Genomic DNA, 144,179 nt, shown 5'->3' on the forward strand with positions numbered 1-144,179 from the left:
AAAGTAAAAAAATACTTTTAGCTTTAGCCAATTTTCAAAAAAGTTAGAATAATTTATGAGACTTTATTCTTACACAATTAATGACATAATAAAATGTACATAAATACATGATGGCAAATATAATTAACTTATTAAAAAATAGGAAGTCATATTGAATTTTACATACAAAACATAAAATATATGATTTAAACATGTACAATTATTATAAATCTATTTTTATTAACACAGCGTAAATGAGTATACCACAAAAATCTCACATTTACCTTGCTTTGTTTTTTTATTAAAATGCAAAAAAAAAATAAGCAAAAGGTATATTTTGCGCATCTAATAATACAAATTACAATATTCTACACTGACATCCTTGTTTTCCGAAAAGTCTTATATATGGCGAATTTTTTTTCCACAGCAACACTATAATGTTGCCAGTTGCTATTTTAATGTTACCATTAGTAAAATATATTCTCTGCAGCGTTAAATAAGCACATTTGTAAAACATGATTGTGTTATAATAATTCTTGTACACAATTTCAGATTAATAAATTAGTGGATTTAAAGCAAAAAAATTGTCTAGCATAAATGTGTAAAAGTTAAAATTTTAACAAACTAATTCTGCGTGCCAACAAAATTTTATCTTCTGTGCCAGGTAATGTCTTTGATCACGCAACATATTTCTATCCCGTTCACACGGCTTTACGTAAGCTAAATAAGCCTTGGCGCTATTGTAAAGTTACGGTTTGAACTTGTGTCAATGTTCGATTAGTTTTTTTTACTTGATGCCGAGGTAATTTTCAGCGATGCCAATGTAATACACGCTCTGTGCGATACCAAATAACGGCGCAATGACGATCATACGGCACGCACCTCCCTTGAAGAACGCCGTTGGTCCTTCGTGCTTCATCGTTTTACTGAAAAAATAAAATGCTTATTTTATACCAAATAGATTTCAATAGGTACAATGCTTGTAATATTTTTTTAAATCGGGTTCCAAAATTACATATCTCAAAAACAAAACTACGGAACCCTAAAAAGACAGGTATATAATATATACCTGTCTTTTTTAGGAATCCGTACCCGAAGGGTAAAAACGGGACCCTATTACTAAGACTTCAATGTCTGTCCATCTGTCTGTCTCCAGGCCGTAACTCAAGAAGCGCTATAGCTAGATTTCTGAAATTTTCATAGATTGTGTATATCTGTTACCGCTATAACAACAAATACTAAAAACAAAATAAAATTAATATTTAAGGGGGACTCCCATACAATAAACGTGATTTTTTGCTATTTTTTGGTCGATATCAATAACTGCAACACATAGGCGCTTGAAATATTCACGAAATACTCAGTTATATTTGTACTTTAATAATCAATAATAAAATTAAAATAAATAATTAAGGGGGGCTCCCATACAAAAAAAAAAACACAATTTTCAGCCTATTTTTGCTCGATTGAGGTACGGAACCCTTCGTGCGCGAGTTTAACTCGCACTTGGCCGATTTTTTTGTTTTTGAGATAATAATCTAATATCAGAATTATGACGTCCACGTCGCAAGTTCGCAAGTCACAACTCATTACAAACAAATAAAATAACGACGTCATTAATTACAGTTTGTGTAAAAAAAGAAATGGTTTTTATTTTTCAAGTTTTTTAAATGAGTCAAGTCAACGCATTAAATGAGTCAACGCCTTAACGATCAACATAAATTACTATTTTTAGATTTTCATTCCTTTCAAAGTAATTAAGTAATGTTTTTTTATATTGTTTAATATTAATCCAATTCAAATCACATGTATAAAAAAATTAAATCACGGAAAACGAAATTATAAAAACAGAAAATAAACCTTGATTTTGGAAAATATATTTTACGTAACCAGCGTGATTCTTAAATTCTCATGAATATATTATAATCACTATAATATCGTCGTATTACTGCAAAAAATTAAATTAAGAAATTTAAAAAAACCCCCGCCAAAACAACTTTAAAAAGTAATGAAATAATATTTACTGCCCCTAAGTTCAAATAATTCCTAACTTGTGTAAAGTAATATTTTTCATGTTCATTAGAAGCTCGGTTCCTATAGAATCCAGGTGATGCTGCAGCAGCAGCATGTAAATATTTACTGTTTATACTTTATCTACTTCTTACTGGTTGTCGCAATTAAAATGAGCCCAAACACGAAACCTCTGCTCTAAGTTGGCGAGGAATTGGATATCCTATTGATTACCAGGTGATGCTGCAGCACCAGGTCAACTTTCCATTATTATGTGTATACGTATATGGTATATTCACAAATGTCACGAACTAGAATGAAATATAAAACCCATCAAACGACTACAAGTTGCTAACGGCCTTTCATGAACTAGATAAACCCTGATTGTCCAGCACTGAGCAGGCTGTGGTATATTGTGTCAAAAATTGAGCACTAAGTAACTTTATCCAAAAGCTATCTTTGTAATGAATGCTACTAGAGAAAAATTGGTTTCACTAGTTTGTGCAGCAGAGCATAAAAAACTAATTCTAAAACTGTAATAAAAACAATTTGAGCAAAATGTCACTTAACCGGTTTTGGAAGTAATACGACGATATATACTTTATACATATTGAAATTTTAATTTATTAAACTATGAATTTTGAGTGATATTTTTGAATAGTAAAAGCAAGTTTTCAACCACAGGTTACCGCTGACAAGCACGTACTTACAAGAAACGACGTAAGAAACTTTGGCAAGGCCACCTTTTATCAATAAAATCGGCCAAGTGCGAGTCAGACTCGCGCACGAAGGGTTCCGTACCGTTTATTTATAGAGAAAAATAGGTCAAAAATTGTATATTTTGTATGGGAGCCCCCCTTAAATTTTAATTTTATTTTATTAATAATTAATTACACATAATAATAAAATTAATATTTAATCTCATACACAAATATGATTTTTTTGGCCTTTTTTTCTCGTAATCAATAATAATCATTCAAATCAATAATGTAGGCACTTGAAATACTCAGAAAATTGTTAATTATATTTGTATTTTAATAATTAATAATAAAATTAAATAAATGTTTAAGGGCTCCCATACAAAAAAACACTTTTTTTTCCAAATTCTATAACGGTACGGAACCCTTCGTGCGCGAATCCAACCCGCAGTTGGTCGATTAATTAAGAAAACCTTAACATCAAGAAGTCTAAGAAAATACTTGAAGTGATTCGAAAAAAACCTATAGCACGTTACGGGACCCTTGCCATGATCTTGTTTGGATTATTATTTTTATTTTTGAACTTCTGCGAACCAGAAACCGAAAACCAAAAACCGTCCGTTCAACTATTTTATTTATCGTTTGCATATTAATTGACTTCTATTGATATACTACTCTTAGTCTGGTTTTCCGACGAGAAGGTCGTTTTTTGAATTCTTTAAAGTCAGAATAATGTTAATAGTAGCCTTAGTGCTGGTCAGCCAAGTGGTGATCAGCCATGTGAAATGTAGACTTTTGGTTCATACCCCAGTGGGGAGTATAAGAGGTGTGCCCGCTGATGACGGTGACTACGTCATGTTTTTGGGTATACCGTACGCGAGGGTGAACGAGAGCAACCCATTTGGGGTAAGATTTATATTAAGATTATTTAATTGAAAGCCGAACTATCCTCCTTTAGCCTAAAACCGATTGATATTTTGTATAGAAAAACTTTACAGTTTCGTTACAGTTTTTATCTCTGAATAATTTACGGTTTCTGCGCTATAACGAATTTGGCATCATCCAGTTGTTCATAAATGTTAAAATGTTTATTGAAGGACGTTTGACGTTTTAGGGACTCAAAAAACTATACTGAGCAGATGTTTGGGCTCTGAAAAAAAAACGGTACTTTATAATTGTTTATTAAGTGGCAATTTAAATATTTCGTAGCACGAAAATATGATAAAAATAAATTTTTATTACAACAATTTCACAGGCATCCATCGTGTACGAAAAGTTCGAGGAGGTATTCGAAGCGTCCACGGAACCAGACATATGCCCACACTTGAGGGAAACTTTCGTGGCGTCAGAGGACCCCTATGGAGGCAGCCTTGACTGCATGAGGATCAGCGTGTACGTGCCCAACACGAGGACAGAGAACAGAGCCGTGTATATGTACTTCCACGGAGGCAAGTTCGTCCATGGGCACGGCGGTCGAAGCTTCTACGGACCCAAGTATCTCGTCCGACACGACATCATTGTCGTCTCCTTCAACTACAGACTCGGCCCCTACGGCTTCATGTGCCAGGACATTCCCGAAATACCCGGCAACCAGGGCCTATGGGACATGTACAAAGCCATGTTGTGGGTGAAAAACAACATTCGGTCGTTCGGAGGCGATCCGGAGAAAATTACTGTCGGTGGCCACAGCTCCGGCGCCATGGTTGTCAATATGCACATGCTCACCAAGCAACCCAGGCTGTTCCAGCAGGCCATCATGCAGAGTGGATCCGCTACGAGTCCGGGTTTTATAAGACCTTCCACTCCAACCGCACTAGTAGATATCGCCGCCAAATTCGGCTACAAAACTAACGACACGTATGCTGCAATGTCATTCCTAGCGAAAATCAGTCCCGAAGCCTTAATAAAAGCGACAGCCAACGATTACGAGTGGAGTCCCTGCATTGAGAAAGAGTTCGAAGGAGTCGAAGCGTACATCGTCGAAAGTCCCGAATTCTCGGAAGGAACGAACGTGGACGGGTTGAAGATACTGAGCGGGTTCACACCCAAAGAATGCATTTACACGCTGTACACCACGTCCTATATGCATATCCTGAGTCAGCCGGACGTATTCCTGGCTGACATGTCTCTGAGATTCGATTTCAAGAACGACACCAGCCCCGTAGACATAGTCAATCACTTTTACCTAGGAGACGATACAGACAGCGAAAGTAGGAAATACAAAATCGTCGACTTCTTCACCGCTTTCGACTTCGTGTACCCCTTGCAAAGGGAATTGATCAAGTACACAAAGCACAGGAATACGACAGTGTATCTCTACGTGTTCTCCTACGACGGGCACATGAACAAATACAAGAGGCTCTACAACATCACCGAAGCCGGAGCGATCCACTCCGACGAGCTGGGGTATATCTTCACCACGGACTTGATCCCAGATGACCCAAACAGCGATGACATAATCAAAATTGACCAAATGACCACGTTATGGACCAACTTTATTAAATACGGGTAAGTCATAACACTCATAACTTCAATCATACAATGTATGATTGAAGTTTACTACTACTTACTGCGAAAAATGTCATTTTTCCAATTTTTTTGGTCCAATTTCAATGGTATCTCCGTACCATCATAATCACTAATCAGTTTTCATTTCTACACTTTCCCTCTATCCAGCGTTGGTGTATTGTAGCCAGTCATACATCTGGTACTCGGTGCCATTCGTTTTTTTTGCCATGTGCCATGTGTTTCATTTTACTCTCATAACCCAGTGGGACGGAAGACCGACACGACTGGCGAGAGATCAGGCGCGGGACCGACTTTTTACGTGCCCATCCGACGCATGGATCATCTTACGTGTCAGACAATCAGGTGATCAGCCTGCATTGTCCTAACTAAACTTGGAAATAACATGTTTCCAACGCAGGAATCGAACCCACGACCTCCGAGTCACGAGCCGTGCTCTATACCACTAGACCACGAAGTACTATAATATCAATTAATCAGCGCCTATATAAAATATTTTTATTAATAAACAATTTGTTTACTAAAATAATATATTCAAGGAATTTAATTGGCATTCTCATTAGCAATGTACACATACATACACCTAATACCTAAACACATGAGTGGAAAAATTTGACCTTATAGGTATATTTCCACAAGATTATCCATGAAATGAGCGAGGCGACGTAAATTTTCCCCTGTACAAATTTTATTACTTAGCAATGCACAATGCATTGCTAAGAACTTGGTGTACAGCAAGAAGGTGTTGTAAGTCACAAATTGTTTTAAATATATCAAATTGGTATTACAGGAACCCCACGCCTGAGACTACAGAGCTTTTGCCGGTGTCATGGCCCCCTATGACGCCAGACACGATGCCATGTCTACAGATCGACAAAAACTTGACAGTCATATCGCGGCCTTTTCACAAAACTGTCGCATTCTGGGACCTGTATTTCGACGTGCATTTAGACAAACTTAGGAATGCGCCTGCGAATAAATTGTAGGCAAATAGTTAATTGGCTAACTGTGGTTTCTTGATTATAGGATATAAAAATGCTCTGTGAGTATTTAGGAGATATGTACAGGGTGTAACAAAAATAAGTGATAATACTTTAGGGTATGTACGTGTTTCTTGTAAAGAGTTCATTGTGAAAGTAGCAGTGCTGAAAGACCAAATTTTTTTTTCACTTTTGTATGGGGAAACTCGTGACGCTCGGGCCCTTGCCCATACAAAAGTGAAAAAAAAATTCGTCTTTCAGCGCTGCCACTTTCACAATGAACTCTACAAGGAACACGTACACACTCTAAAGTATTATCACTTATTTTTGTTACACACTGTATATACACTATACATAATAATAATTTATAGGCTAACGTGATTGTGACTATTATTATTACATATTATTTTTAAAACTATTAAAGTAGGTGTTATTTTTAACCCTATTATCATATCTTAAGTTCTTACTCTTAAATTACTTATTTTTTAATATTGTCTTCAAAGCATATAATTAGATTTTTGTATTTTTGGACCCACCCGAATATGATTTGATATTTTATGAATATATTCATAAAATATCAAATCATATTCGGGTGGTATATAAATGTGGTATACCACATTTTGTAGTTTTATTTTATCGAGATTCGAGGCTGCTTCGAAACCAAACCAAACTGTGGCAAGCAACAGAATATCTGCGTACTCATCTTGACCACTTCTCATGGTCTACTGACCACGATGCGCTCACCTGATACAGTCTAAGGTGTACTGGCGCTCGCCGGTGCCCTTCGTGAGCGTCTGCATACGCATCTTGACCACGTCTCAGTCTAGTGACCACGATGCACTCACCTGATACAGTCCAAGATGGAGGTGTACTGGCGCTCGCTGGTGCCCTTCGTGAGCGTCTGCATACGCGTCTTGACCACGTCTCAGTCTAGTGACCACGATGTACTCACCTGATACAGTCCAAGATGGAGGTGTACTGGCGCTCGCCGGTGCCCTTCGTGAGCGTCTGCATGCGCGTCTTGACCACGTCTCAGTCTAGTGACCACGATGATCTCACCTGATACAGTCCAAGATGGAGGTGTACTGGCGCTCGCCGGTGCCCTTCGTGAGCGTCTGCATGCGCGTCTTGACCACGTCGAACGGGTTGACCACGAGTGCCGCGCTCGAGCCCGCCGCGCAACCAGATAAGAATGACCACCTGTGATGATGATAAGATCATTTATTCAACACAAATTACCTTTAAAGCATAGAACACTTTACTTGAATATTGGAGTTTATTGTGAAAATATCAGAATATTGTAATTGTTAAAATGTGTCGCAAGGTTGTTTAAATCTTTAGCTTAGGCCCAAATTTCAGCCGCAGCCACTGGAGAACTAACAGCTCCAGTTTATAGTGTCACATGACAGATAGGAGCTTCACAGTCACTGGGCTACAAGTATTACCCATTCCCCTCCTGTCAAAAGACCCTTGTAGCACTGAACCCATCCTTGAAGCACTCACCAGAACGGCGGCGGACCTCCAGGCACCTCCTTTGGTCCCAGATCATTCAGTATCGCGAACATGGGGAAGTAGACGATGCTGAAGGACACGTCGCGCGCCGCGGTCGCCGTGATGCCCTTGTACAGGCCGAGTATGCCGCGCTCGCGGAGCAGCCGCCGCGTCAGCTGCATAGCGGTGGTACGCTCGAACTTGCGGCCCTCTGCGGGATATAGGGACAAGTGATCATGATATAATATGTGTATACTATATAGGTAATCCGTTCAGCGATTATTATCGCATACCACAAGCATGCTGTTCTATGTATAAAAGCTTTTAAATTTAATAAACCTATAACAGAAACTTTGAGCACATTATATTTTATTGCTTATGTTCAAGCCTGTCATAACCTTAAACATAACCTAAATAGCCGGATCAACCAGCCGAGTTATGCTCGATTTACACGGGTGACTAACGGGTCGATTTTAGTCGTGCGGCAAGTCACCAGTCGAATCGCCTGTCCAAACTGAATCGCCACCCCATTTACACATTCTACAAAAATCGCCTGTGCCGCCCGAGATCTCCGCTATGTATTTGCAGCAAGCGATCGCTTGCGACTGAGGTGACTAAAATCGACCGTGCAAACGCACGGTCGATTTTAGTCACCAGCCGCATGCGGCCATTGGCCGCACGACTTTGTGGCTTGCGGCTTTAGCCGCATGCGGCGTAGTCGAATTGCCATTTAGACGGTCGATTTTCGCCGTGCGGCGTAAATCGTGCGGCTTTAGTCACCCGTGTAAATCCACTATTAGGACACTTTACATGTCATCGACGTTCAAAAGTTTATTAGCCGCACATTTCAAATATCAAGTTCTCAGTACTTTTCCAGCTGACATAATTATAAGCTAGCAGTGCTTACCGGCCTTAGCCTGCGCGGCGATCCTGCCGGCGTCCTGCATCTGTATCTTCAGCAGCTCCATGGGCGTGGTGATCACGATCTGGCACGCACCCGCCATGCCACCCGCGATCATCTGACGGAACAGCGGCAGAGAGCTGGCGAATGTTTAAATAAGAATAGACTATTCAAATGAGAGCAGACTTTAAACCTTTTTAGCAAGGTATATCATTGGAACGACTTGGAAGGTCTCTGGGGAGGCAATGTTTGCATGCTGTACTTAGGAAGGTATGAATATCCGTTGCATTAATACTTAAGAGCCCATATGACCCTAACTTGACTACACACTTTAACCTAGATCTCAAAATCTGTAAGGTCTAGAAAACTGATTTTTTGACACAAGTAACTTCAGTTCATAAAGATTAAATGAAAAAAAATGCTCGATAGTTTCTTTTTTACAAAAAACCTTGTTTTAGACACATTTTTGCTTGGATCTTCGAAGTTTGCTGTCTTTTCTTTAATATTTTTTAATATCTAAAAAGGTATTGATAAAACCTAAATTTGCTCAAAACACTTTTTTTATAATCATTATAGTTCGTCTTTTATTCAAGTAAAACTAACTCGGCGATGATTCCGCGCCGTCCTTTTTCACCTGGCATATGAAAGACGGGCGTGAGTGTGAAGAGAGAAGGACGATGTTTGATTTTTAGAGTCAGGTGAGCTCTTAAGTATTAGATGATTATAGACGACGCCCGTAACTTCGTTGCGCCGAAATTAGTTTATCGCGCGGGAACCGTACATTTTTCCGGGATAAAAAGTATCCTATGGCCTTTCCCGGGACTCAAAGTATCCCCAAACCAAATTTCAGCAAAATCGGCTCAGCGGTATGGCCTTGTAGAGGTAGCAGACAGACAGACACACTTTCGATTTTATAATAACTATAAGTATGGATGAGCTGCCCCACACGCAATGCGTAATCATCATCAGCTCGCTCCACTTCAAGACGCTACCAAGTATGCCAGCTGGCATGTCGCCAGGAATGTAGTACTTACATTGTGTTGGGAATCTGTAAGTGAATTGCCGAACAAATGCGAATCTGCTCAATGACATCTCATGTGTAATGGCCGTCAAACTGTCTGTAATATTGTAGTGAATTTTTACTATGTAGCCAGGCTCAAATATAATAAGTTTAAAATCTACCTTTTTGGAAATATGGATCGCCCGTGTGTGATTGTACGTGTAAATTTTACTGAACTCCTAAACTGTTTGTTTTGGAAATATGAATCGTCCGTGTGTATGATTGTACGTGTGTAAAAGAACTCCCAACTGCTGGACCGATTTGAATGAATTTTTGTATGCTATTGGGTGGCACCCCAGATGGTTTCCATTCACAAATCAGCCACATACAGAAATATACAGGACAAAGTCTGTCAGGTTTGCTACTTTGGATATAAAAATGGAAGGGGTTGATATTGTAAGAATGAATTTAGAATCAATACATGTTTGTGATTAGGAACGGGGTCAATTATTGTGTAACTTTTACATTTCTAGTTAAGTACGATTGTTATCACAACATTAAAATAAAATGAGATTTTCGTGGTACTACTTAATTGTTTAAAAATATATTTATTTAGTCTTGACAATCGTTTCAAATAAATTACTACAAAAATGTCAACTCAATTAATAATGTAGACTAGATATATGAGAACAGAACTAGAACATTAATAAGCTTATCAGCTTATAAAATATTATGTTTAAGATCTGTTGTCCCTACATAATATTTCATATCTGTTAAGCTGAACAGATTTTCATAAAACTTGGCATGGAGATACTATCAGTCCTTGGAAAGGATACTTTTTATACCAGAATGTACGGTTACATGGGGGTAGCGAAGTTACGACTTGCGACTTGCGAGCAACATCTTGTACCTTCTTGACTGTACCTTCAGATTATAAACAAGCTGCCCCTTATTTACTAGTTGTACTCATTTGAATAGCATTTATTAGCATATAATTGCACAATGCACAATATTATATAATAATAAATGGAGCAATAAATAATACGATAACCTGTGTGTTGATTTTAATCTTTATGGATATTGTGATCTCTGAGATTCCACATTCCACGTGAAGAAGCAGACATAATATGATTATTGATTTTACTAAGAAGCTAAATTAAATAAATAATATATAGAAATAAATTATAATACATATTAAGTTATATGATCCTTGCCCCAGCTATAGTCAACATATAAAACCTAGGTGACAGGCTCTTTATATCAACCACATAAGGATAATTCTTTTAGACACTGACAAAGTAAAATAATTATTCTGCACGTAGGTATGCACCGGCGGAAAATTGTAGGTATGCACAGGCAGATGTGGGACCTACATTATTTGATCGGGTTGGACTTGATCTAGGCCGACCAAATTGCGTAGGTCCACCATCTGTCTGTAAATCAGTTCCTCAGATAGGAGGTATAAACATAGTGATAAAGATAACTGATAAGTGCGTGTTAGATAACGAAGATAGATTACATACGTCAGTATTATCTTTTTCTGATTTATGGTAAAGTACTGAAGAAAATATTAACTATTTAATTTTATTTAACAGCTAGTTAACAAAAATGTTAATTTCTCTGTCTGTATGTCGGTACTTGGTACTAATGAAGAATATTTTTGGAGCTAAAAACTAGGGTTCACTGACGAAACACTAGCAGGTATGCTAGAAATATCTAAAGCTAGGGTTGCCAGGTCGCTAAGCTGAAAAGTCGGACAATCAGTCAGTTTAGCCGAACATTTGTATATAAAAGTCACTCATAGAGCTATAGCAATATCAGCGCGTGTACAAACTTTCTGTTTTAAACAATGTAGCATCTAACTTCTATACTAAAACTTAATAAAATTTTACATCTTATTAGGTGTAAAACTGTCTAAAAATATTGGGATTTTCGCATAAAATTTTCATTAAAAAATTTAAAGCTTTGCAAAAGCCGGACCTTCCATAATTTTGGCCGGACACTCATTCAAAAAGCCCGACTGTGTCCGGCTTTATCCGGACACGCCTGTCAACCCTATCTACGGCCAATAAGTAGGTGTGTTTTGTTTAGTAAATAGTAAATACTATGTTCAGTCGCGTGCGGTTGGCGTTGCCAAAGCCCAAAATACTGAGTGGGACAAACGCAGGTGTGAATAGGCAGCTAGGGGCTATTTCTGTACTCATTAATGATCGTCTAACAACAACAAAGCAACAATGCTGTAAATGAAGAGAGAGAAGATTCTTATTTTTCTTCTGTGTGAAGTCGATCTTCACACAGAAGAAAAATAAGAATCTTCTTAGAAATCTAATGTTAATAGAGAGGTTAAAAGTGGTAGGTATTTAAGAACATACGACTCTGACTGATTCGAAAGGTTTTCTTACTTTTTTTTTTGTTTCATACTAATATCTATATATTAATACGTGAGCCAAAAACTTTGTATCCCTTTTGACGAAAAATGGGGTAACGTAGGTGAATGAAATTTTGCACAGTTATCTACACTACTATTATAAAGAGGAAAGATTTGATTTTTTGTTTGTTTGTTTGTTTGTTTGTTTGAGTCGAATAGGCTCCGAAACTACTGGACCGATTTGAAAAATTCTATTACCATTGGAATCCTGCATTATTTCTGCTGAACATAGGCTAATTTTTATTTTGGAAAAATATAAGGTTCCGTAAGATATTTGGGATTTTCGGACGCAAGGTTTAAAAAATCAACCAGAAAAGTTACTTATTTTGCGTACGCTGCCTAAACTATAAAAGATAGAGGCATAAAATGTTCTAAGTAATTATAGACCTTTTAAATATCTACAAAAAAGTCCGCGACACACTACACCTATCTATGTTGAGTGAGGCACAATAACCATTTTTTTATTAAAAAATCTAGAATTTTTTTTGGACTATATTTAAATGCGTTTATTTAAATCATGCTATTGACCCTTATCAAAATAAATTATTTCATCACTAAGTACAGTTAATGTAGATAATATTTGGTCTTTGAATGATTAAAATTGGACGTTTGGTTTTAATGTTATGGCGAAATTAAAATATTACGATTTCTGCTGCACGTTGCGAATTGGGCGTCAAGGCGCGATGCGCGGGTGTGCGTGCGGTAGGGGAGAGATTTAATTATCAGTGCCAGACTCGCCCGGAGAGTCCACGTAAATATTACCTCGATCGTGGGAATCGCAGACACAATAGATTTTCAATAGTTATGCGACAGCCGGGTGCTGCTTTATTGATTTGATTTAGACTATCGTGCTTCATTATTATAATCCTAATTTCAAAAAAGCTTTAAAAGTTATGACTACGAAAGTAATATTTTTAGAACTTTTTAAAATAAGTTTTGAATGACTATTATTTTTGATTGCTATTATAATTAATTAATTTCTTTAACTATAAATCTCCAATAGCGGCAGCCGGCTGCCAGCATAACAATTGAAGATCTATTGTGTCTGCGATACCCACGATGCCGATGCACGATGGAAGTATTAATGCATATTTTTTAATCCACACTATTTCTGCTGAATATAGGCTATATTTAATGAGAGAAAAAAGGGAACCGTATTAAGTGTTAATAATTGTGTGAAAAATCTACCAAAATATTCCTTCTTGCTTATCCATACTAATATTATAAATGCGAAAGTATCTCTGTCTGTCTGTCTGTCTTGCTTTCACGCCAAAACTACTGAACCGATTGCAATGAAATTTTGTACACAGTTATTCTAGAGTCTGAGAAAGGACATAGGCTACATTTTGATGTCGGAAAATATCTTATTTCCATGAAAATATCGATGAAAATGAATTCGCATTGCGCGTGGCCAGCGCTCATCCCGGGGGTCCTGGGTTCGAGTCCCGCAGGCGGAACAAAAAGTTTTCAATGTTCCTGGGTCTTGGATGTGTATTAAAATAAAATTTCAAAAATCTTAAACATATTTTATGTATAATATTATAAAAAATCCAGAAATATATCGATGGAATGAACATTTTAGTTCTAATACGATTCAGCAGATGGCGTTTTATTTTTTACTTTATTGTAACATAGAACTAATCATACTTATTAGTTAGTATGTTTTTGTTTATCTATACTATAATATTATAAATGCGAAAGTATCTCTGTCTGTCTGTCTGTCTCGCTTTCACGCCAAAACTACTGAACCGATTGTAATGAAATTTTGTACACAGATAGTCTAAAGCCTGAGAAAGGACATAGGCTACTTTTTAACTGGAAAAAGGGGTTGTAAGGGGGTGAAAATTCGTAAATTTGGTCAAATTAAGTTGGTTCCAAAAACTCAAAATAGATGGCGCCAAGAGTCCCCTAGATCGCGCTATCGCTTGCTCATGCGTATTTCTATAAGAGGTGGTACCATGTTGAAATGCGTTTTTCGATTCTTTCGATTGTTATAAGTACACGTTATTAACTAATAACTCACCTTCCAACTTAGATATCAAATTCAAAAACAACAGCGCCAAAACTACTTAACCGATTGTAATGAAATTTTGTACACAGATAGTCTAAAGCCTGAGAAAGGACATAGGCTACTTCTTACTGGAAAAAGGGGGTGTTTATGCGTAAATTTGTTCAAATTAAGTTAGTTCCAAAAACTGGAACAGATGGCGCCAAGAGTCGCCTAGATCGCGCTATCGCTTGCTCATATGTATTTCTATAAGTGGTGGTACCATGTTGAGTTAATATTTGCGATTCTTTCGATTGTTGTACATGTTATTAAATAACTCACCTACCAACATAGATATCAGAAACAGTCTACCAATAATAAATAGTTTATGGGCATTGGGCAAAGCTAAGGTTGTGTAATGCATTATGCAGCTAAGTTGTGTAACGCTAAATAAGCTTTAAAATTTGGTATAAAAAAGTTTAATTAAGTTAAAAAAAATCATATTATGTGCACACTACACGGCTGTTTTGGGTATTTTGATTTAAGGGGTACCAGGGTTTTAAAAAGCTTTTGACACCAATTTTGTTGACACCGCGCGCTATAAACTGAAGTCCACGCGGACGAAGTCGCGGGCAACAGCTAGTAGTTTATATGGTGAAGGAGTGCGTCGAGCTAATATTATTTTGAAATTGTGCTTTTATTATACATTTTTTAACAAATAAAACATTACACACACTACAACACACACACTAGGAAAAATGTCAGATTTTTGAGAGACAAGCCTATACATACGAATTACCTATACTCTTTTATTTATGGTTGAAGTTTGTTGACAACAAGGTGACAAATTGAAAATGGATTATAGTTTTTTTTTGGTGAATCTTAGATACTATTAGACAATGCTTACACGGCCAGTCTGTGATCAACAGAGTCCCAGTGACAAGAGTTGAAAAAAATATTATAAAGTATTTTTTTTACAAAATATAGGTAGTAGTCCTAATGTCGTTGAAACTAAGGTCGAATTTCGACCATTGGGCGATCTCTAGTGTATGTATGTCCCTTTGTTTTTAAAACTGTTAAATCCATTTCTCTTGATGACGTCTTCACTAATTAATCTAGCTTATGGTCATGATTAAAATATAGGATTATAATGAAAATATCAGATCCTGGGTCACGCAACTCGCAAGCCCTAGTTCAGGTTGACCCTGTACGGAGCACCTTACACGCAGGATATAGGCAAGGCTATAATTATTAAGGTGAGACCACACTAGGCGACACTACACTGCCGCGAACGACGCGAAAAGTTACGTCCAAATTTTCTTCGTCCGAAAACGTATGAGCTAAGCCCGCAGTACGCGGCATAACAGCTCGACACAAAATGTAATTTCTCATATACTCTGGTTAACAAGTGCCATTTTCGTCAAAACCTGATCTCATGCACCGAAAATTATGATTTTGGTCTCATTCGATTCGGAATACCATCTAGAAGATTCTATCAAAATTACAAGGGCTGGAAAAAAAATGCAAAAGTTATAAACAATTAAGTAAGGTGCATTGGGGCAATCTCGTAAAGTTTTTGGAAGAGTGAGTATATTGTGTCATTGTTTCAAGTTTAGAAGACGACTTTATATATATTGTTACCTATAACTGTAACATTTTAGGTATAATAAACATATTTCCATGTGAATTGTATATTTTTTAGTTCAAAAGTATTTACGGATTCTGATATAAGTACCCCTTTAAAATATAACCCTATTTCTACTTTTTATGGGTAATTTCGAATACTCAAGGGGTAATTTCGAATATCAGCCGAAACACGACCTAATGTAATAATACATTTAAGGCACATATTTATTTTTATTCTATTTTACCCCATACAAAAACATTGTGCATACACGCCATAGAAGACACCAAACTAAGTTTTGTACCGAAAATTTTTCGAAATTACCCCATCGGGGATGCAGATGTCCTCAACATTTGGAGCAAAGAAATAAATAGAATAAGAACAATAAAAAAGCCAACGAAAGTGGTAGCTAACAGAGATAGAACTATTAACCTATCAATATACAGAAAATCAGCTGGTTAGGGGTGCGTTTTAGGGTTCCGTAGTCAACTAAGTTTTGTTGATTAGTGAACTAAAACGACTAAAACGGTACCCTAATAAGCTGTTTTTTTGTATAATGTTAGGTTATTATAGTTATATAATTCAAGAGTAACCTTGTCCTACAAATAGAACAATCCATATTTTAGGACCATCAAATCGGAATATTATATTATGTTGCGCACCCCTGCAAAAGACTATGAAAAAATTTTTGGGGAAATTTCGTTAACAAATTTACCCCACTGGGGTTATTTCGAATGTTTATTAAAAATCATAGCTAGAGCAACATAACCTATTCTTAGGAAAGCAAAAAACGTCAAAGCTTCTTTAAAACAAACAAAATATTACGTAACTTACCTAATTTCTGTGTAAAAAAATACGGGGTAATTTCGATAATTTCGATAATCCCAAAAAAATCATAAAATTGCACTTGGCGCGAAAAAATGAACTTAGCGCACATACACTGCCGGCTGACGGCTCGAGGGAAAGGAAGTGGGGGAGGTGATTAAATTGGCGTCTCGGTTAATGTAGCCAGAGCTCAAAATTAGTTTCTGTTTGGTAATTATTTGCCATTTTCGGAATATCCCCATTTTTTTTTTCTTCCGAAGTTACCCCAATGCACCTTAAACATAAAAAGAAGGGTTTGGTTTTTTTTTAATATTTCAAAAACTATTTGAGATAATCAAAATTTGAAAACAGATCCTTAAAGAACAGGAAATTTCCTAAGAAAAACCTAGATTTTGGAACCTTATCTATAATCCTTATAGCTTTAATTGAGCGACGAAAGTAACGGTAAAAACGCGTGGTTCGGGTTTCGCGTGATTTGCTGCAATCTGCCACGTGAACAGTGAACTAAAAAAATATATTCTAACTGATTAAAGTTTGACGTATCTATCTGTGTGTGTCTGACTGATTTTGATCTAGTTTTTTGTTTGAAAGCTAACATGATCGAGAGTGTTCTTAGCTATAGTTCATCATCATTAGCCCGGTCGGTACTGGAAAATTTACGTTTATCTACTTCACGAACCATGAACATTGAACCACATGGTTGTATGCAATTCTAGCGATGCATTATTACTCTGATCAACAAGTGCCATTTTCGTCAAAACCTGATCTCATGCACCGAAAATTATGATTTTGATCTCATTCGATTCGGAATACCATCTACAACATTCTATCAAAATTACAAGTGGGCTGAAAAAAAATGCAAAAGTTATAAACATTTAAGTAAACATAAAAAGAAGGGTTTGTTTTTTTTTTTAATATTTCGAAAACTATTTGAGATAATCAAAATTTGAAAATAGATCCTTATAGAGCAGGAAATTTCCTAAAAAAATCCTAGATCTTGGGACCTTATCGATAATCCTTATAGCTATGTCTACTTAGTGCCCAAATTTTTTTATTTCTTTATATTAATATTTAAGCCCCCCTCTTTATTTGAGATTAAGGGCCTTTCCACACGACGTATTTTTTGCGCACTGGCGTCACGCGTGTCTGATGCGCTCGTCTTCTGCGCGTTTTGGCAGATATAAAATTTATAAAAACGTGTCGACTTCCTTCCGTTTGCTGAGCGTTCAACTTGCGTTTGTATCGATACAAACGAGCGTAAAAAATCGTCGTGTGGACGGGCCCTAAAAAATAAAGACCCTTACCCATCCTTCTTGGTGAGGTAGTGACGGAACATGTCGTTGGCAGCGAGCTTGATGGCTTTCTCGGGAGTGATGAGCAGGATGTTGACCGCCGAGCCGCGGTACATGCCGAAGTACCCCTCGGCCCGGTACGTCTGCTTAAAGCAGTCCAACCTAGGACGGGAATTATGTTACTTTTATCAATGATTTATTGATAGACTAGCTGAGCCGGCAACGTTGTTTTGCCATATAAATTATTACTAGTATCAACATAAAAAGTTGATAAAAACCTATTTTCCGTATTTTTTTCAATATTTATGTATGAATGTACATATATTATATTCATTAAAATCGGTTGAGCCGTTTTGGAGGAGTTCGTGCACAAATACTGTGACACGAGAATTTTTATATATAAGATAGAATGATAAGTAAAATTTTATGGTAAAATCTGTTATTGAAACTTTGTGTTGCGATTTACCGCCAATGTAAAAAGCTTATAAGGACAAAACTACCTTTGCAGTGTATAAAACTTGGAGAAGCCACTATTATTTTACTTTAAAATTTCTTTATAAGATTATAGCTAGCCGTATATGTATAAATATAGATTGAACGGTGGCTTAAAAAGATTAGGTCAAATTTTGCTGCTGCATTTATACGCAAGCGACTAGAGTGCGAGTGTAAAATATCCATTATGAGTCATTACTCACTCTTCCACTTGAAAATCGATGCCAGTTAGATATTATATTAACTACTTAAGTACTTAGCATATGATAAGTACGATGGCTTAATAAAGTGCTTCTGGTCTTCCTTATTTATTAAATAATCCTTACTTAATATTACATATGCGAAAGTGTGTCTGCAACTATTATCTTTCCACGCTTAAACCACTGAACCGATTTTTATGAAATTTGGTAACGGGATACTTTGGGTCCCGGGAAAAGACGAGATACTTTTTGTCATGAAAAATTATACGGTTCCCACGCGATATACGAGTTTCTGAGCAACGTAGTTACGGGCATCAACTTACGGGCAAATAAGATATTAAGTAATACATATTCCTTAAATATCTACCTAAATCACAGAAACAATATGAATGTTTTTCTGTAGTTATCTTGAAGGTCGAGACAAAATAAAAGCGATCCTCATTCTATTGTTTAACTAAGCTGAAAATTTAACTGAAAATTATGTACGGTTTCATTGTATTTGAATGGCTGTTACATTGTTAAACCCAAGTTTAAAGCAACTCTGTTTTAAAATTTTTTTTCATTAGGTAAATTGCAAAAACGCGATAGCTGAGCATGAAAAGTGAAAATCCACAATAAGTGACAATGATAACTGAGAGTTAAGAATTTTGCTCGGTCTATCGATCTCCTATTGCATACTCGTGTAAGTGACAATGCATTTGAGAACGATCGAAAGGGACAAAGTGTGATGAGAATCTCTGTCCTCCTTACCTACTATTTTTTTACGCAGCGTCTTATAAGTAAAAATAAAAATTTGCTGTCTTTGTCTTTGTTACTTTTACAATACGCTAGACAAATAGCGTTTTCGGCATCTAGAACTGCCCCGGGGCAGGGCGGGCCGAATGGGTACGAAAATAGGCGAAGTTTAAATTGCTACATATATATACTACGTAAATACTTGTACTAAGTCTAGGTGCTTCGTGGATCATCAGTTTTGTTCGACAATTTCCGTATCCATTCGGCCTGCCCTGCCCCGGGGCAGTTCTAGATGCCGAAAACGCTAAAATACAAATATAGTCTGTCGAAAAAGTGAATAAATTAAAAAGTGGCAACATCGTAGTGTCATCCCTTTTTTCTTAAGATTGATTTGAAAGGGATGACACTACGATGTTGCCACTTTTTAATTTCTTCACTTTTTTGACAGACTTTAAATCGAGTATCAACTAGGCTATTATTTATGTATTGAGTGTCAATATTTTTATTGCTGACTGGGTACCAGAAATGTTACGCGACTGTTCTTTGTTGTTATACAGCCCAATTTCACCAACATCTGTTAGTGTTAACAGCTTGTTAAAATGTTATGATAAAAAACGAAAGAGGTGACGAGATTCGAGCGTTAATTTTAACAGTCGTTGGTGAAATTGGGCCTTAGAATAAGAAACGGGAAAGAATGGACATACTGACATATATTTTAGTAACAAAATGGCGAATTTTCATTCTTTCTTCCGTAGAAAGAAACCGTTTTCTATGGTGACTATGCTAAGCCTGCTGGAGTCTATAACTCTATCTTTCTCACATGTTCTTATACTGCCTCTCGCCCTTGGGCCCCACGGTCTGGTTCTGCAAGCGAGTCTTCACCAGATCCAAGGGGAAAACCACCGACACACCGATGATGCCCGCGATACCGCCATTTATGATCTTGGGGACGAGACTGAAATATAAAAAAAATTAAGAAATCTTGCAGGGATATGCGGCATAATAGGTTTTTATGCGGTAGCGTGTCAAGCCAAGTTCCAGCATAACAGAACTGGCGACTGGCGAGCAGCACCGTGTATAATATATTATTATTAATTAAAAGTAACAAACAATCTTTCGTAATATGGACGTGCGACCTTCACCCTCTGATAACTGTCTAGACTCTGTTAAATCAGTGATAACAGCTAGATGATGATGTAAAATAAATAATAATTAAGACGCTTATTCATGATTATCCCTTTACTAATAAAAAGATCTTCACTATGTACACGGATGTATATCTATTGCCTTGCATAATTTTTTATCACTATCTCTTATGCAACATACCAAATGTCAAAAAAGGATAAAACATTGATTTAGTATAATGTAAGTAAGACTGTGCAAATATCCTTAACAGTTAGGGTTATTTGGATTTCAGCAAAAAATTTGGGGTCTTACTGAGGTTTATTTGCTACATACTCAATACTTTGTATACATTTATATCTTATTAGAATAAAAAGGTCAACCTCCAACTAGGTGGGACGACAATCTCCGCTTAGTTGCAGGCCCATGTTGGATGCGAGTAGCAGGAGATTGGTCATCTTGGCATTCATTGAGAGAGGCCTATGTCCAGCAGTGGACGACTATAGGCTGATATGATGATGATGATGAGAATAAAAACATCTCTAATTTCATTAACAAAATGATAACTTACAGCAATAAAAACTATTACATAGTTTAATCTGTTTCATTTTACATTTACATAATACAAAAATATTCCAAATATTTCTCACAGTTATTATGTACCATAAAAATATTTCAGTGACCCACACTACTGTGTTTATGTTGATTTAATATACACTTACATCAACACAAACACACTCATGAATAACTATAGTGTGTATGTATTTGTCACCTCTAACTATTCAATTGATGCTAACCACCATAATTAGTTGTAATAACTCTGTACAATTACATGTTATATTATTGAAACTAGAAATATTTGGCCTAACTTTTCGAGTTTAAACTATTTTCTTGTGGACTTTTCCTCTTTCCGGAAAATGTATTTTTTTTACATTATGCTGGCTATGCAATAAAATTTTGCCTTAATACTTGGTCAATGGCAAATACTGGAATGGGCATGAATAGTGATATATTATCATGATATTACAATAACATTTTATTTAAAAAATATATAATTGTTTATAACATCATAAACTCTATTTCTCCTTTGTAGTGAAGACTACAATATTATACTTAGTTCTATTCTACTTCTCTTCTACTAACCAAAAAGTTCTCATCCTAGACTTTCTTCTTATTTTAGTTGCCGTAAAGTGAGTGTACTTACCTAAATTGTTGTGGAGGAGGAGTGGCATTCTGTTGAGAAGCCATTGTTACACCTTTATCTGAAAAAAACATCTAAATATAAAATCTTGAGTAAAACATACTTTCCTGTAAGTATATTATGTAAATTAGGAGTAAAGTGAACTTGTAGTCTTCACATTGTATTCATTATATTCTCTATAAAATGTTAAGTTATTTGAAATTCAGAACACAACATTTGGACACAAATAATATTCTTCCGAAACGATAAGATTCGATAGATACATAATCGCTATGTAAAAAATCAATACATTCGTATCACAGGTCAGGGGATATTTACGGTAAAGATCATTGTTGGACTTAAATTTATAAATGTATGATTTAAAAAGTAGAAGCTTTTTACTCAAATAATGAAAATTAGCTAAGTTAAAGCTGTTACATAGGTACTATCAAAGCTGTACCTAATGAGTATTTAAAAATTTTCGAATAACTAAACATTAACATACCTTATTTTAAACGTTAGAAAAGACAGAATTATGTAATAAGTTAGTTAGATTAGAAACATAACTTCGGTAATTCTATAAAAATAGACGAAAACGAAAGAAATTATAACACAGAAGGCCGACCGGAAAATCGCTATTTTAAACTTGTCAAATTCTACTTGACAGTTGACATTGACATTCGTAAATCTGTCATCTGTGATCTGACATTGACAAGTAAAGTAAAGTAAAAAGTCTTTGCATTTGACGCATTTTCCTCTTTACATGCTAACGAACATATGCAAAGAAATGAAAACACAATATTATTTTTTTTTTTTTTATTATAAAATTGGGGCCGTCTATAGACTGTTCGTCCATATCCTTTTTTTGTTATTTTATTATTTAGATTTTTCGCACCAAGGATAATTGAAATAATATTATGAATTTTAATTAATTGTGGTCCATCACGCCATGGACACTTTTCTTTTTTTTTTTTTTTTTTTTTATATATATATATATATATATATATATATATATGTGTATATGTATATTTAATAGAATAGAGTATAATATGTTATACATATAATAAATAAATATATACATTTATTGTTTTATAAATTGCATAATAATAATATTAATGTTTTGAACGGTGAGGTCCCAGTCGGTGTGGCGGCCAGTAGATCCGACATTTTCCGATTTCCTTAGATTTTATGCTGCTCCACCCTTTGCCTTTAGATGTTGTGACATTGGCTTGGTGGAGAGGGGTCACTCAAGCTGGGTGGAGTTTCTAGGTTGTTAAAAAGACATCGTTCTGTGTCGAATCTACCCGCCATGTGGCTTAGGACTTTATCGTTCCTGTCTTTTATAGCCATTTTTATATTATAATCTCTTATGTGTTCGGTTGACACCTCCGTGGCTCTTTTTATGAAGCTTGCCACAGCGTCTCCATCAGTGTCAGTGTAATAGACACAGGTGTTAGTGTGCCGGGATATGGCTACAACTGCATGAGGAACGCTGTCATGGATTGCCAGCTTTCGGGACTTGGTCTGTATGATGATCACCGAGGGACTCGTTAATCCCTGAGCTTCATGGATTGTGAGGACGCGAGAGTCCGTTCCCGATCCATAGCCTGTATTAGTGAGGGCTGCTTTCTCCTCTTGTGTGTGGACAAGATACAGGGTATTTAGATTGGTTTTAGGTATTCTCGCTCCTGAATACTTCATTAGCTTTAGGGACCGCACTATTTCCTTCGATGAATAGATGTTATTATAGACCATGCTTAAGGCGTATGCCACATCCATAGGGCTCCTGTGTGTGCAAGACAACTCCTGGGTGATGCTGGTTACCAGGTTTGGACGAGTGTAATTAAGTTTAAAGAGGTTTTCACGCTCTATAAACGGGAGTTGGTTAATATCTCCAATGAGGATAACATCGTTGGCGCCTGTTAACTGATTCGCCATGACGATTGAGCCGAAATGGTTCATGAGGGCCTCGTCAACTATCAACCTTTTGTAGGTTTCTTTTGTCCCATTTACCAGCAAAGAGGCCATGGTACGAACTTTATCTTTAACTTTGTTGCCAGTTCGTAGCGATAGCCTTTGCTTTAGATCCTCGGCTGCTTCGATTGTCGTTGTTATTATAACGTCTGTTTCCTCATTGAAGTTATTAATGATCCAAGTTGTCTTCCCACATCCAGGAACCCCATTGACCCACGAGTAGTTGATAGGTTTCGCGAATATATCCCAGTCCATGCTGGATTCGGGGTCCCCAGATAGGACTTCTGCCATTTCTAGTATCCTGTCTTCCAGCATTATTCTGGTACATTCCGCTATTACCACTATTGGATCCTCAGATTTTGTGATAAATTTGAGAGTTCCCGTGCGTTTTGTCTCATCCTCGTCCAGAACCACGAATCCGCAGTCGGCACTTAACGCCGCCATATACTGCCCTGTCATCGCCCCGGCAATTATTGTGGAGGTGACATTGTCGTATATGGCAGCTTTTGCATCCTCGAGTCTCACTTCTAACAGCTTTTGATTTTTCCGCTGATAGGCCTGCATGATCTTATTGCAGGTCAAGAGCTTTATGGTCTTATTTGCTCTTATTATCGCCTGGAACTCGAGGAAGGCATTTATTATATGATCTTCGGGGCTCTGGGCCAGTCTGAGTTTTGGCGGGAGCACTTGCCCGAGATCGGCCCTATATCACACAATATTATTAAAATATAATGAGAAGGTTAAAAGGCTACCATATCTTAAGATATTATCGTTAAAAACACTAGTTACAACTAGATATTATGCGAATACACTTGGTAAATGTAATATAATAGTACATTTATGATTTATAACATATTTAAAGATGGCTATAATTAATTATTAGCAAACGTACAACCATTAGAAGATACAACCATTAATTTAATAACGGTCTAGAATCTCTAATCTAGAGTAAGCTGTTGGTAAATAAGAACCTAGAACACTTATATTTTATAATAATACGGAAGCCATAACATGTAATCGATGATCGCTCCTATCGAAAGTGAGAGCACTGAGCATCCCAATTCCCAATACAATTAGTTAGGTAGGTACTGCAATTATGTTCACGTCATATTTAGGTACACTCCCTTTCTTTTACTGGATTCTTCCGTGTTTATTACTATAAAATGTTTGCTCAGATCTCTTCGATCATCATTTTGTGTTCATTGTCCAGTCCTCAGCACTGTTCAAGATGTTTTTTAAGACTTTGGTAAGATTTTTTCGAAGGAACCAAAGAACCATTGTGATTATAACGTTTGTCATCGTCATCATTACTAGCCACTCAAATCAATTTTAGAGTTCCGTACCCAAAGGGTAAAAACAAGACTCTATTACTGAGACTGCGACGTCTGTCTGTCCGTTTATCTGTCTGTCTGTCTCCAGGCTGTAACTCAATAACCACTGTAGCTAGACTTCTGAATTATTTGCAGATTGTGTATTGCTGTTGTTTTTATAATAACAAATACTAAAAACAAAATAAAATTAATATTTAAGGGGGGCTCCCATACAACAAACGTTATTTTTTTGGCCTTTTTTGCTCGTAATCCATAAGACAATAGCTAGGCACTTGAAAATATTTTCATACAGGCCTTAGTTATAATTTATGTCTACTATAAATGTTTGCTCAGATCTCTTCGATCATCATTTTGTGTTCATTGTCCAGTCCTCAGCACTGTTCAAGATGTTTTTTAAGACTTTGGTAAGATTTTTTCGAAGGAACCAAAGAACCATTGTGATTATAACGTTTGTCATCGTCATCATTACTAGCCACTCAAATCAATTTTAGAGTTCCGTACCCAAAGGGTAAAAACAGGACTCTATTACTGAGACTGCGACGTCTGTCTGTCCGTTTATCTGTCTGTCTGTCTCCAGGCTGTAACTCAATAACCACTGTAGCTAGACTTCTGAATTATTTGTAGATTGTGTATTGCTGTTGTTTTTATAATAACAAATACTAAAAACAAAATAAAATTAATATTTAAGGGGGGCTCCCATACAACAAACGTTATTTTTTTGGCCTTTTTTGCTCGTAATCCATAAGACAATAGCTAGGCACTTGAAAATATTTTCATACAGGCCTTAGTTATAATTTATGTCTACTTTAATAATTAATAATAATATTTAAATAAAATTAAAATTTAAGGGCGGCTCCCATACAAAAAACACAAGTTTTGGTCACTTTTGCCTCAATAATGGTACGGAACGCACGGAACCCTTCGTGCGCGAGTCCGACTCGTGCTTGGCCGATTTTTTTAGGTTGAATTCTTTTCAATTATGTAGCACATCGTGAGCACATCACATTTGATTTGTTATTGATTTTTTTTTTCAGATTTTAACATTGTTCGTGGCCTGTGTACTTGGCGACCAGCCTGACAAGCGAAGTGTGGGTTGGGATGCTCCTGCAGGATGGGTTCCAGGACTGCTGCAAGTTTCAGGAGTGAAAGCCTTACACACTGCGCCAGGTAATCGTAATCAGTAGTAATAATAATGTAATGATCTATCGGTTATACATAATATAAATATTATGGTCCTTCGAAATTCAAACCGTCCATACTTACAGATATCGTTTTTTTAGCTGCTCAGTTCACCCCATAAACTTATAATATTATGGTTCACTCTGCGCATTTGTGTTAGTTGGCTTTCGGTGGTCTATCTAATATTCAGAAAGAATATTGCAGTTTCAAGAATCTTACATGAGTTAAGAGTTCAAGACTTACATTGACAGTCGACAGAACTAAGTACTACATCGTTGCCGTCTACAACAAGCATAACTAACGTTATATTCCCAGCTGACACCAGTTCAGACGTAGCCGGCGCTGTCGCGGCGGCGAAGGCTGCGGCATCAGCAGTCATGGCTGCTCAGCGACAGGTGGCCGCCGCTAGACACGCCGCCCTCGAGCAACAGAGCATCGCCAGTGTGAAGGAGGCTGAAGCGGCGCATGAAGCTCATAAGAGGTAACATACCTATTACCTATAAATCAAAAAATTAAAAAAAGACCCGAATGACGCCTTTTAACTTTCCTTGAAGTTGATTAAAATGATTTTACTCCCGAGAGATGCCGATTGTGATCTAGTTTTTTGTTCGAAAGCTGACATGATCGAGAGTGTTCTTATAGCCATTTTCATCATCATCATCATCATCATCATCATCATCATCATCAGCCTTTAGCAGGCTGATGATAATGATGAAGCATGGCTCCTCCTGAAAACTCTCGGGAGTTTTTCAATTCCATAACTTTTTAATATTATTTATTTTGCAGTGAGGAAATAGCCCGCGCTGCCCGTGCTCACGCCCTGGAAGCGGCCCAAGCGGCCATCCATGCGCAGGCGCAGCTCGCTGCGGCGAAAGCACGCGTCGCCACCGCGCAGAAGATAGCTGCCGCTCGCGAGGCCGCAGCTGCTAAGGCCATACAGCAAGCTGCTCACAACCAAGCTGCTAGACTTCAGAGTGCTGGTAATCATTAAGAAAATTATCCCAATGACACCACTAAGTGGGTATTTTATGTGACTAGATGTTACGCAACTTCGTCGTGCATAAATCCATCCCATTGGAACCGTATATTTCCCCGAAATAAAAACTTACTTCGGTACTTTCCCGGGACTAAAATTCTCCACACAAAATTTTATCCGAATCGATTGAGGGTTCTCAGTCTAAAGAGGTGTATTACCATTTACCACTTAACAGTCACTAGGCAGGAACCAGACGGACAGAGTTTCGCATATACATATAATAACTTGGATGTATGTTAGCATATTTATTTCCAAAGAACATTGGCAGGGTGCTATACAGTGAAATACCTGGAATTTTTACACTCCATCATCATAATCATAGTGTATATTACGTCCATATCATAATATCTTTTATTTCAGATCTGGAAGCCCTGAAGCTGTCAGTGCTGCAGAGCTCTGGAGCAGCGGGCGCGGCGGGAGCGGCGCAGCATGCTGCTACCGCTGCTGCAGCGGCGCTTAAGCCCGCAGGCTGGACATGGCCTGCTAACCAATGGGCACCAGTTGGACCATGGAATTGGCCTTAATCTGATATTATTGTAAGGGATATCGATTTTAACGAGAATAAGTAAGAAGTAGCTCATATATTGTATTTTACCTGGACTATTCTAGCAGATTTAAAATATGTAATGACGACGACACTGTGCTTCTAAACTTAAAAATTGTTATAAAAAGCGAAAATTTCAAATCGATATCCTTACATGAATAGAACAAAAAAAAAGCATATAAAATGGTATATGATGACATTATTAATTTTGCTTTAATTTAGTAAGTACGTACATAGATATATAATTTTAATTGTTTTGTACTGTTTAATATTTTTAAAGAATATTGTTAATTGAAAATAAAATGTTATATGCATCACAATTCACGCTATGGTTTCTTTACCTTTATCTAATTGATATGATACGATTACCGGAGTTACCTAAAAGGGAAGCGAGGCATTTATTTTTGGAGCAACTAACTTGCTTCAAAAATATCAATATTTCTTTAACCTACTTAATTATATTTTGTAACAACGAGTCAATCAAAATATATGTAACCACCATAGACTTACTTAATATATACTGTCGTAGCATTATAGGTTTATGGTAACCACCATTTTAAAAGTTAGCCAAAATGTGAAGACAAATCAAATGATAGAACTTATTGCAAGAATATGTAAAAGGAATCTATCTAACTTGAATAAAAAAGTTATCTTATAGCCCTCATAAGTAGATATACTTACCTGTTTCTTATGTCAATGCTATATACAGCGTGTATGAAATTGAGCTTCTTGACTTTGAGAATTGATTACTTATTAGCGCGCATGTCTGGTTGTCATGGCAACGTGAGATAGGGCTCCATCTGCCGTTACTACTCAGCATCCTTTATTTGTTTTGATTACGTAAAATGTACTCACACCCAATAATGTAGGTTACAAAATAGCGTACAAAATCAGGTAAGTAAATATTAATTTATTTTTTCATGAAATCAAGCAGCGCTCTCTGTGCGTATATTCAGTAAAAATTGTTAACAAATATGCGAAAACACTATTTTTTTATACTTACCTACTTTAATACAGAAGGGTGGGGTCTATCATAATATGTTTTAAGTTCTCTAGTTCTTATCTGAATTGTGAGTTACTCACCAAAAGTATAGCTCAAACATAAAAGTCTAGGCACAGAAATATTAGATATACGGTCAATAAAATATTGTAACAATTGCAGGAAGATCCTGACAGAAGGTTAAGATTACTTTTACCATGTCTTGGTTATATTTGGTCGCTGTGCTCATTTTTGGCCAAGTGGTTACGGCAGAAATAGACAGGAGAAGATTCTCTAACCCAACCTACTACAACGTTGGTGGAGTACTGTCCAGCAATGAGTCCATCGCATTCTTCAAGGACACTATATCGGTAAGACTTCTCGATAAAAATAAACCACCCACGAAAAAAAATTAGACCATGTGAAAAGATCAAGACCAAAACGTTTCGATTCATATTTTTCCTTAGAATAGTACGTAGTTAAAAAAATTACTTACAGTGTTTTCTATTCCAGAATCTCAACTTCAAAGACCAATATGTACCACGTGGTGTCACTTATCATGATTACTCCATACTCATGGATCCAAATCCGATTAAGACAGCTCTCAATGTTTGCAAGGATCTGATCGCACATCGAGTAAGTTTCCATTATATTAAGCCCCAATTTCACCAACGGCTGTTAAATTTAACGCTCGAATTAGTATCACGTTACCTCTTTCGTTTTTCTTATGAATGAAAGAGAAGACTTGACATTTTAACAAGCTGTTAGCACTAACAGACGTTGGTGAAATTGGGGCTAAGGCTATTTTCTTGGCATGACTAGAAGTTTCTTGGCCTCCAATTAGTTAGTTTGTTTGCCGTACCGTTAAAGATAGACAGGAACCTTAAAATTGGCTTAGGGGTTGATAATGGATAACCTTACGCATCTGTTTTAGGTGTACGCTGTTATAGTTTCCCATCCATTGACCGGGGATTTATCACCAGCAGCGGTATCCTACACCAGTGGATTCTACCACATCCCTGTCATTGGTATATCCTCACGAGACTCGGCATTCTCTGATAAAAATATCCATGTGTCGTTTTTGAGGACAGTTCCTCCTTATTCGCATCAAGCTGATGTCTGGGTCGATGTGTTGAAGCATTTCAACTACATGAAAGTTATCGTAATCCATAGTTCCGACACCGATGGCAGAGCTATATTGGGAAGGTAATAAATGTAAACGTCTGAAAAATGTTAACAAGAAAACAAAATACAAGATATAAGTACAAAATATTATGTTTTTCCAGGTTCCAAACAACATCACAGAGTATTGATGAGGACGTAGACAGAAAAGTTGTTGTGGAAGCAGTTATAGAATTTGAGCCAGGCCTTGACTCATTTGGTGACAAACTCATAGAAGTAAGAAGTGCTCAAGCGAGGGTATTTCTTATGTATGCAAGGTATGTAACAAAGAAAATAGCCTCATAAATCCGAGGCTCATAAAAGTGCTAGCACGCTCAAATAAGCACGTATTTATTATTTTAGTAAAACGGATGCAGAGATTATCTTCCGAGACGCTACCTACCTAAACATGACTACAGCAGGATATGTGTGGATGGTCACCGAACAGGCGTTGGATGCTGCAAACGCACCTGAAGGACTTCTTGGTCTTCGATTGGTCAACGCTACTAACGAACATGCACACATACAGGATTCTATGTAAGTATGCTTGTAGAGAGTTACACTTCCCTAGAAATGGACGAGTCTACAATAAAAATTGTAGTAGCCTCAAAGAAGTCTAAACGTTAATACAGTGCGCGTTAAGTCAGTATTGTTACCGGAAACCGTAGGCTTAGTCTTTACTAGCTCTTCCTAGCAATTAAAAACTGGATTAAATTGTTTTTACACTAGTGGTATTGCGTATCAGCAAAAATCATCTATATACTACATCATATTTTTAGATACGTTCTAGCATCTGCAATCCGTGATATGAATACGTCAGAAGAGATTCATGCTCCGCCTTCAGACTGTGATAATTCAGGGTCCATTTGGACGACGGGAAGGATTCTATTCGATTACACCAGAAAACAGCGACTAGAGAATGGGGCAACTGGCCACGTAGCTTTTGATGATCACGGTGATAGAGTCCACGCTGAATATGACATGATCAATGTTAGAGCTCAAGGGGAACACGTGGCCGTCGGGAAGTATTTTTATTCGAAGGTATGTGTAATTGAAACATAAAAGATTTTTGGAAATGTCGTCTAAATAGAAATCAGAGACATGAACCTAAATAATTGTAATATTATATTAAGAGATTTTAAGTAATTCCATTAGTAACATGGTGTTTTCGTTTCCTTTGGGATGTCTACATTCTTGGCAAAAGCATTTGTTTACATCTTGATAGTGACCTTTTGATATATTATAATACCGCGTAATCATGTCCACTTTTAGGAAACTCAAAAAATGCGTTTGGAGCTAAAGGAGCAAGAAATAATTTGGATGGGACGAAGTCCTTCAAAACCAGAAGGATTCATGATACCAACGCACTTAAAGGTAAATATTTAATTTAAGATTTTTTTTAATAGTTTAAAAGATGAAGAAAAACCTATGATAGTCCAAAAGTATTCTAAACAAAGATGAATGTAAATTATTTAAATATCTACAAATTCAGGTACTGACCATTGAAGAGAAGCCATTCGTGTATGCTCGTCGAGTAGACTATGAGATTGACTGTGTTGCTGATGAAATACCTTGCCCTCACTACAATGCCAGTGACGAGCTAGGTACGATATTATGATATTTCAATTCTTTTTGTTTAATTTACAACATGTTTGAGACAAAGCACGGCTCGTTTTACTTCCTTCTGTAGGCAAGTTCACAATTATATATTTTGCAGATCAACTGTATTGTTGCAAGGGTTTCTGTATGGATTTACTGAGGCACTTGTCTAAAACGATCAACTTTACCTACTCGCTGGCCCTCTCGCCTGATGGCCAGTTCGGTAATTACATAATTCGCAACCTCTCACAACCTGGAGCTAAGAAACAGTGGACAGGACTTATTGGTAAGTTTTGACTTGTAAGTTGTACTATCAGAAAAGTTGATTCCTAGACAGATGAGGGGCCTACGTAGCTTGGTCGCGTTACGTCAAACCCAGCCGATAGATTATAATCAATATTGAATTGACATGATCCGACCAAATGACGTTGGTCTGGGATTCATTTTCCGCTGTTTTCTGCGATATATTGCCAGATCTCTTTCCAAACAGTTGTGTAGATATTAGGTGGTAAAAAAGGTTGTAAAGTCTCCTTACTATTTCTACAATAATTGTTACTTAATGTAATAAAAGTTAATTATTAAATACTTAAGTCTTTTATTACATTAAGTAACCATCTCATTACAAGTACTTGTTGTGATGATATTTTACAATAATGCTATGGCTACCTAGTACCTACTTGTTTACATTATTACCTAACACAAAACAATTTGTTAAAAACAGGTGAACTAGTTTATGAAAGGGCGGACATGATAGTTGCGCCTCTTACCATCAATCCCGAGAGAGCGGAGTTTATTGAGTTTAGCAAGCCCTTCAAATATCAAGGCATCACAATTCTAGAGAAAAAGGTACACTATTATTTCTTTACCCATGGCCCTCTACACTAAAAAGATGAACGCTGACGACAAGTTAATTAATTGCCAAACGATTTACAGTTAAATATCGTCATAATGTTTATGGTATTTAAAATTCAAATTATCGATAGATTTTGTAAAATATTTTAGCCATCAAGATCATCAACGCTTGTATCTTTCTTGCAACCGTTTTCGAACACCCTGTGGATACTGGTTATGGTTTCGGTGCATGTTGTCGCATTGGTACTATATCTACTCGACCGCTTCTCGCCGTTCGGAAGATTTAAGCTAGCCAATATAGATGGGACTGAGGAAGATGCACTGAATCTTTCCAGCGCTATATGGTTTGCTTGGGGAGTGCTTTTGAACAGTGGTATTGGCGAAGGTGAGCTTTTTTTTATTCTTTATTTATTATTGAGGGTTTGTTTGCATTGCGAGCATGTCACCCTCATAGAAGCATGAGCAATTTATAGTTCCCTGTACTTTATATCTTATTATCTTATAGCAAAATTAGGGCCATGAAATTCTGCTTGTAGACGCAAAATATCTCCCTTCTATCACTCAATTTCTTTACGGACATTTTGTCGCGTGATGTAACCTTTAACATATTTTTCTACTCCACAGGTACACCAAGAAGCTTTTCAGCTCGTGTACTCGGTATGGTGTGGGCTGGATTCGCAATGATCATCGTCGCTTCCTACACTGCCAACTTGGCTGCTTTCCTTGTGCTGGAGAGACCCAAGACTAAACTAACTGGAATCAACGATGCTAGAGTAAGAATTATCTATTTTTTGGATCACCAATAAACTTATTTCGTTAAGACACAGCCCATGGACTATCATCAAGTAGTAAACAAAGCAAGCGTTATTTTACGCTATTTTTGTAAGGTTTTAGGTGTTATCAAAGCGGTGGTTTTGCAAAGTTTTTTTTTTACTTTCTAGTTACGGAATACAATGGAGAACCTAACCTGCGCCACTGTAAAGGGTTCTGCTGTGGATATGTACTTCAGGCGACAAGTGGAATTGTCTAATATGTACAGGACTATGGAGGCTAACAACTATGATAATGCTGAACAGGCTATCCAAGACGTCAAGAATGGGTTGGTGACCCTTCCATATTTCTCTCCGTTTCAAAATATCATATCTAAAGAAAACAATTCCCACTATTTTTTATTTAAGGACATTACTTTTATCATTACCTTGACGATTTGCTTCGTTTGAATATAATGTCGTAATAACACGGTGGGTAAATGTTTTTCTAGGAAATTAATGGCATTTATATGGGATTCCTCGAGATTGGAATTCGAAGCAGCGCAGGATTGCGAGTTGGTGACGGCTGGTGAACTGTTTGGTCGATCTGGTTATGGTGTTGGGCTTCAAAAGGGATCACCTTGGGCTGATCTTGTAACGCTCGCGATATTGGACTTTCACGAAAGTAAGTAGGCTTATCTTGCGAGCTACAAATCTATTTGAAAGATACAATATGATATTAAGAGGTTACATCATGAAATTAAGGGTTTATAAAAAATACTAAAGCTTCTTTGAGTAACTAAATCCGCAATGTTGAGCGGTCTCCCTTCACAAAGACCTCTATTTCAGGTGGAATAATGGAATCACTGGACAATCAGTGGATATTGCGGAACAACATGTTGAATTGCGAGGAGAACGAAAAGACGCCAAATACACTGGGACTTAAGAACATGGCGGGAGTATTTATACTTGTGCTGGCTGGTATTATAGGCGGGATAGTTCTCATCGTCATAGAGGTGGTATACAAGCGTCATCAGATCAAGAAGCAGAAGAGGATGGAGATAGCTCGTCACGCCGCCGATAGATGGCGTGGGGCAGTCGAGGTAAATCGCGCTAGACTCGAAAGTATGGAATACAAATTTATTGACACTAAAATGTAACTCAATAAAAGCTTATATCGTGCATTTTACGTTATTGTGACCAGCGCATCGCCGGATTATTTAGCTGTTAGATTCGTAAGTAAACCACCCCTTGGGATTTTGGTTTAATTTCTCTTGTCTAATCGGTCTTTGTTTTCAGAAGCGTAAGAGTATGAGGGCAGCTATTTTGCCATCGCAGCGACGTGCTAAGTCAAATGGTGTGAAAGAAGCGGGGAGCATAAGTTTGGCAGTGGATAGAGGAGTAAGGAGGCGGGATGAGCCTCGCATTCCACGGTATATGCCAGCGTATACACCTGATGTATCACATCTGGTTGTATAGGTAAGAAAGTTCTTTGAACGAACACTCAAACCTAAGTGTATTAATGTGAAAAGGTTCTAAGTCCTAGGGCTGGAGCACATTGGATGCTCTCATAGCGTATTAAAAATAGCCATAAATTGCTTTATAACCTATTTATAACTATGTTACGTAGAATGCCAAATTCTCATTTGTTTCAGGTCAGGCAAAGACAAGGAAAAATAGGACAACTCACAATTTGCATCTGCTTTCCGTTATCTCGTCAAACGTGTATTCCATTAAACCACTATATTTAACAGTTCCTCGATGTATGTCGAGGAAATGTTTTACAGAATAGCGGCACCGTACTATGAATTATGATGCCTCTACGTCGCTATTAGTTATTACCTACAATAAAAAAGACTACAATGTGGAAATCGCAACAGCCGTAAAATCTAATGCTCCTAAGATATTGTTTTTTTACATGTTCGTCGCTAATATTGGCTGTGGTCTATGTTTAATTGGTTCCTTACAAAGTTGAGATAAACCCATGTTCATACTGTGGATTGATAGATTTTACTAAGGCCTTAAAGACGGTCTAATTTAAAAAAGCATTATAATAATTAATAATAAAGTTCTTTAAAATGAGATATACTAGTATAGAGCTGTGGAGTACAATTTTATTAAGTAGGAATATTTATTATTATATCCATTGTACAGTCTGTATTTTTGTCGTAAATTACACAAAGAAATATGACTAAATATATTTTTGAGTGGGTTGTGGGCTTGTGGCTGGGAGCCTACTTAATTTTTTCAATTTTATTAATTCAAAAATTCCTATTACATAATGTTGTGGTTCAAAAATTATGTTCTATTAAAATAATCTAAACGTAACACCAATAAACAACGATAGAAAATACATGAAGTGTTTTATTTTATACGAAATAAAAAGCAATGTTAGTAAGTAGTAACATGTATACTAATATTATAAATGCGAAAGTATCTCTGTCTGTCTGTCTGTCTCGCTTTCACGCCAAAACTACTGAACCGATTGCAATGAAATTTTGTACACAGCTATTCTAGAGCCTGAGAAAGGACATAGGCTACATTTTGATGTGGGAATTTTCCCACATCAAAATGTAGCCTATGTCATCTTATTTCCATGAAAATATCGATGAAAATTAATTCGCATTGTAGTTCTTACGTGGTTCTTACATGTGACAGCGGATGTCGTTTTTATTGCCGATGGCTCCGTAGCTCATGTGGTTAAGCGCGTGGTCAGCGCTCTTCCGGGGGATCCTGGGTTCGAGTCCCGCAGGCGGAACAAAAAGTTTTCAATGTTTCTGGGTCTTGGATGTGTATTAAATATCATAATAATATTTCAAAAATCTTAAATATATTTTATGTATAATGTTGTAAATATCCAGAAATATATCGATGCAATGAACATATTTTTAGTTCTAATATATGACAAAGATGGCGTTTTATTTTTTAGTTCATTGTAACATAGAACTAATCATACTTATTATGTTTTATACCATGTTTACAATAAAATCGGCCAAGTGCGAGTCGGGCTCGCGCACGAAGGGTTCCGTACCGTTATATAGAAAAATAGGCCAAAAGTTGTGTTTTTGTATGGGAGCCCCCCTTAAATTTTAATTCTATTCTAATTTTATTATTAATTATTAAAGTTCACATCAATGATATTCTATGTTACTAACGTAACTAGATTGGAAGTTTACGGTAGCAACGCGTTGCCACTTCGAAGATGCCTGCAGGCATATCTCACATACATAATGACATAACGAATATATGACTTGACATTGTCTTTTGAACAAAAAAGTGGTTACGCATTTCTGAGAATCTTTTGTAAGACATTGCTACTCTAGTATTTTAGAAACTCATTGGTTCACATATAATTAAGAATTCTGTGAAAATTTCAACTGCCTGCCTGTTGTCATTATTGATATCGAGCAAAAAAGGCCAAAAAAATCATGTTTGTTGTATGGGAGCCCCCCTTAAATATTTATTTTATTTTATTTTCAGTACTTTTTGTTATAGCAGCAATAGATAAACACAATCTTTAAAAATTTCAGAACTCTAGCTATATCGGTTCTTGAGATAGACAACGGAGTCTTAGTAATAGGGTCCCGTTTTTACCCTTTGGGTACGGAACCCTAAAAACGGTGACTTGATAAGTAATGGAATTGAAGAAACTCCTCGAAATTAACAACGACAACCAAAGTGATTACCAATTCTAGCAAAGGTCGATCTTTAAAACTTTTCCTAATATTCGTAAACGATTATCAAACCCTGGATGGATAATGGATATTGACCACTGCGTATCTTAATTCGTTACCGGCCATGGAAATTTTAAAGTCAAACTTTACGGATCTAATTCACTAGCATCAGTCGAGCACATAGGTAGAAATGGTAGAATATGTACGCAGTACGACCGAAGGCAGTATGTTTGAATAAACCTCTCAGCATGCTCTCTGGGAGAGTATATTCCGCCAAGACGAAAGAACTACAATGCTAGACAACCTACAGTGTAAATCTGATGTATCTGATCATACTATGGTGATATCGTGGACAGCGCTATAGGAACTTAAACCGTGCCTTCAAGCGTTTTTGTCACAATTGTTATTGGCAACAGTCCACAACAAATTCCAATATTAATTTAGCTATACCTACTGTGGCCCCCATCCCCTGTCTACGCCAAGCGGTCTTCAAAGAAAGGATTTTTCAAAACGATAAGCACGGAGTGACGATAAGTATCTGAAGTTCAAGTTTTCTGGGTCTTTGATGTAAATTAACAATTTCGTGTGTAATATAGATCCAACTAAAATAGTCGTAGATGGGTGTTCAATTTTCTAAAATATCGATTTTAATAACATACATTCACGCGTGCGAAGTTGCGGGCAACAGCTAGTACTATAATAATATTGATATATAAAAAGTGAATATTGTTTTAAGGTTTGCTCGTCTTCTATGTATATAAAACTCAAAGGTGACTGACTGACATGGTGATTGGTGATCTATCAACGCACAGCCTAAACCACTGGACCTATCGGGCTGAAATTTGGCATGCAGGTAGATGTTATGACGTAGGCATCCGTTAAGAAAGGATTTTGATCAATTCCACCCCCAAGGGGTTAAAATAGGGGATAAAAGTTTTTATATAATACATAAAAATATTATAAAGCGGAAGAGTTTGTTAGTTTGTTTGTTTGAACGCGCTAATCTCAGGAACTACTGGTCCGATTTGAAAAATTCTTTCAGTGCTAGATAGCCCATTTATCGAGGAAGGCTATAGGCTATATTTTATCACGCTAATACTAATAGGAGCTAAGAAATAGAGGAAAGTGTGGAAAAACGGGGGAAAATTATTTGAAAGGGCTTATTTGAACGCGCTAATCTCAAGAACCACTGGTCCGATTTGAAAAATTCTTTCAGTGTTAGATAGCCTATTTATTGAGAAAGGCTATAAGCTATATTTTATTGCGCTAAGACTAATAGGAGCGAAGAAATAGAGGAAAGTAAGGAAAAAACGGGAGAAATTATTTGAAATGGCTTATTAAAACGCGCTAATCTCAGGAACTGCTGGTCTGATTTGAAAAATTCTTTCAGTGTTAGCCTTTGTCGATAAATGGGCTATCCATTTATCGACAAAGGCTATAGGCTATATTTTATTACGGTAAAACTAATGGAAGCGAAGAAATAGAGGAAAATGTGGAAAAAATGGGGGAAATTATTTGAAAGGTCTTATTTGAACGCGCTAATCTCAAGAACTACTGGTTCGATTTGAAAAATTCTTTTAGTGTTAGGTAGCTCATTTATCAAGAAAGGCTAATAAGCTATATTTTATTACGGTAAAACAAATAGAAGCGAAGAAATAGAGGAAAATGTGGAAAAATCGGGGGAAATTATTTGAAAGGGCTTATCTCACGAACTACTGGAGCAATTTTTCTGTTATTTGGCACAGATAAGAAGTAGACCACGTGAAGGATCATAGGCTATTTTTTGTGGACTAATTTGTCTGTGAAATATCTAATTTACGAGGGCGAAGCTGCGCGGAACGTTATATTTCGCGTGGTGACGACATCACGCGTAAACGGCTGGACCCATTTTGCTGAATTTTGGTATAAAGATACTTTGAGTCCCGAAAAAGAACATAGGATACATTTTGTCCCGGAAAATGTACGGTACCCGCTTAATAAACTTTTATGATTATCGCCTAAACTATTCAATCTATTTTGATTAAATTTGGTATGGCAATACTTTCAGCCTCAGGAAAGGACAAGGGATACTTTTTATCCCGGAAAATATACGGTTCCCGCACAATAAACTTTTATGATTCTCACCTAAACTATTCAATCTATTTTGATGAAATTTGGCATAGAAATTGGAGATACTAATTTGAATCTGGGACAAGGAATGGTTTTTGTCCCGGAAGAATGTGCGGTCCCCACACAATATTATACTTTTCTGATTTGCGCGTAAACGAGTCAATCTATACACGGAAACAACTATAAATTACTGAAGTCCACGCGGACGAAGTCGCGGGCAACAGCTAGTAATACATAATACTTCTTAACGCGAGCGAAGCCGCGGGCAAAAGCTCGTTTATAATAAATATATTTACAATTCACTTTACATGGCGACTATCCATAAAATTAAAAAAAAGGTAGTTTTAAAAGTACCTGTATAAGAGAATAGCCGTTACCTAGACGTGGCTAATACGATAGTCGATAACTAACCGAGCATATAAATTAAAGTCTTTGTACTGAACTTCAAACGCAAGAAAAAAAGTAATCAGCTGATTGTCAAAGGTGTCAACTGTCAAAACAAGTTGTGAAATTTTTTGGGTTAAAATTTTAAGATTTTATTTTATATTTATTAACTTCTTTTAATAAAATCATTATAAATATTATATCGCAAATATTTTCGTTAAATAGTGTGTTTTTAATCATAATTATGGCATTCAAACCAGTTACCCATGTCTTATTTGATATGGATGGACTCTTACTAGGTTAGATCTGAATTTTTAATTTATTGTAATAAAAGCCCACCACAGTCCACAGTATGCGAAACTTTGAAAAACAAAATATTAGATTAAAATTTTATGTTTTAGAACTGTTAATGCTGTTTCAGTGCAATGCCAACCATTTTAATGATAAGTAATTAATTTATGTATAATATTTATCCCCAAATCTTTATATTATCTGTGATTATATTCTGTTATATTTTTTCCAGACACTGAGGAACTATACACAAAAGCATTCCAAAATATTCTATCTCGCTATGGCAAGGAATACACATTTGAATTTAAATTAACACTAATGGGCCTGCAAGGGCATGAAGTAGCACAGAAGGTTGTATCTAAACATAACTTGCCACTCACACCTGAGGAGTTTTCAAGTGAAGCAAAAAAACTCTTTGAAGTTTATTTTCCTGAGACCAAACTTATGCCGGGTTTGTAATTTTTTAATGTCTTATGCTATTCAAAGTTTTGTTACATTGAAAAGGATAATAAACAAGGAGAAAACATTGTATGTATTATGAATACAAAATAGCATACAGCATAGGTACCTAATGATTGTGTTCTTATTAGAAGGGGGTTTGTGTATAACTGACTAAGACAAAGATAGATTAATTTCTGTAGATTGATACTTTTAATTATTGACTTGTTAATACTTTAAGGGCCAGGAACAAACATTTAAATATTTATCTTAGAATAAGAATTTATATTTATATAAAGACTTTTTTCAGGAGTTGAAAGATTATTAAGACATTTAAAAAAACACAAAGTACCAATAGGTCTAGCTACCAGTTCCAGTATAGAGTCCTATCACATGAAAACTGATAAGCATCACCAAGAAATATTCTCCCTATTTGATTACAAGACTTTCGGCTCATCAGACCCAGAAGTGAAGAGGGGTAAACCTTACCCTGATACATTTTTGGTGGCAGCTGGAAAGTTTCCCGATAAACCGATGCCAGAGAAGGTTTGTAAAATATTATTAAAACTTAAGATACACAGAAAAAAATTGTCTCCATTTTTTGCTTATAGACATGGGCCTGCATGAGTTTCTTATGGCAATTCTTCTTCGCAAGAGTTGGGTTGAACTGTTTATGGTTATCTTTTGTTGACTTTAAAAAAAATAAGTTGTTAAGTTTAATTTAGAAATAAATTATTCATTTTTTTTTTGTTATCCGTCATTTGCATTCCACATATTGACTGTAGCAGACACAAAAAATTCTCTACTTAATTCTTTTACTGTAAACAATCATGTTTTTATAGATGTATCTCAATTTTCCAGTGTCTAGTATTTGAGGATGCTGTAAATGGAGTAAAATCAGCATTGGCAGCTGGTATGCAAGTGGTTATGGTACCAGATCCTCGTTTGAGTGCGGAAATGACGAAAGAAGCTACTCTTGTACTCAGAAGCTTGGAAGAATTCAAACCAGAATTGTTTGGTTTACCTGCTTTTGATTAGAGCATAATAAGTACAAACTAGTAACCATAGAGAAAATATACATAGTAACTTAGGAAGAACCTAAGAGAATATTGTGATTTTATAGTATATTTTATAATATGTATTATAATATTTTTTAAAGTGATCCTATATAATGGGATGTTGTATGTAATACCTCTACATTTGAAAGTGTAAATACAATTAATGGAATCTAAGAAATAAAAGTACTTATAATAATAATATAATATTATTTTGGAACTTGATTATTTTATTGTCAAGCTATACCTTTTCAGGATAAAAAGTAGCCTATTTTCCACACAAAATTTGATCCATCCATTAAGTAAATCCATGAATAAATCACAAAACCACATTTACTCCAAAAATTCTCGTTTATAATCACACTATAAAGGCTGGACGATGAAGCGATTTTAATAAAATTTAGTATGTAGTAGTATATAACTTATAGTTGATAACTTGATACCCTAGATTAACACATAATTTTTACTGCAAGAAAATATCACAATTTATTAATAAACCGCGGCCCGGGTAACACCGCGGGGCATAACTAGTATTAGCATAAGTTAGAAGTATGACATAAATCAATATCACTATTTCGGAATAAAACAAGAATGTCTATCATTGGAATGTAATAAAAAAACTCCCAAGTTTAAATAAATTGTTGCGTGCAGCGAAACTGATAGGTGTGACGAATACCAACACTTATCATGTCATATCTTATCATAATACTGTGGTAACCTCGTAAGCGTAGAATTACGGCAGGATTTTCTATGCCGTAGTACAAGATTTTTAAGACTTTTTAAGATTTTTAATTTAAAGATCTTACTAGATGTTGGTATGCCTAATCCCGTAATGAAAGCTAGAGATAGGAAATGTACTGTTTGGACTTTAAGGGGTACAAAAGTACATACGTTAAAAACTGGAACCTAATAATATCATACAACATCATATATTTAAGAGGATTCCACACCGCCATTTTTCCCATACAAACGCTGTCCCCTGTTTCCTCCCTGGATAATGCTAGTAGAGTTATAATTTTTTTCCTGAATATCTACGGCCACTAATACAATGTCCCTATGTTTTCCTTTTTTTTATAATTTAATTATTAAATAAGATATGAACGTTCAAAAACCCAAAAAAATGGCCAGATTTTCCACTGTGTTCAAACGTCCAGAAAACAGATTTGGATAGATTATACAAAAAAAGCAAAACATAGGAACACAGCTCAAGCCTTTTTTTAATCTTTAATGAAAAAAGTACTTAAATCGGTTAAGTTTTGGAGAAGGAATCAGGGGACAACGAATCGTTGATTTTCTGGATTTTCTGCAGTTGTCTCTATCGCGTTCTGCGGTATAGGCTTGAGGTAAGGGAGACAGCTATAGATATAACACGTACTTTTTTTTCATTTCTCTAGCTGCTGTGGTATCCTCTTAAGTATTACGCATCGATCGCACGACGACTTTTGTATCGACATTTTGCTTAAAATACTTTCCGAATTTTTAGTAAATTAATTTAGTAGTACTAAAATAATACTCCTATAAATCTAATTGGATTTGAAATAAAAAATCAATTTTAACACATCTATATATTTACATAAGAATTTTTAACAGTGCCATAATGGGAATTGTACATTATATAAAATTTATAGAGTGATATACTCTTCATACTGAAAGCAAGCCCTTAAATAATTGCCGGGGATAAACATGTAAGGAATGTGTTGTGCGACTGAAGGCACGGGGGTGACACTACACTGCGGCCAGTTAAATCATAAGATTTCAGTGGGCACAGCGTAGGATGCTGCTGTCACACCGTAGCCTTCAGTCATCAAGGATTCCTTAGCGTTAACAACAGATACAACAAAAGTGAATGTTACTGGGTATGACATACGTAACATTTAAGTGCTTAATACTGTAAGTTAGACCGTGATACATTATACAGGTTACATTGATTCTCATTAAATCCTTAAATACGATCGTCCAAACCCTATAAACTACGTCTAACTATGGGCTACTACGAATGAATTGCTAAAATAAAATATTTTATAATTTTAAATTATCGAAGCAGGCGAAACCAATGCACAGAGTAGAAATGCAGGAATCAAAAAATCCACATGATCACACATTTGTTTCTGGCGACTTAACATTCTTGATATATTCTAAACGGCAATAATATTGTACGCATTATTATATTATATTTAGCCAAAGGAAAACACTTACTGTAATATTTAGTTCTACATAATATATTGAAAATTTAAATATATAGTTAGTAATAACAAGTGAAGGACACCTTGTTTAGTCGGTGAACTTGCGGTTGGGGTTGCGACCGAACAGGGCTGTACGGATCTCCGGCAGCAGCTGCTGGGCAATCAGTTCCAAACGGGACTCCAGAGTGTTGTTGATCTGAAGTAACACAAAAAATCATGTTAAAATTAATTGATTTTTTTTTATTATTTAAAAAGTGATGATATTTTGAAGAAAAATCCGTCTACCTATCTTTTTATTAAGGGCAATTTTTTTTAAAGGAAATAATTGACAAAGAAAACATAAAACAAAACTCCGTCCTTACTTGACTATGTCACCTAGGGCTTAGGTTTGTAATATGGCCTAGGACCAGTTCAGCTACTACAGTGGAACAACCATACATTCATATTGGGGCAGTTTGGTAACAATAAGAAGGTAAAAATAAGAAGAGAAAACTATCAGAGAAGTTAGTTTATAGGCAGATGGCGGACCTACATCATTTAGTTGCGTTATGTCAAACCCATCTTACAGCTCACAGCTAAATTAACATTGAATTATAAATACGTGGGGGAGCCATGCTTCGGCACGAATGGGCCGACTCGACCGGAGAAATACTACGTTCTCACAGAAAACTGGCGTGAATCAGCTTGCGCTGTGTTTCGCTGAGTGAGTGAGTTTACTGGAGCCCCTATCCCCTACCCTATTCCCTTTCCTACCCTCCCCTATTCCCTTCCCTTCCCTTCCGTACCCTCCCCTATTACCCTATTCCCTCTTAACCTCTTGAACCCCACCGACACCTTAACGTGCCATCCGTAAAAATACCTTTGTGTACCACCGGCACGTTAATGAGCCACCTCATGCTGTTTTGTAACTTATTTTAGTGTGTTTAAGATTTAATTTCGTTTGTTCTATACATTATTTTTAAGAGTTTGAAGTTGGCTACAAAAATAATGCACTAAATTAGTTCCTCATTGTCGCAATTTTGCAAAACTTGAAAAAAAATTCGAAAAATTTGAATGGCGCCATAGAACGCGGTATTTGAGGCTCAATAGAATTTTCATTATACCCAGTATTCGAGAGGTTAAAAGGCCGGCAACACACCTGCAGCTCTTCTGATGCTGCGAGTGTCCATGGGCGACGGAAGTTGCTTTCCAGCAGGTGTCTTTTTGCTCGTTTGCCCCCTTATTTCATTAAAAAAAAAATTGCATAACCCGACCAAATGACATAGGTCCGTCAACTGCCTATAAATCAATTTCTTCAACGGTACCTTGATGCGGCCTCTAGCAGCGACCAGCTCAATGCCACCGCAGGTGTCAGGGGACAGGAAGTTCTCTGTGTCAATCTTCAGCTGCACATCCTTCTTGATCTTGGCTTTGTAGTCGTTCTGAGCTTGGCTCAACAGAGATTCCACGAGAGCCTTGTCGGCTTGCCTGACACGGAGAGTCACGTTCGGCTCCATCAGCTGTGGATTTTAATTTATCATCATTTATCTCCTGACATAGGAATTTAAAATGACTGCAACACTAATTTTTGAAACAATATTGTTAGAAAAATTATTATTGCATTTTAAAATGCATACACTAAAACCATTTTTAGGGTTCCGTACCCAAAGGGTAAAAACGGGACTCTATTACTGAGACGTCGATGTCTGTCGGTCCGTCTGTCTGTCTCCAGGCTGTAACTCAAGAACCGATTTAGCTAGACTTTTGAAATTTTCACAGATTGTGTATATCTGTTGCCACTATAACAACAAATACTAAAAACAAAATAAAATTAATATTTAAGTGGGGCTCCTATACAACAAACATGCTTTTTTGGCCTTTTTTGCTCGATATCAATAATGGCTACAGGTAGGCACTTGATATTTCCACAAAAGCCTTTATTACATGTCTACTGCAATAATCAATAATAATATTGAAATAAAAAATAAATATTTAAGGGAGCTCCCATAGAAAAAACACAATTTTAGGTCTATTTTTGCTCTATTAACGGTACGGAACCTTTCGTGCGCGAGTTCGACTCGCACTTGGCCGATTTTTTAGCAATGCACACAATGATAGATAAAAATTAAGTATGTTTCTAAAACATCACTAATGCTAGGAATAATTAATGTATTTGTTTATTTGTTACTTTATTATAAGTACCATTTTTTATTTTATTTACCTGGAACAAAGCCTGCACAATCAAAGTGACAAGAAGGTCTGAGTACAGTTTTGTGTCTTTGGGAACCTCAGCCAGGCGCTTGCGAGCCTCATCCAGTACAGCGCGAACGTGATCCTCACGTATTTTCAGTACTTTTAGACGAGCTTGGTTGAGCATGTTCGATGATTGGCTGGAATTTGTTTTAAAAACATTCAATTTATGTAGGTACTTACCATTAAAGAGATTTATTTTTTTAAAATAATATATTGATTCATAGATACCTACTTTAAGGCCTGAATTCACTTTAATTAGTGATAAGTGCAGGTGATTTGTGCAGTCTGCAGGTGATTAGTAATCAGGAGAAAATATGTGTGAACAGCGACTGATTAGTGCAAGTCTTTTAATTCCTTCTCATCACTAATCACTTGCACTTGCACTAATCAAAGCAAATACAGGCCCTTATATTTTGGTCCTATTATGTCAATTCAATGTTAGTAGTAATCTGTTAGCTGGATTTAACAAAATGTGCCCAAATTATGTAGGGCATATTCTGCCTATGAATCAACTTTTCTGATAGTACATTAACCAAATATCATTTAAGTATTTGAAATTACTCAAGAGATTAGTTAAGATTCATCTATATTATAATATTTGGTCCAGTATTTATGATATGCATGGCTGATACTAACTTTACTGTAGGAATTCTATTAACCAGACTATTGTTATTGTTAGGCATCCAGATAGTCAAATATACACGATGAAAAGCAGGTTTGGTGCATATTTTATGTCTTTGTGAAAAATAACACATTTAAAAGCAATGTTTATTGAGATTTAATTCAGAGATTTTTCGGGGGCAGTCTGGATAATCGTAAATCCGTGTCACCGAGGGAAGGAAAATCTATTTCCTAATGTATTTTAAGTAACACAATCAGGGCCCCCGTAAGGTCTACTGGTGCCTGTGTGCAATAAAAAAGGATTTTGGTGCCTCTTTAGGCAAATTTTTTGGATCCATGGTTTTGGCCCCCCTAAAGATGGCGATTTGGCGCCCTTAGAGGATGGCACCCGTGTGTATTGCACACATTGTACATATGGTAGTGGGGGCCCTGAACACAACAAACTTTAGCAATATGAAGCTTTATTACTTCTTTAAACCAGCCAGTATCCATCAAACATTATAGTATTCTCATAATTTATAATAATATCTTGTCTAATTAAGTGTTTTCATGACAGAACCATTTTATAATTTAACAGGTTAGGAGTTGGATCTAATAAGAAACAAAGCAGCATAAGTGTTGCATTGGACTAGTAGCATTGGAATTCAGATACATTTTTCAACGGAGATTATAATATGGTCCAAGTCACAAGTTAATATAAATTTGAATCAAATTGTGTGACTACCTGTGTGGCTTAGACCTTGATCATACTTGACACATGATCTTAGATAAAGAGAGTTGCTCATACTTGCTTTCCATAGTTAAGCGGCTCCCTAGACAATAATTTTATTGCCTAATTTTACATATTGTTGATGTCTAGGGTTAATATTGAACATTGCCGCACCTTTCAATCTTATTGTACAATAAAATATTGTTTAATATTATTGTAGGTTTAGGGGCTGCCTTAGTCAATGATTGTTAACAAGATACTGTGTAATGTTAAATGGAAACCTACATCTTCTTTTGGAGCTCGACCTGCTTCTCCTTCTTCTCATAGTATTCCATGATCATGAGCCGCTGCTGCTGGACCAGACGGCCTTTCTCAATGTTGAACTCCTCCTCGGCCTTAGCATCGATTTCTTCGGCTTTTTCATTCGCCTCTTGTTCGATGAAGGCCATCATATGCTTGATCTAGGAAAAAACGAGCATACCATGAGATATACAAGGTAGGAGGCATCGTTAACCGTCTGATACTACTGAAGTAGTAAAATCAATCATTCTGACAAGACTCATGTCTCCTACGTGTATAATTAGGCGAGTAGCGTAAAACAATGGTTTACCTGTTTCTGAACATCTGCGTCGCTGAGCGCCATGGCTGGAGATTGTTTATAGGAACCACTAACACAAAAAACGGCCGATACTAGGCCAGAAAATTAAAAACTGGCTTGAAGAAAATTAGTCGACGCCTTGCAGACGTGCTTCTCCATTGAACAATCATATGATCATCGGTGTTACTATTCTACAAATTATAATCTGCAACAAAAACGACCATAGACAATTATCGGTTAAAAAAACATTTTATCGCTGTACGCAGTACGGTATCTTTTTCCCAGAACTCAGAAGTTCAATAATTTAAAGATGTTTAAAAGAAGATAAAGTGAACCAAATAAAATAATCAACTTGATTTTTTATGAAGAATACTGAATAAGAGAACTGAGAAGAGAGAACGAGCGTGATTTAACTCATTAATATAGTGGCAGATTAGTAGGTAGTAATGAATTCTTATTATTCAAACCCAATGTAGGTGACAGAAAACATGTCATATTTTATTGCTTTTCAACCACTTTAACCAGAAAATGTTTAAAACTTTTTCAAATAATATTCTAATAAATCTACCCACAATAATAAGATGAACAAAATATTATGACGGTAATTTAAAATATATATTCCGTATGATGACACCCCCTACATCAAAGTAAGTAAGTAATACAAAGTAAGTGTTAAATTAGCATAAATTATTTGAAATTATTTAAAAATTTCGTGAGCTCGACATAACTTTATTGCTGTCGTTGATGTTGGCAATCTTAATATTTTTCCAAGTTTACGGGAAATAGGTCAAGAATAGTAACTCCGCAATCACGATTATTTTAATGAAAGTCAAGTTACGGTCTTTTATTAATATACCTTTTCAAGGTTCAAAATTATCGTAAAAGTTATGCTACAAATGTATAAAAAATATATTCTTTTTGCACCCAATACCAACATTTATTTTAATTTTCATGTTTGTCATTGATGTATGTGGGTATTTCAGTTGATCAATTATCAAGCTTCCGTTTTTAACAATATGGCCGCCAGTTGTTTAGGGTAATGTGGCGTTCGAGAAATCTGAGTGAAATTGTTTCAAAAAACTTTGACGACGTAACGATGTATAAAGTTATAAGTGTTTTATAGCAGCGTTTCATGAAAAAGCTGTATTAAGGATACTATAAGTTTGTGATAAAATTTTGGATGCAGAGAAATTTCTTGATAAATTGGACAGTCAACAAACTTTGTTTGTTTCAAACGAGTGGATGTATGTATTTCTTCGAAGAACACTTGATTATGAACCATCATTATCTTTATTGAAACTGTGACCAGAAGATTTAGACATTAGGTAAATACTGTACTTTATATCAAAGCTTGAAGTTAGTACGATATGTCGCCATTGTCTGACAGACGACTTGGCTAACCATCTCGATGTATGTATACCTCAGTTATTTGTTATTATTGACCGTTCTTATCACACTATCTCCTCTTAATATACATAGTATTTATTGCGTCAATCGCTATGTAAAGGCATATAAATGCAACAACCGAAATGTCATATTCGTTTGTACATGGTAGTAAAAACGTAAACAAGGTCTTGCATATTTTTGTCTAACAATATCAGAAATTTGATAACAAAACATAATTAAAATTGCTTCTAAAAATTCTACCTGTATAATTCTCATCATACTAGAAAATGCGTCATGCTAAATTCTTATTCTTCTTTGGTTTCATCAAAACACCTCTTTAGGGTTGGAAGGAGAGGGTAATCTTATTCAAATTTAATAGAACACTTACAGAGCTATTTAAATAGGAAAAAAAATAGTATGTATTTATTAATACAAATAACATTTAGATGTGGAAAAGTATGGTAAAGCAGTATTAATATAACCCGTCGATCGTGGAAAAACGAGACACAATAGAATTTCTATTCTGTCTCGGTCACCGGTGACCGTATGGGGCTTGATGAATTAATTGATTGACTCCAGCTTGTAGTATTTACTTTATTAATTATTAAAAAATCTAACTTCCAATTACAGTGTAAACTCTATATAACGACACTGAAGGGACTGTGCATTTTATGACGTTATATAGAGTTGTCGTTAAATGGAGAGAAGGAAAATCGAAACTTTTTCGTCAATATACAGTGATTTTCTTTTACCAACCATATTTACAGTTTGGAAGTTTATGTTTAACTGAGAATATGATAACGGATAGATAATAATCCATGACTCCTTAATAGTTATGGTCAAAAACAGCCTACAGGTGCAAGCAATCCCAATTTGTAAACAAAAGAACGAAATTCTTAGAAAGTTCAGAATGCATGATGCCGAAAGTCGAGTTTATTGCGGGATAGGATAACAATGCGACAAAAAAACATACACAGCTGCGCATTTTTAACTAATTTTAGTAACTTAAAAGGTACTTTTTATTAATCAATCGTTGTGATTTTGTCGCTATTGAGAGTGGGTGTGATGTTATGTAGAGTGTATCATTGTATGGTAGAACAGCTAAACCAACCAAAATCAATTGATTTCGACGTTTTAGAGAGTTTGTCGTTAAATAGAGTGACGTTACGTGGAGTTTACACTGTATATAAAATTTATAAGTTAAAACAAATGCAATTTATCAATTTGTTTATAGAACTAAATATTTGTATATGTATAAAACTGGCAAATTCATAGTTTAAAATTGCTTTAAATTGCTATTTAATTCATAGAAACCATGAAGCCAATTAACAGTCACTTTTTAACATGTTAAATACCTAAATGATTCATAACCTTTTTCTTACCATAACAAAACTAGCTATTTGACCGAGCTTTGCTCGGTATTCGATAAAACACGAATTAAATGACATTTTCTAAAAAAGATTCCTAGCTAGATCGATTTATCGCCCCCGAAACCCCCTATATACTAAATTTCATGAAAATCGTTGGAGCCGATTCCGAGATTCCAATTGTATATATACAAGAATTGCTCGTTTAAAGATATTAACAAAATATATCATCACTATATAGGTATAATTGAATGAAAAAAGTTGTCTGATACCAGCATGAGCATATTGTTTTACATATTTACCAAGGTTAAAACTATTTTCAATGTTCACTTTTCTGAGTAAATAGTTCAACATCAGTAATAAAAAAAAATGTTATTTAACATTAGTATTGAAATTTATTATAGTTTTTAGCTATAATAGCTTTTCATAAAATTAGGATAGAATGGAAGTAATACTTAGCTTCAAAATCATAAGCCCTAATTAAAATAAATGTTATTTCAGGTTATGGCAAACTTGAATTTCCAACAAGCTCCTAGAAGCCTAGCTAGTGGTGGCGTTGGTGGCCGAGTCGGCTCGAGCCTGGTCGGTGGAGTATCGGGACATGTGACTCCAACGTTCGGTGGGGCTCTGTCCCCGGGACGGGGCTCCACCGCGATGCCGGGCGGAGCGCCACCCACTATGGCGTCTCGATCTACACTATTCGGTCAGAGAGCATTCGCCGACCGGAGGGTACCTATACCTACACCACTTTCACAAGCCAATTCAAATTCTATGGTGAGTTTATCTTATTTTGAATGAGAGAATATTGTATATGTCGTAGGATGATTTGATAAATCAGTGTTTTCGCGAAATCCCTAGAATTTTCGCGAAAATTCGATTTATCAAATCATCCTACGATGTCGTAGGATGATTTGATAAATCGAATTTTCGCGAAAATTCTAGGGATTTCGCGAAAACTCGATTTATCAAATCATCCTACGACATCGTAGGATGATTTGATAAATCGAATTTTCGCGAAAATTCTAGGGATTTCGCGAAAACACGGATTTATCAAATCATCCTACGACATATACAATGGATTTCTTAACTGCAGCACAAAGGAGACTGGTCACGGCCCATACAAAATTTACCCATGCCCGACACGAAAGCAACATATCCCATAGTTTTCGTTATATTATGGGTATCCAGGATATATAATTTTTATATTCAATATCAGTGGCTAACATGTTATTTTATTGCTTTCTTTTTTCTTCAGGCGCAGTATGAAAAGTGCAAATATTCAGCAATTTTATTCAATATCATTGGCTATGTAAATGCATTTATTAGTGCAGAATGCACTCACGACATGTTTCTTCAAAAATGTACTATTACACTTATGTAATGTACAATGAACCACCATTGATGGAAAATATTGTAATAATGAATGCACACTTGATAAGTGTTATTATTAATAACACTTACTTATTATTATAGCCTAGGATGGGCTAGACATCTCGTTTTCATGTTCATTAGCTAAAGAAAAACTTATGTAGGTATCTATAGGTTTATCTCGCCATCAGTGTTATAATAATAATTATCACGCGTGATAAAAATATATTTAAACATGCTACAGAGACAGGAACAGGACGTTATTGTTGTTTGAAACTCGACGGGCACACTAGAAGAAGGTATCATCATGAAAAAAACCTTTTTAGAAAGAAAGAAAGAAAGAAACTTTATTTGGTAAAACAGTAAAATATGTACAATACAAATAATTAATAACATTTCAAATACAAGTCTTACCAAATCGGCGCCTACTCAGTATATGTTGCGAAACACAGTTCGCAACGCTGGTTTTCAGTAAGCACCAAAGATAATATTAATTAAAAATATTTAACATTATGCCTAAGCATTTGACTAAGTCTATAAAGCAAAACTGTAACATAAAACTATTTCAAAAATAAATAGAGTACATTTCAGAGTGTAGCTATACGCAGATGCCAGATAGCTACTTATTGTATGCCTATACTCTACCCGCTTTTGTAATAACAAACAAACAACAACATTTGTATTAAAAGACTAAAATAAAAAAAAAATCTGTTAAATTTTATGAGAAGTATATTATATTTTGTTACATATGACATTAGGTACATTATAATGTGGAATATTTTTGTTCGTTTAAGAGGTAATCGCGCAGTTTGCCTTTGAACGTGATAATTGACAATTTTAAACAAAATAATATTTATTATGGTTTTGTGTTTTTCTTTAGTTAGGCACGGTATAAAAATAATATATTTCTATATGTTTGCCACTGATGTTTTATATAAATACATGCAAATAATGATTCTTATTCTTCGTATTAGCACTTTTCATACTACGCCTGAAGAAAAAAGAAAGCAATAAAATAACATGTTAGCCACTGATTTTGAATATAAAAATTACATATCTTGGATACCCATAAAATTACGAAAAAAATGGGATATGTCTCTTTTCTGTCGGGCCTGGGTCACAAATGACCCGTCGCCTTTCTATTAAATTTAGGGCTTGACAATATGTTCTTATTAGGTTTTTATTGAAACAAAAAAAAACAAATATTAAGTTAATTTCTAAAATATTTAGAAACTAAACCTTTTGAAATTATCCTACTACTTGTTAGACAGTTAGATACTGGCATTATTTGGTGAACCTCAGCTCAATGACTGTGCGTGGCGCTGAAGCCGGAGCTCGGGGGTTCGAATCCCATTGAAAACATACACTTTACTCTTCCTGTTTGATGGGAGTATGTCACTCATTTTATGATCGATCGAAGTTAGTGTTCAAGTATTTAAAATTGTGTAGTTATCTGGTCCTCGTTACAAGACTTACAAGTACTAAAGACGAGTAAGGCTGATTTTAGCGTCGCGCTGACCGTCGGCGCCGACACCGAAATGTATGAAGCTTACAACGATGCGCGTTATTTAGAATTGCTTCATAAAAGGGGTATGAAGATTATTGTATGGAGCCTGGCCGACCTACTGTCCACAAAATGTGTTTTTTCGCGTAAAAAATATTTGTAAACGCGAAAAAACACATTTAGCGAAAGTAGGTCGGCCAAAATCTTCATACCCCTTTCGTACATTTCGGGCCATCAGCGCCGACGGTGCGATTGCGGTCAGCGTGAGACTAAGCCCGGGCGCGCACTAGCGGCCAGGCCGCCGCGGCCATCGAGATATGTATAATGTATATACTTTAGATGAAACCGCCATAGTCAACGCGCACCTGGCCGCAACGCGACCAGCGGCCACACCATACTTTCCATGGCCGCTGTGGCCTGGCCGCTAGTGCGCGCCGGGGCTTTAATCAGCCTAAAGATGAGACCGCACTAAGCGACACTACGCTGCAGCAACGCAACACTTCACAGCCAAAATTAATATTCATCATGAAATCGTATGGGCTACGCCATATACGCGGCAGTCTACGGCAGCGTGGTCCCTTTGGGCGTAGTGTGAAGCGTCCATATATTATCTCAGGGGTTCCCAAACTTATTTTGTCTACCGCCCACTTTGAAAACATTATGGTTTCAATTTAAAATGCATCCAGATGAAATAAATCACGCCCCAAGCATCTACACAACGCCCCCATTATATTTCTGGGTTCCACACCTTCAGACCTTCAGCGCCCTCAAGGGGGCGTTATCGCCCACTTTGGGAAAGGCTGATATATCTAATAAGCCTGTACTCATCCACTGCTGGACATAGGCCACCTCCTCGTCTGCTACTCGCATCCGTCCAAACTCCAAAGCGTACATTATTTCTCTTCCCATTCCAGTCAAGTATGTCGAGCCTGTCGCGGTTCAACAGCAACTACCACTCTGTGTTCGGGGAGGGGGGCGACACGTCGACGCCGCCGCTGCTCGACCTCAGCGAGTTCCCGTCGCTGACGACGCGGGGGGCGGGGGATCAGGCGCCCGCCGCCGCGCCGCCGCCGCCCGGCTCGAAACCTTACGGTGAGTTGGATAATTTAAAGCACTTGCAAACGGCACAATATGTTGTGACGGCAGTCAACGGCACGCGTCGATGGCAGTCAACGGCAGCCGTCAATAAGTGTCGTTCGTCTGTAAGAACCCTTAAGACAAGACTATAGACCAGCCATAGGGATTCCTATCCCGGCTCGAAACCTTACGGTGAGTTGGTCCGCTTAGACTGGCCATAGACGGACCGCAAGTTGCAGTCCGCAGCGAGTTCCCGTCGCCGCCGCCGCCAGGGTCTAAACTCTAAACCTTACGGTGATAACTTAATGCTGGCTTCTCACGGCGAGTAATGTCACAAGCCACGCCACGTCGTGCTGATGGTGGCGAGTCCGCGCTACCCGTTCTCACGGCGCGTAATATCATGAGAAGCTCGAGCCGCGCCTTTGAAGTTACCGACTTCAATCGGATCGGACGCGCCTGCTCGAGCCACCCCCTTCACACGGCGCGTGCCTCGAGTTGGCGCGGCTCGGCTTTTTTTTTTTTTGTTAATGAGATAAGGGGCAAACGAGCAAACGGGTCATATGATGGAAAGCAACATCCGTCGCCCATGGACACTCGCAGCATCAGAAGAGCTGCAGGTGCGTTGCTGGCCTTTTAAGAGGGAATAGGGTAATAGGGAAGGGTAGGGAAGGGAAGGGAAAGGAAGGGAAAGGAAGGGCATAAGGGAGGGTAGGAAAGGGAATAAAGTAGGGGATTGGGCCTCCGGTAAACTCACTCACTCGGCGAAACACAGCGCAAGCGATTATCTTCTTGATATAATGTTATGATTATTATCAGTAATATGTGATCAATCTATTTCATCAAAGTCACATAATATTTCAATTATATAAAGCCTACAAATGTTATAATGAAATCATTGTAACAATCGATATGTTTAACAAGAGAGTGAATAATGCTTTCAACATTATGGGATTGTCATTTAAGATGGGTAGGTTTGGAAACCTTTTTTTTATTCTAGAACATAAGGAAAGGCTTTGGCTTTGTTCTTTTAATTTATGTATTTATATGTATAAAATAAATAGTATCATTAACACACATGTTTAATCTATGCATATGAATAAAAATCTGTCATTGTCTTTCGAGTGCATTTTTGAAGCAGGAAGGGTCACGACCACAGATTTTAGAAGTAAGAGATATGTTATGCAGCGTGTCACATGTCGCCAAATCCTGCCCATATGGGCACAAATTGTCAGTCGTATGTCAATCATTCCACGGCTTACACGTTGTCACTACGCCGTAAATTGCGAACAAAATGCTGACTTGTGCTATAATTACCTACAAAAATTGCAGCGATACTGTGATTTAAAAAATTGCGGGATCACCTATCACAGCCAACTGTAATTTATACGACATTTTAATTTAAAAATCAATTATTCTTCACGAAAAATGTTCCGTGAACTATCAAACTAAGGCACTAGTGATGTGGTGTGATGCAGATTTTGGTATCGATATTTTATCGACATTTTTTATGCGGTGGCGTTATTATCTACACTAATATTATAAAGCTGAAGAGTTTACTGTAATATTAATTATTTATCACTTTCATTCTTTTAATAGTATTTAAACACCTACCAAAATACATCCATATCGTCGTAATAATAATTAATCGACACCGTAGATAGACCGGACATCACTAGACCGTGTACCGTTGACACTATGCTGACAATATAGTGTCATTGAAGTCGGCGACATAGGTTTCCATATAAACGGCGCTACATAACACTTCTCCTTATTTTCCTGTTCTGAGGTCACGACATTGGCAGTCTATGTATGTATGTATATTGTATGTCATAGAAACATAAAAGCCATAAAAAACACTTTCAAGTTTCAAGGCCGTTACTTTTACAGGGAACTTTTAAAGGGATTGTTAAAATATAAATATTATATTGTCACTGGTTTTTTACACCGGATATAAATACATAAAATTAAAAAGCTAAGCTATGGTCAGGCTGCGTTTCCACCTGAGATGTGTTGCGAGGAATGTGTTTTTGAGATCCAATAGAATAGCTGCACTGAGCGATGTCATGGAAACCTATTCTGTGCGACTCTATTGGTTTTAAAAAAAAAAAACTTTATTAAACATGTGAAAGGGACAGAACACAGCCAGAGTTAAATAACAATAAAACAAGGAATTCAAGTAAATTGACATCACGCATACAACATTTAACTAAGTACCTACTTAAAATTAAACTCTGTTATGGCTGTGCAATGCACACACCGCATGTGTAAAGGGGTAATCCACTCAGGCATCGACCGCGGCAAGCCGTGGCACCTGATCTTCCGTGGCCCCCTGTCAGTCTGTGATCCCACAAACGGCACTCTCTTATAACTTATAAGTATATCTTGTAAACATAACAATAAACACATACATGAAATATAAACACTGGACACACATTCCTCGCAACACATCTCTGGTGGAAACGTAGCCTTATGCTGGATTCCAGCACTGTATGCAATATTTTTAAAACATTTTTTTCACAGTGGGCATGGTGAAGCAGCCGACGTCCGAGCAGTCGGAGTTCACGATGTCGTCGGAGGACTTCCCCGCGCTGCCGGGCACATCGCACGGCGCGCCGCCGCCCCCCGCCGCCGACTACGACAAGCCGCGCAAGGGAATACACACCGAGCACGATGGTGAGTCACACTGGTCACTGTGATACTAGGAGGGGGGCGGAGACAATTTTAAAAGTTGTTATGTCAATATTTTGACGGTTTTACTTTTTAAACTGACTTTAAAGAGTCGGAACCGACAGCCGGCTAACTTTTCGCTGACTATGCCCAGTAGGTGACTGAATAAATAATTATTACGGGCTGCCCACAATGACTGTAGCCAACAATAAAAAGAAAATGTCACGAAAAAGCGGTCTTTAAGTTGTCCCAAATCTCATTTGTAAGGCTGTCCTGCTCGCACGCACCATATTGTCTGCGAACAGTGGCTCTACCATGAGTTTAAAAGTATAGCATTTATCGATACTTGATACAAATACGATACATAATTTATCGATACTCGATGGCAATTTTTACAGCGCCTCTAGCGGTCACTTGCGGAAAAACAATTGATCAGTTTTATATTCTAAACTATTGACATCGGCTTTCCGTTTTTTAAAAAACGTATGCGTAAACGTAACACTTTATATTTCCTTAGATTGTCTTTTTATCGGCGACGGACTCATCTTGCTATTGCAATCTCTTGTGCGTTTTGTCTTAACTTGCCAGAACTGTCAAAATCAAGCGGTCCCACCGCTCACATACTTAATCATATCAGCCTATAGATCGTCGTCCCACCTAGTTGGAGGTCGACCTACACCCCGATTTCCCAGCCTTGGTCTCCATTCCAAGGCGCGTACCTAAGGCGCGGCCAAATAGTTCCGCGCGCACTATATAATATGCTACCGCGTGTCTAGATAGTGAGTGTGGCAAAGCGCGCCACCCCGGCAAGTGTGCCATATAACTATGGAGATTTCCAATCATCAGTATGGAATTATAACTATATGGCGCACTTGCCGGGGTGGCGCGCTTTGCCACACTCACTATATATTTAATTTAATACTATAACTCCTTATTTATGTACAAATTAGTGCATGTTTTTGTAATAATTTTGTACCCCATTTATACACCGCAAATGGGGTATATTTTTGCAATTTTAGTTCTATTTTTTAAAACGCCAAAGTATCAGTAGTGCATGTTTTATAATTTGTGAAATACTTTGATAAACTAACATGCATTTTTTTGTCCCTAAAGTTGTCAATCAAGGAGCTCATATGGAGTACTATGGTGTGTATAAGGGTCGTTACGACCGAACTTAACAATATTCAATTCTGTTTGTTATAACGTTGATGAAGTTTGGTCACAAGTTATTTGTTTAAATTAATTAGAAATAGGTATAAGGTCCAACCCACACTCCCGCACCACAACCACACGACATCGCAACGACAAAATGTCGTCGAGCAGTGGTTACGTGTGAACGGTGTCGCTGCAGCTTTTTGTAGTTGCGTTGTGGTACCGACAAAATGCCGACGTGGTTGCGTTGTCGCCAGTGGTTGCGATGTAGTTACGTAAGAAACTCAATGAAACGCGTATGGTCCAGTTCATGTACAATACGAAATATATGCCCGACCATGTGGTGTGGTTGTGGTACGTGTGGGTTGGCCCTTATTGAACATTTTTCTTGGTTGAATATAAACGTATACAGATTAGATTTGTATGCGCTCGCCCAAACGCGCGTTTTGTCGGCTACACCGCGAGATTACAAGAAATTTTTTGTTAATAACCGCTCAACCGCGCCGCTATTTAAATAAATCGTTACGTACATGTTTGGAAATAAGAACAATATAGGCAGGTCTTGTTGAACCGACCATTTTAGACATTTTCTTTCTTTTGGCTCTGGTCAGTCTGTCCTCCAGCTTTTTAACATGTACCATCGTCCGTTGCAGGCAAAGTAACGAACATCCCGGAGACGATGATCCCCAACCAGTTCGGCATCGTGGGTCTGCTGACGTTCATCCGGGCGGCGGAGTCCGACCCCAGCCTGGTGTCGCTGGCGCTCGGCCAGGATCTCACGGCGCTGGGACTGAACCTCAACTCGCCGGACAACCTCTACCTGACCTTCGCGGGACCCTGGGCGGATACGCCCTGCAGGTGGGTTGTGTGATGATGATGGATGAGGAGGTTTAGTTATGGAGGAGATGATGTGGACTGAAGAGGAATTTACTCATTATGCCTCCCAAGTCCCAAACTAGTGTCGCCGATGATGGTCGGTTTAATTGAAAACAGGTCAGTCATGCAGGAGATATTCTTATAGTGTCCAAGTGTGTGCGCAGTGCACAGGAGCACTCTCCATGTAATAAAAGACCGATACGTATGTAGATACAAGGTAGCTGTGAAAAAAATGTGCATAGTGTTTACGTTTTTAATGTATGGTTTCCTTGTGATATAACAAATGACTGCGTAACGAAGATATAGGCGATCTCTGGTTTTAAATAAGCCCACTTATTAGATACTAATAAATAGTTCTAATAATAATTTGTATTTAAAAGTTTATATTGATGCATTAGCAAATAAAACTTTAAAGTTTATTAATTTAAGTACCATAGATTCACTTGGTAATAAAAGTAGTAAAACTAACTCACTTGTCATCACTTTCCAGACCACAAGATATGGACTATCACGTGCCCCCCGAATATTTAATAAATGGATCTATAAAAGAGAAGCTGGCTCCTCTCCGACTGAATCGATATAAAGAGGATCTATTGTTTTACTTATTCTACTGTTTCGTGGGAGACGTCATGCAGTTGCAAGCGGCAGCAGAATTGTGAGTAAACTGAACATTCAACCTGTGGGAATACAATTGGGAGGCACAAAGCAAGATCTTCCGACCTAGTGAGGTTGTGTCCAACAGAGTTGGAACATCCAAAAACGTACCAAAAACCAAAAACTTATAAATTTTTTTTGTAAGAGCACTTCGATCACTATATTAGTGATATTATATTGCATGCTGTGTTCACTGTACAAGGTTGTACACTCAGTTCTTCTAACATACTGCATTATTTTATAAAATTATTTTAGTGATACAGCCAGTTTGTGAACCTTTCAATAAAAAAAAGAAAAAAAAAAGAGTTCGGACAGGCCAAAGCCCACTGACGTCATTTCAGACGTAAGACGTTGTAATGTCCTGTCAGTCTCAGAAACTTCAAAAGCTAGCTTTTGAAGTTTGCATAATTGTGCACTGTTTGGTTCGCTACGAATTTTTTCCATTATGGGCCAAAGGACTAAGGAGTCAGGGCCCGTACCACGAAACGGTTTTGAGACTCAAACAATCGTACGAGAATGTTGCGTCCTACTGTAACAAACGTGAAATGACGTTGTTAGAGCAGGACGCGGCATTCACGTCCGATTGTTTGAGTCTCAGAACGGTTTCGTCGTAGGCCTACTTGCGCGGTTGCAGGTTGAAAATGTGTCTCCTACTATTGTGACCGTGCAGAACTTATAGTGGCAGTACATGACTAGTAAAAGATCAATTTAAAGTTTCGGATTTGGCAAGTGGTAGGCAGCACTTTCATTGTATAAGAGAAATTAAAGGGAATATGGGTGACTGGATATGTCAATATCCAGCCACCATGCATGGAGATCCTTGAGTCCGGGAAAGGACATAGGATACTTTTATATCCTAAAAAAATTACTGTTCTCACATGAAAATCGTAATTTAGCGAAACAGAATTGCGGGTGACATCTTTTTTTATTATTATCAGCCTACAGTGTCCCACTGCTGGGCAAAGTCCTCCTCTCTTTCTTTCCAAAGTTCACGATCCTGTGATGTTGTTGGCCACTCTTTATCAAACGCATCTAGTTCGTCGCGCCACCTTTTCTTGGGTCGGCCTCTGTTACGCCGACCAGTGTCTAGGTAGCCACTCCCAAACTAGACGCTCCCACCTGTCCGGGTGCATACGGGAGACTATATATGATCGAATAAATAATATTTTTATCTGTATAATATTATATGAGCTATATCTCACTACGCAGCATCGAAACTATGCGACATGGCAGTTGACACTCAGTACTATGGGATGTGAGGTGTCGCGTCGCTCCGTTGCAGTGTAGTTATGCCTTACGCTCAATTCAGACTCACTTAAGGGCTTCAACAAGCCGTTTTTTATTGTTAGCCTATATCACACTACTGGGCAAAAGCTTTCCCCCGGAGTCTATTCTTCCGCTTTCAAATATATAAAAATTGTCTACGGTATTCCAGATACAACCGCGAGTGGCGGTACCACACGGAGGAGAAGGTGTGGATCTCGCAGGCGCCCGGCATGCCGATGGTGGAGAAGACGCAGACGTACGAGCGCGGCACATACTACTTCTTCGACGCGCACAATTGGCGCAAGGTACGACACTCGATGGTGTATAACCACAATAGGCAGAACCAGTAGGCCGACTAAGAGCCAGGCCACAAGCCGCGTTGCGTCGACGCAGCCGTTGCGTTGTTTTACATACAAATAACCAAGGTGTTCACACGGCGCGCTGCGTCGACGCAACGCACACACACAGCAGCCCCCGAGACGAAGCGGGAGGGAGTGTTGACGTTAAGACTGCTTCGTAATAACGCTGCGATGACGCAGCGCCCTTGTGGCCGGCTATGCGTCAAACGGCAGCGCTGCGCCATGTGGACTGGCCCTTAGACTGACCGCAAGTTGCAGTCGGGACCGACTGCTCTAGAGCGGTCGCGTAGTCGTACACCGTACACGACTGCAACACGACCGCATCATGCAGTCGACCATCCATAATATATTGTACTACCGCACGGTGAAACTCGACCGCAGCGCCAGATCCGACCGCTCAAGAACTGCTCGAACGGTCCATGTATTGTGGATATGAATTTAGTATGGAAACTGCAGATCGCCGTGCGGCGACCGCATTTTGCAGTCGGTTTCAACTGCAATATGCGGTCCGTCTATAGCCGGCCTTAGTTTGGTTACATTTTGTATATCTTATTAATGTTTATGCAGGTGGCGAAGGAATTCCACTTGGACTACAGCAAGCTGGAGGGGCGGCCGCAGCTGCCGCCGCACGCGATGTCGTAGCGGCCCCGCCCCACGCCCCGCCCACTAGTTTTGTTATATAAAAAGTACAAGTTATATTGACACGCTTTTATTTAACACCTTTACGTTTCGTACGGTGAAGGAAAACACCGTGAGCTCCCACACAAAACTGCGAATTCGTATCGCGTCGTAATATTTTTATTATGAGTTTATTGAATAAAATTTAACGCCTTGAATAAAATTTAACGAATTGAACGCCTCCGTGGTCTAGTGGTATAGAGCGCGGCTCTTGACTCGGAGGTCGTGGGTTCGATTCCCGCTTTGGAAACATGTTATTTCTAAGTTTGGTTAGGACAATGCAGGCTGATCACCTGATTGTCTGACAAGTAAGATGATTCATGCGTCGGATGGGCATGTAAAAAGTCGGTCCTGCGCCTGATCTCTCGCCAGTCGTGTTGGTCGTCCGTCCCACTGGGTTATGAGAGTAAAGGAATAGAGAGTGCTCTTGTGTACTGCGCACACACTTGAGCACTATAAAATTACTCCTGCGTAGCTGGCCTGGTTTCAATGAAACCGGCCACCGTCACCGAAACCGGTGTGGGGAGCTATTACGAATTTTGTCGCAGATATCTGCGATGCGATGCGAATTCGCAGTTTTGTGTGGGGACCCTAAACCCGCACATGGTTGGTCCGAGACGTATTGACCTGCTCACTCCTCTGGACTAGACCGACTATGTTGCGAGAATGCCGTGTGTGCTTTGGCAACCATACGGACATTCAATCTTAACAATAACCCAGGCACTACAGTATTTGAAGAGTGGTTACTTTGCTCTGAAACTGTATAAATCATCCACAACGAATACAAAATATAGCTTTTGTGTGGGAATACAGCATTACGTAACTGAAGACATGAGTGGATAAACCGGGGAACTAATAACATTAGAGCAAATATACTCATTTTTGCCTTATAATTTGAACAAACCTTGTAACTTACCTACTTCATCATCTGGCTTATACAACTAGCTCAGTGGTCCCCAACCTTTTTTTCATGCGGGCCACAAACATGTTTTGGTCTTGGCCCAATTCACACCGGATCGGCAGCGGCGCGAAGAGCACTTTTAGTGTGAAATAATTTTAAACTTTATTTATATACTTGGGCTCGAGGCGTCGCGCGCGTCGTCGCGAGGCGCCTCGAGGCGTCGCGAGGTGCCGCGAGCACTTTCCGCCGACGGACGCGCGGTGCACGGTACATCGAAAATCGAGTATCATAGACATAAGAACTTGAATTTCCAGATGTAATTTTTTTGGGCTGAAATATTGTCTCCTAGTTGTTATTACATAATCAAATTTAAAAAGACGCAGCTACGTGTAATAATAAGGGAGTTACAATTTTTTTAATGAAAGTAAAGAACACGGATCATTTAACAAAAAAAAAAAACAATAGAATATGTCAAGTAGTTCCAGACAATTTAATTTAATTTAATTTAATTCAGTTGGAAGTTTTAAATTGTTACTGGGGAGTAGGGACACTGGAAAAATAATAATAATAATAATAATAATAATCATTTATTGCAGGCAATAAACCCATATAAAATATATAAAATTAAATTAAAAGTTAAAATTAAATAGTACATAAACATTGAAAAAGAGAGGGTTGATACATTATATCACCATAATAATTTCTTTCTTCTTTCTATTTGAATTAAGTTTTTAATTAACCAAAATAAAGTACCAATGGACAGTTTTTAATTAAACAAAATGAAGTACAAATGGTGCCGTAATACAAAATATGCCAAAATGTGAGTAATAATTAGTACTATAATAGTGTGTGAGGATATAACGGCCAACCATACGATTCCAGAGATATTATGCTCATTTTTCATGTCGGCTCCATACTAAAATTTCTTAAAAAAATTATTACTCCCTTATTATTACACGTAGATGAGTCTTTTTACATTTTATTATGTAATAACAACTAGGAAAACATATTTCAGCCCAAAAAAATGACATCTGGAAATTCAAGTTCCTATGTCTATGAAACTCGATTTTCGATCCACTGTGCGGCGCTCTGAAGGTAGCGCGCGGCCGCGAGCGTCCACAAGCAGCCGCCCGCGGCGACGCGAGCCGCCTCTGCCGGCCTCGCTGCGCCTCTGCCGGCCTCGCTGCGCCTCTTCGCGCCGCTGCCGGCCTCGCCGCGCGCGCCTCTTCGCGCCGCTGCCGATCCGGTGTGAATTGGCTCTTAGTGTCGCGGCCGCGGGCCGCAAAAAAAAATTTTAGGTTTAAAAAATAACGTTCTAGCGCAGAGTCGAAGCGCATCGAAGCGAATTATTAAAACTGAACATAACAAATTCAACCTTAGCTTCGCTGCGCTTCGACTCTGCGCTATTATAAATTTACCCTCAGAGCAGCGGTCGTCACACTTTACTGGCCAAGGGCCACACATGACAATGTGAGTGCCAGCGCCGGGCCGCAGAGTAGCAATGTAAAGGGCGCTCGAGCGGTTTCACACTAATGCTTTTTCTACACCTGCCGAGTAGAGTGGCGAGACAGTACTCTCGGCTTGAAATGGTAGAGAACATTATCTCGCCATTCTACTCGGTAGGTGTAATCACCGGGTACCGAGTTCTACCACACCATAAAATAACTGGATTAGGTTATATTTATGATATTAATTGTTAACTAAACTTTGAGCCGGTTACGTTTATCGCTAAATATGGCGTAATTTTAACCATTGTGTAGTATAGTTGACCATTTGTCACGGGCCGCACAAATAACGGCCGCGAGCCGCATGCGACCCGCAATTTGACGACCGCGAGCCGCATGCGACTCGCAATTTGACGACCACGGCATTAGAGTGTAGTAACCTATGGTAGTAACAGACTCGCAGACTTTTTAGACTCATATTACATACATCAACGAATAATTAAGACTGAATTACCAAATGCAATTCCAACAGACAAAAACAAAAGTTTAATTTCAGAGTCTTTATTGACTATAAGATGTTAGTAAGTAGTAAATGCTATTTACTTACTATGGACAGTGAACAAAAATGTTATTGATCATATTATTTTTTTATGTGTCTTATGACATTAACAAGAAATAAATTGTATTTGTTACATATTACCTACCATATTACCTATTCAAAAGATATCGGAAATTTAACATCAATATTATAATAATGCAAACTTTTTGAGTACTACAATCATTAACAACATAAGACAATTACAAAATAAAATTGTTACTTCAACTAAATATTTAAAAAATGCATACAATTATACAATGCATGAAATGAAAACTTATTTACAAAATTACAATTAAAAGCTTAGTCTAAGTCATCAGTACTGACAGAGGTCTTGGGTTCCTCTGATTTTTCCGGCGTTGAGTTCTCCTTCATGGTGGGTTCCTCATCATTTTTTCCGGGAACCCATAGGCCTGCGTCTACGCATCTCTTCATATAATACACCGCCTCTTGCTCTGGCATTTTGGCAATTGTCGCTTGTAGCATTGGAACGTCTTGTGCGTCGAAGCATTTCTTTAGCTCCTGTTAAAATGAAGCAAATTAATAGAATAATATCACAGTATAAAATATTAGAAACTTTAATTCTGTATCATTGGATTCTAAACTTCTTAACTCAGCCATTGCCTAACACTAACGTTCCATACAAGCTCAAAATACAATAATAATATTATAACTAAGTAAAAAAAAACATCTTTAGACATATGTGTTTGCTTAAGGGCCCGCACTACCTCAAACTAGCGCCACCTATAATTTATTTCTATTTCTAGAAAACCTCCACAAGTTAAAAAACGAGAAATATAAGCATTACATTATTTTTTAGTTATTTGCCTAAAATTTTTGTATTTCAATAAGATATTTTTTAAGAGTATTTCTTAGTCAATATACTTACATCAGGCAGCTCATCATACACCTCAACGGGATCCAGGCCTCCGGGACCCAGCCTTGCCTTCCGTTCCTCCTCCTCCGCTTCTCGGATCGCCTCCTGGATCTTCTCCGCAGCCCGCTTCTTGATCCTCGCTTTGAACTGCTCTAGCTCATCGTCGAACGAGTCCTTGTATGTCTTCTCAGCTACTTGGATTCTAAAGGATGATATTGTAAAATAATAAAAAAAACATCTCATACTAAAACTCTTAATAAGTGTCAGTAATCAGATTACAAAATATTGAACCAATCAAATACCTAGAAGATGCTCACACACTCTTAATTAAATCAGCTTTCAAATAAACAAAACTAGATTCAAATTGATCCATCTGTTTGGATGCTAGGATGCCATAGACACGTAAAAACCTTATAACACCTCTGTTTTCAGTATTGAAAGAAATTACTAGTTGGCATTGTGAAATCCCTTGTTTTACCAATAGGGGTTTGATAAGTTATTAAGAATTTAAAACATATTTACTTTGAGAAGAATGAGCCGACGCAAGCTCTTGGGTCCACATCCAGTTGTTTGGACAGCTCCAGAATGTACTGCATGCAGATTGTTTGGTGAGCAACGTGACACATTAAGTCGTGTTTCTGTAAAAAACAGTCAAATATTACTTTTAATTCCTCTCTATATAGACTTCTTACAATTAATTCAAGAGTTTGTATGTATGAATTTTATTACCTTTTCATCCAAAACTACTGAAGAGATTTGATGACAAAATATGGTAGTAGTTTAAGGCTTTAGATTTGGGTACAGACTACTTTTTACCCTAGGAAATTAAGTCAATATGGGATAATCAGTAATTATTGCCTAATAAGATTGAACAGAATTAATATGCATAAAATATTACTACATTATTTTCTAATATTTTCTTGCAATTAAAGTCAATTCTGGTCTTTTTCTTAAAGTATCCCTCTCAAAGACAGTGTATATTATAATCCCATCTTTTTCCCTACATTATTTTTACACTCAGCTTAGATAAACTGGACAACCAAAAGTGACATCTGACAGTAGACTTTGTAGTTTAATAGAATTTAGCATAAATTCTTACCTCTTCCATTTCTAAGTTGATACACCAGATGACAAGATAGTTGGCAGTCTCCTCACAGACCAGCTGGCTATTCTCCTGAAGAAACCTTTTTGAATCATCATACTTCTGTAGCATACCAAACTTCTTCAATAATTTCTCGTTTTCCTTGATGAATTTCTTCATTTTGGATTCTTTCTCCTCCTCTGTTAAGTTCTCATCTCCGGAACGCTGTGGTTTAGTGTTTATGACGGTTTTGGTGAATCCCGGCTCGCTGATAGTGTCTACATTCCACGGAGTCTGCTTTTCCTTTTTCTTTAACTCATCCTCTTTCTTCTGAATCTCTGCCGCTTCCTTTTCCAACTCCGCGAGGGCTTTTGTTAACGATTCTAGGGATGTGCTGTTTGCGTCTTTTTCGGCGATTTTTTTCTTTGTTTCGTTGATTTTGCGATGGTTTTCTGCTTTTCTTTGCTCGTGCTCCTGTTTCTCCCGTTTGCGCTCCTCCATGCGCTCGATACGGGCCTGGTGCCTCCATCGGAACAGCGATGGGGTGTCTATGTTGGGGTGAGTTTCGTCTTCATCATCAGATATCTAAAAAGTATATTGTAGTGAAAAAGTAATGTTTCAAAACTTAAATTTCACAAAAACTTAAGTTATAATTCATTATTTGTGAAAGAAATCACATCTGGTATGTACGATGTGTGTGAATAAACACATTTTTGAAAAATGCCGACGCCAAAAAACGATCACTTACCTCGATGTCTTTCCACTTACTGTAGTCCACCATGGTAACTTTTTAGATCAGAATTTCTTTAGGGATTGCTTGTTTATTTATAATAGCACAAAATAAACGTTAGATTCAAACAATTTATGTATTATTCACTAGATTTCTCCGGAATATTCTCTGCGTTCGTGACAAATTAGACAATAATTGACACACAGATTACTTGAATTGACACCACAGATTACTAGTTTATTGTGACACAAATGAAAATGACAATTGACAGCTGTCATTTGTCAAAGAGGATACTTTTTCTTATTATGGCACTTCGGCTATTTAACCATGGCCAGTGTCGAGTATATGGGGAAGATTTTTGCCATTTTTCTCCGCTAGGTGTCGCGATTCCTATGATCCGCTATGCCTATCTGTGCATCGTTACATTTGAGATCTTTTTGACGTTTTTATAATAAATCTAATAAAAATGACAAAGTGTGCAGTGCCGGGATGCAAGGAAAATGGTTATCTTTTGTTCCCAAAAGATAAAAATAGGAAAAGGTTGTGGGCTAAAGCAATAAAACGGCCAGAATTGGCGAAATCGCAATCTTCATATTTACGATTTTGTGGACATTATTTTACAGAAAATTATTATAAAACTTTTCTTCTAATTCTTTTGTATGGTAAATTTTGTGCTTTCAGAGGTGAGGAAGAATATTTTTTCTTCGGGCGATGAAAACTCTATAGCTTTTGAGTGGACACTTCCTCTAATACCTACTACAGTTTTATGTTCAATCATATCAACTGTACCAAACAACACAGTAGCAACATGCTTGCAATGTGAATTAACTCCAGATCCGGCTGTTCATTCACAATTAGTCTCTTCTAATATACCATTTTTGTATAATTTAATATTAACCTCATACTGAACCTTTTATATATTATGTAAAATCATTTATCGAGACAGCTCTTAATATAAGAAGGTATCTATTCTCGTATAAACTTTTCCCCTTTATTAATGATTGACTGCATCTGAAAGAATTAAAATTAAGTAAGTAGAGTAACACAGCAAACTTTTTTCCTGATTATGAAAAATGATCTTTTATAGGTACAAAAAGTTTATTAAATGAATTAATATACTCACTCTCCAAAATACTCTTGTATTTGATGTTTATTGCTGTTTATATCTTTATAATAATCGTGTTTTGGTATGACCATAACTTCGGTTTGTACTGGTTCTGAAGGACATGATTTATCAGTGAAGTTAAAATTTCTATCATACGTTTCTTAAACCTACAAAAGCAGAAGATAGCTTAGAACTTGTTTTTCACAAACAATAATAAACGAAGTGAATAAAGGTTCATAGAATTATGGTCAAGGGTTTAATGTTAATCAGTAAAAACATTCACCAAGAAAATATAAAGTACTGTAGTAATTTATTTACTTTTATTTACTAAGCTCTCTACAAGGTCTGCCTTTCTTCCACTACAGGAAGCACCCCTCTTCTTTAATTCTTCTTTGAGCTGATTTAATTTCCAGGTACAATACATTGCACAGGTAAACATCAGACAGGTAAACGTGGCACAGGTAAACGTTATACAAAAATATTTCGTATGAACCGCTCTAAACCATAGAATGTAAATAGATCATACGCGTGGCGCCCTCTGACTATGAAATCTTCCCCATTATGGCGGGAAAACAATATTCAGTTATCAGCATCATTTTTCTACAGGTCTAAAGTCTAGTCAAAGTCTTAGTAAAAGTCAATACAGTCAAGATGTCAAGTCGGTCGATTCAGTAGTGTTAGACGCTTTACTGCTTACGCCAAAAGAAGAAGAGGAAGACAAAATATCACGTTTCTGGATATTGCATCATTTTCCTACACTTGTGCACGATGACGGATATCTAATGGTTAATATCCTACCAATATTACACATTAAAAACTCAGGTAACACAATTTAGGAAAATAATACAAAAACACAACATCACTCTTTCACATTCCCGGCAAAATTTAATCAAAGTGGGGGGCCACATATACCACCTTCTCCTATACTAATCTAATAATATACAAAAATCAGCTCGTTAGGCTTCCGTTATATAATATAGGGTTCTGTAATCAACAAAACTTGGTTGACTACTGAACCCTAAAACGGAACCCTAACAAGCTGATTTTTAGGGTACCGTAGCCAAATGGCAAAAAACGGAACCCTTAAAGATTCGTCATGTCTGTCTGTCTGCCTGTACGTCCGTATGTCACAGCCACTTTTCTCCGAAACTATAAGAGCTATACTATTGAAACTTAATAAGTAGATGTATTCTGTGAACCGCTTTAAGATTTTGATACAAAAATGGAAAAATTATAAAAAAATTTAGGGGTCCTCATAGATACAACTGAAATAGAAAATTTTTTTTTTCATCTAACCCATAGGTTGTCAACGTGGGCGATAACGCCCCCCTGTGGGCGTTTGAGACTTTCGGGGGGGCAGTAGAAGACCCAGAGAAAATTAGGGGGCATTGAGATGGCGCAGATGGGGCGTGGGTAGATTAAAAAATATGGTCTATAAAGGCAAAAAATACACGCTAATCACGTACTTAAGTAAATTAAAAATTAATATCGTTTAATTTTTGTTTTTGTAGGTAAGTATTGTTATCATTTTTATCACGTGTGCACGTATTTATATATGCAAAATATTGCTCAATATAACTAAGCATGCGTTTTAATTATTCCCATTGAAACATTCTTCTTTCATTCTTCATTTTAAACTCAGAAATAGGATAGGGGTAATATTCCTGTCTTACGACTATAATATATAATATGTTATATTTAAATATAATCGTGGCAATAGCTGTTTTAAATTCGCAACAGATGGTAAGTAAAATTAAGATCCCCTAGCTCTAGAAAAAAACATATTCTCAAAGTGGGCGGTGAGCAAAATAAGGTTGAGAAACTATGATCTAACCTATGCGTGTGGGGTATCTATGATGGAATATAGATAGGTCTTCAAAAATCATGTTGAGGTTTCCAAAATATTTTTTTTTTAACCTGAATAGTTTCCGAGAGACACTCTTCCAAAGTGGTAAAATGTGTCTCCCCCCCCCCCCCTCTAACTTCTAAAGTAGGGGCATGGATAAGTCTAAAAAATATATATGATGTACAATTGTACATTACTACACTACAAAAAACTACCAACGAAAATTGGTTCGAACGAGTTCTATCCAGTAGTTTTTTTTATACGTCTTAAATGGTGAACCTTAAACAAATTATCTAGTGTTGCTCTCTATAATTAATCTATACATTATAAAACTTAAACTACAGTTGCGACAGAGTCGCCACAACCTTAAGGTGAGAAATTGAATACAGATTAATATTATTTATTATTATGTTTCTAATTTTATTACTAGCTATCTAAATATTTTATCATTACAATAGAGCCTAATCTATAAGCAATACCTAAATCTAATACTAATTTATCTACAACTTAATTTTTCTTTTTCTTTTTGGCCATTGTGGTCAAGATTGTAGTTGCTACAGTCGTGGTTAATGTAGTAGCGTCTGTGACGCCGGATGTCTCGTTGTCATATCTATCGCTTTTAATATTCCTTGGTCCCTCGTCCGGTATGCTTATTTGGAATTGTAGCAGCACAACTAGATAGGTGACCATTGTCGCTAGAAGCTGAAAAATAATTTCTATTACCATTGATGTTATGATGCAATTATGAGCAATATGGACCTAAGGTTATGAGCACAATGACTGTTATCTTGAACTTTGGGTACCCTATCTTACCCATAACATAAAGGCGAGACCACACTAAGCGACACTACTCTGCAGCAAAGCGACGCGACGCTCGCTTCGAAAAATACGCGTAGCGTTGCTGTCGGCTGCCGCTAAGTGCAGCTTGGCTCATACGATTTCATAAAAAGAACATATTTTGGATATTATCATGGTCAAGTCGCGTCACGTCGCCCCGCCGCGCTGCAATATTACGGTGTCACCTTTAGGAAAAAAAAACCTACAGATTTGAACAAATTCCTGTTGACATCGAAGAATCCACCGAGGCTGATCTGCGAGGGGTTCATCTCGGTGGCCCGGAGGAACATGTTGACTTCGGTCTGGGCGTCCGTGTTCATCCAGGAGAGCTCCACCATTAATAGTTTCTTCTGGAAATTCGTTCGGACCTGGAAAAATAAAAAAGTATGATGGCTCTTGAGCAGCTTTGGATTTATGTGTAGGCAGTATAGGCTATGGCCTATGGGCGGCAGCGTCCTAGGATGGTGGCAGAGTCCGTACATAGGGGCGGCAAAATTAAAGTGGCCTATAGGCTATACTCATATAATATATAAATCCGGCCCTGCTCTTCAGGCGATACTCATTTGGGCGTGTCTGGGCCATGGTTTGCTAGTTTTTTGTTACAATAAAGTGCATTCATCTCTTTTCTAAATACAAGTACTTAAAAAGAATAATACACGTCTTTATTGTTATTTAAAGGAGTGAGCACACTGATACGGGCCGTGCCGGGGCTCAGCTTGCCGGGGCTCATCGCAAAAATCCGCCTCCATACAATTTTTATGGAAGCGGAAATCCGCTGCGCCCCGACACAGTGTGCGATACGCGCATCCGCTTCCATACAAATTGTATGGAGGCGGATTTTTGCGATGAGCCCCGGCGCGCTGAGCTCCGGCACGGCCCGTCCCTGTGTGCTCACTCCTTAAATCCACTTTGAAACCAGACTAGTCTATTAGCATGCACGCACATTATATTAAGTATATTATATACTCAGTAAAGCTGGGAGTTATAGAAAAGCCCGAAGTCGTTCGATTGAAACAAAGAAAACTACTCCAACCTCCAGAAAAAACCAACAAGACTCCAAAGTCCACCAAAATACTACGGGAAAAAGCTAGAACATTAAAATCAAGTTGTTCGTAGTATATGACATTCTCTTTGAAGTTGTTGTAAAGCAGTGGCCAGTGTGTAAAAAACTCAGAAAAAAAAATCGATAGTTCGGAATTCAAAAATATTTTTTTTTGTATTGTCAAAAATTCACACGAGCGCACCTACGGATCCTTCTTGGTAATGGATACCTCAAAGTTTTATATTGTGAGTTAGTAATGAGCGCGGTGCCAACTGCCAACGCGCCTCAGGCGTTTGTGTCCCTTCTTGCAACGTGATTGATACTATACTTAACAAAATTGTAATGATGTCCAATGTTAAAGGGCGAGGAGTATTTTATTTATGTATTTTACCGATTTTGATTTTCCATTTATTTTCTTCTTATAGAATAGCTGCTACTGCAGCTATTCTTGTCTTTTCCCGGGTGTTAAAGTACATATTTTATTATCTTATCGTTTTTGAGATTTAAATTTTAAGAGTGAGGTTAGTAATAAAAAAACGCTTTCGCAGTTTAGTTGGTACGAATAGTATGATTGAGAGAATATTAATTAACTATTAACCCATCGAGCCCCATAAGCGACACAATAGAATAACAATAGATTTCCAAGAATCCACGATCGAAGAATTAAACAATAATTAAAAGTTACATTACCTTATGGCTCAATCTATAATATTACCGATTAATTATAGATTTACGAAAACATATTACGCTAATCACCTGCGGGGCTAAAATGGTCACATTTAGCAATTCTTCTAATCAATTCAGCAAATGAATTGTCAAAACTGTCAAACTGACAAATGTCAAATCAGTACAAAAATACAGAAATGAATTGCAAGCAGAGTTGCATTTTGCGATTTTAGAAAAATCAATCATATTATGATTCATTTTTCAGGGTAGTCAATATATGGTAGTAAAATGGTCGCTTTGAAGAATCATGATGATTCTTCAAAGCGACCATTTTAGCCCCGCTGTTTGTCTGACAAGAAATATGATTCATGCGTCGGGAAAACTCGGTCCTACTTCAGATCTCACGCCAGTCGTGTAGGTCATCCGTTCCACTTTTAAACACAGTTAAACAAGAGTAAAGGAAATAATGTTCTGCCTTATACACCGCACACACTTGGGCACTATAAAATTACTCCTGCCTAGTTGGTCACGATTAAATGAAATCGGCTACGCCGGTTTTGGTGACGCTAGTGGTTACACTACCTGTATGTTAAGGTCTAAGAAGTATGTAAATGCGCATAACAGAACCGCTACCAAATTTAAGATTTGCTGTAAAGATCTCACAAATTTCCAGTCAACACTTACATTGTGCGACGCGTAGTGAGCCTCATCGCATATGAAGAAAAGCAGCATGACGCTGCAAAACGCTGTCAGAGCCAGACCGATGTCCTTCGTGCCGAACCCCTCGGAGATCTGGCTGAGTAGACCGTAGATGGACAACGTGATGATGAGGAATAGGTAGAGGTTTACGAAGGTAAACGTATAGCAGTTGGCGATGCCAGTGTCTCGCGCCAGCTTGCTCAGTCGCAGCCAGAGCGCGCGGTACTCGGCTACTTTGCCCGCTGGTCCTATGTTTTTAAGCGCCTATAACATAATTATAAATGAATAGATTTTAAAAGAACGGAATTCTTTGCGTTTCAAGTGCGTAGATCTCGTAGAAGTACTTTTAAGGTCAGAAAATGGAAATCAGTTGTTTACTTTCGAAATAAATTTATTTAATGCCAACAAAGCTGTAACAATCTGTGTCTTAGAAGAGGTCAATTTTATTCTTCAATATTCTAAACACAGTGCGAGCAGTTTTTATTTAGCGCCTAGACTAAAAAGGTCAATGACCTCTACCGCCTCGTTTAGCCAAGAAAAGTATAAGTTAGATATTGCTGTCGTCTTCGTCCGTGCAAATCCCAAGTTTTTCAGTAGCAAATTTCATAAAAATCTGTTGCCAATTATGCGGGCGATTCAACGACAATCATCTTTATAATATCTTGTAGTATAGATATAAAAGAACTAAAAGCAGTACCATCTGAAAATCCTCAGCCAGAATATTAGCGCAGACGCTCAGAGTCTCACAGAGCAAATACCAATACCCGCCCAGGATATAAGTCAGAATCTCCAGGAATATGTACGGTAGGATCTGCATCAGCTTAAAATGCAGCATCGTCACATGGGTCACTATCACTGAGGTTGTAGAAAGTATCGGGATGATGACAGCTATGGCGAGAGCCGTCTTGTACAGTTTCACTGGGAGAACCCGATTCGATAGGGTTTTGTAGGCGATCTGTAAGGAAATTGCTTTAAATCATAAATGGTAATTGGTTTAAAATATGATATTATATTTATCTGCTTGTATCTACTATATAAAGGCATGACATAGGTATATATTGTATACCACTTTTATTCCGATATGCTTATCAAATTTGGCGTTCTAATAGTTTATGCTTTAGAGTCTAAACTACTATCAAGGTAAGGGTTACAAACCTAGCTACTTAATTGTACACATTTTTTGCCTTTATATACTTACCTAGCTCATTATTTGGTACTTATAAATTAAGAAAACTTTAGTTTTACAGTAATATTTATGGCAATTACAAGCAACGCTGTTACTATTAGTAATCTGTGGCTTAGGCTAAACATCGTAGACGTTACCTCAAATTCAACCCATCCGTTTAGAATCCCAGCGATCTTCCTCGTCTCGTACCACATGATGGGTACTGTCATCATGGGGAACAGGTACACCGTGAAGAGATACTCAATGACTGCTTCCTCAAACTTGCCTTCAGCCGTCCGCAAAATCTGGACCTTATGGAGCGAGAGGTAGAGGAGATATCCAATCAGGAGCCCGTAGCAGAACAGTGAGTAGAGCATCGATGGAGAAGCTATCACGAACTCGTTCAGACCAGGCGATGGTCTCGTCAGCGGCAGGATACCCATGATACGCAGCAGGAGGAAGACAGGCTTAATGTTCTCGTAGATGATATCTTTATATATCTTAGGATCGGTCAGGTTGTTTCGTAATGGGACAATGGAGTTAGCGGACGCGGGTTTCATATGCGGCGTTCGCGCAGGCGTTACGTCTAGAAAAATTGTTTTGTTCCGTGGTTTCTCCTCCATTTTGGCGGGAAAACCGTTGGGGATGGATACATTGGGGTACAACGTGTTACTCGTGTATAAGGACATGGTTTCGGCTCGGTGTTTTCGGTCGGAATGGTGTCTGAATGACGCAATGTGGTGTTCCTTAATGTACCATTTAAAATTTCACCACGCTCTTCACCTTGGTCGCGACCTTGAATTATTCATTAATTTCTCTCTGATGTGTCAATAGTTCTAAACGTGTTTTTAATTTCGTTCGCTTTCAGCCAATGACGAGGGGAATAATTGAACGAGGTGACGCATTTAAACTCAATAAAAATCGTATCAGATCAAACTTATGTGGGAGTAATAAAAGTTATGTCTGAACTCTGAACTATGAATATGCCTATAAAAAGCTAGTAAAAAACTAGAGTTAGCTCTTCCCGCGATTATGTTGGCGCCAAACTCAAATAAAAAACCAACATAAATTTTGTTTTAACTGAGGACACTAATTAGGGCCGCGCTACACCGGAATGGCAGCGGCGAGGCGAGCACTTTCAGTGTCTAACTACTAATATCGCTTGGGAAATCGCGGCCGCCAGCGGCCACGAGCTGCCGCGGGCGGCCGTAAACTTCTCAAGCGATACTATGTATTACAATAATGAAGATAAAGTTTAAAATCACATGACACTAAAAGTGCTCGCCTCGCCGCTGCCATTCCGGTGTGGCGCGGCCACACGTCATAATCGCTACCTAGGGCCTGTTTGACCTCTTCCTGATAAAGAGCCTGATACGCTATCCATAACTTTTTGACAGATTGTCCATACTCTATCTGTCAAGTTAAGTGCAATGGATAGCCTATCCGGCACTTATCAGCTAGTGCTGAAACAGGCCTTTACTCTTTAGCATCATATTTCATACATAGTAGTTCAACCCGTAGAACAGTAGTATGCTTAGTGTTACCAAGTCCTGAATGTTGGATACACACACACATGCATAAAACTACGCTACTTTGCGTGATCTTTCGTTTAAACTTCTGGCCTCGCAATAGCATAGTTGGACACACACACATGCATAAAACTACGCCACTTTGCGTGATCTTTCGTTTAAGCTTCTGGCCTCGCTGTGTTTACTTTCGTATGTGGTTCTTCAACTAACCTCGCAATGTTGGACACACTCATGAATGAAAAACCGGTGTTGACCTCCTTTGAAGAACCGTCTGTATTTTGTATTCGATCTGAATCGCTGAGTTACAACGCACTATATCCAGAACTAGCTAGTATATCCGTTTTGACATTTTATGTGATTGTACTAGTGTAACTGCGACTTATTTCGTTATTTTCAACAGTTACAGCGCAGATAATCGTAAAAAATCTAAGCAATAACAATTTATTTTTATTTTACTAAGGATTTTTTCGGCCGGCCGTTACTAAACGTCGGATAAAAGTCTTTTATGATGCTCACCGATTTAGTTTTACACATAAATCTGAGTGTAAGTCGTTTTCAAGGTGAGTTAGCACTTACCTTAACTTTATGGTTACACTTCTTTATATCACACTCGTAAACAAACTTTTAACAAAATGTGTTAAATCCATACTTCCATACTAATATTATAAATGCGAAAGTGTGTCTGTCTGTCTGTCTGTCCGTCTGTCTGTCTGTCTGTCTGGTACCTCTTCACGCGCGAACCGCTAAACCGATTTTGCTGAAATTTGGCATGGAGATACTTTGAGTCTCGAGAAACGACATAGGATAGTTTTATTCCGAAAAATGTACGGTTCCCGCGCGATAAACGAATTTTGGCGAAACGGAGTTGCGGGCGCTATCTAGTACAATATATATTTTAACGGCCGCTTAAAGAGACAATGATGGTTAAACTTCAATTTAATAAAGAGTTTGACAAAGTATAATCTATGGAGTTTAAACTGGCTAGAATATACAAAAAAAAAATAAAACGTAGGAACACAGCTCAAACCTTGCTTTAATTCTTAATGAAAAAAGTACTTAAATCGGTTAAGTTTTGGAGGAGGAATCAGCGGACAACGAATCGAAGATTTTCTGTTCTTTTATTAGAACTTTTGTCGTGTTGTCTCTATCGCGCTCTGCGGTGGGAGACTTGAGATTGGTGAGACAGCAATACATTTTCAAATACCTATTTTCAATTTCTCTCACTTTTGGTGTATCCTCTTAATTAAGACAGTTGGTCTGAGTGCGGTGAGTTTAACGCATGGCTCATGGGCTACTTTTGATTGAGAAAAAGACGTCTGAACTTTTTTAACTTAAAGTATGTAACCTATTGAAGTAACTTAGTATTCATGGAAACACTATTTTTTCAAAGGCATACTGCAATAATTAGGTTTTACTGAGCTTGTAGGTCTTTTTCTTGTGTCTTTGTGCCTAAACTACCGATTGTCCTCTGAATACCATGTTTTCTATGTAAATCGTCAAAGTGTAAGAGCACCTTAAGACCCACTTAAATTGGTGCTTTTTAGGACTTGACATTTTTAAAATATCTCTTCTAAATTTGAATAACAAAGACAGAAAGCTCTTGTTTTTATGCTCCAGGTTAATTCAACTCGGGAATAACTAAGTTATGTAAATTAATGTACTTATAACTAACTGTGGAGAAACTTGAAGTCTTATATAGTTTATTCAAGAATTTTTATATAACTACTAGCTGTCCCGACAAACGTTTCTTTGCCATATAAAGTATATCGCCCGTATTATTTTATTGAAGTGACTAAATAAGTACTTATGTCACCATGGCAACGTCCATCGCTATCCCGTCGCACAAACAATGGTCGCCGTCAGTCTCGAGTTGTAATAATTTACTATTATTTATTCAACAAATGCATTTATCAATATAAAAAGTACCCAGTAGCCGATTCTCAGACCCACTGAATATGCAATTATGCATATTTGGTTTAAATCAGTAAAGCCGTTTCTGAGGAGTATGCGCCCTAACATTGACACTAGAATTTTATATATAAGACTCTGTTTAGGCGCAGCGCAGACGACAGACTATTCGTGACGCACTTTTTAATCTGTGGAAATAGAACCTATGCAAAAAAAATGCGCGTCGTGTGCGTTACTGCATATAATTGCATAGGTTCTATTTCCACAGACTAAAAAGTGCGTCACGGATAGTCTGTCGTCTGCGCTGCGCCTTAGTGTTTCATTGTAATGTATTGCATTTGCTTTTATGGCAGTATTTGACTTTAAAGATTACTTATCTTTAATTTTATTTAGTCCGAAAATGTATGAAGCACATGTCTAAATCTTCATTAAATTAAGTTAAGTGTAATCATTAAATCTCTTTGAGTACGTTAGAAAATGATAAAATGATAATATTGATGTTCGCTTTCGCTTAATCTACCATTAAGATTGAGTGGTTTTTCCGCGTTTCGTCCTAAATCACATATCCAAACATTCCTATTAGTATTCACGACTTGATCTGCACGTAAAAAGGTTTTTACGTCCTACTTTAAGGCTTCAGTCTCGAAATCAGCGGGCAGCGGGGCGGGAGCGGCTGCGGCGCGTGACGATGTATAGAATAATATGGATAAGCTGTCTAGCGGCGAACGGCACACGGCGTACTAGACGGTTTCTCCATATAAATCTATACATTGTGCGCCGCCGCCGCCGCTCACGCCTCGCTGTTCGCTGATTTCAAGACTGAAGCCTGAGCCTTTGCGATATTTGCCGCAAGCGACCGCGACCGACAAGAATTCATATATAATATTTTATGACATAGGTTATAGGGCCACTGCGTTGCAGCGTTGTATCGCAAAAACAATACGAGTATATCGTAAAAAAATTGAAAAAGAAAAATTTCCGAGTCGCGTGCTGCGGCGTTGTAGATTTTTACGGATTTTTTGAACAATGCTATAATTTTATTATATAGCCTATAGGTTTCATTTTCTACCGACTTTGGCCTAGCGAGCCATGCCGCTGCGTTATATCGCCACTGGCGTAAAGCAAAATGGAACCTACAGCCGATTTCATAGAGTTGCATTTTATTTAAAATTTTGTCCGCGGTCGTGTCGCGTTGATCGGAACGGATCGGAAGGTTGCCTCATGGTGTATCTCTGACTTATAAAACGCAGTAAAAAGTAGCGTCTTATGACTTATCCATGATTGAATTTTTAACGAGATACTATATCGAGATTCTCTTAAATCAGTGTTTTAAACTTTATGATACTATCCCTTCAGTTGATCGAAAAACATATCCTTCATTTTGTTAATTTAGAAGAAGATGTCGCCTGCAACTCTTTGCGCCAAAATTAGTTTATCGCGCGGGAACCGTACATTTTTGTAAAAAAAAGGTATGTCTATGTCCTAAGAAACTATGTCCTTTCCCGGGGCCCAAAGTATATCCATCAAATCAAAGGTGTAGGCGTGAAGACGACAGTAAGATTGCGGCTCTAATTAGTCTGCTACAGCCTGATCTTTATTTCTGGGACAAAACAATCTATTATTGTATATTATTTCGTATGAAAGTCAACTTTATTCATGAGTATTCCTGACCAAAATGTAAGGTCTAGACCGTTTTTAGTATTTCAGATCTAGATAGAAACAAAACTGTAAACAAGACTACATAAAATGGTGTATTTATTTACAGCGCAATAATACAGGATGTTTCAATTGGTACCATTATACCCATCTGTAGCCTTAGCACGGCCACCAGTAGAAATGCGAAAGTATGGACAAACTGTGGAGATAAACTAGGTAGCGTTCCGATCTTTTTTCGTTCCCAAAAATTCAATTAAAATGGCACTTTATGACAGACTATAGTCCTAAAAATTCAAATAATATCCTACTCTATGACATATAGTATATACTATAACTATATGTCATTTAACCGTGGGAGAGCCATGCTTCGGCACGAATGGGCCGGCTCGACCGGATACATACCACGTTCTCACAGAAAACCGGCGTGAAACAGCGCTTGCGCTGTGTTTTGCCGAGTGAGTGAGTTTACCGGAGGCCCAATCCCCTAACCCCTACCCTATTCCCTTCCCTACCCTCAACTATTCCCTTCCCTTCCCTTCCCTACCCTCCCCTATTACCCTATTCCCTCTTAAAAGGCCGGCAACGCACTTGCAGCTCTTCTGATGCTGCGAGTGTCCATCAGGTGACCCGTTTGCCCCCTTATTTCATTTTAAAAAAAAAACTATAGTCTGTTATAAAGTGGCATTTTAATTGAATTTTTGTCGGTCGCTATTGGCCGCGGTAAAGATCGAAACGGGACCTTTAGTTTATGTCCAAAGTTTGTCCATACTTTCGCATTTCTTCTGGTGGCCGTGCTATTAAGGCTACTGGAGCCTTATTTCAATCAAAATTCGAACGCAGTATTTTAAATTTTTGTCAATATAAATACCAGCTAATAAGATTATTGCTTAAACTCTTTTTGCTATTTAGTGCGCGCTAAACGCCAGTTAACGGGGAATTAACCCTCGATTAACTCCGAGATGCAGTTGACGAGATTACAGTTGACAAGGCGCCGCGGGCTTTCTTCTTGATTACACTTAAACGAACTTACAGCTTAATGTTTACACCGTTACCTCGTTGGAAATCGTTTTATTACAAGCTGACACGGCAAACGCTGTTTTGCTTTATACTCGCAACCAGATAAAAAGTAGCTTATGTCCTTTACCAGTGCGTCTAGCATGCGCGTACAGCGAGATATCTCACTCTCGTGTGTAGTCATAGATATAGATCAAGATAGATACATGCGGTATCTCCTCCCCCCATTTGTATGAAAACGAGCGTGCCACTTTTTCCTACTTACTTACGTACCGATGATAAGAAACGTGTCCATTATCTAGGCCAACGTTTCTATTCGAATTTCTACAGTTCAATACGGCACAATTGAAGGGATTTTTACAAAAATTACATAACTTTTACTTTCATTATTTTTCAGGAAATATAAAAAACTTATGCTGATGCAAAATAATGTTTTCTGAAATACCATATTCTGATATATTGCCACCACAGAGATATTTAAACATATGTTATAATAATTGTACATATAACTTTAGCCAGTTTTAAAAAAAATGAAAATTTATGGGTTGTACATATGTTGTTTATGTAAAAAATGAACAGTTTAGTTGTTTTTGTAACAAAACAAAATAGTTAACCTGTTTTTGCTAAAAGTTCTACATACATAATATTATTATATAATATTCTTTCAACACCAATATTATAAAGGGGAAAGTTTTGTATTTTCACATGTGTGTATGTTTATAATGAATAAACTAAATTTGATGCTATATGCTAGGCACAGATAACACTAGCTAACACTTGAAATAAATTAGGGAAAGAAGCAATACTTTTATTTCTTTAATGCAAACAACATTACAAAGACTTTATTCTTCTCCACTACTATTGTCTTCATTTTCAATTTCAACATAACTGGAGCTTGGAGTTTCTTCAGCTTCACTTCCTGCTAAAATTTGATTATAGAAATCCAATTTCGAAGAATCACTAAGAAATGTTTTTAATCTTTTTAAATCAGCAGCCTTGTTTGGGTTGAGTGGTATTTTATTTTTGTATAATGGTTCAAGGATAGCATCATTAGGAAGCGCACGTTTTGTACGGATATGGATTTTTGTCCATTCACCAGTAAAGTTGTATTTAACAAATACAAAAGGACTTTCTTTTTTTAATTTTTAACATTCGTACTTCTTTTATTCTCATGGCAGGTTTACTTTGCTTCAGGAAAAATGGCTCTAAAAATTTTTTCTTAACATAGAACGATGTTCGTTTGACAGCTATCAGTGACGTTATTTTTTTACAAAAACTGCTAAAATGCGTTCACATAAATTGTTTTTGTGAAAATCTAAAAAAGATTTGTAGTTCTTGCAAAAGTAGTCGTTTTTTAAAAGGCTATGACTTGTAAGATTGGTTGTTTTTTTAAAAACGACATACACTTTGTTATTCCATTTTTTTTAAGGAATCCAGTGTTGTCAAAATCTCGAAATCACAAAAAATGCTAGTTATGTAGTTTTTGTAAAAAACCCTTCAATTAGACATTTAGGCATTTTTGAAATTTCGATTGGCGTCCGATTCCGATAGCAGACTAAAGAACAAACTTTCGAAAGACGACTATTGCTCGTCGTTTGGGAACGCGATATGGCACGCGAAGTACACATGCGGTATCTATCTTGATCTATATCTGTGTGTGTAGTTATATTGTCGATATCGACATAATGTCAAAATAATTTTTTGACATTGTCGATAGATTCTGACGATAGATCTACTCGAGAAAAAATGTATGTCATGTTAGGTCATGGGTCAATAGCAAAATAGAGATGAAAAGACTAACCATCAAACATCTAAAAAACATGTAGATAATGCTAAGCGCACTGCCTGCCTAGCATACGCCAACGAGATATCTCACTCTACATGTTTTCTCGATGTTTGATGGTTTGTCTCTTCATCTCTATTGACCCTAGCATGACAATCATTTTTTCTCGCGTAGATCTATCATCGAAATAACACATTTTTATAGAGTTTCGTCGAGATAATGTTGAGATTTTGACATTATGAGAGGAGTAGTTTTTAATTATCACTCAAAGTATCTCTAAACTAGTTTTTATTATTCGTAGCTCTAAACTAAATTCCAGCAAAATCGGTTCAGCGGTTTGGGCGTGAAGAGGTAACGGACAGACACACTTTCGCATTTTGCCTTTCGGATTTACCTAGTTTTGATGGAATTTGGCACGAACATACCAGTGTCCTACGAACAGACCTAAAATAATATACCACGTAATGTACAGTTTTCATAATATACGAATTTCAGTGCTAATAAATTCAAACAATAATATTCAGGTAACTCAAAATTAATTAAAAATATTCTAGTTTCATAAAGTTTTCGTGTTAACGAAACGAAGGTAGAGATAATAATAATTGGGATGTGCGGCAACTATTATTATGTTAATGGCGTATAATATTCAAATGCGGTGAGAAAGGGACGACGGAGGACATAGAGAAAGGATAAAACATAGAAGCAGGCTGAAAATACCGAGAATAGCTGCTTCACAAACATTAAAGCCAAAAACCCATAAGAGTGAAAGAGTAAACACAATATGCTGAAGTTCCGCGGCGGAAATTCCGCATGATTACGTCAGCAATGTCAAACGCATACAATATAAGTATAACGAGAGGGAATTTCGGCATGGTGTGTCATCGGTAATTTAAATATAACATTGCAGGCGGAATCTAGCCGAACTTTCGCCACGGAAATTCGGCTTGATTCCGTGAAAAAGAGATTTGTCATAAATCACTGGTGCCGAGATAATATTTAACGATATGTCAGAGTCAAATCTCTTCTTCTAACTTGCTTCTAACTTCGCTATCCAAAATGGCGAATGCATATTCGACTAAGACCTCTGAACCCGTTAAAAATAGTCCGAAAACGTAAAATTATGCCCATGATGTCGTAAGCACTTTATAGCTTCGGTCACTTCTCTTCTCACCATCATCCGTGAATCTGTGAATCCGTGAATCTGCGTAGCCGTGAATCGATTTCTTATCTTGATTATTATCGCTCCGTCTATGCTGTATGTCCCTATTCTGAGGCGGAGGGTCCGGGTCCGTGGCTGTCAGTTGCACACCTCTCAGTACCAAGTGATAACCCAACTACCTTAATCTCACCATGGATATAGAATAAATTAGAGTGTTTATAAAATATTAAATGTTGCTTGAGCCTTCGTATGCGCTAAATGGAATTCTGAGTGTTTGGTCTAATGTGGTATTTAGGACATATACATACTAATATTCTGTCTGTCTGTCTGTTATATCTTCACACCTCAACCGCTGAATAGATTTGATAAAAATCTGAGCCCCGGGAAAGGACATAGGAAACCTTTTACCTCGGAAAAATGGTACGGTTTCTACCCGATAAACAAAGCGAAATATAATACATGAGTCAAGTTTCACCACTCGGCCAACACTCGGCTTTTTTCAATTAGTGTGTATATGGACAATATTTGACTTTAAAGCAATAATGGTCAATTGACCATGTCAATATTTCTGACATTTTATACTTATTAATTGTAATTTTTTGACATGACACTTTTTACCGCGAAAAAAGAGTTCTGCCCAATAAAGAATCCATCAAAATGATAACTGCAAAATTGTGTATGTAAATTCCGTATTTTCACGATCCTTGTCAACAAATACGGCCTAATCTTTTAATAAAGATGGCGGACGAGCAAATCGAATGCGATAGGGCACAGTCCCCTTAAATATACGTACGATCAGCAATGAGTATGTAAGGATAGTCGGCCAAGTGCGAGTCGGACCAGTGGATGACTAAAAATAAGTCAGGTTTTCCTTCCTGACGCTATAACTCCAGAACGCACGAACCGATTTCCACGGTTTTGCATTCGATGGAAAGGTCTCGCTCCGTGAGGTCTATAGAAAAAAAAACATAAAATAAAGCCTCATAAAAGTTAAGGAACTCACATTTTTTCGGATTGAACATAGGCCCTTTTCCAAGACTCAAAACACAATTTTATACACGTGGGAGAGCCATGCTTCGGCACGAATGGGTCGGCTCGACCGGGAAAATACCACGTTCTCACAGAAAACCGGCGTGAAACAGCGCTTGCGCAGTGTTTCGCCGAGTGTGTGAGTTTACCGGAGGCCCAATCCCCTACCCTATTCCCTTCCCTACCCTCCCCTATTACCCTATTCCTTCTTAAAAGGCCGGCAACGCACCTGCAACTCTTCTGATGCTGCGAGTGTCCATGGGTGACGGAAGTTGCTCGTTTGCCCCCGTATTTCATAAAAAAAAACACAACAACAACTAATCTAATCAGTGTATTTAAAATGAAGCGTGGTAAGGAACAGTACGTGTTAAATTAATAACAGACGAGAAACTTTAGCATAAGTACAATGTTGGTATAAAAAATTTAATTTAGCATTAACTAAACTTAAATTTAGTCGAGATCTTTCGTTTATAAATGTAGATGTCTATGAAAATATTTATTATATTGAAATAGCAAGTCTTTGAGATTTTGATTAAGGAACAATTTTTTTGCAGGCGGTACTAATTCCAGGAAAGCCTTCACAAATTAAGGCTTTGTAACTGGACAAATTATCCATTTTTTATTCCAATTAAGAGTCATTCCTCAGTAGACTAGATTTTAAATTAAGATGAGAGAGATTTTTATTAGAACTTTTGCGTAGGTTATTTAATTTATATTTGCTTAGCAAATGTATTTTTATACTATTTGTGTTTTTGTAATATCCTGGTGGGTTTCGGGATGATGATAATATAAATTGATTGAGAATTAGTTGCTGTACTTGACAAAAAATACTATAATATTCTGCATGATAATTTACAGTAAATTTTAAAACAACCAGTTTCCTCGTTTTTATACTCAGTTCTACAAGAGCTTTACTAAACGCAAAGATTACGTTCCACGTCACGTCACAACGTAGCGTAACGTCAAAACTACGTAGCGCTACGGGACGGTCTACGTCGTAGCAGCGGCTACGTCGTAGACGCGTAGCGCTACGTAGTTTCTACGTTATGTCGGCACTACATATCGGCACAGTATAGCAATATTATATTGCTATACTGTGATATCGGAGCCGGCCAACGCGTTCGCCTATATTATGTAGTGCCGACTTTTAGAAGTGTAACTTGTATGACCTCAGGCCATTTAGCCAAAACTTTTTCGTTATCGCTTCGTTATAGAGTCGCCAACAAAAAAGTATGGAATTGACATAAGCCTTTGTTTATATGACGTTGACGTTCGACTCGTCTTATGTCAATATTTTTATTTATTTATTAGGCATATTATCAATATGTCAAATAAAGAAAAGATCTTGACTCAACCCCCTGGCTTGTTTAGGCAGACTGAAGAAATCATTCTTCTTTTTCTCTTTCTATCCAAAATGGTTCTTAATCCAACGTTTCCTGGCGGCCATGTTTTTAGAAATATTCTATCACTAGACTAGAAGACGCCCGTTGCGCCAAAATTTGTTTATCACGTAGGAACCGTACATTTTTCGGGATAAAAAGTGTCCTCTCAAAGTATCTCCATAACAGCAAAATCGATTCAGTGGCTTGGGCGCGAAGAGGTAACAGACAGACAGACGAACTTTCGCATTTATACATTTTTAAGCCCTTTACCTATAATGAATGGCTTGATATAATATTTAAAATTAAAAAGACCTTGAAATTTTACTCTCAACACAAAGAAGTTTCACTTAAAAACCCCAGCATATAATAACGAGTTTTGTGAAATTATGAGAATTGTCTTAAATAAATTAATATTAGCATAATATTTAGATCAACAAAACTACTGCCTTGGAGTCGGCCATTTTCCAGGCTGGTTGCTTTCGGGGAAGCGGAAAATTATTCATTAGTTTCGGAGATATCACGCGTGGACACACTCTCATTATATCAAGGTAAGGTATACTAAATGTACAGTAGATGCTTGCTTACCTGAACCTGACCTTCACCTTAATATAGTTCGAAAGTATCTTTATTATTAAATAAAGATACTTTTGAACTATATTAAGGGTTCATTTCACCACTTCCTGATAAGGCTATCCACCAATTAACTTGACAGATCATGTATGGAGAATCTGATAAAAAGTTGTGAATAGCCTATTTAGGCACTTTATCAGAGAGTGGTGAAACAGGCCGTTAGTCTAATAATAAGAACGAAAAGTGAAACAGCCAAAATATGATAATGATAAACAGTCTATACTATACAATAAAAATGTTTTTCAACTTTGTTAGTCTCGCTAAAACTCGACAACGGCTGAACTAATTTGGTTAATATTAGTCTTGAAATATTCGTGGAAGTCCAGCCGGGCTAGCACGGCCACCAGTAGAAACGCAAAAGTATGGACAAACTGTGGACATAAACTTAAGGTCCGTTCCGATCTTTACCGCGGCTAATCGCGACCGACAAAAATTCAACTGAAATGCCACTTTATGACAGACTATAATATTTTTCATAAAGTAGGATATATTATTTGAATTTTTAGGACTATAGTCTGTCATAAAGTGGCATTTTAATTGAATTTTTCGGTACGAAAAAAGAACGGAACTTGACCTTAAGTTTATCTCCACAGTTTGTCTATACTTTCGCATTTCTACTGGTGGCCGTGCTAGCCCGGCTGGGTAAGGTTTATATTAGGGATTTAGGAGGAGAGTGGTACGAAGTTCATTGGGCCATGATATTTTTAACAGACTTCCAAAAAGGAGGAGGATTGATTTATTAATTAGGTTGTAGGATAGTCGGTAGTTTAATTTAAATATAAAATATGGCACCGGGACAAACCCTTGTCGAGTTTAATGGTGCTGCCACTCTGTTAAAAAAATAATGTTTTTGTATCTTATTCTAATATTATATAAAAATAAATCGGGTTTTCCTTCCTGACGCTATAACTCCAGAACGCACGAACCGATTTCCACGGTTTTGCATTCGTTGGAAAGGTCTTTGGCTCCGTGAGGTCTATATAAAAAAAAATCAGAAAAAACTTCAACAGAAAAGCATGAAAACAGAGAAAATCATTTTATGGCAAAACAACGTTTGCCGGGACAGCTAGTGTTTGAGAAAATAAATAAATAATAAAATAAATAATCTGTTTTTCCGAGATAAAAAGTACCTATTCTATATCCTTTCCGATATTTTGTGTCCCGTCAAAGCTTCTCCATACCAAATTTCATCAACATTGAGTCCATTGTAGTGTGGCCTAGATGAGGGTACCTTGGACCATATCTTTTTCTGCTGTCCCAAAAACCAGTCCTCCCTTTATGACCTCCTCCCTATCAATATTCCTCGCCCTATCAATTTTAAATCAATTTTATGTTATGTAAATACCTCTTTTATTGATATTCTGTGTACATAATATATTCACTAGCTGTTTGACCGAGCTTTGCTCGGTATTCGATAAAACACGAATAAAATGACATTTTCTGAAAATGATTCCTAGCTAGATCGATTTGTCGCCCCCGAAACCCCCTATATACTAAATTTCATGAAAATCGTTGGAGCCGATTCCGAGATTCCAATTATATATATATATATATATATATATATATATATATATATATATATATATATATATATATATATATATATATATATATAATTGGAATTTGTCGATAGTTGCATGATAAATAAAATCTTTACCAATACTTGGTACTACTAATATATATTCTGTGCCAATACCAAAAATATACCGAATTAATGTTATTATAGAAATGACGAATTTGTTATAATTACTTGTTTTGCACACGTACAACGTAATGCTGCATTGTTTTGCTCAAAGATGTCTGAAAATACCCTTAGGCCTAATGGATGTGTGCTCATGATTCGAGCGGTCTCATAATAATACTTATTATATTATAAGTATTTAAGTTGTTTTATTATTATTGTATTACTTTTATTGTAGAGTTATGGAATTTAAAGCGGTTTGTAAAACGGAATCTTACGAAATTGTTAGAATCTTATATCTTTAAACGAGCAATTCTTGTATATATATATACAAGAATTGCTCGTTTCAAGATATAAGATTCTAACAATATAAAATTGTGATGTTTTACTAACCTCTATATGTTTGTATTTGTTTTAGATATATTCAACAGAATTTAAGGTATTATTAGACACTGTACCTTGTTTCTTCACCAGATCCGCAATATAGAGCAAAGTCTACCCAAAATCACTCTGACAATGGCAACTCACTGAGGCCGCCATTAAAAAAAAGAAGAAGAAGAAGAGTCCATTGCGGTTTGGGCATTAAGAGGTAATAGACACACAGCCAGACACAGTTTCGCATTTATAATATTAAGTATGGATGATATTTTTAACAATATATTCATGCGTGTTACAGTTTAGCCCTGAAATATGTGGGTAAATGAATTGTAAATAATAACATTACACCCTTCGATTGGTTAATTCGGTCAAGGACATGTCAGGACGTGTAGGGTTCCGCAGGTAAATGAGTAGATCGTAAGGTTTTATTTACTGATAAAAAGTATTGAAAGTCATTCAGCCTTTTATGACCTCTGGGCTCAGAGACTCAGTGGTTGAGGGACTGGTGTTCCAGTCGGGAGTTTGAAATCCGCCGGCGGAACAAATATATTTTTATAGAGAAACTTTAAATAGAAAAGATATGATCCGTTTTATCGAACATGGGTTCCTGAATCTTTTATGTATGTTATAAGTTATAATATGTGTATCGTAGTAAGTTCGTATTAAATATTTTAATGATGATTAAAGTTCAATTTAATAAAGAGTTTGATAGATAATGTATAGGGCTTATGTCAAAATTATCATTTAATTACAATGAAGTGACATAAACTTTATACATTATCTGTCAAACTCTTCATTAAATTGAAGGTTAATCGTAATTAAATGTCTCTGATTACGGCGGTGAGTGCGGCAGGACATTCTTGTTTCAGTTCACCCGTGTAAATGACCACAGATTACTAGTATATTGTAAATGACGTTTCTAGCAGAAAATCTATATATATAAAACTCAAAGGCGACTGACTGACTGATTGACATAGTGATCTATCAACGCACAGCCCAAACCACTGGACGGATCGGGCTGAAATTTGGCATGCAGGTAGATGTTATAACTTAGGCATCCGCTAAGAAAGGATTTTGATAAATTCCAACCTCAAGGGGTTCAAATAGGGGATGAACGTTCGTATATAATAATACTTCTTAGCGCGAGCGAAGCCGCGGGCAAAAGCTCGTGCTGAAATAAATGTATTCTCGCGGATAAAAAATGCAGCGAAATGCAATCTCACCTCGAATACTGCACTGAGTCAATGTATGAGAATGTATGAGCTTGGATGAAAACGTAGTTGTATGAGAATAGGTGAAATGCAATTCTTATTGCATTTTAGGGTAAAACATTTGTGATACTTTAGGACTTGCTGTAAACTACCTTTTAAAGTTTATATCATAAAATATGCTTTTTTCGTTTGTTCGCGGACAACTTCGTCCTATATCATCCGATTTTGATAATTCTTTTTTTATTGGAAAGAAGACATTTCAAAGGTGGACCCATGTTAAGCTAACACTGTTTAAAGATGGTGTTTTTTAGGTAACATTACTTAACTCATACATTTATTTAACAGCGTTTAAGAAAAGCTGCAATGAAAAAAGTTTTTACTTAACGGAAAGTTGTTGATTTGTAGCTTTCCTCTCGCAGTCATGTCTAGTGACGGACTGTTGTCGATAGTTGCATGATAAATAAAATCTTTACCAATACTTGGTACTACTAATATATATTCTGTGCCAATACCAAAAATATACCGAATTAATGTTAATATAGAAATGACGAATTTGTTATAATTACTTGTTTTGCACACGTACAACGTAATGCTGCATTGTTTTGCTCAAAGATGTCTGAAAATACCCTAAGGCCTAATGGATGTGTGCTCATGATTCGAGCGGTCTCATAATAATACTTATTATATTATAAGTATTTAAGTTGTTTTGTTATTATTGTATTACTTATATTGTAGAGTTATGGAATTAAAAAGCGGTTTGTAAAACGGAATCTTACGAAATTGTCAGGGGGTTGTTAAATAATGTATACCACAAACAAATAACATTTACAAGTCAAATTCACGAGCTGTCGAAAGCTTTAACTTACAATATTTAAATTTTAAATAGGTAATGTGCTGTCCAAAAGTTATATTTAAGTTTGTTCATAGACAATGGAATTCGATGAAGTTAAAATCGTTGGACAAATTCCATTTGCGAAGACTTGAAGGAAGTTTATGAATATTCAGCGAAAGTACGGGAGCGTTATGCAAGTTATTATATTATCTGCACTTCGTTTGTAGGTTTATGAGGTTTTCTTTGGAATAAACTTATTTGTCCACAATGTAGAATGTTACCTAATTTTGATTATTAGCAGTCCATATTCTCTGTCATAAATAATAAATACTAGCACACGCACCGTGTCGCTGCTGTTGAATTACGACGCCCTCTATAGCTTCTGCACGGTCCCTATAGTGATTTTGGATAAATAATGAAGTAAGTACCTATTCCAAGTAAATCTTACCAAAAAGTAAGATTTTGCACCAAGATATTATACCATGGTTCGAAGGTGGTGAACAGAACTCCAACCTCCTTGAAGATACATGTTTGGGGGTTTCGGAGTTGTTTTAAGAACAGAAAGCATATTATGCTACTAAGCATATTAGATAATTCGTCATCATCATCACTTCACTCTGAATATTGAATACGTTCTGCTTTTATCGACATTATCTATATTATATAGTACATAATATTAATTATTAATACTAAAATAATAAAGCTTGACCTTGACCCTGCTGAGTGCTGACCCCAAGTTCGATAATTTTGACAGTAGTGTCATCTGACATATGTCATGTGACAGCTGATTGTTTGCCGGCGTGTTCTTTTATTGTACCAGCATACTGGGTGAAACTACGATTAAAGTCTGAGAATTTTAATTGGCTATTAAGACGTCACATCGTTCTGACCAGTATACTATAATTAGTAGTGGAACGCCCCCCTCGTATGATTCTGAAACTTTTGGAGTTTGTTTACATACATTTGGGTTTTTATTAAATTAATTCAACAATCAAAAAAGTAAATTAGAAAATGAGTATAATCCCAGAAGAGTATCTTCAAGGTATTTTGAAACATGTAGTTTCAAACCTCGGTGTAAAGGATTATAGTTACGAGACGAAAAAGTTAGAAAACATCGCCCAAAACTACTTTGGTATACTCATACCAGTGGAGTTAAAATGTAAGAGTAGTAGTGAAGATGAAGTACAAATCGTGTTAAAACTGGCGCCAATGGATGAAAGGTACCGAGTTAGCGGCGCAGTCACAGCCATGTTCAGAAGGGAAATATTTATTTACTCCGAGGTTCTGAGTGTTTATAAGGAGATGCAGGAAAAGATGCAAATGTCACAACAGTATGAAATACCCAGGCTGTATCACATCTGTTCGGAGTACTGTAAAGAAGTTATTGTCATGGAAAATATGTGTGTTAAAGGATATCAACCGTACTTGGATAGATTCCTAGATTTACCTCATATTGTTGTTGCTATAAAGCAATTAGCGAGGTTCCATGCATTGTCTATGGCATTAGAAGATAAACATAAAAAATTGTATGATAAAATAAAAGAAATATGCGTACCATTAAGCGAGAAATCAAATAAAAGATACATGGATATAATGATTGATAGGCTTAAAAAAGCAAAAGTAAAGTTCGTAAATACATCATACGTCCCACAGCTTGATGTTCTTATTGAAAATTGTGCTACATTTGTAGAAAACGCGTCATATGCTGTTAAATACACATGCCTATGTCATGGGGACATTTGGAAAGAAAATATTATGTTTAAAGATCAGGTTAATACATAATTTTTATGCTTTTATTCAAAAAAAAAAATCATTAACACCTCCACATTGTGTATCGCAGATACAATATATTTTCAATTGTTATGGGGCAGCCGGCTGCCACTTGGGGATTGATGGGTTAAAATTGTATTATAAGTCAGATAAATTAAATAAGATTAGTTTTATTCACTTATGTGTTTAATACTGGAAAATCCAGACACAATAGCTATTCTATTATTATTGCGGTCGCTGGTGACCACTTGCGGCTTTAGGCATTAAGAGTTACTATATGGTTTATCATTTAAATTTTTTTTATAAAACTAATATGAGAATATAGATTTCTCATGACAAATAATTTGTTACAGAATGGAGCTCCAACTTTAGCTTGTTTGATAGACTATCAAACAACCAGAATGTGTAGTCCGGCATTTGATCTGCTCTACCTCATCGTCAGCAGTACCGACACTGAACTAAGAAGAACACATTTTCATGATCTAATTAATATATATTATGACACTTTAACAGATTCTCTGAACACCTTAAGTGTAAGTGTAAAATATGGTAGAACATTATTAGATGAAGATCTAAAAGTAGTCAGTCCGGCTTGTTTCATCGTAGCCAACACCGCTATATGGCTGTCTTCTGGACTTCAAGAGGAAGGCCATGTTAGAAGTAAAATACAATGGACTACAGAAGATGAGAAGAGAACTGCTGTAAATAGTTATAAGAATATTATAAGTAATTTAATGGAAGATTTAACAAGTTATGGATATTTTAAGTTGGATCAAAGATTATAATATTTTATATGGACATTGAAATATGGACTAAGAAATGTTTCATTTCAAATAAAATGTTTTTATTGTTTTTCTGTATTCTCATTATTATAATGTATAATTAATATTATATATAATTTTTATTATATTATATTGCATACGGATTTTTTATGGACTACTTAAACACATAATTTTGAGTTTGGGTTTGAGATTAATAAATTTACATTTAGATAAATTAACATGCCCGGTAGCCCAAGGTAGCCAATAGGTAGATTACACATTTCACTATATTAAACATAATATTACCTCCTCCTTTTTGGAAGTCGGTTAAAAACTACAAAAAATGACTGACTATAGATTTTTATTTTTAGTTTTAATTTTTAGTTTAATTTTATTTATAGAGAAATCGGTGACGTAGATCGTAACTTGTAACTATTTTATGTACTTGTCTAGCCATCCTAAATACGAATTCAATATTATAATTTATATTCAAAACCCTTCATTACGTAGCTTGTATATCTTTAATTAAAGAAAGTCATTATTTATATAGGTATCATTAAAATAGATACGTATCCTAAAATAACCCGTCCACTGTTTTCCCTCGACGGAAAACTTCCAACTACCGCTCCGGGCTGATTGTAAGGACTTGTTCACACTATTGCACAAACGTTTAACGTAGGTACTGTACTATCTGAGAAGTTGATTCCTAAGTAAATGGGGGAACTACGTACTGTACTCCGAAATTAATAATGCGCATGGAAATCTTCGCTAATTGTCGTAATCACGAAAACACCCGAATCTATGAAACTTGCATTTTGCACCTTGTTAAAAGATAATAGAAGTAAATATCATATAGCCGGTGGCTATCTGCTGTGCCGGTCCGTCAATAAGTGCCGGGAAGCCATCATGGTAATGTCTACAGTCCAAGCAACGTCAGGCGCCTCTACGTCGCACAGCGCTTGCAGCGACGTCTTCCGACGCTCGGGAAATACGACCATTACCGAAAAATTATGAAAATTTCTATGCGCATTACCACTTTGGGAACACTCTAGTTTGGTCGCGTTACGTCAAACCCAACCGACAGATCACATAACATTCAGTAGATTGATCCGACCCAATGACGTTGGTCTGTCAACTGCCTAGAAATCAATTTCCTCGATGGTACAAAATCTGGGCTTTTGGGAAATACATTTTTATTTTACATTGTTAGTACCTACTTGGTTGAAACCCACATGCAAGAAAAATAGAATCCATACTAACTTGTCTGTCAGGTAAATAAAACCTCTTCTCGCCCCCGCTCAACCGATTTTGCTGAAATTTGGTATGGAGATACTTTGAGTCCCGGGCAAGGACAAAGGATACTTTTTATAACAAAAAATGTACGATTCACGCTCGTGAAATGAATTTATGTGTATCAATAGACGAATTAGTGTGATATGAAAGTAGCAGCTCTGAAAGAGTGTTTCCGTATCTTGGAAATTCAGGTGCGTGTTTCAGTCTTAGTTCAATGCAACAGTGTGCGCGCACCCTTAGATCCAGATAAAGTTTATTCCAGATATTCTCTTGTTACTGCGCTCTTATCTCAGAACTCATATTTGTAAACTTTAACTGAACATCGTTTGAGAATACTTTTAAAAATGACACAGCTTTTCCATTTCGCCTCAAACTTAAAGGCGACCGACCAGACGACATACAATATCTTAACAAAAGGATACCTGATATAAATATTTACACTGCCAATAAGTAAACAAGTCATTTTTCTGGCACATTGGAAAAGTCTCATGACATACAAAGTATATATACCAGCGGTCCTCAAACTTTATTGCTGCCGAAATCCTTCTAAGAACTGACTTTTTTGACGGCAGTGTTGCCAGATGGTCTCGGCGACGTACCCCTGAACTAATTTGATTTCCCCCCAGAAATCCCCTAGAATACCCTCACCAAGCGGACTAACGGAAGGACCTGGCGCATTTAAGCGCATGTACCATTACATTTCCAGCGAGATATTACGATATTATCAAACGTGGAAAATGGTACATGCATGCCCGGGCTTGATACAACTATTCAGTTTTCCTGATTAGGACGCCGCGATTACTTTTTCTGTTAATATTACTAAACTTTATATTATTGCTGCATTTTGTTACTTAATAGTTAAAATTCCTTATCTTTTCAACATCTCGAATCTCGACCTCGATTAGTTGTTGTGGCGCTCAAGTAATTTAAAGATGGTAAAAAAACATTATTAAAAAAACATTAGGAACGTGATGGCCAAAAAAACAGTATTTGACGTGTTTTTTTAATTTCCCTTAAAAATCCCCCAAATATTTTTTTACCCCTATCTTGATCGAAAACCCCCTAAATCTAGGGAGAAATCCCCTGATCTGGCAACACTGTTTGACGGACACCCAAAAAATATTTTTGTCTTTCAATAAATTGTCTCCATGCTGGTGTCTGATTAAATTTCTAAAAACAATTTATGTATCGCGGAACCCTCTTTATGGAGCCCCAAGACTTTGAGAATAGTTGGTTTAGACTTTAGACTTTAGAACAGTGTTTTGGGTCGCGGAGTTTCTGTACAGAAACTCCGCGACCCAAACCGGGCGGTCGCCAGAGGTCGAGAGAACTATTTCAGTCAAAAGACAACAAAGATTAATATAGAGGTATTAATAATAGGATATAATTAAAGACATACATATATGTGATAAAGAAGCCAGGCCCCAGAGGGAACACATTATAAAAAAGGTTGAAAAACAATGATTTAGAGCAGGGCTTCCCAAACTGTTACCAACACTGACCCAGGAGCGTCGCATTTTAACACAATCTATACTAATATTATAAAGAGGTAAACTTCGTTTGTTTGTTTGTATGTTTGTTTGTTTAATTGTAATGAATAGGCTTAAAAAACTACTGGACCGATTTTAAAAATTCTTTCACCATTCGAAAGCTACATTATTTACGGGTAACATAGGCTACTTTTAATTTTGGAAAATATAGGGTTCCGTAAGATATTTGGATTTTTCTGACACAAGGTGAAAAAAATCAACCATAAAAGTTACTTATTTTGCGTACGCTGCCTAAACTATAAGAGATAGAACCATACAATGTTCTAAGTAAATGTAGGTCTTATAAATATCCACAAAAATGTCCGCGACACACTTTACCTATCTATGTCGATTGAGGCACAACAACCATTTTTTTTATTTCAAAATCTTGTTTTTTTTTGGACTACATTTAAAAGTATTTATTTTACTCGTGCTGATAATCCTTATCATAATAAATTATTTCATCACTAAGTACAGTTTGTGTAGATAATATTTTGTCTTTGAATGATTAAAATTAGACGTTTGGTTTAGAAGTTATGGCGAAACTAAAAATTGCGATTCGGTTTCGGTACGCCCGTTTCGAAGTGGGCGCTACCAAGGCGGGGGTACGCCTTGATTGCGCCGCGAAGATTATGACCGGCCCGGCAGCTGGTGAATCTATACTAATATTATAAATGCGAAAGTATCTCTGTCTATCTCTCTGTCTCGCTTTCACGCCAAAACTACTGAACCGATTGTAATGAAATTTTGTACACAGATAGTCTAAGGCCTGAGAAAGGACATAGGCTACTTTTTAACTGGAAAAAGGGGTTGTATTATATAATTCGTTCAAATTAAGTTAGTTCCAAAAACTCATAACAGATGGCGCCAAGAGTCGCCTAGATCGCGCTATCGCTTGCTCATAATATGTATTTCTATAAGAGGTGGTACGATGTTGAGGAGGGTTTTTCGATTCTTTCGATTGTTATACACGTTATTAATTAATAACTCACCTACCAACTTAGATATCAGAAACAACAGCGCCAAAACTACTGAACCGATTGTAATGAAATTTTGTACACAGATAGTCTAAAGCCTGAGAAAGGACATAGGCTACTTTTTTTACTGGAAAAAGGGGTTGTAAGGGGGTGTTTATGGGTAAATTTGTTCAAATTAAGTTAATTCTAAAACTCATAACAGATGGCGCCAAGAGTCGCCTAGATCGCGCTATCGCTTGCTCATATTATGTAGGTGGTACCATGTTGGGTTAAATTTTTCGATTCTTTTGATTGTTATACACGTCATCAAATAACTCACCTACCAACATAGATATCAGAAACAACAGCATACCAATAATAATTACTAAATAGTTTATGGGTAAAGCTAAAGTTGTGTAATGCAGCTAAGTTGTGTTAAGCTAAATAAGCGCCCTTAAAATTTCGTATAAAAAAGTTTAATTTAAAAAAATAATATTATGTGCACACTACACTGCTGTTTTGGGTATTTTGATTAAAGGAGCTTATCGCGTATCGCACACTGTGTCGGCTTTCCGCGGCACACAGCGGATTTCCGCTTCCATACAAATTGCATGGAGGCGGATTTTCGCGATGAGCCCCGGCACGCTGAGCCCCGGCACGGCCCGTCTCAGTGTGCTCACTCCTTTAAGGGTTACCAGGGTTTTAAAAAGCTTTTGACACCAATTTTGTTGACACCGCGCGCTATAAACTGAAGTCCACGCGAACGAAGTCGCGGGCAACAGCTAGTCATGAATAAAATATTCAATTACATCCCGGGCAGCGGTTTCAGGAGCTACGCTCAGAAAAGCAAGCGCATCCTTCACAATAGCCAGCCTTGTTGGCTTTAATATCTTTCATAAATATCTCTTTAAAATTGATAATCTATGTAGGCTGGTTCTGAAATTGGGAAGTATTTTTGAGGGCTGGGTTGAGACAAGAGAGTTGAGGGGCGTCGTAAAGAAATGGCAAAGTCCCAAAGGCGTCACAGTACAAATAAGATTGGGAAGCCCTGGTTTAGAGCATATTGTAAGTCCCATATTAAACACTGCGTAGTTATTTCCCTGCATAAACCTATAAAGTATATATTAAGTCTATGTTTCCCTGTGTAATATCCACATCTTATCTAAAACACATTCGCTGTAACTACGGTACGAACATTAAGCTACGCGGTAGATTGGCTCTGATTCAATATAATTGAGCCCCGTAGAATCGACTTACTTCATTGTGATCTACAGTCAGACTGATAAAGTTAGCGCGAAAGTTACTTAGGATGGGTTAAGCTACCCACTTAACCAACATTTTAGTGGGTAATTTGGCATTTAAGAAGGAAGAGGCAATAAGCTTTTTCCTAGCAAAATAAAAGAAGTTAGGTTTAGTTAAACACCGATTCGAAAAAAAAACTCAATGATTCCCTGCATTTGGATATCCGAATACGGAAAACGAATTCGGAAATCTAATGCTTACGGAAAACCACCAGCACCAGAGACAACTAATATAATATATTCTGTGGCCTGTGCCAGAGATGTGTTCTATTGGTTCTCAAAAACACATGTTTTTGAGAACCAATAGAATCGCTTCATTGACGTGACCTCGTTCAGCGCAACGATTCTATTGGATCTTAAAAACACATTCCTCACAACACATCTCTGGTGGAAACGCAGCCGGTAACGGCTACTAAACGGTACAAGTTGGAACTGAGCGACACGCGACGACTGCAGACGACGTGTCGTCGCGAGTCGCGACACTGCTGGTTTCTATGAAATACCCTTCGCAGCTAGCGACACGAAGCTAGCGACACTTATTCATAGAAATACATAGAAACCAGTAGTGTCGCGACGACACGTCGTCTGCTGCCGCTTCATGTAGCCGGCTTCCAACTTGACCTTTATAGTAAAATTTGAGTAAGGCCTTTAACGTTGTTAGTGGCGGCCGAAAAGGAAGATCTTCCGACCGAGCGAGATAGCATGCTCGGTCAGGCCGAAGCCCACTGACGTCATTTCAGACGTTGCAGCGCGATGCAGGAATGTTAGGCGAATTGTGGGTACCGCCACAGGCCCTTGCTCAAATTTTTTCTACTAAGTTGTGTTTTCTTTGCTGAGAAGTGGGTACTACACTAATTAGTAATAACTTCGTCTAGTAAGACGTCTGGTAAGAATATTGGCGCAACTGTACTTACGTGCGTAACATGTACCTAAAGGTATTACAAATTATACAGGTAGCAAGAGGGAGGTAATAATGAACTGTACTGAAGTTGAAATTGATATTATTCAAATAAATAATTCGGTTTGTAAAGACTTTGGCGTTCGCGGTTAATCTTCGTATGTAAATTCTTTTGTTACGTTGTATGATGTACCGTACTCGCTGTGCAAATTTTTCGTATTTTCCGGGTTCAAAGTATCTCCATACCCATGGGCGTATCGAGGGGGGCGGCAGGGGGGGCAGCTGCCGCCCCTGGATCATATTGACGTCCCTACTAAGTATATTATCTAGTACTTTCATCTATAAAAATTAAAAATAATAAAACAAATTTTTGCCATTTGTTTGCAATACAATAATTTTTTACAGTTAAAAATTATTAATTTTTTATTCTTTATAAACACCTAGCTTATAAAAATCTGATTTGCCTCCCCCTGGCCCAGAATCTGGGTACTCCCATGTCCATACCTTTCAACAAAATAGGCCCAATTCATTCAAGTATTATGAAAAATGAAAATATTTAATACTAGATGTCGGCTACAATTTCGTAGCGCTAAAATAGCTTATCGCGCGGGAACCGTACATTTTTCCGGGATCAAAAGTATCCTCTGTACTTTCCCGGGACCCAAAGTATTTCCATACCGAATTTTAGCAAAATAAGTTCCAATAATAAACCAATGATGGTTTGGGCATGAAAGGGTAATAGACAGAAACTTTCGTAGCAGGTGAGGTTAATTACAGCTAAACACTTTTGCCGTATATCAAGCGAACGCGTCCCTAGTGGTCGCCAACGACTAATAACAACTGTCCAATATTCATATTGTAAATTCTCATAACGATATACAAATAATATCTGTATGATTAATTACTATTTACTAATTTGAAATTTCTCATAAATTCAGGTAACAACTAATTATTAACTTTGACGGGCAGTAACAAAAACTCGCAATTCGCTATTTTTGGAACGAAGTTCCTTATCGCGTTGCGAAAACCCTTTCGCAACGCGATAAGGAACTAGACGGAAAAAGTTGTTTGGGCCTTTTAGTTTTGGCGCCTCTAAAGGATGGCGATTTGGCGCCCCTAAAGGATAGCGCCTGTGTGCATTGCACACATTGCACATATGGTAGCGGGGGCCCTGCATAAAACTTAACGCTTGCGGCAAAGATTTGAAAGTTACCTTTACAATTGGTGTCTTACACATACATATTAAGGGTTTAGGGTCATTGAACTTGATGTATGTCGTGATAGGAGACTGTAGCAGCAGAAGGTCACTGTCGCAGTTTCCGGCAGTACCGGAAATGACCTAAGGGCAAGGCCTTACATGTCTTATTACTCGTGTAAATGATAGGTTGTTTACTATAGCCACCGGCTAAGAAGCATGGCGTATGAAGATTCGTTTCTCTTCATAGTATAGAGAAGATTATTTTATAACTATAGTTCGTAGGAAAATGCCTTGCGGTGCGGTGCGGCTATAACTGGCCTTACTTTTTTTTTTTGGAAAGAAAGAATAGTCAATAGACTATCATAATCCATAGTCCATATTAATATTATTATAAATTTGAAAGTGTGTTTGTCTGTCTATCTGTTACCGCTTCACGCCCAAAAACAGTGAAGTCTAGGAGACACTTTGAGTCCCGGAAAAGGATTTAATATACTTTTTAATTTTTATCCTAGAAAAATTTACGGTTCCCGCGCTATAACGGATATTGGCGCAACGGAGTTGTGGGCATCATCTAGTGATAATATAGTTTTCATTCCAGGCGCTTAATATATAATATTATGCCTTTCTCTTTAACATATAGTGACAGACGTGCGAGTAAGTACGCGGACTTATGGCTCGACGATCTTAATCAACTGTGTGTCAGCAAAGAGCCGCGAGCCTGGGGGCATGGTAAATCAGTGTGAGCGATTCTCGTGTGTCACCGACGCGACGCGAGCCGAGTAAGTTCGCGAACTTAAAACCCGCGTACTTTAAGTTCGTACGTCTATCAGGCACTTTAAACGCGTTTGGCTTTGTTATTTTGTAAAATAAATGCATATATAAGCTTTTAGCACAAAAAGAAGAACTAATAGCAAATTAAATTACGAGCTTATGGTAATACAGTTGCAGCAATAAAGTGGTAATTAATACAAGTACATAAATCTTTAATATTTTAACCCGAATGCATACATTTTCATATTTTAGCTCCCGTTATGCAAGAATGTAGGTGGAAAGATTTTTAACTGCATTAAAGAGCTTGAGACACAGACTTTGCTCTATAGCAATGTCTGTGTCTCAATCTCAAGCTCTTTAATGCAAAAGGGGTATTATGTATTGTACTATCAGAGAAGTTGATTCCTATGCAAATCGGGGACCTAAGTAGTTTGGTCGCGTTACGTCAAACCCAGCTGACAGATCACAATTAACATTGAATTGACATACTCGACCAAATAACGTTGGTCTGTCAATTGCATAGGAATCAACTTCCTCGATGGTACAATACCTATGTATTGTACAATACATAATACCCCTTTTCTAGGTGTTGTATAAGTAATGTTAGACTTTGAATGAATGAAAGAATAAAATATACTTTACTAGCTGTCCCGGTGAACTTCGTGTCACTTTAAAACCTTCCCTGGACTTCTGCGAATATTTTAAGACAAAATTTAGCCCAATCCGTTCAGCCGTTTTCGAGTTTTAGCGTTACTTACACAATTGAAAATCCATTTTTATATAGGTATATAGATAGTGCACTATCCCTGTTACAATATTAACACACATACCTAAAATAAGAGCATATAAAACGACGAGAGTACACAAAGCCGGCCTTATTACTAAATATCAATTTTTCTTCCAGACAACCTTTGAAATAATCGGCCAAGTGCAAGTCGGACTCGCGCACGAAGGGTTCCGTACCGTCATAGAGCAAAAATAGTCCAGTGTTTTTTTGAATGGGAGCCTCCCTTAATTTTTAATTTTATTTTAATTTTATTATTAATTATTAAAGTATACATTGAATTCAGGATTTTGTGAAAATTTGAAGTGCCTATCTGTCGCCATTATTGATATTCGAGTAAAAAAAAGGCAAAAAAAATAATCACATTTGTTGTCACATAAATCACCAATTAAATATCAACTTTATTTTGTTTTTAGTATTTGTTGATATAGCAGCAACAGAAATACAAAATCTGTGAAAAATTCAGAAGTCTCGCTATAACGGTTCTTGAGATAGAGCCTGGAGACAGACAGACGGACAGACATCGAAGTCTCAGTAATATGGTTTTTACCCTTTGGGTACGGAACCCTAAAAAAGAAACAAATTGCCGGAGAAAGGGCGTTTTTTATTTGGCATATTGGCAAAGTCTCAATACAGACTGATACAGACAAGTAAAAGGGACCGGAACCTATGAATACGCTGCGTTAATATTTTTATTAGTGAAATATCTAATCTAGTGTTTGTCAGCCTTTTTTATAATGGGACCAGGGGGGTATGAAAAAATATTTTGCGACCCCCCACACTGTTTTTTTATCATGTATATGAATATTTGCTTTTGATTTTATCTGTTATTTATCTTTAGTGTTTTTTTACTGAAATACTTTTGTTGACATCTGACCTATAAAAGCTTTATAAAAGCAGGGGGTCGCAACCAATAGATTGGAAAACACTGATCTACACTAAGGGCGTTCGCTGCGTTAAGCGTGCGGCCGGCGCGGCCACCAGCGAAGCATGCTTGTTTTATGTCATCCCATAGAGCAGCGCTGCGTGAGGCGGTTCAGCCGCCGCAAGCGGCGCGTGCATCGGTGCCCGCCCCGCGGGCGACGGGTCAACAATCTAGACGTAACAAATAGGCTGATTGGCTGACGCCTTTGTACACGTCGGCGTCGTCGTCTGTTGGCTAGGTAATATATCAATAAAAAATCCATAGGTATCGACTGTACACCGCTATTGTTTTGGCCGCTGCGAGAGACGGGTGGCCGTCGCAGCCGCCCGCGCCGGGCACAACGCAGCGAACGCCCTAAAGATAATAAATATCTTTATATTTTTATAATAATAACGAACTCTTGCCCGCGGCTTCGCTCGCGTTAAAAATTATTATTATATACAAACTTTTATCCCCTATTTTAACCCCTTGGAGGTAGAATTGATCAAAATACTTTCTTAGCGCATGCCTACGTCATATCATCTACCTGCATGCCAAATTTCAGCCTGATCGGTCCAGTGGTTTGGGCTGTGCGTTGATAGATCACCATGTCAGTCAGTCACCTTTGAGTTTTATATACAGGGTGTAACAAAAACAAGTGATAATACTTTAGGATGTGTATGTGTTCCTTATAGAGAATTCACTGTGAAAGTAGCAGCGCTGAACGACCAAAATTTTTTTTCACTTTTGTATGGGCAAGCGCCCTAACGTCACGAGTTTCCTCATACAAAAGTGAAAAAAAAATTTGGTCTTTTAGCACTGCTACTTTCACAGTGAACTCTCTATAAGGAACAATTACACACCCTAAAGTATTATCACTTATTTTTGTTACACCTTGTATATAGATTCAGATTGTATAATTTATTTCCTGTGTTAAGAGTCAATTTATGTGATATAATCTGTTTGGTATTAGCACTATTAGACACCGGGAATCCCGTAACCTCAAACTATAACACCAGTCTCAATCCGAATAAGCTTCTTACACAACTCGAGCTAAACTTTCGCGATACATAATTGTTGTGTAGCTGGCACGCGTATTAAGTGTGCAATTGATCGAATAGGACCCACTTGGGAAAGTAAAGGTATGTTTTAGCACAAGCTTAAGAGCCCATATGACCCTAACTTGACTACATACTTTAACCTAGATCTCAAAATCTGTAAGGTCTAGAAAACTGATTTTTTGACACAAGTAACTTCAGTTCATAAAGATTAAATGCTCAAGACGAAAACACGATTACTCAAAAAATGCTCGATAGTTTCTTTTTTTACAAAAAACCTTGTTTTAGACACATTTTTGCTTGGATCTTCGAAGTTTGCTATCCTTTCTTTAATATTTTTTAATATTTAAAAAGGTATTGATAAAACCTAAATTTGCTCAAAACACTTTTTTCATAATCATTATTCGTCTTTTATTCAAGTAAAACTAACTCGGCGATGATTCCGCGCCGTCCTTTTTCACCTGGCATATGAAAGACGGGCGTGAGTGGGAAGAGAGAAGGACGATGTTTGATTTTTAGAGTCAGGTGAGCTCTTAACTTTAACGAGCGTCCGTGGACGGTAACTCAGTCGGTAGAACTTTGGTTCGCACTCGACGGGGTGTAGGTTCGATCCCGGGTGGAGGCGTGTACTATAATGACAAATGAGACGTTTTCTGATCTTAAGTACATAATACACTCGTACAGTACAGTAAACACTAAACATCCTGAGAAAACCCGCACATGGTTAAGTCCCAGACCTAATGATCAGTTTTTCTGGACTTGGCCAACTACGTTGCATCTAGCAAGTATGCCGTATGCGCTTGGGCAACTATACATTTGTAATCTTGTCCCAGGTACTACAATATTTGAAGAGTGGTCACTTAGCTTCGCTCTGAAAATATTCACGTATATAAATCATGCACAACGGCTACAAAGGGCCTAGTTTTTTATGTTTTAACCGGTTCGAAAAAAGGAGGAGGTTTCTCAACCGTCCCTAAATAATATGCTTTTTTGTGTTCGTTTTTTTTCTTGAATTCTACCCTACCCAAGATGTTGCAAGATTACATTTGTACAAAACATCAAAATCTTGCAATGGATTTTCACTTACAGACCGCAGACGGCTTGTCTATTTTTAGAAGCCTTTTCCTCATGTAAATTTACCTCGTCTTCGCCTACTGGGGAAAGCTCTATAAAATTTAAACTCCTCAAAGAATTCCTATTGAACGAAAATCGCGTGAATACGTGGATTTTATTTGAGTAAATACGGTACCGTACCTCAATTCTACTAAATTATGCTAAAACTAGATGACACCGCAAATTAGTTGCGCGGGAACCGTACACTTTTCCGGGATAGTACCTATGTCCTATCCTATGTCCTTTTCCGGGACTCAAAATATTTCCATACCATATTTCAGCAAAATCGTTTTAGTGGTTCGGTAGTGAAGAGGTAACAGACAGACTTTTTTTTATGAAATAAGAGGACAAACGAGCCAACGGGTCCCCTGCTCGAAAGCATCTTCCGTCGCCCATAGACACTCGCAACATCAGGAGAGCTGCAAGTGCGTTGTCAGCCTTTTAAGAGGGAAAAGGGGAGAGTAAGGAAGGAAATAGGGAAGGCTAGGGAAGAGAATAGGGTAGGGGATTGGGCCTCCAGTAAACTCACTCACTCGGCGAAACACAACGCAAGCAGTGTTTCACGTGGGTTTTCTGTGAGCCGGCCCATTCATGCCGAAGCATGGCTATGACACTATTGCATTTAGATTATTAGTTTGGATTTTTATTACTTAGTACGCCTACGTCAGTGGCTTAAAACTACCAATCAGATCGCGCTCTAATAGTTTTCAATGACTTCAGATAGTTGTTAAAATTTAGTAAGAGCCGGCGACAGCGAGTTTCGTCATTTTATAAAAGCTAAAGGTTTTCCTGTATAATAATAATAATAGCTCCCACACCGGTTTCGGTGACGGTGGCCGGTTTCATTGAAACCAGGCCAGCTACGCAGGAGTAATTTTTATAGTGACCAAGTGTGTGCGCAGTACACAAGAGCACTCTCTATTCCTTTACTCTCATAACCCAGTGGGACGGACGACCGACACGACTGGCGAGATCAGGCGCAGGACCGACTTTTTACATGCCCATCCGACGCATGGATCATCTTACTTGTCAGACAATCAGGTGATCAGCCTGCATTGTCCTAACCAAACTTGGAAATAACATGTTTCCAACGCGGGAATCGAACCCACGACCTCCGAGTCAAGAGCCGCGCTCTATACCACTAGACCACGGAGGCGTTAAGGCCTTTCCTGTATACGACTCCTATAGCGGTAAGAACGACCAGCAACTATGGAGTTTCGGTCGCGGTTACTTTAGGAGGTATCCAGTTCTGAAGGTCTACCTAACCTTCGATAAAGTATGAAGCTCAATTTTTTAACTTTATTCTTTGGGATAGCTGTAGAAATAGAATTTTTGACAGTTGATGCCCACTGTCGGACACCCCCAAAGGCTTTGAGATGGTCTGGCAGTGGCAAACAAAGTTGTCAAGATGTTGGCAAAGAACCAATAATATAATAATTAGACATCGGATTATATGCACGATGAAAGTGCCGAAATATGCACAAAATATGCACAATCAAAAGTGACTTATTATTAAAATTTATTATTTTTTTAAAGATGGTGCCGTTAATAAAATCGTCAATTTTTATAATTTTTGATGAAATTATAAAAATTGACGCTCCAGGCTTGATCCAGGATTTTAATTTTTTTATACAGCACCAATAATAATTTTCTACTAACATTTTCCGATTGCAATCTTAATGCCCACGGAAGTTTTATAAATTGGTAACTACTTTATTTTTTACTAATGTTGCCAACTACAAAGAAAAATTTTGTTTCTAGAAAGATATTGTAGGTACCTATCTGGTGTATTGCATTAATCTTTAAATGGGGATGGGGCCACCTAAATATTTTAATCTATCGTACCTCTGTTTTGTGGCCTCGTTGTGTGTCATGATAGCTAGTTTGGAGACTACGAGGGCATAAAACTACCGAAATACGCACTATCTACGAAAAATTGCCAAAATATGCACTATCGCCTAAAAAGTGCCATTATATGCATTTGCATATGCAAGTATGCAAATGCATATAATCCGATGTCTAATAATAATAATAAAATGTTATCTTTCTCTTTCATTCTAATAGGTTTGCTTTTGATGTTTGTGAAGCAAATCCTCTATGCGTTTGATGTTGAAGTACCTATTTCCTTAGAATGTTTGATAAGTAAAAGAATCGTATAAAATAGAGCTGCGATAATGCTACAATTTGCAAAGTAGAATCAAGGTACCGATTTTCAACAAACAATAGAGTTTAAAGAACAAAAAATATCTCATCCGTAAGTTTTTATAACGACGTGTTCGATTGTACAAAATGGCGCAAGAATTTAAGTGGATTTTTGCTGAGGTAATAGGGTCGCAGTTGCAGAACTTTCAAGTATCAATATCGGTTTTATAGGATTACTAGCTGACCCGGCAAATGTTGTTTTGCCGTAAACGTAAATATCGTCATTTTATCAGAGATTGAGCGTATGAAGTTCAAATTTAGTTTGTTATTATTTTTAGCAATATTCCGCGAAAACAACTTCCACCTTTAAGTAAATGAGTGAGTGTACGCATAGGCATGCGTACAGCACCTCCCTCCTCCCACACTGCCTATGCGTACACTCGCATGCAAGAACTTGCAAACACCACCACCACATAAGCAATAATGTTGGCAAATCCGTGCAAGGCCCCTCACCACCATGCAGGTTGAAAACCTCGACGCGCGTTTCGCCCCAACACCGGAGCATCCTCAGGATGTGGACTCTACGAACAACGTCCGTTAACGGACGTTGTTCGTAGAGTCCTAAATTTAAACTAAATTTAAACTATGGATTTCCGCAAAGTAACGCCTGATTCCATTAACTACGTATAAAGTTCGTTTAGTATGTAATATTTTTCAATGCTGAATCATGAGAAAGTGGAAATAAAAGTAAGTTAAAAAAATTCAAAATTATGGGTGAACCACCTTTTCGTGTGAACCACCTTTTGGGGTGAACCACTTTTTGGGGTTTATAGGAATATGAAAAACAACTGATGTTCAATGAATCAATTCTCAGACAGAAAAATCAGTGCAGCCCTTTCGGAGAAACATTGTTGTTCTTTACAAGATAGTGTTTTTTTAAGAATGCAATACAATGATAGTTTTAAGCCTAAATATTCCATAAGTGCGTTCTTCTTAAAGATTTTTTACGTTGTTATTCCTCCTAGGATAGGATTGCTGCATATATTCGTTTCTGTCTTCTGAGTTACCGAGTGAAGATAACTTTAGAATCATTTCAGATGCAGTCTTAATCTCAAATTTGGAACTACCACTTCACAAGTACAAACTAATGTTGCTTCATATCCAAGACTTGACAACTTTCCGGAGAGCTTATTTTGCACATTGCACGCGCATCTAGTTTCAAAGTTCTGTAGCAAACATTTTCGTTGCAAGGTTCGATCTAAGTTCAGACTTAAAAATGACGACAGAAACTTAGAAACTTCTCAAGAATCTTCAGATATGTGAGATATAGAAATGGGACGGTTTTTGAAATAGTTTTAATGAATTGAACTCTCAATATCAATGGATTAACAATTTTGTTAGTAACGATAAAACTCGAAAACAGCTGAACGGATTGGGTTAATTTTAGTCTCAAAATATTCGTAGAAGTCCTGGGAAGGTTTTAAAGTGACACGAAGTTCTCCGGGACAGCTAGTTTTGTATAAAAAAGATAATAATAAAATAAACTATATCGGAAACTTTCCACCATTTGGTGTACATTTGATTTCATTCAATTTTGCGATGTGAGTTTTACATCGTCAACTCGTAAAAGCTTTTTCTATGATGCGGGTGATAACTCATAAATTTGGCCATAAAATTATTTTAGATAAAGATTACTCTTTCAGCGCTGCTTGCAACGAAACGATCCTTCAATCACTACACTTGCCTCTCTCACTCACTCATTCTCTCTCTGTCTCTCACCAAACAATTGCAGTAATCCTTATCTACGGGAGTATGTTTGTTTACGTCTCTAGTTCCCCACCCGGATAATTTATACCACCATAAATTCCACGGGCCAGAAGACTAATTGGATCGCTTACCGGATGTTGGACAGCGGTCCACTCACTGAATAAGGGACACAAATGTGTTAAGGCGCTGCAAATACCTATGTACTAAGGATCGTTCCAAAACCTCAGAAAAAATTCAGAATATTTTCGTAACTTTAAGGCTCTTTTCTTCCTGTCGTGCGGGTCATCGCCCACGCATGGATCTCGTCCGCATGAAAGTTGCCCGCATCTTAATATCATTTTCTAGATGATATTCTTGTTGTGCATGTATGTCAACACACGGCCATGTTGTCACCCGCATGCGGACGATAATACGCACGACAGGAGCTTAATAACAATTACGAGCCTGGGCACAAAATTTAATACCCATTTTGACATGTTATTTACCTCGATTCGCCGTTTTGGCTTTAGCGGAGATAAAGGAGCTCATATTGAACATAGTAAATCGAGTTTCGGCGTGCAGTATGCACGTACACGGAGAATTGAGAATTTAAGCGTCGGATTAGAATACATTTTGTGAACATTGAAAAGACGGAGGAGCGTCGATTATTTTACTAGATGTTTTGAAGTTAAGGTTGGATTTAAGGGCATCGTCGCAAACGCGCGGTTTGACCGTAAATCGCGAGCGCACAAGCAATTGTATTATAATAATATACGGATTTATTCAAATAGCGACGCGGTCAGGTTGTCATTTAAATATATTTTTTCTTGTCACAGAATAGCTGTAACATATACAGACGGACACACTTTCACATTTATAATATTAGTATCTATAAGGAAACGCCTCTGTAGTCCAGTGGTTTAGTGGCTTCTCACTTGGGCACTATATAATTGGATGTAAGCATTGGTGTGTCATCCCACATCGGACTAGTTTTGAGTAATCGGCGTTTTAAGTTTTTTTGGAATATTCTTTATTTTCTGCTTATTTTAAGCAGAAAAATGTTATTGTGCGGTATCATTTTTTTGTTGAAATGCGTAGATTATGATTATGAAAAAAGAAATTAATTTTACATTCGGTTTTAAGAGAAAAAGTATAAAAATGGTTAATGCTATATTGCTATAGGGCTTATTAAATATAACATTAATGTCCTATTATATAAAATTACCTCGTCACGCCCACACCACTAAACCAATTTTTCCGAAATTTGGTATGGAGATACTTTGAGTCCCGGAAAAGGACATAGGATCCTTTTTATTCCGAAAAAATGTACGGTTCCCAGGCATTCAATAAAAATGATTTTTGCTTATACCGCTACATGGATTTCAATGATATTTGGTATGTAGGTACGTTATGTGTCGGGAAAGGACATAGGATACTTTACATCCGGGAAAAAGGTAAAAAAAGGTAAACCCGTATGATAAACAAAAAATATTTGCGCCTAAGCCGCTGAACCGATATTGATGAAAATTGGTGTGCACATACTTTGACTCTCTTGAAAGGACATAAGATAATTATTGTCTTGAAAAATGTACGGTTACCGAGTTATAAAGTTTCCTTTTTTGTGCCTAAGCCGCTGAACAGATTTCGATGAAACTTGGTATGGAGATATTTGAGTCCCGGAAAAGGCTGTAGGATCCTTTTTATCTCGGAAAAAAGTACGTTTCCCAGGCGTTAAATAAAATGATTTCTGCTTATACCGCTACAATGGATTTTGATGATATTTGGTATGCAGATATACGTCATGTCTCAGGAAAGACAGAGAGTTCCCGCTTCTTCTTCCCTTCCCGCACTTAACGCAGAAAGATCTTGCGTATTGCGCACACACTTGGGCACTATAAAATTACTCCTACATAACTGGCCTGTTTTCATTGAAACCAGAGTGCTCTTGTGTATTGCGCATACACTTGGGCACTATAAAAATTACTCCTTCTTAACTGGCCTGTTTTCATTGAAACCAGAGTGCTCTTGTGTATTGCGCACACTCTTGGACACTATAAAATTACTCCTGCGTAACATGGCCTGGTTTCATTATACCCAGATTGCTCTTGTGTATTGCGCACACACTTGGGTACTATGATATTACTCCTGCGTAACTGGCCTGGTTTTATTGAAACCGGCCACCGCCACAGAAACCGGTGTGGGAGTTATTAGGGTTCCGTAGCCAAATGGCAAAAAACGGTACCCTTATAGATTCGTCATGTCTGTCTATCTGTCTGCCCGTCCGTATGTCACAGTCACTTTTCTCCGGAACTATAAGAGCTATACCTACTATTTTTTTTTTTTAACGGGCTTTGGCCCACCACACATTCCCACCACTGTATCTCCTGTGTCGCCAGGATCGACAGCGGCATCCAACCACGAAAACCCTTTGATATGATCTCAGGGAGCCCGAGGGACATGCTAAAGCTGTCTTGGGACCCGCAACGAAATTAATCAGAAGAAAATAGGAGGAGTAGGAAGAATTCCAGATTCCCTCCCCAATATAAAGCGGGAGACAGCACAAAGTTGCAGTGACCGAAAGTCAAAGAACTGAAGGGGAGAAGCACCACGGGAATTTAACGTTAATAATAATAGTGACTACTATGCTACAGCTAAATTAATTTATTGTGTTAGACTGTTGCCAATAGTAATTGTGACAAAAACGCTTGAAGGCACGGAAGTTCCTAGCGCTGTCCACGAGATCACCGTAGTATGCGACACCAGATGTGCAGAGTAGGTTGTTTAGCATTGTAGTTCTTTCATCCTGCCAGAGACTGCACTCCCAGAGAACATGATGAGCTGTTTGTTCAAACATGTTGCCTTCGGTCGAGCACTCGCACATGGGTGATGCTACCAGATTAAATCCGTAGAGTTTGGCCTTAAAATTTCCATGACCGGTCAGGAATTGAGAAACGCAGTGATCAATATCCATCCAATGTTTGGATAGTCGTTCACGAATATTAGGGAAAAAATTATAAAGATGTCGCCCTTTGGTGGAACAGTCCCAACGCGTCTGCCATTCGGAGATTAGGCTTTGCAAAGAGTTTTCTAAAGGTTCAAACAATCTTGCTATTTTATTTTTATCGCGAGCGCTTAAAAAGAACGGATTGTCAATGTTTTTGTTATGATAGTACATTGTCGCACGACGCTGAATCTCAAGGTCAACGGGTAAAACTCCGGCTAACACGGGCAAGGCTTCGGTGCTTGTGGTTCTGTAAGCTTTGTACAAGAATATAAGAGCAAGACGTTGGCTTTGTAGCAACTTGCGACGAGCCGCGCCGATAGTTGCTCTGTCGGCCCACACGGGGGCCCCGTAGCAAATGCTACCAAGGTAAGTAGCAGTGTAAATTAATTTTAGGGTTTTGAATGAAAGGCCCCATGTCGAAGTAGATATTTTGGTAAAGGAGTAAAAGTTGCGTTTCGCTTTCTCACCGGTTTGAATTATATGTTCTAAAAATGTAAATTTATTTTCTAAGTAAAAACCAAGATAACAGAGCGACTGTTTGCGTTTAACGTTAATATTGTCAAGTTTAATGCTAGGGGAAGATATAAGGGAACCTTTTAAAAGAATTTGGTAAGTTTTTTGCGCGGCGAATTTCAGACGATTACGCTTACCCCAGTCAGATATTAAATTAAGACTACTGTTGGCTTTAGACTCAATTTCGGAACGCGAGTTTGCTTGAACGATAAGAAACCCGTCATCGGCGTAACCAACTAGTATACAAAGCGGTGGAAGTGGAAGACTTAACAAATCGTCGAATCCGATGTTCCATAATATAGGCGAAATTACCGATCCTTGAGGGCAGCCGCACGTTAAATCTTTGACATGTGTACAATGTCCTAGACGAAGCTTAGTTTGACCGTTAGAAAAGTAAGAATGTATTATAGAATAAATATTGCAGTAACACCCTCGATTTTTTAGTTTTAATAGCACCATCGGCACTATACCTACTATTGAAACTTGGTAAGTAGATGTAGTCTGTGAACCGCATTAAGATTTTGATACAAAAATGGAGAAATTATCAAAAATTTTAGGGATTTCCCTAGGTACAATTGAAACAAAAAAAATTTTTTTCGTGTAACCTATTCGTGTGGGTCTTATCAATCAATCTGATTTTTGAAGACCTATCTATGGATAGGTCTTCAAAAATCATATTGAGGTTTCTAATATAATTTTTTTGTAACCTGAATAGTTTGCGAGAGAGACTCTTCCAAAGTGGTAAAATGTGTGTCCCCCCTCCCTCTAACTTCTAAACGAAAGATAGTTTTAGCATGGAAGAAGAATGGATAGAATCTGGAGAGAACGTGGATAATATTTCATATGCATGTAGTTACTATGATGAAGTAAATGAAATCTTTTGAAAACACGGCAAATAAAGACCTAATAATAGGAAAAATGTTAAATGTAATGTAATGTTCTATGTCAACTATTAGTTCATATTGGTGTCTACTATTAGTGATGTTCGTTTTCTGTGATGTCATCTATTAGTTGTTATGACCATAGACATAATATAATGCTATATATTATGTCTATGGTTATGACTAAGTTTACAAAAAAGACCAATAACTTATTTTTTAATTAATTTGTCAGTGAATAATCACTTATAATACCACAAGAGCTTCAAAATTATCGGATATTTCCCGATAGGTTCGTTGCAAACAAATGAAGGATTCAAATTTTTCAGGTTAAAAATTTGACGACTTTATTTGTTTGCAGGGAACCTTGAGGGAAATGCCAGATAATTTTGAAGCTCGTGTGGTATTCGGGGGATTATTTTTCCGTCCCAAATGTCGGCCAATATAATTGCACCATGAGACACAATTGAATTCAACCTGTCAGTTTGACGTGTTTGTCTTTTATATATTATAGCAACTACCAGAGAAAATTTTCAAAAAATTATCAGTATAATACCATGTAGGTTGTACCACGTGACGTCGAATGGTGCAATTCTATTGGTCGATATTTGGGTCGGAAAAATAATCATAATAGTTTTATTTTGTAAGAGTTACTGAAGCCATGGAAGAAGTTATTAATCCTTTATTTTAATAAATATATATTTTACAACATTCAAATATTCCATGTTTCCTTAAAGCGTCTGCCATTAGTGCTTTTACCTTATATATTAGTCACTTCAATAAAATAATACGGGCGAAATACTTTATATTATGGCAAAAAAATGTTTGCCGGGACAGCTAGTACTATAAAATTACTTACGTGCCTGCGTAACTGGCTTGGTTTTCAATGAAACTGGCCACCGTCACCGAAACCAATGTGGGAGTTATTATTTGCATGGATGTAAAAATGTGCCTGTCTAGTCTAAAATCTAACATAAAATAGCCCAAAAACTTTCTTAGAATATTTATTCTGAGAGAGCTTTTGGGCTATTTTATACAGAGAGTTTTAGTAAGCAGCTTTAGCTAAGCGCCGTAAGCCCCACAGGTAAAGAATTTGTCACACTAAAACCTATATCAAGCTCACTATTTTTAAGTCCTTCTTGTATATAATATTTAAGGTGTGGCAAAATTAAGTATAAAAGAAAATGGTTATATACTTATGGGTGTATAATGTGGCCCCTAAAAAGTGTTAACTATACAAATGGGAGCGTCAAAAGAGTTTTATCCTGTATGTAAATATATTTATAAATATATTATTATCTTTTTGTTAAAGTTCTTCTATTATTATGGTTGTATGGTATCTTTGTGGTTTTTCTTTCTGAAATAGTTCTCTCGACCTCTGGCGTTCACCCTACAAAAGCTTCGACCTAGGGGGTCGCGACCCACAGGTTGAAAAACACTTTAAAGTACCTCTGTGGTAGCTGGTCTGGTTTTTGAAATAGGAAACCAGAAATCGGCGTGAAATCAACGCTCATATTATAAAGCTGAATACTTTGTTTGATTGACTAACCCTGCGAACTGCGGTACCGATTTAAATGTAATTTGGCACAAATATGGAGTAGACCACGGGAAAGGACATAGGCTCCTTTTTCAAGATAATGTACAGTTCCCGACAAATTCCTATTTTACGGGGGCGGAACCATGTGGAACGTCTAGTTATACGATAAATAAACCAAGCATATCACGTTCGTTTATTAATAGAAGCTTATAAATAGACTAGTGAATTTAGGAGCAACTTTCATAGCTCTAAGCGATTTCTACTCCCTAACTGACATAAATACAGGGTTGATCGAACGGGGTTTTATTTTAAGATACTCACAAATACTAATAATAATATAATGGCTGGCTTTCATTATTGCGATCCAGTGATCCTATACGATGCTGGATTGTTATTGAAATAATGCACTGGAACGGAGTTTTGCAAAAAAAGGGCGAATTGGTCACTGCATGGGAATTGTGTAAACACAATAGACAGAACAAAGTTTTTTTTATGTATCCTGCAATCTAGATATCTGTTTAACAAACAATAGTCTAGTGCGATGTGCGATTGTCATCTGGAGTATTGTCTTCAGCAAGTGCATCCAGTGAGCACAATCTTATCTATTCTCTAAATTTATACGTTAAAATACGTAAACTATTGTTCTCAAAATTTATACGTTTAACGTAATCATACCGGCCATTAAGAACATAGTACATACACTAAAGTATTATCACTTATTTTTGTAACACCCTGTATAATGTAGCTGCTATAATGCTGTGCAGCTACGCGTTTACGTGGCTACGTACTTACCGCTACGCGGTTACGTAGTTACTGCTACGCGGTTACGTAAGTACTGCTACGCGGTTATGAAGTTACTGCTACGTGGTTACGTAGTTACTGCTACGCGGTTACGTAGTTACTGCTACGCGGTTACGTAGTCACTGCTACGCGGTTACGTAGTTGCTGCTACGGCGTTACGTAGTTACTGCTACGCGGTTACGTAGTTGCTGCTACGGCGTTACGTAGTTACTGCTACGCGGTTACGTAGTTGCTGCTACGGCGTTACGTAGTTACTGCTACGCGGTTACGTAGTTGCTGCTACGCGGTTACGTAGTTACTGCTACGCGGTTACGTAGTTACTGCTACGCGGTTACGTCGTTACTGATATGCGGTTACGAAGTAACTGCTTCGCGGTTATGAAGTTACTGCTACGCGGTTACGTAGTTACTGCTACGCGGTTACGTCGTTACTGATATGCGGTTACGAAGTAACTGCTTCGCGGTTATGAAGTTACTGCTACGCGGTTACGTAGTTACTGCTACGCGGTTACGTCGTTACTGCTACGCGGTTACGTATTTACTGCTATGCGGTTACGTAGTTGCTGCTACGGCGTTACGTAGTTACTGCTACGCGGTTACGTAGTTGCTGCTACGCGGTTACGTAGTTACTGCTACGCGGTTACGTAGTTACTGCTACGCGGTTACGTCGTCACTGATATGCGGTTACGAATTATTGCTTCGCGGTTATGAAGTTACTGCTACGCGGTTACGTAGTTACTGCTACGCGGTTACGTCGTTACTGATATGCGGTTACGAAGTAACTGCTTCGCGGTTATGAAGTTACTGCTACGCGGTTACGTAGTTACTGCTACGCGGTTACGTCGTTACTGCTACGCGGTTACGTATTTACTGCTATGCGGTTACGTAGTTGCTGCTACGGCGTTACGTAGTTACTGCTACGCGGTTACGTAGTTGCTGCTACGCGGTTACGTAGTTACTGCTACGCGGTTACGTAGTTACTGCTACGCGGTTACGTCGTTACTGATATGCGGTTACGAAGTAACTGCTTCGCGGTTATGAAGTTACTGCTACGCGGTTACGTAGTTACTGCTACGCGGTTACGTCGTTACTGATATGCGGTTAAGAAGTAACTGCTTCGCGGTTATGAAGTTACTGCTACGCGGTTACGTAGTTACTGCTACGCGGTTACGTCGTCACTGATATGCGGTTACGAAGTAACTGCTTCGCGGTTATGAAGTTACTGCTACGCGGTTACGTAGTTACTGCTACGCGGTTACGTCGTTACTGATATGCGGTTAAGAAGTAACTGCTTCGCGGTTATGAAGTTACTGCTACGCGGTTACGTAGTTACTGCTACGCGGTTACGTCGTCACTGATATGCGGTTACGAAGTAACTGCTTCGCGGTTATGAAGTTACTGCTACGCGGTTACGTAGTTACTGCTACGCGGTTACGTAGTTACTGCTACGCGGTTACGTCGTTACTGCTACGCGGTTACGTAGTTACTGCTACGCGGTTACGTCGTTACTGATATGCGGTTACGAAGTAACTGCTTCGCGGTTATGAAGTTACTGCTACGCGGTTACGTAGTTACTGCTACGCGGTTACGTCGTTACTGCTACGCGGTTACGTATTTACTGCTATGCGGTTACGTAGTTGCTGCTACGCGGTTACGTAGATGCTGCTACGCGGTTACGTAGTTACTGCTACGCGGTTACGTCGTTACTGCTACGCGGTTACGTAGTTACTGCTACGCGGTTACGTCGTTACTGATATGCGGTTACGAAGTAACTGCTTCGCGGTTACAAAGCTACTGCTACGCCGTTACGTAGTTACTGCTACGCGGTTACATAGCTACTGCTACGCGGTTACGTAGTTTTTGCTACGCGGTTACGTAGTTACTGCTACGCGGTTACAAAGCTACTGCTACGCCGTTACGTAGTTACTGCTACGCGGTTACGTAGTTACTGCTACGCGGTTACAAAGCTACTGCTACGCCGTTACGTAGTTACTGCTACGCGGTTACAAAGCTACTGCTACGCCGTTACGTAGTTACTGCTACGCGGTTACGTAGTTACTGCTACGCGGTTACAAAGCTACTGCTACGCCGTTACGTAGTTACTGCTACGCGGTTACGTAGTTACTGCTACGCGGTTACAAAGCTACTGCTACGCCGTTACGTAGTTACTGCTACGCGGTTACGTAGTTACTGCTACGCGGTTACAAAGCTACTGCTACGCCGTTACGTAGTTACTGCTACGCGGTTACAAAGCTACTGCTACGCCGTTACGTAGTTACTGCTACGCGGTTACGTAGTTACTGCTACGCGGTTACAAAGCTACTGCTACGCCGTTACGTAGTTACTGCTACGCGGTTACGTAGTTACTGCTACGCGGTTACAAAGCTACTGCTACGCCGTTACGTAGTTACTGCTACGCGGTTACGTAGTTACTGCTACGCGGTTACAAAGCTACTGCTACGCCGTTACGTAGTTACTGCTACGCGGTTACGTAGTTACTGCAACGCGGTTACAAAGCTACTGCTACGCCGTTACGTAGTTACTGCTACGCGGTTTCGTAGCAAGTGCTACGAAGAAGGCAGCTGCGTAGTAGCTGCGACTACATAATACCGTTAGGCTCAAATCACACTGAAATGGCAACGCAGCGGCGAGCATTTATCTTCATTCGGCTTTCCTGGTTTCGGAGACTTTCCAAGTCCAACAATAATGAAGATAAAGTTTAAAATCATATGACACTGAAAATACTCGCCGCTGCGCTGCTATTTCGGTGTGACTTGAGCCTTACTGCTACGTAGAATGTACTATAATATGGGGACCTTAAAGAGGAAGAGCCAGCGACAGCTAGACGTTCGATATTTTATAAAAGTTGAAAGTTTACATGACCGCGCGCGACCGAAACTCCATAGTTGCTGGTCATTCTTATTCTTACTTCTATACGAGGTGTAACAAAACTAAGTGATAATACTTAAGGGTTTGTCTGTGTTCCTTCTAGAGAGTTCACTGTGAAATCAGCGGCGCTGGGGCGTTTGTCCATACAAAATGAAAAAAAATAATTTAGTATATATACGACATACAGGAAAACTTTTAGCCATTCGTCAACTACGTAACGTCGCGTATGATGCTGACAAATGTGCGATAAGCTCAAGTGGTAACTTGATACAATTCTTCAAACTAAGATTTGTCGAAACTAAGACTTCAAACTAAGTAACTTGATTCAATTCTTTATTAAGAGTTGTATCAAGTTACCACTTGAGCTTATCGCACATTTGTCAGCATCATACGCGCCGTACGCGCCAAACGCGCCGCATAATACACGCAATGCGGCGCGTACGGTGCGGACCAATGTGCGAGGTTTCATATCATTTCATACAACGAATTCTAAAATGCGGTGCGTGCGCGTGTTTGCTGATAAATGTGCAATCACCTTTAGACGCCATCGTAGATTTATATCGCGATATCTGTCGTGAGTCATCCGCTAAAAATTCGTGACAAATCGCCCGTCCTTGCAGCTGCGTTTGGAGGTCGGATGTGACGTCAGAGGTTCGGCTTTAGTCGTGTAGCCATTTATCACTTCCTGTAACGAAGCGTGAAGCTATGGGAGGCTATTGAACATGACGCCATTTTCCTTCTCCAGTTTTTTATTGAGGGATGGACATTCCGTAGAGCAGCGGCTTGCAAACTTTTTTGGTGGCGGAAGTGACATTTTTAACGGACCCCAAACAAAAGATAATGTTTTGTCCTTGAATGAATTATCTCCATGCTGGTGTCTAGCCCCTGCAAGCCTTTTGCAGAGTCCCAGGGCTCCTCGGAGCATGACACATTAGGAGTGGCTGCCGTAGAGGAAAGCTAGAAAGGAATTTAAAGATGACTAAAGAAACTGTGAAAAAAATATATGAAATACTTCACTAGATTAATAATGAGGCCGTTAGTTTAGTAAATAAACGAACGAATAAAGGGACACCAGAATGGAATGAAGTTAGGAATATTTCCAAAAAACATAAAATGTAACACTCAATTTTTTTTATAAAATACGCCGTCTATTGACGCACAGGAATACTAACAACGCGTCATTGTTTATTCTCAAAAAACGCCTTCTAGTTACTATCAACGCCCTCTGCCCCTGCCATGCAGGTACTAATAAAAAAGTGTCGAGGTCAAATATCGTTCTGTCTAGCCTCCTTTCCGCCAAACGCACGATAAGGAACTTCGTTCCAAAATGTTTTAAAAGCAGTTATTTGGATAATAAAATGTTATGGTTTAATATTTACAGTAACTAGTTTTCTTACTAATCTAAAGTTGACATCTAGAAAAGGGAAATACTGGGTCTCTTTCATTAATTAATGTACATGACTTTCTTATTCTCAGATTCTTTCTTAATGTCTCTTGGCTCATTTTCTGCAGAAGCGGTATAAACGAAAAAGCCCTAAATACCTCTAGTTTAGTGGTGTAGTAAATAAATATCTTTACAAGACAGCTCTTATATTTCAGCTTAATTTATATTCTAGTATAAGTTTATCCGGAAATTTTAAGATCTGAAACAGCTGCACGGAAATAATTCGTCTTATGGAAAATCCTAATTTTTCATTTTTGGACGTGAAAAATTTACGGCAGAGAAATTCTTATGATGTGAATTCATACCGGTAGTACGTGAATAACATGTTCTAAGTAAACACACTTGAACAAATCTAGGGGTTACATTACAGTATGTCAGTATAATATAATAATATCTATGGACGCTTCACACCACGTCAGTCTGGCCCCGTGCTAAGTACCTGAAGGACTTGTGTTACGGGTACCAGACAACGGAAACATATTTAATGCTTTTTATATCATACATATATTATTTAAGATTTTTATTATATCACACATATTATATTTAAACCTACGAAGATTGAGCATTTGTTCCGTCGGCGGGATTCGAACCCGCAACCCCCGGCTTCCGCTACCAACGCGCCACCAACTGAGCTACAGAGGTCGTCAGTATGTCTGTCTGCTTGTCTGTATGATTACTTCTTTACACCCAAACCACTGAACCGATTTTGCTAAAATTTGGTATCTCCATACCAAATTATCTTCATACTTTGAGTTCTGGGGAAGGAGAAAGGATAATTTTACTCGTCGAAAGTTGTACGGTTCCCGCGCGATAAACGAATTTTGGCGCAACGGAGTTGCGGGCGTCATTTAGTCATATTATTATAGTGTTAGGCTGCGTTTCCACCAGAGATGTGTTGCGAGGAATGTGTTTTTGAGAACCAATAGAATCTCTTTGACATGACCTAGCTTGCCATGACATCGCTCAGCGCGGCGATGCTATTGGATCTTAAAAACCACATTGATTGAATTCATGTTCAATCATACACAAGCATGATTGAACATGAATTCTATGAGATTAAATTGTCAACGTGCGGCACGTGCCGACTGGACGTCAAAAAAAGAGTGCTGCTCTCATGTATCACATGTCTCTTTTTACCACGCAGTGTTACTGATAGTGACATCTCTCTTGCTCAGGCTTTTGTTTCTCTATTCCGCTAGGTATATTAACTTTATAATATTTTATAATATTATCATTGCAAGTCAGCATTTCAGAATGAAAGTAAAGTAAAGGAAATGAATCCAGATTTCCGTATAAAACATTTAATGTGTTTATATATCCTTTAAATCCCTAAAGAGAATAAACGTTGGTTTGATGTACCCTAATAAATCGTGGACCGGCAAAGGTCAAATTATTGCTTTACTTATTTAAATACTTTTGCTGTGAAATAGCCTTCAATATGACTCCCACATCCGTTTCGGTGACGGTGGCCGGTTTCATTGAAACCATAGAACCAATAGAATCGCTTCATTGACATGACTTTGCCATGACATCGCACAGCGCGGCGATGCTATTGGTTCTCAAAAATACATTCCTCGCAACACAGCTCCACTCAGCTCTGGTGGAAACACAGCCTGCTCTTTATTTGGTATGGATGAAGATGTTAAGCTCGCATGGACACGTGACCAGATAGAAATAGGCCGACAACGCACCTGCAACTCTTCTGATATTGCTAGTGTCCACGGGCGATGGTAGTTGCTTTCCATCAGATTACCCGTTTGCTCGTTTGCCCCCGCTCGTTTGCAGGTGCGTTGCCGGCCTTTTAAGAGCGAATATGCTCTCTTCTTGAAGGTTTGCAGGCAGGTCCGGAAATGTTTTGGTGCTTCCGGTGTTTACGAAGAATCATCTCCAAAGATCTATTCTGCACATTATGAATCCACGTATAGTTTATCACTTATTGTGATAAGTGAGGCCGCAACCTCGAGGGTTGGCAGCGATCCAGCCGAGTCATCCGCTAATACAACCGATAGATCCCTAGATCATTATGTTAATAAGGTTTTAGAGTATAACCTTGTGAATATACTGGGTGTAAAGTGAGTGATATCTGATAATGCTTTAAGATGTGTAAAAAAGTATTCCAGCGTTTCTACTTTTACAGTAAACTCGAAACACCCCAAAGTTTGCATTTAATTTTGCTACTGAGTTCATTATAAAAGCGCTGGAAAAGATAATTTTGACTGTTTTTGAGAAAAACCTAAACATCATAAATATGCCTATACAACTTGTAAAAAAGTAAGTCTTTGAGTGCTTCTACTCTCACAGTGAAGTGCGCTTTTCGCAATCTCTCCTATTGGAACGTGGTGGAGCTATAGGCAGCACAATGCACATGTCATACGACGTATCTGAAAATCTAGTAAGTGTACAAATAACGCACATATTGCATTCAAGCATACACACACACGCTCACGCTCACTATAATATTATAAAATATTATACAGGGTGTAACAAAAATAAGTGATAATACTTTAGGGTGTGTACGTGTTCCTTGTAGAGAGTTCACTGTGAAAGTAGCAGCGCTGAAAGACCAAAATTTTTTTTCACTTTTGTATGGGGAAACTCGTGACGCTCGGGCCCTTGCCCATACAAATGTGAAAAAAGCAGGTCTTTCAGCGCTGCTACTTTCACGGTGAACTCTCGACAAGGAACACGTACACAACCTAAAGCATTATCACTTATTTTTGTTACACACTGTATAACACATTAAAATTGCATATTATTTTAGTCTTAAGAATAATAATGTTTTGTTATTCCTGAGGTTATTTCATTTGTTTTCTTTATGTAAATTGTTTTTGTTGTTTTCTGTTGTTTTTAGCCGCAATACTTATACCTGTAGTCTTTTAAACTCCTCCATAGCACAGGTCTTGCAAATTTTGAACCCATAATATTATTACGCTGTTATGTAACATTCGGATGAACCTTTGGTCCATCATAATATACTGTTACCAGTTACGCAAAGTGTGGATGGATGGTCCATCATAGTTCAACGTTAAGAGCATACAACTTCATCTCGGCTCATTTTCTCGAAGTTCAACAAAACAGTCTTGCAATAAAAATGCTTTATGTTGACGGAGGAGGTATATAACCCCCAGCGACTTGCGACCTTTTTACCCCTAGATTTATTTCCGCTATCCCACATTAATGGTCCAATCCCGTCAATTTATCGACAATAAACATTGATGTTTTGTATCTAGACATATTAGTTTTATAATTTAGTATCAACTTAATTAAAAATTAATTGATTGATATCAGATTCTCCTAAATCTTGATAGTAAAACTTATAATATTTCAAGGGTATTAAATAGTTCGATATTATACTTTGATTTTCAGATTATGCTTGCCCGAAGGCTTGATTGCGCTTTTGCTTTAGTTGCAATCATACAACTAAAAAAAGACAATTCAGAAACATAAATGCATATTATTACCATTACAAACATTCACATTTCAAATGATATTTTATTGTAATATGCTGCTAATATGCTGACGGCTACGATGGCACTTTTTCTTGCACAAGCCACTGTAACGACTTTAAAGACATTTAGCAGCAAGCAGATACTTTTCGATTCACCCAAAAAAAAAACTTATGCCCGTTTCTGAGGCTTTTTGACAGGGGTTTCTCAATACAGCATTTTGATTGGTTAAATGTTGACAATAGCCAATCAAAAGCTAGCAAATAGACTCAAAAACCAAGAAACCGGGCATTATTTATCGGAAACAGAGTAAGTCAGGACTCCACAATAATTGGATTACGTTGCGTCTTGGCCCCAAGTGGGTTAATTAGTTATAATGCAATAGTGCAGTAATGGTCGCATTGTTCTCCCATTCTTGCTTGAAATACTATCGAGTCCGACGGATGTTGTTCCGCCATATCTATGAAATTGTCAAAAACGATAAGCTCACTTTTTTTGAAAAAAATCTATACGGTGGTCAAGTATTTTTAATTTAATTTTCAAAAACGGTTTATTAATACGAGCCTAAGGCCGCGTTTCCACTGACGCGGAGCGGAGCTTAGATGAGATTTCGAGCATGGTGATTGGTCAATTCGGCACGAATTGACCAATCACCATGCTCGAAATCGCTGTCATTCCGCTGGAACATAGTAAAAGGAGGGGAAGTAAGTTATCTTAGTAACTTACTTCCCCTCCTTTTACTATGGCTGGAATAGCACAATTGGTCAATTCGGGCACCGCTAAGCTCCGCTCCGCGTCAGTGGAAACGCACCCTTATGGCCGCACTCAGATGAAGAAAAAAAAAGAAGAGTTTGACAGACGATGTATGATTATGTCAAAATCTTTATTCAATTACAGTTAAGAAATTATTATTCGTCTGTGAGTGCGACAGTAAGATCGGAGAGTCATCTAAGTTTTATAATACATCATCGACGAATAACAGATTTTAATGCGATCGTTTTTTGATCGCGCCATGACTTGATTTTGTAATGAATTTTTGTGATATTGACGCAATATAAATAATATTATACAGTACACAATCTTCATACTAGATCCGTCGTATCGCACACTCGCAAGCAATTTTAGCTAACTTGAAGTACTAAAACAATTTGCAGTATCATGCGTTTGAAACCTATTTGCTTTGGACGAGTTTAATTTTAAATCAGAGAGATTCTACTGTTTGATATTAGTACTGGAATATTAAAGTGAATGAATAAATTTTAATTTCCAATTCTTTCTTTCAGACGAAATGTTCTTTTTTGAACCCCGATTTTTCTATTCGAAACTATACTAACATTATAAATACGAAAGTGTTTCCGTTTGTTTATTACCTCTTCGCGCCCAAACCGCTAAACCAATTTTGCTGGGTTTGTAGATTCTTTGAGTCCCGGGAAAGGACTTAGAAGAAAATATTATGTACTGTTCCTGCATGACAACCGAATTTTAGCGCAACGGACGCGGGCGTCATTTACCTCTAGTTTCTGAATGTACCATCGAGGAAATTGATTCCAAGGCAGACGGACCTGCGTCATTTGGTCGACTTATGTCAATTCAATGTTAGCTGTGAATTGTTATCAGTCGGATGGGTCTGACGTAACGCGACCAAATTATGTTGGTCCGCCATCTGCCTAGGAATCAACTTATCTGATAGTAGTGTCTAAACACACCATGCCGAAGTTCCACGGCGGAAATTAAGCATGATTACGTCAGCAAGGTCAAACGCATACAATATAACGCGACGGAATTTCGGCATGGTGTGTCATCGGTAATTTAAAATTCATTGCAGGCGGAATCAAGCCGAACTTCCGCCGCGAAAATTCGGCATAGTGTGTAGGTATACTGTATAGACACTAAGTCTTCTCAGAAGGTTTACATAATATTGGCCACTTACCGTTTCGGGAACAAGCCCGGCGAGAAAAACCGGCATAAAAAACTCGCATGCACAGAAATAGATCACTCGCACGGCATCTTGTGCAAAAAGTGGAAAATAGTCATTTTCAAAATATGCAATTCAATAACTTTGTAATTAGCACTTAGAAATAAAGAAGCTTTGTTTGGTAAAACAATACATTCACATTAAAAAATGAAACATAAACATACATAATGCCTACACAATGTAGTTCTTTTTATACTTTTTACTATAACAGAATGCTTTTAAGCTAAAGTAATTAGTGGTTAAAAGTGCAAAGCTGACATTTAACAATTGTAGTCGTTCGGCAAACCATGGTCTCTGACCAGCCCCCGTAGACAAGTGGCAAAACGCTTACGCTAACGCTAACGCTAGCGCTACAAAATGTATGGATTTGACATTAGTATTCGCTAGCGAAGCGATGACTTATGTCAAATCGCATACATTTTGTAGCGTTAGCGTTAGCGTTAGCGCTTTGCCACTTGTCTACAGGCCCTGTACTTTTGACCACACTAAAAAATAATACTTTTTAAACTCCATTACTTAAAAATCCAACGTACATAGACAACTTACATATTCGATTATTTAGATGAATGTTGGATTCGACATTTCTTAGTGATTCTGCAAATGTAAATTCCAAACTTTGAGATTTAAAACTTTGCTGTAGAAATAATAAAATGTTATGGTCTGCTTACATTATTATAATCCAATAATCCAATCCAGCGCTGGAAAGCTACTGGAATAATTTAAACAAGCACTGGTATGCACTGGATGTAATTCAGTCTATACCAGCCGGCTTTATGTTGAGTAGGTATGTGTTCATGGCCTTTAAAAATAAAACGTCATTATCTCTGTAGAATGAGAAAAGTAGCGACTTATCTCATAAAAAAACATTTGCGTAAAGCTATTATCCGTCAAAAATAATAGCAATTTCGTCTTCAAACATGGCACACCCGAGGGAGCACCTATAGTCCGGGGATATTTTATCACCTCTGTCACGAAGACATAAAGTCCATTATTACAGAAGGAAAGGAAAAATAAATCTGAACGCAGTATGTGGAATGACTTTCATCAAAGGGCCCCGTATTTTAAGTTTTCGAATACTTTTAATTTTCGTCTAAGTAAAAAGAAATTTGATGGAAATTTTTCCTAAATGGGAATTGTTGAGAGGCAATCGAAAGATTAATAGATATTGAGTAATGATTACACGATTCTTGGTACTTCTTTGTAGATTAACCTTATAGATTAACCTTATATATAATAATTTTAAATTAAGAACAAATTCGGTGAAGTGCGAGTCGGACTTACGCACGAAGGTTTGAATGAATGAATGAAATGCAATGGGCGTCATATACTATGGTTATACAATCGTAGTCAGTATAAAAGATAGTCTCTTACAGAAAAGCTGTTGAAACTAAATTTTAATTTCTGTTATGTACGCCTAGTATTTTATTATAACTAAGTATAGTATAGTATAGGCATCTTTTTTTTTATGAAATAAGGGGGCAAACGAGCAAACGGGTCACCTGATGGAAAGCAACTTCCGTCGCCCATGGACACTCGCAGTATCAGAAGAGCTGCATGTGCGTTGCCGGCCTTTTAAGAGGGAATAGAGTAGGGAAGGGAATAGGGGGGGTAGGAAAGTGAATAGGGTAGGGGATTGGGCCTCCGGTAAACCCACTCACTCGGCGAAACACAGCGCAAGCGCTGTTTCACGCCGGTTTTCTGTGAGAACGTGGTATTTATCCGGTCGAGCCGGTCCATTCGTGCCGAAGCATGGCTCTCCCACGTATAGACTGATATATCTGATAGAAATACCTAGATTCTAGAAGATATAAAACACTATGGTATAAAACTCTAGCTTAGCTCTATTACAGCCTTATAAATGAATTTAATTTCCGCTACGTTTATAGTTTATACCCTTAGTAATTCCTAGTACAGTAGTAAAGTAATAACTAGGGGTACATAGATAGGCATCAGCACTAACAAGTCAGACGCGGTAATGAACGGAACTCAAAGTGGCATGAATCATTCTCTATGACGCTTCTCAAACTTTTTGGCGCTGCTCGGACAGTAATTAAAAAAGGCTTGTTAGCTTCGAAGTTAAATAGGCGCGGAAATGACACGAAATGTAGATATGAAATAAGATATACTTAGCGTTAAATTTACTGTGACGCTGGATTTATAGAGAGTAGTAAAACTATAAAATAAATAAATAAAATCATCTTTATTAAACATACAAGGACAGAGCACAGCCAGAGTTTATAACACAGAAGAATAACAACAAATTGACATGACGCACAACATATAACGTTGAACTAAATGGTAGAATGGAAATCGTGAATTAACTCGCTGATTGGAAAAGTGTTTAACAAAAACAATACAACAAAAGGTAATTACCAATTAAATACCGATATATTTTCAAAGGTTTCCAGAACCCAATCGGATATGGTCCTTCTAGCCGGATCGGATATGGTCCTGCGAGCCGGATTAACGAGCGTCTCAAATTACTAGTCGATACCGTTATCTCGGGCCGAATTAATCTCTAACAATTGATGGCACCCCGGTAATCCTACCTGACCCACGACCCAACTACACGCAAGAAACACCTTAATGCAGATAGATTGTTTATGGTACATTGACAGAGATTCTCAAACTTGGATGGTGTTTTTTATACGATTCGTTAATTGACCTTGTGAGCAATGAGACAAAAGTGTAAAAAAACCAGAATTATTCCTTGTTGGCTGGTTGAAAATTCCATATTATGCCCGGTTTGTTAAGTTTTTGAGTTCTTTATTTCCAATTTCTTTAAAGGCGAGACCGCGCTAAAGCTATATTACATGGCAGCGACGCGACGCGGCAGTCTCGTTGTATAGAACTGACGTTTTGTGTCGCGTAGCGTCACTACCGCGTAGTGCGGCTTAGCTCATATTATTATGATTTCATACAAAGAATATTTGGCCGTGACGCGTCACGTCGCGTGATTGCCGCGTAGTGTCGCGAAGTGCGGGACCTCACCTTATCGTCAATTCAGACCGTAACGCGATGCGTATATGCATTTCTAAATTTGTATGGATTTGACAGATTTCAATTGCGTGAGACTTCTTACAAATCTGTCAAATTCATACAAATTTAAAAATGCATCTACTTGTCGCGGTCTGAATTGAGCCTAAATGTTATTGACGGTAGCATAATCAAAAGTATATAGAAACCCTTTCTGCTAATCAGTTCTACCACGTTCTACGAACGAATAAGTACTAAAGGTTATATCAGTTAAAACAGATCTTTACAGGAATTTTCATTTCACCTTTGAAGTCGATTTAATCATAAATGTATCGTAAAACCCTACTAATAATAAAAACTAGTAAAACCACAAAAAATGGCTAAGAAAATAAATATCTAATTATAGTTCCACATTTTACTTCCATTTACAGCTAAATAAATAATTGGTCGCGTGCAGCGTAAAAGCGCACATTTACATAAAAATAAATCCGTTGTACGACTAAGTGAGTAGCACAAAAAGTTCCATTCAACGCTATACCGAACTTTTTTCGTGAATTGTGTACAGCGTTTTGTTATTTAAATTTTGTGTATCTATGATTGGTTGTTGAAGAAAGGTGTAAGATTTATATTATGTGGCCTCCTGAATGCGTGGTTTGGCGGCTACACCGCGGTATTACAGGCAAATGTATGTAAGGGTTGATTCAGATCGCAACGCGACTCGTAGATGCATTTCTAGATTTACTAGAGATCGCCCAATGGTCGAAATTCGACCTTAGTTTCAACGACATTAGGACTACTACGGCTATATTTTGTAAAAAATATTGACTTTATTATTATTTTTTCAACTCTTGTCTCTGGGACTTAGCTGATCTCAGACTGGCCGTGTAAGCATTGTCTAATAGTATCTTAGATTCAATAAAAAAAACTATAATCCATTTTCAATTTGTCAACTTGTTGTCAACAGACTTTAGCCATAAATGTAACAAAAGAGTATAATTCGATAATTCGTATGTATAGGCTTGTCACTCAAAAATCTGTCATTTCTCATGTGTGTGTGTTCTAGTGTGTGTTATTTGTTAAAAAAATGTATGATAAAAGCATAATTTCAAAATAATATTAGCTCGATGCACTCCTTCACCATATAAACTATAACTGTGCAAAATTTCATGCACCTACGTTTCCCCATTTTTCGTAAAAAGGTTTACAAAGTTTTTCGTTCGCGTATTAATATTATGATATCGATTTGACAGATTCGCAAGACATCTCACGCAATTGAAATCTGTCAAATCCATACAAATTTATGTCGCACCGCGCCTCGCCTCGCCTTTTCGCGTCGCGGTCTGAATTGACCCTAATGCGGCGCAGTCGCGTTGTGTGGCGCTGTCATTCAGCGTTGCCAGACGTCCCGATTTTGGCGGGACGTCCCGATTTTTCCATTAAAATTAAATGTCCCGCGCGGGACAGGCTCAGTCCCGCTTTTCGGGGAAAGCCCGAACGTACACGGTGCAGCGTGCTGAGAAAGGAAGTGGCGTAATGAAGATAAGAGTGTGGGAGGTAGAGAGGTGGATTTTATATGGCTACTTTAGCTATCTATTGTCACGTAAACGTTATTTTAACGCAAATAAAAAGATAAACATTCAAAAAACGTTTGATTTTATACTTGTTTTTACTTTGTCCTGCTTTTTCACTTAAAAAGTTCAAAAGTCCCGACTTGGCACAAAAAAAAATCTGGCAACGCTGCTGTCATTACATATTTTGTGTGTCACTATTAGAGAAGTTGATTCCTAGGCTGATGGGAGACCTACGTAGTTTGGTCGCGTTACGTCAAACCCAGCCGACAGAGCATAATTATAATAACTCCCACACCGGTTTTCGGTGACGGTGGCCGGCTTCATTGACTCAAGAGCACTCTCTATTTCTTTTCCTCTCATAACCCAGTCGGATGGTCGACCGACACGACTGGCGAGAGATCAGGCCAGTCGTGTCGGCCCATCCGACGCATGGATCATCTTACTTGTCAGACAATTAGTTGATTAGCCTGCATTGTCCTAACCAAACTTGGAAATAACATGTTTCTAACGCGGAAATCGAACCCACGACCAACTACGCTGCCACCACTGGACCACGGAGGCGTTGAACATAGAACTTTGAATTGATATGATCCGACCAAATGATGTTGGTCTGTCAACTGCCTAGGAATCAATTTCCTGGATGGTACATTCGTTTGCTATCTCGAGGTGTATCCGCGAAATGGCGCGTTCCTGGCGCCGCATATAAATTCAGCCTAAGGTTAATTTCAGTATAATATATTGCACCGTCTGCGCTGATGGCCTGAGGTGTATGAAATTCAGAGAGCGTTTTAGAGTAACGCGTAGCGGTCTGATATTTCTGATATTGTTACGTGCTAGGGTTCAAAGGATTTGGAGAGAAATACCTGCTGACTCTCTTGAAGACTTTATTCACTAGCACAAGGTCCAAACACTAAGCACTGTCACTGTCCTAGGTCGCAGCCGAGTCGTAGGTTCCACTAGAATCACTCACTGTTAATCACTTGTTTTCACTTCGAAGTCGCCTTGAACATCACTCAGATTAAACTGAATTACCGGCTCGTCTGCCTGCGACTATTTATATGGGCCGAAACGAATCTCAGAATGTACGAGAACATTCCTTTCCCGAATGATTCGCGTAAACAAGTGTTGGACTTTTCTAGAAAGTACGCGCAGGTAAACATACACCTAACGCCATTTAGTATTGAGTAGGGGATTTATGTTGTCTGTGTTTCCTCGATAAGTTTCGCTGGTTTGACGCTAGATGGCACTACATGTCCGTCTCCGTAACAACAATATTTTCAGTGTCGGCGCCGACGATAAGCAAGCGGTCAGCGCAACACTAAAATCAGCCTATCTTATTTGTAGAGTTCCTATAAAAAAAATATTAGCTTTTGTAGGTTTGAGGCAAATATCCTAAAGAATATTTACCCCACCTAACTGTCGATCTGTCTGTCTGTACTTGAGTTCGGAATTAAATTTGTCGGTCTGTATGTCTGATAATATTTATCCCCTACGGCTTACATATAACTATAAAATATACTCCGCTATCGGGATTCGAACCCGATGTGTAAGCAATAATAAGGAGGATAGTTATATAATGCGTGAAGCGCTTAACACTAAATGAATATGAAAGATGAAAGGAAACAAGATGAAATACTTACAGAATGAAATTTATTATGAGGATGAATACACAGTAAAGATCAAGAACAGTGAAATGAGAAGTTAAAGAAATAGCACAGAAAAACAGTATGGAAAAGCACAAATGAAAATATGAAGTGAAATTATGAGAAATGACAAAATGATCGAACTACGTAAGCTAAATGTCTAAGTACAAGGGACACAGGCGGTGCGTATGAGAGCCTACAGCGGAGTGGCGTGTGCGCTCGTCGTTTCTGGAAGCCGGCGCGCTCGGCGACCGGTTGTAAGGGAGACGGACACGCACCGCGCGGAAGCGATAAGCGTAGCGATTTTGTACACATAACAAATATCGCTACAGTACTCCCCGGCTGAGTCCGTTGACTACGGACGATAGTAGTCTGGGAATCTAACCCTTCGACCGCTTCTGGTGCGTTTTGGCTCCGGAGTCGTCGTGGTCATCGGTGTGGTGTCTTCAGCTGGAGATGACGTTTTCTCTGAAGGTGTTGACCCCTCCGATGTCACGTAGGCCGGTTTGAGGCGATCGATGGTCACGGTCTGCTCTTGTCCCTGAACTTCGATGACGTACGCCTTACTACCTCTTCTTATGACCTTGAAGGGACCAAGGTAAGCTGGTTGCAGAGTCTTGCGTTCCGGACCTTGGCGAAGATAGACGTAGGTAGCATCCTTCAAGTTCTTCGGTACGTAAAATGTACGGTTCCCGTGCCATGATGTTGCTTGAGGGCTCAATCTGCTGAGGTGGTTGCGTAAACGATTCCCAAATTCCGACAGGTCTTCCATGGTGCTGGGGTAGCTCGTTGAGAAGAATTCTCCCGGCAAGCGAAGAGGTTCTCCGTAAACCAGCTCTGCGCATGACGCACGCAGATCTTCCTTCCAGGCGGTCCGAATGCCCAGAAGCACTATCGGCAAAGTTTCGACCCAGTTGGTCGTAGAGTGGCAAGATATCGCCGATTTCAGCTGTCGATGAAGACGCTCGACGAGTCCGTTGGCAGCAGGGTGATACGCCGTCGTGGTGTGATGAGTAGCTCCTAGGAGATTTGCCAAATTCTTGAATAGGCTACTCTCGAACTGACGCCCCCTGTCAGTCGTGATTCGCTCGGGACATCCGAAACGGGAAACCCAGCCAGCTATGAATGCAGCTGCACAGGATTCCGCGGTGATGTCACGTAGTGGGTAAGCCTCTGGCCAACGCGTGAACCTGTCGACAATTGTCAGACAGTATCTGAAGTCATTCTTCAGCGGCATGGAAATGATGTCCATGTGAATATGGCGAAAACGTGCTGTCGGTAATCTAAACTGCTTGAGAGGAGCAGAGGTGTGCCGTCCAACCTTATTAGATTGGCACTCATGGCATTCTTGACACCACTGCCGACAGTCCTTCTTGACCCCAGGCCAAACAAACCTCTCCGTGACGAGGCGGACACTCGCCTTAGTTCCTGGGTGGCTCAAGCAGTGCAAGGTCTTGAACACATGACGCCGCTGCGATGGTGTGATATAGGGCCGAGGAAGTGGAGTTGACGTGTCGCAGTAAACGGTGACATCAGTGCCAGGCACGTTCATCTTCTCCAGACGAAGCGATGATCCAGACTGCAGCAAGGTTTGGAGTTCCGGGTCGCTTTCTTGATCTCTCGCCAACGACTTGTAGTCGACAAGAGTCAGTCCCACCTCTTCTATCCGCGAGAGGGTGTCAGCCACGCAGTTCTCCGTTCCACCGATGAATCTGATGTTAGTGGAAAATTGGCTGATATAGTCGAGGTACCGGAACTGGCGAGGAGAACAGTTGTCACGGCGTGTAGTGAAAGCGAAGGTAAGTGGCTTGTGGTCCGTGTAAATTGTAAACGTCCTTGCTTCCACCATGTGCCTGAAATGCCGTATGGCCTGATATATCGCCAGCAGTTCGCGGTCATACGGGCTATACTTGGTCTGCACTGGGCTCAACTTCTTGGAGAAGAAAGCTATTGGTTGCCAGCCTTTCTCCGACTTCTGCTGCAGTACAGCTCCAATGGCTTTATCTGAAGCGTCGGTTTGAATAGCCAGCTCGAGCTTTGGATCTGGATATGACAGGATGGCAGCCTCTGACAAACTCTTCTTGCAGAGTTCAAAAGCTTGCAGCTGATCAGCAGTGAAGTTGATGGGTTGCGAACCTTTGACCTTGGGGCCCGCTAGAAGAGCGTTTAGCGGTGCTTGAAAAGCTCCTGCTTTGGGGATAAAGCGACGGTAAAAATTTACCATCCCCAGGAATCGTCGAAGCTCCTTCACAGTTTTCGGCTGAGGGAAATCTTGAATAGCCTGCACCTTTGTCGCGTGTGGGCTAATGCCTTCTGCAGAAACTGTGTAGCCGAGAAAAGTAACTTTTGACTGCCCAAATACACATTTCGATGTGTTGATAAGGACAGCATATTCCTCGAGCCTCTGGAACAACTGCTTCAGGTGCTGTTTGTGCTGCTCCTCAGTCTCGGAGAACACCAGGATATCGTCGATGAATCCGTAAGTAAAATCGAGATTCTGGAGAACTTCATCGATGAACCGTTGGAATGTTTGAGCCGCATTTCGGAGACCGAAGGTCATATACGGGAATTCAAACATTCCGAACGGCGTGGTGATGGCTGTCTTCGGGATATCCTCTTCACAGACGGGCAGCTGATTGAAAGCCTTTACCAGATCGATGGTGCTGAAGATGCGCTTCCCAGCCAGGTGGTAGGCAAAGTCTTGTATGTGCCTAACAGGGTAGCAATCTGGTATGGTGCGGGCATTCAGAGCCCGGTAGTCGCCGCATGGTCTCCATCCATCATCCTTCTTCTTGGCTAAGTGTAGCGGAGAAGACCATGAACTCTGTGAAGGTCGTGCTGTACCATTCTGCACCATCTCCTCAAACTGCTTCTTGGCGATAGCAAGTCGTTCAGGATCCAAACGACGAGGGTGGCTGGATACAGGTGGTCCCGGAGTAGTCCTGATGTGGTGGACAGTATTGTGCTTGATAACTCTGTCTTTACCAGCTGGACGAGTTATATTGGGGAACTCACGAAGCAACTGGTGGTAAGCAGAGTCGTCGTAAACAGTACGTACTGACGCAATGTTGTCGTTGCTAGGTTGATGAGGGGAGGACAGAGAAAGAGATGTGAGTCCATCTACCAGTCTCTGGTTACGGCAGTCGACAAGCAAGTTGTAAAAACTTAAAAAGTCGACTCCGATAATAGCCCTAGTGACGTCAGCAATAGTGAACCGCCATTCGAATGCACGACGAAGTCCGAGATCGAGCTTGAGATTAATAAATCCATACGTCGAAATTACCGTACCATTCGCAGCAAACAGCTCGTAGGTTGACTTGGTGTTAGCAGGCGCTCGAACAGCTGATCTTGGGAAGACACACAAGTCAGACCCGGTATCAATGAGGTACTGTACCTTGGACTTCCGATCAGTAATGAAGAGTCGGCCTTGTTGTTGGTAGCAGCCGCTGACGGCCTCTAGTGACTGCTTTTGGCGTTTCCCGGAATGAAAGTGCACGGGGATTTGCATTTTCTAGCTTTAGGGCCAAAAGAAAAATGGTACCAGCAATGGGGATGACCGTCGGGGCGTTCTCGGGATCGTGAGCGATGACGTGAGTGGCTGCGATGGCGATGCTGGGAACGAGAACGTGGCGAGAATCTGCTGCTGTGTGTTAACCTCTCCAAGCGTTTAGTTAGGGCCTCAACCTTCAACTCCAGGGAGCTCGGTGAAGCGGCAGAAGCACTAGCGACCTGTGGTTGTACTATGTCGTTGACTCGGTCTGCCAGATCCGCTACCTCCTCTAAATCCTGTTTCCGCTGTGACGCAACAATAACGTGTGGTGGCAGCCTACTCGACCAAAGCGTGAGCAAAACATCGTTCGGAATATCAGGTCCCGCCAAACTTTTTAAATGCCGAAGAAATTGGCTGGGTGTCCTATCACCTAATTCCTCGTGCTGGAGCAAACGCAAGATTTTTTTCTCGCGCGATTGAGAAATTCTTTTATTAATTCACACTTCAGTTTCTCATATTTATTGCTGGACGGTGGATCTACAATAATATCCTTAACAATTCTGGCATGTTCTTGATCGAGCTGACTTGTAATAAAATTAAATTTAGTAGCATCACTACTTACGCTAGATATCGTGAATTGCGATTCCACCTGTGCAAACCACACTTCAGGTTCTTCAGGCCAAAATGGTGGCATGCGTACGCCCACTCGATAAACTTCGCCCGAGTTAATGTGTCCGCAGGCCATTCTGTCGGTCGCGGTACCTTGTTCGCCCGCCATCTTGTCGCTTGCGCCCGCTTCGTCCTGCATGTCCTTGCGTATCGTCGGAAGGTCACCACTGTAGGATTGAAGCAGTATCCTAAAGAATATTTACCCCACCTAACTGTCGATCTGTCTGTCTGTACTTGAGTTCGGAATTAAATTTGTCGGTCTGTATGTCTGATAATATTTATCCCCTACGGCTTACATATAACTATAAAATATACTCCGCTATCGGGATTCGAACCCGATGTGTAAGCAATAATAAGGAGGATAGTTATATAATGCGTGAAGCGCTTAACACTAAATGAATATGAAAGATGAAAGGAAACAAGATGAAATACTTACAGAATGAAATTTATTATGAGGATGAATACACAGTAAAGATCAAGAACAGTGAAATGAGAAGTTAAAGAAATAGCACAGAAAAACAGTATGGAAAAGCACAAATGAAAATATGAAGTGAAATTATGAGAAATGACAAAATGATCGAACTACGTAAGCTAAATGTCTAAGTACAAGGGACACAGGCGGTGCGTATGAGAGCCTACAGCGGAGTGGCGTGTGCGCTCGTCGTTTCTGGAAGCCGGCGCGCTCGGCGACCGGTTGTAAGGGAGACGGACACGCACCGCGCGGAAGCGATAAGCGTAGCGATTTTGTACACATAACAAATATCGCTACACTTTATCCTGCGGCTTGTGTGAAGTAGGTTTAGTAAGCTACGTCTTTTTCGTTAGGTGATCGGCAAGCTTTGTCGAACCAAACATGGAAACGACTAATACGGAAATTGAACTCAAGACTCCGTTCCGAAAGTTTCAGAGGCTATAATCCAGATCTTTGTATGTGCCACATGATTTTTGATTATTCTGTAAAGCTAGGCATTCAGGCACATACTAGCAGCGATATATTATTCTAATGCAAATATATTCTTTGAGGTAAAGATTTAGTTATTCCACTCCAAATATTGGCTTACTCTCTTGGCCACTATTTATTTTATAACTTTACGATGATATATACGGTCCACAAGTATATTTTACAATATAACTAAAGTAGAATATTTTACATGGTCTCCGCAGATAATACGTCCTATATTTCCACCCACGTTTGAGGTAAGCCGGCTTAGAGGGACTTAAGAATAAAATTCAAATACATATTTAGTGACGCAGGTCTGTATCGAAATTTCTTTTAGCTTATCAATAGTATTACCTATTATAAATGTGAATAGTTTGTTTATATAATGTTAAGAAAAAATTAGGTTAACGGACTCTGAATTTATTATTATCTGTATTATTAGATTGTATAGTATTTATAGAAATGCATTTTGTTGACCAAATTTTTATCCATACTAATATTATTAATACGGAAGTATATCCCGCAGCCCCCCGCTCTTAAAAGCGTGAAGAGGTGACAAACCTACGAATAATAAAAACTATTTATTATTCGTAGTGACAAACAGACTTGTCACCTCTTCACGCTTTTAAGAGCGGGCTGCCAAATTTTGCTGTGTTTTTTCTAATAAGTATTACGATCCCGGAAGACGATTGACTCAAATGAAATTGCGATTTATTTAATAATTGCATATTTATCTGATATTTGCCTAACGGAAAACACGATTCACTTATTTTAACTCGATAGTTATATTTTTTAAAAATTAAGAATCTTTCTGGGCTTTTCAACAAATATCTGTTACACTTATTGAGTTAATAGATTATTATTAATATATATTTATATCATTAAATAACTTGCACTACTACAATCACACATTTTATAAAATAATGGCTAAATGAAATATTAGCATTGTATTTAATTTTTAAGTAATTATTATCAAACACAGTTTTGGGACTTACGACCTTTACTTTAGTGCTATAATGCGGGAACCGTTGTTACACGATATTTTTCACTATTAACTGCAGCGCAAAACACAATGCCCGAGTATTGAATCATGGAATCATTATATCACGATTGGAGGATAGCGGGGTGTGTAAGAGGGGCTGGCGTGCTTTGATATATTTGACAGCAGGCTCTTAATGAAATGAACAGATTTATATAAAATTTGGTATGGACATTCTTTGAGTTCAGGGATAGTTTTTGTTACGAAAAAATGTACGCGCGATAAACGAGTTTCGACGCAAGTCGCAACGGAGTTGCCCGGGCGTTAGCTTGTTCTTCGTTAATAAGATCCATAAGGGCATAAGGGTCAATTCACAACGAAACGAGGCAAAATGACGAGTGACTGTGCGATTTGTTAGCATTACGTCGCTTGATATTTCAATTTTGTATTGCTTTGTTGCGACTCGCGTGACGCGTCGAGTTTCTTCTCATTTCAGTGTAAGGGCCGGGACACAAAAACACGATACGACGTCGTGTCGTGGGAATCTACGACGCGCGTCGTAAAAAACTACGACTCGACATCGTACGACGTCGTACGACATTGTACGACGTCGTACGACATAGCGTCGTAGAAGCTCATCATTGAATTTCTACGTGAGTTTCTACTCGACGTCGTACGATGTCGTGTCGTAGTTTTTTGACGTCGTATCGTGTTTTTGTGTCCCGGCCCTAAATGACCTAGGTGGCTTTCCGATCCTCGCGACAAGACAAACATTCAAATACAATGCTTCAAATCACTTTATGAACTAGGTTATATTAGTTTCACTATCGCGTCGCGGTCTCTTGCCTCGAGGATCAGAAAGTCATCTTTTACTTCTCAACAGGCGATCCGACTGCTCGTTGTCCACGTGCAACTCCTCGTGGTTCTATACTTGTGTATTCTTTATTTAGTTTCGTGCCTTCTACTGCCATTTCATGCCCACGCGTATAGTCCATCAATCGTCGAGTTTCTACGAAAGTGATCGTTATGCATTTGGAATTAAGGTCATGTTAAATGTAAAATAATCTTGAACAGCTAATAAGCTCAGCTTACGCCCACATTTTGACATTAGCTTTCTTTGCATTTACTATTTCTAGGTATGTTAGCTGTTTAACGTGCTACATCTATCCATACTAATATTATAAATGCAATAGTGTGATGAGATGTCTATTACATCTGCACGCCCAAACCGCTGAACCGATTTTGCTGTTTGGTATGATACTTTGAGTCTCAAGAAATGACATAGGATACTTTGTATCCCGAAAAAATGTACGGTTACCGCATGATAAACCAATTATGGTTGGTTGCGGGCGACATCTAGTAATTTTTATATGGATTATTCTTTATGAAAATAAAATGTAACATTTTACTTAAGAGTGATGAATTGTAGTTTCTTAACGCGATTAGAATATAATTTTATATTATTGTTCCTAATACTTCTAAAACATTCAACGGACACTGCACAATAAATTATAGTACACAGAAGCGCTTGTCATCTTACCTTTATTCCGTTTCGACGACGCAACGCACTGCAACAGCGTGGCTGGCCCTTAGCCGCCATTTTGAAAAATGTTCCCGCGAAATCGTAGTGTAGGGGGTGTATAGACAGTAACTGAAACGTATCATTTGCTGTAAGTAGTGAGAAATGACTTAATATATCAATAGTACGTTCACGTGCAGTAACGCGAGTGTCGACGAAAAATGGCGGCGATGTGTCGGCGATACAGAATAGAGAAGTGCAGAAGATGAGTTTAAGGCCATCCCCTGAGCAAACGACATTGACCATACATTTGCCGCGTTGCCGAGATCGCACCAAAATCCAATTTTTTTAATTATCTTACTTCAAAATTGACCTAAAAAATTCAAACGGCAAATATTATGTACTTAGTTGATGAAATTGTCAATCATTGGCGTGTGTTTCAAATAAACGTAATTTGTAAATGCTAGGGAGATACTGAATCTATGCTTGAATTTAAGTAAATTGGTGTTACTTTGGAAGCTGATATCATGAGCATAATAAACAAAAATAGGAAATTAACGGAGAAAGGAATGTTCTTATGCTGAAGGAACTATATTTTTATTATAATTTTGTAGCTTTCAAATCATGAGATAATTAGACTTTAAAAACGGTAAATTACGGCATCTCCGTAGGGGGGAGCGTCAAGGCTTTATGTTAAAACGTTTTCGCCGGAATGCTAGGAGTGTTCTTAAGATTCAATAGAATGACTGCGCTTTGCGTGTTCAGGGTATTGAAGTGATTGTATTGGCCTCATAGGGTTTGTACACCTACCACTCCACGCCTCCGTGGTCTAGTGGTTAGAGCGTCGCTCTCGACTCCGGAGGTCGTGGGTTCGAATCCCGCGTTGGAACATGTTATTTCCAAGTTTGGTTAGGACAATGCAGGCTGATCACCTGATTGTCTGACAAGTAAGATGATCCATGCGTCGGATGGGCATGTAAAAAGTCGGTCCTGCGCCTGATCTCTCGCCAGTCGTGTCGGTCTTCCGTCCCACTGGGTTATGAGAGTAAAGGAATAGAGAGTGCTCTTGTGTACTGCGCACACACTTGGGCACTATAAAATCACTCCTGCGTACCTGGTCTGGTTTCAATGAAACCGGCCACCGTCACCGAAACCGGTGTGGGAGTATTATTTAGTATTATTTACACCTACCACTTGCCGTAAAATGATTTAAAACGAAGCCGATGTATAGTCGCAACTGACATAATTAAAAACTACTAGCCGTAATAGTTTTCAATTTTTTTTGATAATACGTTGGATTATGCGATCCGGCTGCAGATAAGCTTGCCTTCTGTATTCTTTCTGTGTTGTGGCGTATACATTACTGTCAGCGAACTTGTTTTATACGACCCCTATTGCTCCCGCGGTTGGAAGATTTAAATTTTTCACCATTTACGGGTTAAATTTAAATCTCTTTGGGGCGTCGAAGTTGCGGTTCTACCGCAGATTTAAAGCTTTATCGCAAAAGGGTTTTTAATCTTTTTTTTTAAATCTGCCACAAGAATATTATTATGAAAGCAATTTTTGCTGGGAGAAAAGCATTTAAAAGATACAAAGTTATAAAATTGTTGATTTTTATTTCAAAATTTTTACACATCTAGTACCAAAGTAAGTCAAATATCTAATCCGTCAGTCATATTTAATAACTTGGACTATATTCTGTAGGGCGAGTGGCGACACTCAGATTTTATAAAAATATAAGAAACCATTTTATATTACTGTACTTGATTATAATTTATATTACTTAATTGTAGAATTGAATAGGGAATCTTATATTATTATTTAGTTAGTAATACAGATATAATAATTAATAATAATTATTCGTAATGTTTTAGTCAAGTTTTAGGTCATTAATTTATTATCAAAGTCAGGTCGTAACTTTAAATACTTAACATTATTATTAAAACATTTTTATCATACCTAAAAACTAAACTTAATATCTTACTCAATTTCAATATAATTATAATTATAATAGTTACGAGCAATAAAAATATATGTTATGAAAATATAAAAACGATCTTAGCACAAAGCCAAGAGTCCTCTTTCGTACAAAATAATATGAATTTTTAAAATTTTTATTGAGTAAGACAATTAGTTTTTGGCTAAGCAACATATAAAATGCGTACTGCTGCACTCAGACGAATATTAATTACTTAATTGTGATTTAATGAAGAGTTTGACAGACAATGTATGAGGCTGCTGTCAGAATATTCATTTATTTACAAAATATAAATGAATATTTTGACATAAACCTCATACAATAATTAATATTTGTCCCTGAGTGGTGCAGATAAGTAATCATTAATCAAGCAATATATCATTTTATTTTTTTGCACCAGGACCAATTTTTCATAATATCTCCGCAGTTATAACACCTAAGCTTTTATTGCTCGCCAGTTTATTGCTATAATACAAATATACAGTACCCATAATACACCCATTATACAACCATAATACAGACGTAATTCGTTTGCATAGACCATAGAGTGTTATAAGTTTTTTAAAGTTTCATGAATTTCAGTGGCGGCACTAACTATTCTTTGAGCGACGAACTGAGGAGGTGTCCCATATTTCTCGAGAGGCGCTTTGAACTTCCATTGAGGGTCCGACATATTGCATACGGCCTTCTTCTGCGCCCAACACACGTAGCTGAAGTCCTGTGCCTTTGATTCAGCGATTTGGTATCTGTAAATTGAGTGGTGTTATTATTTTTGTTCGAAAGGGCTCCAAAAATGTCGAAATTAGGTGATTATATTCTTTACTATAAACAAGACTAGATGACGCCTGCAACTCCGTTGCGGCAACATTTTTTATCGCACGGGAATCGTACATTTTTCCGGGATAAAAATACAGTGTGTTAGTGTAAACACCGTTATCCTTGAAACCATCAAATGAACCTGTCAAAATGAACAACTTTTTCTATGAGAACAATGCTCGGAACTCAAAAAATGGCGTCTTCATAACCATACGGATGCCCGGATCGGAAATTTGTATGGGTATGAAGACGGCATTTTTTTTGAGTTCCCAGCATTGTTCTCATAGAAAAAGTTGTTCATTTTGACGGGCTCATTTGATGGTATCAAGGTTAACGGTGTTTACACTAACATCTTGTATATCCTATGTGCTTTCCCGGTATCCAAAGCATCTCCATACCAAATATTAGCAAAATCGGTTCATTGGTTTTGGCGTGAAGAGGTAACAGACAGAAACACCTTCGCATTTATAATAATACTAGCTATGCCCCGCGGTGTTACCAGTAGTTTAAGTGATATAATATATAATAAAAGACTACGAAAAGTACCAATAATAGCTCGGTCAAAACGGGACGATACATGGTTATTGGTTCTATAATGGTTTATGGTAGTGATGATGATGATGAATTTCATTTGCATAGTAGCTCCCAAACATGTATCTATAAGGAGTCAGGAGTTCTCTCAGCACCTTCCGAACCATGGTATGTACCTTGGTGCAAAATCTTACTTGTTGGTATTAATACTGCTCACGAAACCGAAGTCACCACTAGTTTCCATATACATTTTGAGGACTTCCCTCGAGTACTTATGGATCCCTTAATCAAGTCACTATTTTTATGAATATGGTACCAAAATATATGATAACCTATACACCAAAAGAAAAAAATTAAAAATCGGTTCACTAACGGCGGAGTAATCGTTGAACATAAAGAAATAAACATAAAACCTCGTCCATTTTTAAAAAAACCGGTTAAAATTAAGCCTATGTGTTATTCTGGTGTATAAGCTATATTATTGTAGATTCATTAAAATCCGTTCAGTAGTTTTTGCGTGAAAGAAAAACAAACATACACACATCTACACATCCAAACTTTCGCCTTTATAATATTAGTAGGATTGTATGGGCGTATGGATGTGATAGGCCGAGGGCACTGACTAGCCACTCTACTCGGTAGGTATAATCATTAACCAGGCCCTTAATGCGAGAAGGTAGAACAGGATACTCACACAACATTACCATGCAGCTTCAGCAGGCTTCGGCGAAGCCACAGCATGGCATTCCTAACGGCTGCTGCGGCGATTACTGATGGGTAAGCGTTGCACATGGATTTGTCAGCCATGAGTGCTGCCTCGCAGATGAACGTGGCTGCAGCCTCCACCTCCGCAGGCTTGGAGGACTCGCAACTCCAGGATAAGTAGGAGATGAAGTCCTGGGGTACGATGGGCGTTGTAGGAAACCTCTGTGGACAGTGGTGGTTAAGATGTTAATGGTTTTTATGTATTTATAACGCGTTGTCTTACGCATTCAAATACACACATTGTACTAATAATAGGATATATTACTACAATGTGTGGTACCAAAAAAGCTAGAGGCAGCATCAGCGTATATACACGTGGGAGAGCCATGCTTCGGCACGAATGGGCCGGCTCGACCGGATAAATACCACGTTCTCACAGAAAACCGGCGTGAAACAGCGCTTGCGCTGTGTTTCGCCGAGTGAGTGAGTTTACCGGAGGCCCAATCCCCTAACCCCTACCCTATTCCCTTCCCTACCCTCAACTATTCCCTTCCCTTCCCTACCCTCCTCTATTACCCTATTCCCTCTTAAAAGGCCGGCAACGCACTTGCAGCTCTTCTGATGCTGCGAGTGTCCATGGACGACGGAAGTTGCTTTCCATCAGGTGACCCGTTTGCTCGTTTGCCCCCTTATTTCATAAAAAAAAAGCAAAGACAGTAAACAAAATAATTGTGATCGACGGTTGACAACGTTTCTGTCAATATTCTGATATGACGTGTGCAGCATGTACTCGTAGGATTTTGGTACGTGCTAGTAGCACCAGCTCTGCTCGGATGTCGGCGGAAAATTCCCTTTTGTCTGTATTCAACCACTACTTTACTTACCAACAGCTTAAGTATCGTTCTCTCGGCGTGCACAAGCTTGGTGACAGAGAAAGCTTGACTGGAGG

At 38.1% G+C, this 144,179-nt stretch overlaps 9 protein-coding genes and 1 long non-coding RNA gene across 15 annotated transcripts in view; 5 read left to right on the top strand and 5 right to left on the bottom strand.

Annotated features, from left to right (window-relative positions):
* Positions 1–650: 650 nt before the first annotated feature.
* Positions 651–22,100, bottom strand: LOC121736054 (mitochondrial glutamate carrier 1-like). 2 transcript variants are annotated; one of them, XM_042127098.1, is made up of 9 exons: positions 21,976–22,100; positions 21,495–21,552; positions 19,989–20,123; positions 17,754–17,903; positions 8,592–8,725; positions 7,697–7,895; positions 7,327–7,393; positions 7,146–7,219; positions 651–905 (listed from the first exon to the last, which is right to left on the bottom strand). In XM_042127098.1, the coding sequence occupies exons 2-9, from the start codon at positions 21,536–21,538 to the stop codon at positions 767–769; spliced, it is 942 nt and encodes a 313-aa protein (XP_041983032.1). In that variant the 5' UTR covers positions 21,539–21,552; positions 21,976–22,100; the 3' UTR covers positions 651–766. The 2 variants fall into 2 exon arrangements, with proteins under 2 accessions (XP_041983032.1, XP_041983031.1); XM_042127097.1 differs by lacking the exon at positions 7,146–7,219 and having other exon boundaries at positions 7,253–7,393.
* Positions 22,101–25,155: 3,055 nt separating this feature from the next.
* On the top strand, positions 25,156–35,229 carry LOC121736166 (glutamate [NMDA] receptor subunit 1). 2 transcript variants are annotated; one of them, XM_042127250.1, is made up of 22 exons: positions 25,156–25,179; positions 25,810–25,942; positions 26,270–26,435; positions 26,741–26,934; positions 27,351–27,490; positions 28,714–28,884; positions 29,027–29,149; positions 29,448–29,719; positions 29,800–29,952; positions 30,038–30,211; positions 30,454–30,715; positions 30,947–31,048; positions 31,167–31,278; positions 31,392–31,559; positions 31,995–32,119; positions 32,276–32,510; positions 32,750–32,898; positions 33,067–33,224; positions 33,387–33,559; positions 33,724–33,977; positions 34,174–34,359; positions 34,534–35,229. In XM_042127250.1, the coding sequence occupies exons 1-21, from the start codon at positions 25,162–25,164 to the stop codon at positions 34,351–34,353; spliced, it is 3,462 nt and encodes a 1,153-aa protein (XP_041983184.1). In that variant the 5' UTR covers positions 25,156–25,161; the 3' UTR covers positions 34,354–34,359; positions 34,534–35,229. The 2 variants fall into 2 exon arrangements, with proteins under 2 accessions (XP_041983184.1, XP_041983183.1); XM_042127249.1 differs by lacking the exons at positions 25,156–25,179; positions 25,810–25,942; positions 26,270–26,435; positions 26,741–26,934; positions 27,351–27,490 and adding an exon at positions 28,357–28,428 and having other exon boundaries at positions 28,697–28,884; positions 34,174–34,353; positions 34,530–35,229.
* Positions 35,230–39,229: 4,000 nt separating this feature from the next.
* LOC121736170 (pseudouridine-5'-phosphatase-like) lies at positions 39,230–40,809 on the top strand. Of its 2 annotated transcripts, XM_042127257.1 has the most exons (5): positions 39,287–39,340; positions 39,443–39,488; positions 39,565–39,783; positions 40,081–40,316; positions 40,632–40,809. In XM_042127257.1, exons 2-5 carry the CDS (start codon positions 39,467–39,469, stop codon positions 40,806–40,808), a joined length of 654 nt encoding a protein of 217 aa, XP_041983191.1. In that variant the 5' UTR covers positions 39,287–39,340; positions 39,443–39,466; the 3' UTR covers position 40,809. The 2 variants fall into 2 exon arrangements, with proteins under 2 accessions (XP_041983190.1, XP_041983191.1); XM_042127256.1 differs by lacking the exon at positions 39,443–39,488 and having other exon boundaries at positions 39,230–39,340.
* Positions 40,810–42,375: 1,566 nt separating this feature from the next.
* LOC121736172 (V-type proton ATPase subunit E) lies at positions 42,376–47,351 on the bottom strand. Its single transcript, XM_042127258.1, has 5 exons — positions 47,181–47,351; positions 46,856–47,031; positions 45,209–45,377; positions 44,313–44,507; positions 42,376–43,204 (listed from the first exon to the last, which is right to left on the bottom strand). Exons 1-5 carry the CDS (start codon positions 47,211–47,213, stop codon positions 43,097–43,099), a joined length of 681 nt encoding a protein of 226 aa, XP_041983192.1. The 5' UTR covers positions 47,214–47,351; the 3' UTR covers positions 42,376–43,096.
* Positions 47,352–47,782: 431 nt separating this feature from the next.
* On the top strand, positions 47,783–61,542 carry LOC121736168 (CCR4-NOT transcription complex subunit 2). Of its 3 annotated transcripts, none has more exons than XM_042127254.1 (8): positions 47,783–47,815; positions 50,423–50,695; positions 53,708–53,885; positions 56,391–56,543; positions 58,343–58,547; positions 59,056–59,220; positions 60,655–60,790; positions 61,412–61,542. In XM_042127254.1, the coding sequence occupies exons 2-8, from the start codon at positions 50,426–50,428 to the stop codon at positions 61,484–61,486; spliced, it is 1,182 nt and encodes a 393-aa protein (XP_041983188.1). In that variant the 5' UTR covers positions 47,783–47,815; positions 50,423–50,425; the 3' UTR covers positions 61,487–61,542. The 3 variants fall into 3 exon arrangements, with proteins under 3 accessions (XP_041983188.1, XP_041983186.1, XP_041983187.1); XM_042127252.1 differs by lacking the exon at positions 47,783–47,815 and adding an exon at positions 48,145–48,493; XM_042127253.1 differs by lacking the exon at positions 47,783–47,815 and adding an exon at positions 48,555–48,578.
* Positions 61,543–64,415: 2,873 nt separating this feature from the next.
* Positions 64,416–67,347, bottom strand: LOC121736169 (hsp90 co-chaperone Cdc37). The gene is made up of 5 exons (XM_042127255.1): positions 67,170–67,347; positions 66,440–67,006; positions 65,863–65,978; positions 65,353–65,542; positions 64,416–64,985 (listed from the first exon to the last, which is right to left on the bottom strand). The coding sequence occupies exons 1-5, from the start codon at positions 67,200–67,202 to the stop codon at positions 64,767–64,769; spliced, it is 1,125 nt and encodes a 374-aa protein (XP_041983189.1). The 5' UTR covers positions 67,203–67,347; the 3' UTR covers positions 64,416–64,766.
* Positions 67,348–70,609: 3,262 nt separating this feature from the next.
* On the bottom strand, positions 70,610–75,200 carry LOC121736167 (gustatory and odorant receptor 24). Its single transcript, XM_042127251.1, has 5 exons — positions 74,670–75,200; positions 74,044–74,301; positions 73,332–73,610; positions 71,146–71,307; positions 70,610–70,804 (listed from the first exon to the last, which is right to left on the bottom strand). Exons 1-5 carry the CDS (start codon positions 75,198–75,200, stop codon positions 70,610–70,612), a joined length of 1,425 nt encoding a protein of 474 aa, XP_041983185.1.
* A 12,622-nt stretch (positions 75,201–87,822) lies between these two features.
* Positions 87,823–88,822, top strand: LOC121736114. Its single transcript, XR_006036978.1, has 2 exons — positions 87,823–87,938; positions 88,701–88,822. It is a non-coding gene; the product is annotated as an uncharacterized LOC121736114 (long non-coding RNA).
* A 2,828-nt stretch (positions 88,823–91,650) lies between these two features.
* LOC121736113 lies at positions 91,651–93,275 on the top strand. The gene is made up of 2 exons (XM_042127170.1): positions 91,651–92,473; positions 92,827–93,275. Exons 1-2 carry the CDS (start codon positions 91,715–91,717, stop codon positions 93,256–93,258), a joined length of 1,191 nt encoding a protein of 396 aa, XP_041983104.1. The 5' UTR covers positions 91,651–91,714; the 3' UTR covers positions 93,259–93,275.
* A 48,308-nt stretch (positions 93,276–141,583) lies between these two features.
* LOC121736083 overlaps positions 141,584–144,179 on the bottom strand; it is a 4,104-nt gene continuing 1,508 nt past the window's right edge. The window contains exons 3-5 of the mRNA XM_042127141.1: positions 144,115–144,179; positions 143,220–143,452; positions 141,584–141,924 (exon numbers count right to left, since the gene is read on the bottom strand). The exon at positions 144,115–144,179 is cut by the window's right edge and continues 166 nt beyond it. Of these exons, the coding sequence (XP_041983075.1) occupies positions 141,729–141,924; positions 143,220–143,452; positions 144,115–144,179 (494 nt within the window). The 3' untranslated portion in view covers positions 141,584–141,728. The remainder of the gene's footprint in view (positions 141,925–143,219; positions 143,453–144,114) is intronic.

The sequence above is a fragment of the Aricia agestis genome, chromosome 18 (assembly GCF_905147365.1).
Source record: "Aricia agestis chromosome 18, ilAriAges1.1, whole genome shotgun sequence".
In the NCBI taxonomy this organism is placed as follows: Eukaryota; Metazoa; Arthropoda; class Insecta; order Lepidoptera; family Lycaenidae; genus Aricia; species Aricia agestis.

Bases quoted from the DNA above. Each gene is read 5' to 3' on its own strand.
- LOC121736170 (XM_042127256.1), top strand. From the start codon at position 39,286: ATGGCATTCAAACCAGTTACCCATGTCTTATTTGATATGGATGGACTC. The intron at 39,784-40,080 runs GTTTGTAATTTT...GACTTTTTTCAG, and splicing joins TGAGACCAAACTTATGCCGG to GAGTTGAAAGATTATTAAGA. The intron at 40,317-40,631 runs GTTTGTAAAATA...TCAATTTTCCAG, and splicing joins ATAAACCGATGCCAGAGAAG to TGTCTAGTATTTGAGGATGC.
- LOC121736054 (XM_042127098.1), bottom strand. From the start codon at position 21,538: ATGGCTTCTCAACAGAATGCCACTCCTCCTCCACAACAATTTAG. The intron at 7,394-7,696 runs GTGAGTGCTTCA...TCATCATCACAG, and splicing joins GGAGGTCCGCCGCCGTTCTG to GTGGTCATTCTTATCTGGTT. The intron at 906-7,145 runs GTGAGTACATCG...TTATTTTTTCAG, and splicing joins TCCATCTTGGACTGTATCAG to TAAAACGATGAAGCACGAAG.
- LOC121736113 (XM_042127170.1), top strand. From the start codon at position 91,715: ATGAGTATAATCCCAGAAGAGTATCTTCAAGGTATTTTGAAACATGTA. The intron at 92,474-92,826 runs GTTAATACATAA...AATTTGTTACAG, and splicing joins ATATTATGTTTAAAGATCAG to AATGGAGCTCCAACTTTAGC.
- LOC121736169 (XM_042127255.1), bottom strand. From the start codon at position 67,202: ATGGTGGACTACAGTAAGTGGAAAGACATCGAG. The intron at 65,979-66,439 runs GTAAGAATTTAT...TGTTTTTTACAG, and splicing joins TCAACTTAGAAATGGAAGAG to AAACACGACTTAATGTGTCA. The intron at 65,543-65,862 runs GTAAATATGTTT...ATCATCCTTTAG, and splicing joins GTCGGCTCATTCTTCTCAAA to AATCCAAGTAGCTGAGAAGA.
- LOC121736167 (XM_042127251.1), bottom strand. From the start codon at position 75,200: ATGTCCTTATACACGAGTAACACGTTGTACCCCAATGTATCCATCCCC. The intron at 71,308-73,331 runs GTAAGTGTTGAC...TTATTTTTCCAG, and splicing joins CTCACTACGCGTCGCACAAT to GTCCGAACGAATTTCCAGAA. The intron at 70,805-71,145 runs GTAGGTTTTTTT...ATTATTTTTCAG, and splicing joins ACAGGAATTTGTTCAAATCT to CTTCTAGCGACAATGGTCAC.
- LOC121736166 (XM_042127250.1), top strand. The intron at 29,953-30,037 runs GTATGTAACAAA...TTATTATTTTAG, and splicing joins GTATTTCTTATGTATGCAAG to TAAAACGGATGCAGAGATTA. The intron at 32,511-32,749 runs GTGAGCTTTTTT...TCTACTCCACAG, and splicing joins GAACAGTGGTATTGGCGAAG to GTACACCAAGAAGCTTTTCA.
- LOC121736168 (XM_042127254.1), top strand. From the start codon at position 50,426: ATGGCAAACTTGAATTTCCAACAAGCTCCTAGAAGCCTAGCTAGTGGT. The intron at 50,696-53,707 runs GTGAGTTTATCT...TTCCCATTCCAG, and splicing joins AAGCCAATTCAAATTCTATG to TCAAGTATGTCGAGCCTGTC. The intron at 60,791-61,411 runs GTACGACACTCG...ATGTTTATGCAG, and splicing joins ACGCGCACAATTGGCGCAAG to GTGGCGAAGGAATTCCACTT.
- LOC121736172 (XM_042127258.1), bottom strand. From the start codon at position 47,213: ATGGCGCTCAGCGACGCAGATGTTCAGAAACAG. The intron at 45,378-46,855 runs GTAGGTTTCCAT...AACAAATTCCAG, and splicing joins GTCGAGCTCCAAAAGAAGAT to CCAATCATCGAACATGCTCA. The intron at 43,205-44,312 runs GTACCGTTGAAG...GTGTTACTTCAG, and splicing joins CTGCTAGAGGCCGCATCAAG to ATCAACAACACTCTGGAGTC.